The sequence below is a fragment of the Chelonia mydas genome, chromosome 7, assembly GCF_015237465.2.
Source record: "Chelonia mydas isolate rCheMyd1 chromosome 7, rCheMyd1.pri.v2, whole genome shotgun sequence".
NCBI classification, from domain to species: Eukaryota; Metazoa; Chordata; order Testudines; family Cheloniidae; genus Chelonia; species Chelonia mydas.
The window spans coordinates 121,812,776-121,934,671 of NC_057853.1; the positions used below are offsets into that span (position 1 = coordinate 121,812,776).

Consider the following 121,896-nt stretch of genomic DNA (forward strand, 5'->3'; position numbering starts at 1 on the left):
GCCAGGGGTGGCTGTGGCCTTGCGCTGGGCTTGAGGGCACGTGCTCGAGACTCTTGGCAAGCCTGTGGCCTCCCCCGGGCACCAGCCACAAAGCCAGGAACAGCTCTGGGGGCCTGTCGGGGCGGTGGCTGGTGTCCTGGCTCTCCCGGCTCCCAACCGCCCTGATTGTGCCCTGCCAGATACGATTACTGCGACCCTCCGGATCACTGCCAGCACCAGAAAGTCCTCCACAAGGAACGTGCAATAGTGAGTGAGGGCGTGCACCAAGCGGGGGTGCGGAGGTCCCTGGGAGCTGTGGGCTGGGCATGTGGGGGTCCCTGGGAGCTGTGGGCTGGTGCAACGTGGTGGGGGTGTCTGGTCCCTGGGAGCTGTGGGCTGGGCATGTAGCGGGGCAGGAAGGTCTGGTCCCTGGGAACTGTGGGCTGGGCATGTGCAACGTGGTGGGGGTGTCCGGTCCCTGGGAGTTGTGGGCTGGGCGTGGGGGGGGTCCAGGCCCTGGGAGCTGTGGGCTGGGCGTGTGCAACGGGGTGGGGGTGTCCGGTCCCTGGGAGCTGTGGGCTGGGCATGTGCAACGTGGTGGGGGGGTCTGGTCCCTGGGAGCTACGGGGTGTGTGTGGGGGGGGAAGGGCGTGTCTGGGGAGCCCAGCTGACCAGGTCTCTGCTCCCTGCAGGGCCGGCTCCTCCCACACCAGGGTCCAGAGCTGAGCCTCCCCAGGCAGAGAAAGGGGACGCCCTGTGTGAGTGTCCGGCCTGTTTCCCTGCTTCCCCAGGGGGCTCTGAGCCCCTCTGGCCTGGGGGCCTTGCCAGGTGAATGGGGCTCACCTGCGCTCCGGAGTGGGGGTGCAGTAGGGCCATGCGCTGTGGCCGCGTCTGCCCTGCTCCACCCCCGACTTGCTGAGCTGGGGGCAGGGTCCCCGCCTTAGGGCCCCACTGGGCTCCGAGCGGGGCAGGAAGCAGCCCTGCCCATGCTTGGCTCCTGGCTGGCAGCCGGGGTTGTGCGGCAGAGTCGTAACGCCGGGTCTCTGGGCTGAGCTGGGCGGGAGCGCGAGCCGAACTCCGGGGCTGGGAGCACCCGGCTCATTGCTTCGCGCTGTGCTCCCTGCAGGAGGAGAGGAGGGTCGTCTTCATCGGCAAGATCCCCAGCAGGATGACGCGGGCAGAGCTCCGGCACCGCTTCTCTGTGTTCGGGGACATCGAGGAGTGCACCCTCCACTTCCGGGCCGAGGGGTGAGGCTGGGCCCTGCCCTGGGGAGGAGGGGGCTGCTTGGAGTCTGGGGGGGATTGCCGGGGCTCCCTAGGGGATCTCAGGGTAGCTCCTGGCACCCTGCCCTTACCCAGAGCAGGCTGTGGCCCTGCCCAGGCCCACGCGTCTCAGCCTTGGGAAGCCTCTGCCAGTCACCAGGTCCTATGGGAGGGGACCCAGCGAGTCACCGGCTCTGCTCTCCCCCCAGGGACAACTACGGCTTTGTCACCTACCGCTACGCCAAGGAGGCCTTCGCTGCCATCGAGAGCGGCCACAAGCTGCGGCGCCCGGACGAGCAGCCCTTCGACCTGTGCTTCGGGGGGCGCCGCCAGTTCTGTAGGAGGAACTACGCGGACCTGGGTGAGTCGGGGAGCCCGAGACGTAGCCGGGGCCTGGGCCGCCCCGGGAGCCCTGCGGCAGGAGTCTGCCGAGCTCCTTCCCTGCTCCTCTGCGCAGTGCGAGGCTGCAGGGCTCCCTTCCGTCAGCGTCCCACCCCTGGGGCCCCCGGCCTGCCGCCGAGCACAGCCTAGAGCTCTGAGCGTGGGGCGGCAGGCCCAGGTCCGCCACTGCCATGCGGTGGGTTAACCTCCACGCCTGGCTTCGCTCCGGGGAGCGGGCTGATCCCCCGTGCGGTGCCCGCCCCAGTGCCTTGCGCTCACTGCAGCCTTGTGTCCTCCAGACTCCAACCGGGAAGACTTCGACCCCGCCCCCATCAAGAGCAAGTTCGACTCCCTCGACTTCGACACCTTATTGAAGCAGGCGCAGCGCAACCTGCGGCGGTAGTGCCGGGCCCGTGGCGGCTGCCTCCAGTGCCCGCGGGAGGTGCCAGCGGGCGGCCCGGCCTGGCTGCAGCCGAGCCGGGCTGCACCGAGAAATGCAAAGACAAAAAAAAGTGTCAAACCAGATTTTTTTAAACAATTTGTTTTTATAACAAATATTTAAGGAAGATGAATTGCCTCTGTTAACTGAGGGGCTGGAGGCAAGTGGCTGCCCCAGCCCAGTCACCCGGGTTAATAAACCCGGGTCCAACCCAGTCCTGGTTTGTCTCCCTTCTTCGGCTGCTTGGGCCTGGCGTCCCCTGGGTGGGCTGGGCCCAGGGGTGCCACCTCCTGCGTGGGTGAGGGCGGCTGGGCTGAGATGGGCCTTGGGAGTGAGTCTCTGGGCAGCAGTGCCCAGCTGGGGTCCAGCATGGCCACCCCCGGCTAAGCCTGCACTGCAGCCGCCTGCAAGTGGTAGGGGAGAGATGGCAGTGCCCGGCCCAGGGACGTCTCGCCCCTCAGCCTCACTGGGGGGGTGGAATGCATGTGAGCTGGAGGGCCTCACACAGCTCCGGCCTGGCGCTACCAGCCTGTCTGACCACCTCTATGGGAGGGTTCAACACGGGGAACTTACCTTCTCTCTGCGCCAGGCCAGGTTGCCGTCGGGGGGGTACAGGGACGTGGCATCGTGATCCTCCCCCAGCATGACCGACCTGCGTCCTGTGGCTGACCCCGAGGGGCATGCGCCTCTGCAGTCACTCTCCTGGTGTCATCTCGTCCAGTTCTGCTGGGCACTTCCCCAGAGCAAGCGCAGGGACAGAACCCTGTAACCGGCAGGGACATGGGTCTCTGAACCCCCAGAGGCTGGGGGAGGGAGGGGCTGGGCCTGGAGCAGCAAAATTAACTGGGGCCCACATCACAAGACGTAAGGGGAGAAAGGACAGTTAATCGTCCCACATGGCCTGCAGGGCTCAGGCCTGAGAGGTTCCTGAGCTCGGGTCCCTCTAATCCTGCTGTGCCCTGACAGAGCTGGAGCAGGCCCCCGAGAGCTCTGCAGCTGCCATGGAGCTGAGGTCACTGGGTCTGCAGCCGGGCAAGCAAGGCTAGAACCTGGCTCTTGTCTGTCCCTGGCTTCAGCACTCGCGGGTTTGGTGCCTGACAAGCCAGGGTGCAGCCCCGTGTACCCTGACCCCAGGGTGGTCGTGGGGAGCTGAGGACCAGCAGGGCTGGGATGGTTCCGGGAAGAGGAGCATGGCTTGCCAACTCCTGTCTAGGTCCCATGAGTGGTGCCAGTTACTGCCCTGTGCCCCAGCCAGCACCACGAATGCGCAGCTGGGCAGAGTGGATTGGGAGGGCCAAGGCAGGGCAGCCTGCACAGAGGCTCCGAGGTGGGGCGGGAGGAGGCCGACCTGTGGGGTGGAGCTGAAGGAGCCGAGGTCAGGGGTGTGGCTGAGCGTTTTTGCCTCCAGGAAGGGGTGGGGTTTCTGCGACATCTGGGAGGTGGAGATGGGCCTGGTGCGGACGAGTCCGTGGGCCCCTGCCCCTAGCTCTGGGCCTGGAGGCTGGGGTGGGAGGCTGGTGCTGGAGCTGGTGCATTCTGTCCAGCCCGGTGATTGCACACAGCATGGGGCTGTCCCTGCTGCGTGGCTGGGCTCTGTCTGTGCCAGGCTGTGCATAACGCGGGTGCCCTAGGCATGCCGGGCAGGGGCATGCACTCTGCTCCCTTGGCTGGGGAGCTGCCCGCCTGCCCGGGGTGGCTGTGGGCTAACACCAACAATTCTCCAGTGGGTCGAGGGCAGAGCAAAGAGCCATGGTGGCCAGGAACTCCCAGCTGCCCTTTCGCCTGCTGCTGCTGCAGGGGCTCCTTGGGCTGCCGTTCCGATGTGCGCCACAGGGTGGCACTGCATGCCCCTAGCGCTCCAGCGAGTCCCCACTGCCCAGCGGGGCCAGGGGCCAGCGCCGTGCCCCAGCCCGGGGCTCAAAGCCCAGGCTGCACCGGAGGTCGTTTTTACGGGGAGGAGCTGGTCATGGCTGCCAGGGCTCAGCCTTGTCCAGTGAGGGCAGGGGCAGGAGCGCTGTGGTGGGAGCCCTTGTCGCTGAATTGCCCGCCCAGCTGCCCCATTCCCAGGGAGCAGGATTTGTGTCTGTCACGGGCCAGCATGGCAGCGGGCAGGGCTTGGGCTCAGGGCTGTTTACAGATGGGACTTGGCTGGAGAGAGAGCTCCCCCTTCCCCCGGTGTGGGCTGCAGAGTCCTGCCGTGTAATGCAAAATCAACAGGAGGGGCTGGCCCTGCATCCTTCCTCCCTTCTGTGGGCCACTGCTTCCAGCAGGAGTTCCCTAGCCCCCGTCCACACGAAGGGGGGGGTGGTATTGGGCCTGGGGCTCTAAAGCAGCCTGGGTTCCAGGGCAGACCAGCTGCCTAGAGAGACACTTTGCCCTCCTGGCCTGGGGGATGCTGGCAGCTCCCCCTGCACGCACTGCCCCGCAGTCACTCACACGGGCACCCGATAGCAGCCCTGCCCAAGGGGCTCTGTGGCATGGATGGCAAAGGGCACAAGGGGGAGGCAGGGGTAAAGAATGTAACTCGCCACCTCACTCCCTTTGCTGCTCTGGTGTCTCTCTCCAGTCTGACTGCGCCGCAGGGCAGGGGCTCTCTCACCTGGGTCCTGCTGCCATGCAGACGGTGAGCAGCAAGGGCCAGCAGAGCTCTCCAGCCCCCATGCAAATGTGCTGGCTGGTGCTTGACAGTGCACTCAGCAGAGGAAGGGTTAATAATGGTGGTGGTAGCCCTGCAGCCCCCTGCCCCTCCCTGCCCGAGACATGGTTGCTCCTCATTCAGGCTATTGAACTGAAGGCTCAGCACGCGGGGGTGGGGGTGGGGGGGGTGCCGCTGGCCCTGTCCCAGTGCTTTGCAAGCAGCAGAGCTTGAAACTGTTTAAAAAGCAAGGGAAGGGAAGGGAGCTTCAGGACGTCAGCTGAGAAACCGGACTGGAGGTGTCTGAGTGCCCTGAGCAGCTTTGGGAACGTGCCGTCCCAGCGAGGGGGGGCAGGCCGGCTAGGCCCTGTGTCACTCTGCAGGATGGGACGCTCTGGTGCTGGGGGTGGGCGCACGGGAGGGCAGCCGCACTGTGGGTGGTGGTGACAGGTCGGGTCTCTGCCCATGTGACCTGGGGCCTCAGCATCCTGCAGGCTGGACCCGGGGTGCAGGGACTCTCCACCTGCGCCAGGTGTGGCTTTTGCCGCCATCTCTACTGCCCTGGGCCAAACTCCCAGCCAATCGGCGACTGGGAATGGCTCGGTGCAGCTGATGGATGGAGGGCTGGGCTGGGCCGGGCCAGGCCACCAGCACCCCCGGGAGGTTGGGGATAGGTCAGGTGTGATCCCCGGGCTGCCCCCTTGGAGCCGGCCTAGTCCCTATGGCCACACCCCAGGCAGGCTTGCTTTCTGAGCCGTTTCCCAGTGTGTTTGCTTGGGGCCTTCATATCTGGCAGCCACACAGCTGTCCCCTTCACAAGGCCACTGGCCCTTGGCTGCTCCTGCTGTTGCCTTCTCCTGGCTGGTGAAAGCTCTCAGCTCCTGCTTTGCTTCCCTGGCTTGTTCCCAAGGAACCCGTGCAGCTTGCAGACCTGGCATCAATCTCCTGCCTCGCTGCCACAGAGTCGGTGCTATGGCCCCAGCTTTGGAGCAGTCTGGGGGGAATCTGTTCAGGGTGTCAGTCCCCCTCGGGTGTTGCTCTTCTTCCAGGGTGAGCCCTGTGGCCTCTTGGACTGGACCTCTGGGGCTCCAGCCCTCCAGTGTTGCACTGGGCGCTCTGCCCAGTGAGGCCAGCCGAGACAGACCCTGGGTAGAAATTGGTGCACTCTCTGGGGATCAATGCCCCTCCGCCTGTGTTCACAGCGACTCCCCAGCGCTATCAGACAGTCGGGTTTGTCCGGTAACTGGCCACGGCCCAGGCCGGCTGTCGGGTCGCCCAGAGAATGGAAGGTTACAGCACGGCCCATTCTGGGGGGCCTGGCCAGGCTGTAGGGAGCCTACGTCTTCAGGCTCTGACTGACCTTGGTCAGTGAGCAGGTGAGAGCCCCAACTGGGATTCCCCCACCTCACACCTCCCCGCCCTCTCTTCTCAGCTGGGGAGTCTGTGATCTGTGTCCCTGCAGAGAGGAAGGAAATCCATCTTCTGCTGGGGTGTTGGTTGCTAGTTGTCAATGGCCTGGTGACTGGGTTTTCCATTGTCCTCTCTGATATGGGGCCGGCCTGGGCTGCTCCTTTTTAAGCGACCCATTCAGGCTCAGACAGCTAGGTGTCATTCATAGCCAGGTCTCCCAGCCTGCCTTAAGAGCAAACAGTCCTTTCCCCACACTGGGTTGCCATATGAAATATAGGGGAAACTGAGGCATGCATAGGATTCCTAAAACTATTTCAGAAAATTCCCACTTGGTCACACCTGGCTCATGTGAGTCTGTGTTAGCATGGTGTGTCTTTCTCGTGCCTCCTACCTCCAAGAAGTGCGCAATCTGTGCAGCCAGCTCTGGGGTGGAACAAGCAGCTCTTAAACAATCCCCAGCAGTGCGATACACCAGTCTAGGCCAGGGAGTGAAAGATCCCTCACGGTGCAGAGGGGAGGCCTGGAATTTAACACTGCCCTATGGGAGCAATAATGACCACAAGGTGTCAGGCCCTCAGTTTATGCTTTAACCCGAGTCCAGCACCTCCTGCAGGTCCTGGCCTTAGCACTGCACTAGGCCACTGGCTTGGGCCTGAGGCGGGGGCACCTGCCAGGACAAACAGGAGCAGCTACCAGGAGTTTTGCGAGGGAGTTCTCTGGGTGACTAGGTGACCTTGGGGTGCGTTTGTTGTCTGTAGCATGTGTGTTTGTGGTGGGCTTGCTGCTTGACTGAAGTATATAGTGTGCTCTGTCTGTTTGGGGGCCCGTGTGCTGAGTCTAGCAGCGTGTTAGGCAAGACTGAGACCTTCTTAACGAGGCTTTGAGCACCCATCAACCCTTAATCAGGGGCAGGGCTTCTCAGGGAGACCAGGGCTTTAAAAAGCCCATCCCTAAGTGACCAGAGGAGCTAGCCAACAGGGGAGCTTTGCAAGGGAGTTTAGAGGAGGAGTGCGGGGCTAGATACACTTAACATTCTTTAAACTTAAGGCAATAAACACCCCCTGATAAAAACAAAACATCAACAAAGGAACAAGCTGCAGGCAATGCAGCATGTCTGATCACCTGCCTATGGGCAGGTGGTGTATGTGTGCATTCAGTGCAAGGATCTCCTGGAGACCAGAGTGGCCGAACAGGAGGAGCTGAGAGACAGAGAGGTACATAGATGAGACTTTCTGGGACACAGTAGAACGGTCCCACCCCTGGTCTGACAGCCTCTGTGCTGTTGGGGAGGATGAAAGTCTCAAGGAAGGAGAACATCCAACTGGAGCAGAGGGTAGTGAAGACATACCCTTAAAAACTAACAAATGTATTTGGGCATAAGCTTTGGTGGGCTAAAACCATGTGGTATGTGGTTGCTGGTGAATATTTGCTTCAGGTTGGGGGGCTGTCTGTAGGCAAGGACTGGCCTGTCTCCCAAGATTTATGAGAGTGTTGGGTCATCCTTCAGGATAGACTGTAGATCCTTAATAATGCATTGGAGAGGTTTTAGTTGGGGGCTGAAGGTGATGGCTAGTGGCGTTCTGTTACTTTCTTTGTTAGGCCTGTCTTGTAGTAGGTGACTTCTGGGAACTCTTCTGGCTCTGTCAATCTGTTTCTTCACTTCCACAGGTGGGTACTGTAGTTGTAAGAATGCTTGATAGAGATCTTGTAGGTGTTTGTCTCTGTCTGAGGGGTTGGAGCATATGCGGTTGTATCGCAGAGCTTGGCTGTAGACGATGGATCGTGTGGTGTGGTCAGGGTGAAAGCTGGAGGCATGTAGGTAGGAATAGTGGTCAGTAGGTTTCCGGTATAGGGTGGTGTTTATGTGACCATCGTTCATTAGCTCTGTAGTGTCCAGGAAGTGGATCTCTTGTGTGGACTGGACCAGGCTGAGGTTGATGGTGGGATGGAAATTGTTGAAATCATGGTGGAGTTCCTCAAGGGCTTCTTTTCCATGGGTCCAGATGATCAAGATGTCATCAATATAGCGCAAGTAGAGTAGGGGCATTAGGGGACGAGAGCTGAGGAAGCATTGTTCTAAATCAGCCATAAAAATGTTGGCATACTGTGGGGCCATGCGGGTACCCATAGCAGTGCCGCTGATCTGAAGGTATACATTGTCCCCAAATGTAAAATAGTTATGGGTGACGACAAAGTCACAAAGTTCAGCCACCAGGTTTGCCGTGACATTATCAGAGATAGTGTTCTTGATGGCTCGTAGTCCATCTTTGTGTGGAATGTTGGCGTAGAGGGCTTCTACATTCACAGTGGCTAGGATGGTGTTATCAGGAAGATCACCGATGGATTGTAGTTTCCTCAGGAAGTCAGTGGTGTCTCGAAGGTAGCTGGGAGTGCTGGTAGCGTAGGGCCTGAGGAGGGAGTCTACATAGCCAGACAATCCTGCTGTCAGGGTGCCAATGCCTGAGTTGATGGGGCGCCCAGGATTTCCAGGTTTATGGATCTTGGGTAGTAGATAGAATATCCCAGGTCGGGGTTCCAGGGGTGTGTCTGTGCGGATTTGATCTTGTGCTTTTTCAGGGAGTTTCTTGAGCAAATGCTGTAGTTTCTTTTGGTAACTCCCAGTGGGATCAGAGGGTAAATGCTTGTAGAAAGTGGTGTTGGAGAGCTGCCGAGCAGCCTCTTGTTCATATTCCGACCTATTCATTATCACAACAGCACCTCCTTTGTCAGCCTTTTTGATTGTGATGTCAGAGTTGTTTCTGAGGCTGTGGATGGCATTGTGTTCTGCACGGCTGAGGTTATGGGGCAAGTGATGCTGCTTTTCCACAATTTCAGCCTGTGCACGTCGGCGGAAGCACTCTATGTAGAAGTCCAGTCTGCTGTTTCGACCTTCAGGAGGAGTCCACCTAGAATCCTTCTTTTTGTAGTGTTGGTAGGGAGGTCTCTGTGGATTAGTATGTTGTTCAGAGGTATGTTGGAAATATTCCTTGAGTTGGAGACATCAAAAATAGGATTCTAGGTCATCACAGAACTGTATCATGTTCGTTGGGGTGGAGGGGAGGGAAAATTACTTTTGTAGTGCTAACAAGGCCAATGCAAACAAGGTGGCCCATTACCAACAGTTGACAAGAAGGTACGAGTATCAGCAGAGGGATAATTACTTTTTGTAGTGACCCATCCACTCCCAGTCTTTATTCAGGCCTAATTTGAAGGTGTCTAGTTTGCAAATTTATTCCAGTTCTACAGTTTCACATTAGAATCTGTTTTTGAAGATTTTTTTTTGTTGAAGAATGGCCACTTTTAAATCTGTTATTGAGTGTCCAGGGAGATTGAAGTGCTTTCCTACTGGTTTTTGAATGTTACAATTCTTGACGTCTGATTTGTGTCCATTTATTCTTTTGCATAGAGACTGTCCGGTTTAGCCAATGTACATGGCAGAAGGGCATTGCTGGCACACGATGGCATAGATCACATTGGTAGATGTGCAGGTGAACGAGCCCCTGATGGTGTGGCTGATGTGGTTAGGTCCTATGATGGTGTCCCCTGAATAGATATGCAGACAGAGTAGGCATCAGGGTTTGTTGCAAGGATAGGTTCCTGGGTTAGTGGTTCTGTTGTGTGGTATGTAGTTGCTGGTGAGTATTTGCTTCAGGTTGGGGGGCTGTCTGTAGGCAAGGACTGGCCTGTCTCCCAAGGTCTGTGAGAATGCGGGATCGTCCTTCAGGATAGGTTGTAGATCCTTGATGCGTTGGAGAGGTTTTAGTTGGGGGCTAAAGGTGACGGCTAGTGGCGTTCTGTTACTTTCTTTGTTGGGCCTGTCCTGTAATAGGTGACTTCTGGGTACTCTTCTGGCTCTGTCAGTCTATTTCTTCACGTTAGCAGATGAGTATTGTAGTTGTAAGAACACTTGATAGAGATCCTTGTGACGCAGTAGGAAGTGGGGTGGATTGACTGGTGAATGTCGTCTAGTTCTACTGGGCCTGTCGGCATTGGGGATGGGATAGCAGGGGATGAGCCTGTAACCTGAGCCAGGAAGGGGGTGGGACCAGGTGACACCTTGGCCCGGGAAACTGGACAAAGGCTAGAGGAGAGAGTCTTGTGGAGGGGTTTTGGTTTCAGTTTTGTGCTGGGTGGTAGAAAGCAGGGAACCCCAAAGCTGGGGTCTAAGCTCCCTGCCCCCGAGAAGGACTTGACTGAGGGGTCCTGGTTGTACCCACAAGCTCTGTTTTAGACTGTGTTCCTATTGTCCAATAAACCTTTTGTTTTACTGACCGGCTGAGAGTCACGGTGAATCCCAGGAAGAGGGGTGCAGGGCCCTGACTCCCCCACACTCCATGACAATCCTGTAGGTGTTTGTCTCTGTCTGAGGGATTGGAGCAAATGCGGTTGTATCTTAGAGCTTGGCTGTAGACAATGGATCGTGTGGTGTGGTCTGGGTGAAAGCTGGAGGCATGTAGGTAGGAATAGCGGTCAGTAGGTTTCCGGTATAGGGTGGTGTTTATGTGACCATCACTTATTAGAACTGTAATGGCCAGGAAGTAGATCTCTTGTGTGGACTGGTCCAGGCTGAGGTTAGTGGTGGAGTGGAAATTGTTGAAATCTTGGTGGAATTCCTCAAGGTCCTCCTTCCCATGGGTCCAGATGATGAAGATGTCATCAATGTAGCGCAAGTAGAGGAGGGGCGTTAGGGGACAAGAGCTGAGGAAGCGTTGTTCTAAGTCAGCCATAAAAATGTTGGCATACTGTGGGGCCATGCGGGTACCCATGAAAATGAAAAAGTCCCATTCAGTTCCATCACATAACGGCAGACAGCTAAAAAGTGACAATTTTTTAAAGTGCTGATATACAAATGCTAGAAGTCTAAATAATAAGATGGGTGAACTAGAGTGCCTCGTATTGAATGAGGAGATTGATATAATAGGCATCACAGAAACTTGGTGGAATGAGGATACTCAATGGGACACAGTAATACCAAGGTACAAAATATATCGGAAGGACAGAACAGGTCCTGCTGGTGGGGGAGTGGCACTGTATGTGAAAAAGCGTAGAATCAAATGAAGAAAAAATCTTAAATGAACAAAACTGTACCACAGAATCTCTATGGATAGTAATTCCATGCTCAGATAATAAGAATATAGCAGTAGGGATGTATTACTGACCACCTTGCCAGGATGGTGATAGTGACTGTGAAATGCTCAGGGAGATTAGAGAGGCTACTAAAATAAAAAGCTCAATAATAATGGGGGATTTCAACTATCCCTATGTTGGCTGGGTACATGTCACCTCAGGACAGGATGCAGAGAAAGTTTCTTGACACCTTAAATGACTGATTCTTGGAGCAGCTAGTCCTGGAACCCACCAGAGGAGAGGCAATTCTTGATTTAGTCCTAAGTGGAGCAGAGGATCAGGTCCAAGAGGTGAATATAGCTGGACCCCTTGGTAATAGTGACCATAATATAAATGAATTAACATCCCTGTGGTGGGGAAAACCCCACAGTGGCCCAACACAATAGTGTTTAATTTCAGAAAGGGGAACTACACAAAAATGAGGAAGTTAGTTAAACAGAAATTAAAAGGTACAGCGCAAAAAGTGAAATCCCTGCAAGCTGCATGGAAACTTTTTAAAAAGACACCATAATAAAGGCTCAACTTAAATGTATACCCCAAATTAAAAAAACATAGTAAGAGAACAAAAAAAGTGCCACCGTGGCTGAACAACAAAGTAAAAGAAGCAGTGAGAGGCAAAAAGGCCTCCTTTAAAAGGTGGAAGTTAAATCCTAGTGAGGAAAATAGAAAGGAGCATAAACTCTGGCAAATGAAGTATAAAACTATAATTAGGAAGCCCAAAAAAGAATTTGAAGAACAGTTAGCCAAAGAAGTACAACAGAAGCAGGAAGCCTGCTAAACAACCCGTGGGGCCACTGGACAATCGAGATGCTAAAGGAGCACTCAAGGATTTGATAGCTGCTTTTAACTACCTGAAAGGTGGATCCAAAGAGGATGGATCTAGACTATTCTCAGTGGTAGCTGATGACAGGACAAGGAGTAATGGTCTCATGTTGCAGTGGGGGAGGTTTAGGTTGGATATTAGGAAAAACTTTTTCACTAGGAGGGTGGTGAAACACTGGAATGCGTTACCTAGGGAGGTGGTGGAATCCCCTTCCTTAGAAGTTTTTAAGGTCAGGCTTGACAAAGCCCTGGCTGGGATGATTTAGTTGGGATTGGTCCTGCTCTGGGCAGGGGGTTGGACTAGATGGCCTCCAGAGGTCCCTTCCAAGTCTGTTATTCTATGATTCTATGATAAGGACGATAAGGCCATTGCAGAGAAACGAAATGAATTCTTTGCATCGGTCTTCACAGCTGAGGATGTGAGGGGGATTCCCAAACCTGAGCTATTCTTTTTAGATGGCAAAACTGAGGAACTGTCCCAGATTGAGGTGTCATTAGAGGAGGTTTTGGAACAAATTGATAAACTAAACAGTAATACGTCACCAGGACCAGATGGGATTCACCCAAGAGTTCTGAAGGAACTCAAATGGGAAATTGCAGAACTACTAACTGTAGCCTGTAACCGATCATTTAAATCGGCTTCTGTACCAGATGACTGGAGGAGAGCTAATGTGATGCCAATCTTTAAAAAGGGCTACAGAGGAGACCCCGGCAATTACAGGCCAGTAAGCCTGACTTCAGTACTGGGCAAACTGGCTGAAACTGTAGTAAAGAACAGAATTGTCAGACACATAGATGAACACGATTTGTTGGGGAAGAATCAACATGGTTTTTGTAAAGGGAAATCATGCCTCCCCAACATACTAGAATTCTTTGAGGTGGTCAACAAGCATGTGGACCAGGGGGATCCAGTGGATACAGTGTACTTAGATATTCAGAAGGCCTTTGACAAGGTCCCTCACCAAAGGCTCTTAAGCAAAGTAAGCAGTCATGGGATAAGCGCGAAGGTACCTCTCAATGATCAGTGATTGGTTAAAAGATAGCAAACAAAGGGTAGGAATAAATGGCCAGTTTTCAGACTAGAGAGAGGTAAATAGTGGTGTCCCCCAGGGTTCTGTACTGGGACCAGTCCTATTCAACATATTCATAAATGACCTGGGAAAAGGGGTAAACAGGTGGAAACATTTGCAGATGATACAAACCTACTCAAGATAGTACTACGCAAGTCCCAGGCAGACTGCGAAGAGTTTCATAGATGCATAGATATTAAGATCAGAAGGGACCATTATGATCATCCAGTCCGACCTCCTGCACAACGCAGGCCACAGAATCTCACCCACCCACTCCTGCGATAAACCTCTCACCTATGTCTGAGCTATTGAAGTCCTCAAATCGTGGTTTAAATACTTCAAGAAGCAGAGAATCCTCCAGCAAGTGACCCGTGCCCCATGCTGCAGAGGAAGGCGAAAAACCCCCAGGGCCTCTTCCAATCTGCTCTGGAGGAAAATTCCTTCCCGACCCCAAACATGAACTCACAAAGCTGGGTGACTGGACAACAAAATGGCAGATGAAATTCAACGTTGATAAATGCAAAGTGATGCACGTTGGACAACATCATCCCAAGTGCATATAAAATGATGCTGTTACCACTCAAGAATGAGCTCTTGGAGTCATTGTGGGTAATTCTCTGAAAACATCCACTCAGTGTGCAGCGGCCGTCAAAAAAGCGAACAGAATGTTGGGAATCATTAGGAAACGGATAGATAAGACATATTGCCTCTATATAAATCCATGGTACACCCAGATCTTGAATACTGCAGGCAAATGTGGTCGTCCCATCTCAAAAAAGATACATTGGAATTAGAAAATGTTCAGAGAAGGGCAACAAAAATTATTAGTGGTCTGGAACGGCTTCCATACAATGAGCAATTAATAAGTCTGGGACTTTTCAGCTTGGAAAAGAGACGACTGAGGGGGGGATATGATTGAGGTCTATAAAATCATGACTGATGTGGAGAAAGTAAATAAGGAAGTGTTATTTACTCCTTCTCGTAACACAAGAACTAGGAGTCACCCAATGAAATTAATAGGCAGCAGGTTTAAAACAAACAAAAGGAAGTATTCCTTCACACAATGCACACTCAACCTGTGGAACTCCTTGCCTGGGGATGTTGTGAAGGCAAGACTATAACCGGGTTCAAAAAAGAACTAGATAAGTTCCTGGAGGATAGATCCATCAAAGGCTATTAGCCAGGATGGGCAGGGATGGTGTCCCTAGCCTCTGTTTGCCAGAAGCTGGGAATGGGCGACAGGGGATGGATCACTTGATGATTCCCTGTTCTGTTCATTCCCTCTGGGGCACCTGGTGCCAGCCACTGTCGGAAGACAGGACACTGGGCTAGATGGACCTTTGGTCTGACCTAGTCTGGCCGTTCTTATGTCTCTTCATGAGGGATTTAACCTGAGTTCAGGCTGGCTTGGCTCTGCTAACTCCCCCTTTCCCCCCATCAGGTGTTACTTGTGGCATTGCTTGAACTGGTTAGTGATGCCCCACAATAGTTCATGGCCACTAGTACTACAATGCCGCCCCACAATCCCCATCATGGGGCCCATCATGCCATCTACGCATTTGCAATCCCTTGACTGGACATCACGTACCACTGTGGCTAGGGGGCTTGGCATCCTGGTTCCTATTTGCACACACCGCCTGGTACCAGTCCTTGCACATTGCTCCAGTACGGTGCTCCGAACACCCGCCAGCAGCCGTCATCTCAGCGTGCCACCACCTGCCCAGAGGCCAGCACTGAGGAAGTTCCTGACCGATGCAAGGCTAGCAGTGCACCTGGCATGAGGGGCAACAGGAATGCCAAGGGTCCCCGACGTGCCTGGTTCCTGGGGTTCGACTCTTTCTGCCCACTGGGGCGGCCACATTCTCATGCCATGCCAAGCAAGAGCAGTTTTCTGTGGCAGTATGCCCCATGGGGTGTGCACCCCCCCAATTACAGGCAGCGTTGGTACAGATGCAGGGTGGGCCGGTAAGCGCCTGGAACACAATCAGCCCTAGGCTGACAGGAGAGAAGATCCTCCAGCGTGTGGCCCTGCTGCCCTGCCAGCTCCATGGCCCAGTGACGATGTAGCATGGATGTGTGCCTAGGACATCACCCGCACGTCGTCGATGTCTTCACCACCGACCCTGCGTCCGAGTGAAGGTGCAGTGTGGGCGTGACCCCAGTGTATCACTAACCCCACACCACCAGTGATGGTGTAGTGTGGACGTGCCTCTGGAGCATCACTCACCCCACATCCCAGGGATTGTGTGGGTGTTCCTCCGGTGTGTCTCTGACCCCCACGTCCTGGTACTGGCGTAATGTGGGTGTGCCCCCAGTGCATCACTGACCCCATGTCCCAGTGATGGTGTAGTGTGGGCATGCCTCCCCAGTGCATCACTCACCCCACATCCCAGGGATCGTGTGGGTGTTCCTCCGGTGTGTCTCTGACCCCCATGTCCAGTGACGTCGTAATGTGGGTGTGCCCCCAGTGCATCACTGACCCCCATGTCCCAGTGATGGTGTAGTGTGGACGTGCCTCTGGAGCATCACTCACCCCACATCCCAGGGATCGTGTGGGTGTTCCTCCGGTGTGTCTCTGACCCCCACGTCCAGTGACGTTGTAAAGTGGGCGTGTCCCCAGTGTGTCTCTGACCCCCATGTCCCAGTGATGGTGCAGTGTGGGTGTGCCCCGGTGCATCGTCAATCCCACAGCCCGGTGACAGTGTAGTCTGGCTGGCTCTGTTCATTCCATGGCGGATAGATGGCACACTGCTTCCTCATCACAGCTATAAGCAGCTCCGCAGCCAGCACTTCTTGGATTGGGTCCTGCTGGCTTGGCCGCAGTCCTGGAGAATGGGCTGGCCCGAGGGCAGTCTCACACTGTGTTGTGTGAAACATCCTGGAACTGGAGCGTATTTCTGCTGCCCTTCACTTCAGAGAGTGGTCAGAGATGGTTAGGCCGCTTTGACAGAAGTGTGGTCTTTGCTCTAAGCCCAGGCACATGGCACTGCCCGAACAAGAGTGCACACGAGTCTGTGTAGGAATGAGAAGTGCATGGGCAGGGGGTTTTCGCAGAGTATTGTGTGGTGGCGGTGGTGTACCTGTGTGTGAGGGACAGAAGGGGCAGCAAGGGACTGAAGCAGCCAAAAACCCAAGCTAATGGTAATGGAAGTCCTGGTAATATGGCGCTGAGTGAAAGCCTTTTGGGCACAGTGTTGTCTGGAAAGGTAGGCTTGGAACAGCTGGCAAATAAACGGTCTCCTGTTTGATCCCTGCTGTGTTCAGAAAAGAAGCTTCATGTACAATCTCTGCCCATAAATAAGATTGCATCATAGAAAATATCTGGCTCTATCATCAGTTTCTCCTCCCAGCAGAAACAACCCACTGGGCCCCAGCTACGGCTATCTGGTAAGGGATTACGCTAGTGTCAGCTGTGGGCTTCAAACCCATCCCTCCAGGTAATTATATGAACAGCAGAGACTGGGAGTTCAGCCCTTCTGCCTGAGGAGAAATATTCCCAGCCTCTGCCTCTTCAGCTAGGGCAGGTGTTGGATCATATTAAAGAAGTTCTGTATTAAAATCACAAATGAGTTTGATTCCCTATAGTTTAAATTCCAGGGTATTACTAATTAAGAGGTCTCTTGGTTTTTGGTACTGTTTCTCTCCCTCTGTGTGTGAAACTTGCAAGCTGCTAATTGCGTTAGTACATTCTAAGACAGAGTCTGTTCTCAAAGCAATTCTTTGTAACAACAACCACTCACACAGAGAGAGACTCAAAGCAATACTCTGTAACAACAGAAACAGCACCCAGAGACTCCCTGCCCTTTTGTTGTATTCATCTTGCTTTGTTAACAATTGTGATTAAAATATAGAGGATGTATGTGGATGGATGCTTGGTGTGGATAATAACTGAATGATCAGGGAGGTGCCAGCCTAAGAATTCAGTGTCCATCGGCTGAAGAAGGTGTCAAGTGGAAATAACCAGAGGACCCCCAGAGGGCAGACTGGAATCCACCCAACAGCCTCAAGAATGGGAGAACCAAAGAAAAAGATAACATCTGGCAGCACGGAGCCATCAGGAATGTGCCATCTGCTGATTGATTCAGCAACAGCATGATGAAGCAATTCCCATAGACTGGCATAGGAAGAAATTCCTATAAAAATGGACTCTAGAAAGTGAGAACTTTGGGGTCTGATTCTGCAAACCAACTTCCAGGAGCATCAGATGAGCATCTGACAAGGCCCTGCTCCCTCCTCATGTCCAGGCCACCTGGCCAGTGGCTTGGCATGAGCAACTCTAAGGCTGGTAACTATGATAACAACCTTGCAGAACCTGTGTGTGTGTGTGTGTGTGTGTGTGTGTGTGTGTGTGTGTGTGTGTGTATAAATATGAGATTGAATGGAATGTTATAGCTATAACTAACTGCTTACTATGATTCTTTCTGTATCCACAATAAATGTGGTATTTTGCCTTTTCCCCTTCAATAAGATCCTGCTGGTTTTTATTTTATTGGTATAACACAGGCACAGGCTTCCACTTCCACTCTCCTGAGGCGCACAGGCTGTGAACGGACTGTGAGCAGCGAGGCCGAGAGGCTCTCTTCCATGAAAACATGCTCTGTGACTCTGCAGATTTGTGGGAATCCGTCACACTTTAGGCTGCTCAAATGTACACAGGCCATTTGGCTGCTGGAAAGGTAGCTACAAACAGCACCTCTCTGACTGCAGCCTTTCACCTCTGGAGTCTGGAATGCACTGTAGGGAACAGTCCTGCCCTGGCCACAAAGGGACAGGCAACCTGGCACATCACTGCCATTTCTCAGAACAAGGACAGTACATTACAAGGAAGCTGAGTTCCTCGAAGACAAATTTTTTTCAAACCTTCAGCATAATTTGTCAGATTTCCCTGACGGGAGCTCTTGATTAAGAAACTAGAAGAACATAACATTAACATGGCACACATTAAATTGAACATTGGCTGACTGGCAGGTCTCAAAATGTAATAGTAAATGGGGGTGACACCAGCAAGTGGGTGTGCTTCCAGTGGGGTCCCCCAGGGATCAGTTCTTGGCCCCATGCTATTTAACATTTTTATCAATGGCCTGGAAGGAAACTTAGAGCCACTACTGATAAAGTTTGCAGATGACACAAAAACTGGGGGGAGTGGTAAATAATGAAGAGGATGGGTCACTGATACAGACAGATCTGGATCACTTGGTTAGCTGGCCGGAAGCAAACAATATGTGTTTTAATGCAGCTAAATGTAAATGTACACATCTAGGAACAAAGAACGTTGGCCATACTTACATGATGGGGAACTCTATCCTGGGAAGCAGCCAGTCTGAAAAAGACTTGGGAGTGGTGGTGGATAATCAGCTGAACATGAATTCCCCATGGATGCTGTGGCCAAAAGGGGCTAATGAGATTCTGAGATGTATAATTTGGACTATTAAGCAGGTTATATTACTTCAGTATTTGGCACTGGTGCGAACGCTGCTGGAATCCTGTGTTCAGTTCTGGTGTCCACGCTTCAAGAAGGATGTTAATAAATTGGAGAGTATTCAGAGAAGAGGGTAGGGATAGGATACAGAGGGCCCTAGACAAATTGGAGGATTGGGCCAAAAGAAATCTGATCAGGTTCAACAAGGACAAGTGCAGAGTCCTGCACTTAGGACGGAAGAATCCAATGCACTGCTACAGACTAGGGACCGAAGGGCTAGGCAGCAATTCTGCAGAAAAGGACCTAGAGGTTACAGCGGACGAGAAGCTGGATATGAGTCAACAGTGTGCCCTTGTAGCCAAGAAGGCCAATGGCATTTTGGGATGTATATGTAGGGGTATTGCCAGCAGATTGAGGGACGTGATCGTTCCCCTCTATTCGACACTGGTGAGGCCTCATCTGGAGTACTGTGTCCAGTTTTGGGCCCTACACTACAAGAAGGATGTGGAAAATTAGAAAACGTCCAGCGGAGGGCAACAAAAATTATTAGGGGACTGGAACACATGACTTATGAGGAGAGGCGGAGGGAACTGGGATTGTTTAGTCTGCGGAAGAGAAGAATGAGGGGGGATTTGATAGCTGCTTTCCACTACCTGAAAGGGGGTTCCAAAGAGGATGGATCTAGACTGTTCTCAGTGATAGCAGATGACAGAACGAGGAGTAATGGTCTCAAGTTGCAGTGGGGGAGGTTTAGGTTGGCTATTAGGAAAAACTTTTTCACTAGGAGGGTGGTGAAACACTGGAATGCGTTACCTAGGGAGGTGGTGGAATCTCCTTCCTTAGAAGTTTTTAAGGTCAGGCTTGACAAAGCCCTGGCTGGGATGATTTAGTTGGGGATTGGTCTTGCTTTGAGCAGGGGGTTGGACTAGATGACCTCCTGAGGTCCCTTCCAACCCTGATAGTCTATGATTCTAAGAGCCACGGGAATGATTAAAGGCTTGGAAAACCCGCCTTATAACGATAGACTCAAGGAGCTCAATTTGTTTAGCTTAATCAAGAAAAGCTTAAGGGGTGACTTGATCACAGTCTAAAAGTATCTAAACAGGGAACACAACTTTGACAGAGGGCTCTTCAGTCTAAAAGAGAAAGATCTATCAAGAGCCAATGGCTGGAAGTTGAAGCTACACACATTAAGACTGGAAATAAGGAGCACATTTTTACCAATGAGTGTACTTAATCATTAAAGCAACTTACCACAGGCTGTGATGGAGTATCCATCGAATCAAGATGGGATGTTTTTTCTAAAAGTGCTGCTCTGGTTCAAACACGAATTATTCCGGGGGCAGGTCTCTGGCCTGTGTTACCCAGGAGGTCAGACAAGATGATCACAATGGTCCCTTTTTGCCTTGTAACTGATGAATCTGTGACCCACTCTGTGTTCTGTTTTGCCAGTAAGTTCCTTTATAGATAACAAGAACTTGCCCTGAGGATCTCCAGAGAGTTAGGTTATTTACTCATTCGCTCAAAGGCTAATGCACCTCTCTTTAAGCTCAGCACTTAATTTTGTAAGCACTAAATGGCTTTTTAAATGGCTATGGGAGAGATTACTTCTTCCTCACTGGCTCCAGAGTGCAGGGGAGCAGGGGCCCAGACCTTCCCAGCTAGAGGAGCAAATACAAGGGTTGTCTAAGTGCAAAGAAATGGTGAAATGTTTGACTGAGCATTCTTTCCATCTCACACGTCATCACCACTAATAAAGGCTGGGGTAGACCCTTTGGTATCTGTGAGTTTGCACAGGTTCAGCTACGCGGAACTTAACTAATTGGTGCTACACAAGAAGGAAGAGTCCAGTGCTGGTTTTGCATGGCTCAGAGGAGTAAAGTCACTCGCTCCCCTAGAGCCAGCAGCTCTGATGCTGCTACACATTGATGTGCTCATTAAGAAGGTGCCATTTTCAGAGTCACTTTTCAGAATGGACCCGTACTGTGTGCACAGACGGCATGAGACCTGCAATCACACTCCTGCAGATTTGCAACTCGCAGGCCAGTCTGTTCTTACTGCCCCTGACTCAGCCCAGCAGTAGCACCACAGAGGAAGGCAATTCCCAGCTGGTCCCAGCAAACTCCCATTGACTTCAATGGAGCCAGGATTTCACTCTGGATTTTTCCCACCTCTGGCATCTCATGGGCCCTATGTCCTAATACTGAGTGCAAGAGAATGCAGGTTCCTGCTGCTAGAGCCTTTTCGTGCATTTTCCGTACCTGTGGCAAAGCAGATGTTGGAGTGACTCGCTGGACAATCCGCCTGGAAATTCTTACCTTTAAGATGCCGAGCGCTTCTTGGCGCTAAGTGAAATCGTCTGTGTCTCATTAACATCAAAGTGTTTCCTTCAGTAGTCCGGACAGTGGGAGAGCAATGAGCAGATGAGCTGGGGAACTGCTAGTCTCCACTAATGCGGCCTGCAACCAATTAACATCATAGGGGAACCACTAGAATGTGTGAAAGAGGGAAGGAGGGCAGCAGCAAGGGTAAATCGCACCAACTGGGGAGAAAGGGGCAATGCTAAAGTTTCAGCTCAAATTGTGACCCCACCCAAAGACCATTTGAATCCTGCGCTCGTGCTGGTGGGTTCCTCTGAAATCCCCCCATCCCTTTGTACTGGCCATGGTGGGTCCCGCTTTTGTCATCCAGGCTGGACTGCAACTCTCTCTATCTTGGGGCTTGTCTACACTGGCACTTTACAGCGCTGCAACTTTCTCACTCAGGGGTGTGAAAAAAAAACCCCCAACCATGAGCGCTGCAACTTTCAGCACTGTAAAGCACCAGTGTAGACAGTCCACCAAGAAACTCACAAAGAAGCTACCAGTGGTGCTCAGCACAACAGCAGTCTGTAAGTACTTCGGTGGGGAGAAGAGTTCTACATAAGAATGGCCAATTTGGGTCAGACCAATGGTCTATCTAGTCCGGTATCCTGTCTTCCGATGCCTCTGTGGGAATGAACAGAACAAGGCAATTATTATGTGATCCATCCCCTGTAATCCAGAACCAGCTTTTGGCCACCACGGGCTAGGGACACCCAGAGAATGGAGCTGCATCCCTGACAATCTTGGTTAACAGCCATTGATGTACCTGTCCTCCATGAATTTATCGAATTCTTTTTTGAACCCTGTTATACTCTTGTCCTTCACGACATTCCCTGGTAACAAGTTTGATAGGCTGATTGTGCATTGTGTGAAGAAATACTTCCTTCTGTTTGTTCTAACCCTCCTACCTATTAATTTAATTCAGTGACCCCTGGTTCATGTGTTATGGGAAGGGGTAAATAACACTTCCCTGTTCACTGTCTCCACCCCCGTCATGATTTTATAGACCTCCCTCATATCTGTCCCGCACCTTAGTCGTCTCTTTTCCAAGCTGAGCAGCCCCAGTCTTTTCAATCTCTCCTCATACGGAAGCTATTCCATCCCCTAATCACTTTTGTTGCCCTTCTCTGTACTTTTCCCATTTCTAATGTATCTTTTTTGAGATGGGGCCACCAGAACTGCATGCAGTATTAACGGTGTGGGCGTGCCCTGGATTTCTATAGTAGCATTATGATATTTTCTGTCTTATCTATCCCTTTCCTAATAGTTCCTAATATGCTGGTTGCTTTTTTGACGGCCGCTGCACATTGAGTGGATGTTTTTAGAGAACTATACACGGTGACCCCAAGATCTGTTTCTTGAGTGGGAACAGCTAATTCAGACTGCATCATTTTGGATGCATAGTTGGAATTGTTTTCCGATGGGCATTGCTTTGCATTTATCAACGCTGAATTTCATCGGCCATTTTGCTGCCCAGTCACCCAATTTTGTGAGATCCGTTTGTAAATATTTGTAGTCAGCTTTGGACTATCTTGAGTAATTTTGTATCACCTGCAAATTTTGCCATCTCACTGCTTACCCCCTTTTCCAGATCTTCTATGAATATGTTGTACAGCACAGATCCCAATACAGATCCTTGGAGAACCTTGCTATTTACCTCTCTCCACTGTGAAAACTGAACATTTATTCTTATCCTTATCCTTTGTTTCCTATCTTTTAACCTGTCACTGATCCATGAGAGGACCTTCCCTCTTATCATGTCTGCTTAATTTGCTTAAGAGCCTTTGGTAGGGAACCTTGTCAAAGGCTTTCTGAAGGTCCAAGTATACTATATCCACTGGATCACCCTTAGCCACATGTTTGTTGACCGCCTCAAAGAATTCTAATAGATTGTGAGGCACGATTTCCCTTTACAGAAGTTGTACAGAAGTTGACTCTTCCCCAGCATAGTATGTTCTTCTATGCATCTGGTAATTCTGTTCTTTACTATAGTATCAACCAGTTTTCCTGGTACTAAAGTTAGGCTTACTGGCCTGTAATTGCCAGGATTACTACTGGAGCCTTTAAATATTGGTGTCACAATAGCTATCCTCCAGTCATCTGGTACAGAGGGTGACTTCAGCAATAAGTTACATACCTCCATTAATTATTCTGAAATTTCATATTTGAGTTGCTTCGGAACTCTTGGGTGAATCCCATCTGGTCCTGGTGACTTATTACTGTTTAATTACTTATTACTGTTCCAAAACCTCCTCTACTGGCACCTCAGTCTGGGACATTGATGACATCTTCATCATATGGACCCACGGGAAGGAGGCCCTTGAAGAAGTCCACCTGGATTTCAACAATTTCCACCCCACCATTAACCTCAAATAAGTGATGGTCACATAAACACCAACTTATACTGGAAACCTACTGACCGCTATATTTACCTACATGCCTCCAGCTTCCATCCAGGACACATCACACGATCTATTGTCTACAGCCAAGCCAAGTCCTAAGATACAACTAAATTTGTTCCAATTCCTCAGACAGAGACAAACACCTATAAGATCTTTATCAAGCATTCTTAAAACTACAATACCCACCTGGGGAATTGAGGAAACAGACTGTCAGAGCGAGACGGGTACCCAGAAGTCACCTACTACAGGACAGGCCCAACAAGGAAAATAACAGAACACCACTGGTCATCACATACAGCCCCCCGCTAAAACCTCTCCAGCACATCATCAACGATCTACAACCTACCCTGGAAAACGATCCCTCACTCTCATAGACCTTGGGAGGCAGGCCAGTCCTCACTTACAGACAGCCCCTCAACCTGAAGGAAATACTCAGCAGCAACTACACACCACAGAAACACTAACCCAGGAACCAATCCCTGTAACAAACCGTGTTGCCTGCTCTGTCCCCATATCTATTCTAGCGACACCATCAGAGGACCCAACTATATCAACCACACCATCAGAGAGACTCATTCACCTGCACATCTACTAATGTGATATATGCCAGCAATCCCCCTCTGCCATGTACACTGGCCAAACCGGACAGTCTCTACGTAAAAGAATAAATGGACACAAATCGGACATCAGGAATGGTAACATACAAAAGCCAGTAGGAGAACACTTCAATCTTCCTGGACATTCTATAACAGATTTAAAAGTAGCCATCCTTCAACAGAAAAACTTCAAAAACAGACTTCAACGAGAAACTTTTGCAGAACTAAAATTCATTTGCAAATTTAACATCATTAATTTGGGCTTGAATAGGGACTGGGAGTGGCTGGCTTACAAAAGCAACTTTCCCTCTCCTAGAATTGACACCGCCTCATCAATTATTGGGAGTGGACTACATCCACCCTGATTGGATTGGCCCTGTCAACACTGGTTCTCCACTTGTGAGGTAACTCCCTTCTCTTCATGTGTCAGTATAATAATGCCTGCATCTGTAAGTTTCACTCCATGCATCTGAAGAAGTGGGTTTTTTACCCATGAAAGCTTATGCCCAAATAAATCTGTTAGTCTTTAAGGTGCCACAGGACTCCCTGTTGTTTTTGTGGATACAGACTGACACAGCTACTCTCTGATACTTCTCAGCCTGGGACAGTGTCTCAGATTTGCCAACTAGAAAGAATGGCTCAAGTGGGAATTTCCCTCACATCATCTGCAGTGAAGACCAATGCAAATAATTCATTTAGCTTTTCTGCAATGACCTTATCTTCCTTGAGTGCTACTTTAGCACTTTAATCATCCAGTGGCCCCACTGATTAATTTGGCAGCTTCCTGCTTCTGAGGTACTTAAAAAAAATTTGCTGTTAGTTTTTGTGTCTTTGGCTAGCTGTTCTTCAAATTACTTTTTTGGCCTGCCTCATTATATTTTTACACATGCCCTGCCAGAGTTTCTGTCCCTATCTCTTTTCCTCAGGAGGATCTGACTTTCCGTTTTTAAAAGGTGCCTTTTTGTCTCTAACTACATCTTTTACTCTATTATTTAGTCACGGTGCCATTTTTTTGTTCCTCTTACTGTTTTTTTAATTTGTTTTATTTGGAGTGTACATTTAGTTTGAGCCTTTATTATGGTGTTTTTAAAAAGTTTCCATGCAGCTCGCAGGCATTCACTCTTGTGACTGTTCCTTTTCATTTCTGTTTAAATAGCTTCTTTATTTTTTGCGTAGTTTCCCTTTTTGAAGTTAAATGCTAGTGTGGTGGGTTTCTTTGGTATTTCCCTCTCTACAAGGATATTAAATTTAATTACATTATGGTCGCTATTACCGAGCAGTTCAGCTCTATTCACCCCTTGGACCAATTCCTGTGCCCCATTTCGGATTAAATCAAGAATTGCCTCTTCCCTTGTGGGTTCCAGGACTAGCTGCTCCAAGAAGCCGTCATTAATGGTGTCTAGGAAATTTTCTCTCTCCATCCCATTTTCAGGTGACATGTACCCAGTCTATATGGGGATAGCTGAAATCCAACTAATTTCTAAATTACTATAATTATTATTATTTATTTACATTACGATACTGCCTAGGAGTCCTAAGTCCTGAACCAGACTCCATGGTGTGAGGCACTGTACAAACACAGAACAAACCGATGGTCCCTGACTCAACGATCTTACAATTCACGTGTATGACAGGAGACTAAAGAGGGATACAGACAGATGGGGGGCGGGAGGGAGTACAAGGGAACAATGAGACAGGATTGGTCAGCATGACAGGCAGTGGTCTCAGCACACCAGGGGCCTAACCAATGTCATGTTTTTTGTTGGCCTCATGGAAAAGGAGAGTTTTGAGGACAGATTTGAAGGAGGAGAATCTCATAGACAGCAGCATAGTAAGATCCAATGGTTGGAAGCTGAAGTTAGACAAACTCAGACTAGAAATAAGGTGCAGAATTTTAATAGGGAGGGTAATTAACCATTGGAACAACTTAGCTAGGGATGTGGTGGATTCTCCCTCTCCTGAAGTTTTCAAGTGAAGTCTAGATATCTCTTTCTAAAACTTATGCTATACATCAATCAGAAGTTATGGGTCTGATGCAGATTGCTCAATGGATGAGATTCTCTGGCCTTTGTTGTGCAAGAGGTCAGACTAGATGATCTCAAATGGAATCTTCTGGCCTTAAAATCTATGAATCTAAGGCCTTGTCCACATTAAAGTTTTGCAGTGGCATAGTCCCATCAGGGCAATTAGAGTTGGTTGAACAAGTTTCTGTTGGGAAATGCATTTTCACTGTAATCAAAACATTTTTTAGGAACAGGTCAATTTCAATGAAATTTTGGACAGGAAAAAGTCTGAATGAGACATTTCAACTTTCTTGTTTAGTTTAAATAATTTTTTTCATTTGATAAATTTTTTTGACCTTTTAATTTCAACTATAATATAAAATTAATCAAAACAAGAAAGTTGAAATGAAACATTTTTACTTTATAAGGATATATTTAATATTGTAATATAAAAGTCTAAACAAAATGAATTGATGTTATTGAAATTAAATTTTTCAGCGGTGGCACAATTTTTGTTCTATGGGAAACTGTGAAATTTTGACCTTTCGGGCTGATTTGGAACAAAACCTTCTTTGGAATATCCTGTGGAATGGAAATTCTGGTTTCAGACCAACTCTAGTTATATTAGTGGCTAAAACCTTCATGTAGACAAAGCCTGAGTGAAAGGAGCTGGAGAGACAGCATATTGTGCCTGTGCTCCAACAGCCTGCATTTGCTTCTCATACAATACACAGTCTGACACACCTAGACCACCTCTCCTTGCGGGACCCTCCGTAGCAGCTATTGCTCTCCAGCACTCTGCATTTGTGCAAACCCACATATAGACTGAAGGAGCAAGAGGGAGTTCTCAGGACTCTGGCAATCTACTAAAGAAACCCAAGGAAGTGTCCTTGCCTTACCATCTTCAAGTCACACCATAAGGTTCCCCTCTTCACTATCACATTCCCCAAAGAGCCAGAGCAGAAGACGATTTAGTGGAGTGGTCAAAACAGCCAAGATTCATCCTAGAGCAGGGTGAAGGATTGACTGTGCTTAGTGTGAGGTTCCAATTACAGCCAGCATAGGAGAACAAATCAACCCTCTTTTCCTCCCACCACCAAAACCAAAACTGTGGATACACAAAACCAAATGCTCCAAGACAAACCTTTCCTCTCGGTGTCCCGGTACGTTCTGTATGGCCCTTCACTTTACATTGCGTCCTCCTTGGGGCAAAGAGATGGTTTCTTCTGCATTTTGCATAGTGCCCAGCAGACTTTTGCACTGGGTCTGGCAAAAGAGGTTTGTGATACATGATGCCACCAGGAGAGAAGGAAGTGAATGAGGTTACTTACTAATGCAAGGATGTTTCACTTTCTGCTTGAGTCATTTCTCCCACCTTCCATATCAAGTTTTGATTCTTGTCTTCATCTTCAAGGCTCTGCATGACTCAGCTCACGTGTACATCTTTGATCTGGTTTCCTCTTGCTCCCCATTACTGCTCTCTATACTCCACCACGACTTTTCTCCTACATGCTCCACTAGTATCCTTTCCCCATTGACCTCTAACCTCCTTGCTCCAGGTTGCTTTCAACATCTGGAATATCCTCCCTTATATACTAAACACCCTCCTCTCTGAATCATTGCTTGAGGCACATGAGGGTTCCATGAGAGCTTTTATCAAAAACCCAAATGTAGAAAGTAGCTCTAATAAAAATACAGAAACAAACTGCTTGAAGTTTGGTCCTTCAGCCCAGGTACTAGGTAACACAGATGAGTGTTCAGTACACTGCTGAATTCCCTAGGTACTGGTGCCACTTACAAGTGACAGCTTAGTTTGGAACCAGTTCCTCCCCATTCTGTGTCAGCAATTCTCAGATGCTGTGAATCCAACCTGATGAAAGTCCAGTATGGTCCATGCAGTACAGCCCCACTAAACTGCACCTTGTATAACCAAAACCCCCAAGGAATCAAACTGAAATATCCCCTGGGGTTCGGCTTCCCTGGACTCTTGTTCCTCAAGGCAAGGGCACAGTGAAGGAAGACCAGGCTATCTGACAGCACATTGATCAGCTCCAGTGGGATACTGTCATTTGGAGAGGAGTCAAAAGTTCCACGCTAGCTAACATCTTGGGGCCCTTTGCAAAATCCAGAGGGCAGAAAGCATGTGGAACAGGTGCACAAGGAGTGGCCTAGCCAGCAGGCTCTTTTGGGTGATACCCCTTTAGCAAGAGCACGAGGTGGGCTGTTGGAACAAGAAGGTTCTGTGGCAGTTGGGATACAGGAAGTCTGAGGTGGCCAGTTGGAAGCAGGCAGGCTGGAGAGTGGAGATTGCAAGGAGCAGATTGGGAGGGAAGAGACTGGGAGTTGCAGATAGAACTGGGCGATTTGGGGTTGGAATTGGCAGTTTGAACTGGGAGGGGAGTGACAGTTGGGACTGGCAGTTTGATCTGGATGGGGAGTGACAGTTGGGACTGGCAGTTGGATGAGGGGGTGACAGTTGGGACTGGCAGTCCAATCTGGACGGGGATTGGCAGTTGGGATGAGGGGGTGACAGTTGGGACTGGCAGTCTGATCTGGACAGGGAGTGACAGTTGGGACTGGCAGATGGGGTGAGGGGTGACAGTTGGGACTGGCAGATGGGGTGAGGGGGTGACAGTTGGGACTGGCAGTCTGATCTGGACAGGGAGTGACAGTTGGGATTGGCAGATGGGGTGAGGGGGTGACAGTTGGGACTGGCAGTTGGGGTGAGGGGTGACAGTTGGGACTGGCAGTCTGATCTGGACGGGGAGTGACAGTTGGGACTGGCAGTTGGGATGAGGGGGTGACAGTTGGGACTGGCAGTCTGATCTGGACGGGGAGTGACAGCTGGGACTGGCAGATGGGGTGAGGGGTGACAGTTGGGACTGGCAGTCTGATCTGGACGGGGAGTGACAGCTGGGACTGGCAGATGGGGTGAGGGGGTGACAGTTGGGACTGGCAGTCTGATCTGGACAGGGGGTGACAGTTGGGACTGGCAGATGAGATGAGGGGTGACAGTTGGGACTGGCAGTCCGATCAGGACAGGGAGTGACAGTTGAGACTGGCAGTTGGGGTGAGGGGTGACAGTTGGGACTGGCAGTCTGATCTGGACAGGGAGTGACAGTTGGCATTGGCAGATGCGGTGAGGGGGTGACAGTTGGGACTGGCAGTTGGGATGAGGGGGTGACAGTTGGGACTGGCAGTTGGGGTGAGGGGTGACAGTTGGGACTGGCAGTCCGATCAGGACAGGGAGTGACAGTTGGGACTGGCAGTTGGGATGAGGGGGTGACAGTTGGGACTGGCAGTTGGGGTGAGGGGTGACAGTTGGGACTGGCAGTCCGATCAGGACAGGGAGTGACAGTTGAGACTGGCAGTTGGGGTGAGGGGTGACAGTTGGGACTGGCAGTCTGATCTGGACAGGGAGTGACAGTTGGCATTGGCAGATGCGGTGAGGGGGTGACAGTTGGGACTGGCAGTTGGGATGAGGGGGTGACAGTTGGGACTGGCAGTCTGATCTGGACAGGGGGTGACAGTTGGGACTGGCAGTTGGGGTGAGGGGTGACAGTTGGGACTGGCAGTCTGATCTGGACGGGGGGTGACAGTTGGGATTGGCAGATGCGGTGAGGGGGTGACAGTTGGGACTAGCAGATGGGGTGAGGGGGTGACAGTTGGGACTGGCAGTCCGATCTGGACGGGGAGTGACAGTTGGGACTGGCAGTTGGGGTGAGGGGTGACAGTTGGGACTGGCAGTCCGATCTGGACGGGGAGTGACAGTTGGGACTGGCAGATGTGGTGAGGGGGTGACAGTTGGGACTGGCAGTCTGATCTGGATGGGGAGTGACAGTTGGGACTGGTAGATGGGGTGAGGGGTGACAGTTGGGACTGGCAGATGGGGTGAGGGGGTGACAGTTGGGACTGGCAGTCTGATCTGGATGGGGAGTGACAGTTGGGACTGGTAGATGGGGTGAGGGGGTGACAGTTGGGACTAGCAGATGGGGTGAGGGGGTGACAGTTGGGACTGGCAGTCCGATCTGGACGGGGAGTGACAGTTGGGACTGGCAGATGGGGTGAGGGGTGACAGTTGGGACTGGCAGTTGCGGTGAGGGGGTGACAGTTGGGAATGGCAGTTGCGATGAGGGGGTGACAGTTGGGACTGGCAGTCTGATCTGGACAGGGGGTGACAGTTGGGATTGGCAGATGCGGTGAGGGGGTGACAGTTGGGACTAGCAGATGGGGTGGGGGTGACAGCTGGGACTGTCAGATGGGGTGAGGGGGTGACAGTTGGGACTGGCAGTCCGATCTGGACAGGGAGTGACAGTTGGGACTGGTAGATGGGGTGAGGGGTGACAGTTGGGACTGGCAGATGGGGTGAGGGGGTGACAGTTGGGACTGGCAGTCTGATCTGGACAGGGGGTGACAGTTGGGACTGGCAGATGGGGTGAGGGGTGACAGTTGGGACTGGCAGTCTGATCTGGACGGGGAGTGGCAGTTGGGATGGAGCAGGTTAGGAGCGGGAGTGGCAATTGGACATGGCGGGTGGGATTGGGTGGGGAGTGACAGTTGCTGGGAATGGCCATTGGAATGGGGTGGCAGCGGCAATCGGGTGTAAGGGTTGTTGGGAATGTCAGTTGATATGGAGGGAGAAGCGACAGTTGGGAATGTCAGTTTGAATTGGGCATGCTAGGAGAGGTGACTGGAGTGGGGGTTAAGAGTATGAAGGGGGTAGGCTAGTATGGAGTGAGACAGTTTTAAACTGGGCAGACTGGAATGGGGAGAGACCACTGGTTTGAACAGAGCAGGTTTGAGGGAGAGTGACGGTGGGGAAGGACTGGATTTGACAGGTTCAGCAGGGGTGACTGATGATTTTAAATGATGACCGTGCAAGGGCCTAGTACCAAGTGAGGAACCAGCTGGTCATGACATTTTGGACAGTGGTGGAGGAATGAACCGAATTAGGCAGTTTGGGAGGAGCTGGTTTGACGTGGGGAGGGCAACAGAGGATGAGAAGCAGGTTGGATTTAGGCAGTGAGAGGATCAGAAAACGGCAGAGGAGGTCACTAAGAAGCAGGTAAAATGTGTGAGAATTATTCCCTCTTCCTCACTGAGTAAACTCACCCTTCTAAAAAGTGGTGATTAGTCCTGGTGCGAGGTAGTAATACCGGTTCTTGCCGGTAGCATTCCACTTGTGGTGCAACTGCGCTTGAGATGAGAATCCTTTGGCCAGCAGTGTCTTGTGTTCCATGCCTCCACCCTGCATGCCCTCACCTACCCCAGGGCAGAAAGGCCAGAGCAAGGCCAACTGACCCTCAGTTCCTTCTTACTACCCGTGGCTGAAAGACACAGTGTCGAGCAGTGTTCCTGTTTCTTGCACTTATGATCTAGTCAAGGTTTTTGTATATAGCTGCCCTTAGTGTAGTTAGCTGGGTGTTAGCATCTAGGACAGGTTTTTTTATAAGTCTTAGCTGGGTGAATTTTTTACCTTGTTTCTATTTTGTTCACCTGGTATGGGGTACTCAGTCTTATGGCTGACCAGAAATCCCTTGGGTTTAAGCATTATTCATCATGTGAGGCTGCACTTCCTCTTAATGATGGATACTCATTCTCCAAGCAGTCCCTGAAAGTGACAGATGCTTGCTTAAAATGTTTCTGTAAGACGTCCATGAGTCCTGCTTTTGACCCAGGAAAACGAGACCAGATGAGTTCTGCAAAGTCCTCTTCCAAAAGCGTTGCAGCAGGCACTATGTTTGCATCACCCTTTAGTGATTTGAGACAATCCCCTGCTGCTGTGTCTGTAAAGCCTTTCTCCTTGTCTGAAAAGGGTAGGTCACAGCCCCCCTCCCTTAAGGAGCACAGATGTGGGTCTCCATTCCAAGGATGGTCTAAGACAGCAAGGGAGAGATCCCCTCTCTCTACTTTGAAAGGATAGCTCAGGGGCGATCCATGTCGCACTGGCACTCCCTGTTAGTAAAACTCCGGTACCACCTAATGTTCACTCTGACTTTGGTATGGAGCCCCCAGTACCATCACATACTCTTGTGATAATCAGTCATGGAATTTTCTGCACTTGTGCCAACATTTCTGGTGCCATCATCCACTGTCTTGAACCTCTTACTACTGGTACCGAGATTTACCACAGTGGTGGATTTAACTGGCTTAGCTCTGCCTGATTCTCTCTTTTCTTCTTCTGTGAAAATAGCTGCACTGGTAGTGTCAGCTTCCATACCGACCTTCCTAGAACAATTGTGAAGGAAATAATTACATTCATGGAGGTAAACAGTAAAACGGATGTAATACAACATGGGTTTTCCAAAGGTAAATCATGCCAGACTAACCGGATTTCCTTCTTTGAGAAAATAACTGATTTGTTTACATAAGAGAAGCGCAGTAAATCTAATACACTTGGACATCAACAAAGCATTTGACATGGTTCCATGTGGGAAATTATGAGTTAAATTAGAGAAGAGAGGGATTAGTATAAGCACTGTAAGCTGGACAAGGACCTGGCTAAAAGGGAGAAGGCAACAGGTTCTGCTCAAAGGTGAACTATCTGACTGGAGGAAGGTTACTAGTGGAGTTCCTCAAGGATCAGTCTTGGGACCAATTTATTAAATATTTTTATGAATGACCTTGGCACAAACAGTAGAAGTGTGCTAATTAAATTTGCTGATGATAGAAGGCAGGGGGCATTGTCAATACACAGAAAGATTGGAATATTAGACAGGAAGATCTGGATGATCTTGAAGACAGGAGTAACAGAAATGGGATGAAATTCAATCGCAGAAAGTGTAAAGTCAGGCACCTAGTTCTAAAAAGAAGAATTTCTGCTACAACATGGGAGCTCATCAGTTGGAAGCAACAGAGGAGAGAGACCTGGGTATGTGCATTGATCACAGGATGAATATGAGCCGCCAGTGTGATGCAGCTGTGAAAAAGGCAAATGCGATCTTAGCATGTATTAGGCAACACATTTCCAGTAGAGAGAGAAGTATTAATGTCACTCTGTACGGGCACTGGTAAGACCTAATTTGGAATACTGTGTACATTTCTGGTACATGTTCAAGAAAGATTAATTCAAGATGGAACAGGTGCAGAGAAAGCTACTAGGATGTTCAGGGGAATGGAGGGCCTATCTTATGAAAGGAGACTGGAAGAGTTTGGTGTATTTAGCCTAGCAAAAAGGCGGCTGAGAGGGGAGATGATTGCTCTCTACATTGTGGGGAAAGCACCAGGGAGCTTGAAGAACTATTTAAGCTAAAGTAGGGGTTCTCAGACTGGGGGTTGGGACCCCTCAAGGGGTCACGAGCTGTCAGCCTCTACCCCAAACCCCACTAAGCCTCCAGTGTTTATAATGGTGTTAAATATATAAAAAAGTATTTTTAATTTATAAGGGTGTCGCACTCAGAGGCTAGCTACGTGAAAGGGGTCACCAGTACAAAAGTTTGAGAACCACTGAGCTGAAGGGTAATGTTGGAACGAGATCAAATCGGTACAAACTGGCCATGAACAAATTCAGGCTAGAAATCAGAAGATTTCCAACCATCAGAGGGGTGAGGTTCTAGAACCGCCTTTTAAGAGGAGGTTCTAGAACTAAGTTAGTTTTAAGACAGAAGTGGACAAATTTATGAGCGAAATTGTATGACAGGGTTGTTTGTGATGGTAGAGGGCAAGGCGCACCAGTTCTGGGGCTCACTTGGTTTATGTCTTGTGTTCCTAAAAGATGATACTTCAAGGCTTCAGCCAGCCACCTGCATGGGTCAGGAAGGGATTCCGCTCCATCCCACTGTATTGTTTGTTTGTTTGTATCTGCTTCCTCTGAAACAGCAGAGATGGCCAGAGCTGGGGCACTGGATAGGGAGGGCAGTTGCTCTGAGGTGGTGCTGAGCATTCTCTCTCTCAGGTGCTTGGCTGGCTGGTTCTTGCTCACAGGCTCAGGATCTGACTGATTGCTATATGTGGAGTCAGGAAGGCATTTTCCCCAAGGTGAGATTGGCAGTGACTTTGGGGTTTTTTCACCTTCCTCTACAGAGTGGGGTGCTGGCCACTTGCCATGATTATCTGGATACCACTTAATTACTTCCCTGCCATTGCAGGTGTCTTGAGCACTGGTGCACCTTGGTCCTTCCTCTTCTCTCTCTGTGGCAAATAACTGTTTCTCATAGCTGCAAGCTGTAATTTTTGGTCTATTTTCAGTTGTTGGGTTTAGGATATGGGTTTTGGGTTATGTGGGTGGCCTATGAGATGCAGGAGGTTCCTTCAGGTCCTAATCTCTATGACTCAGCGCTGATCACGGTTCCATGATTCTAGAGCCCTCAGATTCCCAGCAGATAATTTTCCGCACCCTCCAGGAGGAAGATGTTTCATACTCCTCCTCTGCCTCAGATCTTAGTGCAGGGGACTCTCCCACATACTGTCCTAGATCACAACACTATGACCCCTATTTCTCAGATAGGGATTCCAGACATAGGAGTCATAGTAAGCATAAGGACTTCAGACAAGACCCCTTGGTTTGGAACCACACGCCCTGGCCACCTGCTAATTATCTGTATAGTTCCCACTCATGGCCATACTGGTTACCATGGAAAGTACAACATGCTAGGAAACCTGGCTCCCCTGTGACATCTAGAGTTAGTTTAGTACCACAGGAGTTTATTAGGTCCCACTTTGAATATCCCCACGCAACAACTTTGCACCTATTTCCACTAATACAAGATCTTCTCCCTCCTTGGGACCTCAACACTGTCCTCAAGGGGTTAATTGGTCCCTTAAGACATCATTTCTAGTAGCAATCGCTTCAGCCCGTAGGGTACAGGCCTTTATAGTGCAACCTCCATACACCACTTTTCATAAGGATAAGGTCACACACTTGGACCACGTCATACATTTCTACCAAAAGTTGTTTGAAATTTTCATGTACGTTCTACACGGAGCAGTATATTCCCCTAAACTGCATTCCTCCACAGGGGAGGCTGCACTCCATGCGTTAGACATCTTTAGGGCCCTGACCTACATGCATGAAACAAAGCCATTTAGTCTCCTCAAGGCTCTTCATTGCTTTTGGTGAAGAATCCAAAGATCAAGGGATTTCAACCCAAAGATTATCTAACTGGGACTCAGACTGCATTAAATTTTGCTACAGAATAGCTAGTCAGCGATTACTTGTCAGGTTAAGGCTCATTCCACCAGCGTGTAGGCAGCTTCCACGCCTTCTTTCAGAAGTGTCCCTACAATTGACGTGTAGAAGGCAGTTGAATGGAACACCTCTCATAGTTTTACTAGATGTTATTTGGTAGTAGCGGCATCTCAGTCTGATGCCAGGTTTGGCAGGGCTGTGCTGCAGTCTATTTGGTTAGATTCCTAGCACCTGCCTCCTTTTGTCAGGTTACTGCTTTGGATTACCCGAAGTGAACACACATGGGGGAGCACTCAAGGAAGGAGGAAGTTACTTACCTGTACAGTAACTGGAGGTCTTCAAGACATGTTGTCTAATTGTATTCCACGACCCACCCTCCTTCCCTGCTCCTGCGGAATGTCATACTAGCTGGACTCTATACAGCAAAGGAACTGAGAGTGGGTCGACCTTGTTCCTCACTTTACGTCCTCAGCTGGGGGTGGGGAAGGGGGCATGCAGAGCACCAACGGCTACTGCTGGCCAAAAACCGCGGACCTCGCGCGCGGGGCAGCCGTGCACCAAACCCGGCAGGCCGCGGGCCTCGCGCACGCTGCCCGGCAGAGCGCTGAGCCCGCCTGCGCGGGGGCTGCTTCCAGGGCTGGCCGTGGCGCCGTGGACAGCGCCGGTCGCTACTCCCCCGGCGGAGGCGGTTTCTTACAGCGCTGGGAGAGCGCCCACACCGCTAAGAACTCAGTTTCTGCACCGGGAAGTCCCTTCTCTTTCTGGGCACTCAAGGAGCGGAGTCTGAGCAGCGGTAGTCTGCAGCCCGCCTCCCCGCGGCGGGTGCATTCACGAGGGGTGGCGGGGCAGAGGGCTCCTCGCGCCCGACGTTCTCCTTTCGGAGCCGCTGGCCCTGGGGCGTGAGGATGGGAGCTGCCGGGAGGCCTTGGCGCAGCGGCCCATCACTGCTCGCCGCTCCGCCCGGACGGCGGACGTGAAGCCGTATGGGCGCCTGTCACCGTGGCTCCTGGTCTGCTGGCCCAGTGCTGTGCTCCGCGGTGACCCTGCCCGCCCCTAGCTGTAGCCGGAGGCAGCTCCCCGCTGTCCTCGAGGGCGGCCCGCGCCAGCCTGCTGCACGCCTGGCTGCGGGGCTCAGCGCTGCACGTGCCCAGCGGGGCGCGGGGCGCCCCAGGGCCTGGCAGGGGCCCAGCTCCTGCAGGCGGGGCAGGGCGCCGCGCTCCGTCTCCATGGCAGCGCGGGCCGCGGGGGCGCGCGTGAGCACGTGGCCTCCCATCCTTCCCCCCGCTCAGGCCGGGAGCGAGGGGGCGCGGCGCGAGGCGGCCGAGGGGACGCCGCGCTGCGTGGCGCGATGACGTGGCCAGCCGCGGCCGTGGGCGTGCCGGCGCGGGGCCCTCCCCCAGAAGATGGCGAGTCCGTGCGGGCGGCAGGAATGCTCCATTGAGAGGCGCGGCTTCCGCCACCAGCTCGACTCGTGGCGACACAAGCTCATTCACTGTGTAGGTGAGGGCTGGCGCGGGGAGGGGGAGCAGCCCGCCGCTTCCCCCGCCGCGGCGGCGCCCCTTCCCCTCCCCCACCGCTAGGAGCCACCGCGCGCCCCTCCCCCCGCGGCCTCTCCCGCCCGCCCGGATTAGCTCAGTGCGCCGCCCGCCCGCCCGCCCCTCCTTCACGCGGGGCCGGTCCGGCCTGGGGCCTCCTCCCTGGGCCGCCGGCGCAGCCTGCGCCCGGGGGATCGGCTCGCCCGGGGGCGCGGCCTCTCTGCTCCTCAGCCCCCGCCGCCATCGGCGTGTGCGGGGGGGACCTTCACCCCGGGGTCCGCAGGCCCGCCCCGTGTCCAGGCCGGGACCTCCCAAGCCGCCGTTCCCCGGAGCCCTTTGTCGAGGAGGGGCCGGTGGGGCGAGGCCTGGGGCGCCGCTCAGCGCTGGAGCTAACGCCCCCACGGGGTTCCGGCCGCAGGCAGGCGAAGCCCTTTAGCTGCCCTTCCTCCCTCCCCGCGGGTCCTCCCGTTCAGCCCGAAACTCGCTCGCTCGCTCTCGTGTTCCCTCGGGATTGATTAACCCCCCTCGAGAAGAGCTGGAGCGGGGTCCTTACCTCGGCTACCCCGCTCCTCCCTCCGATCGGCTGGCGCACGGGACCGGGACACTTCCATTTGTGTTACGGTCCCCTGGGGTGTGAGGCTCCCGTGCACCCCCTGCGGACCGCACCCAGTGTTTGGGGGGGCAGCTGAAGGCTGAAATGTGTTTCCTTTGGCATGGAGAAAAAAACCCTCCTAATGTGTGTTGCTCTTGGAGCTTGTAAAACCTTGGTCTTGAACTTGATTGCCACCTTAGCCTGAATTGTAGTGAGTTCTTTCGAAGTTCGGTGGGGAAAAATCATGACTTGTTTGCAAGAAATGGAGGATCCATTGAATTAAAAATAGGAGGAACTTTCAGTTTTGCTGAATCTGAAGACTAGCTCTATCCTAGAAGAAACAGCTCTTCTGTCATTTTTCAATTTGTCTTCAGTCTGCTTTGATTCTGCTACCTTATTCATTCAGATCATATTGCTTCCCTTGCTTAATATAAATGACTGGTCAGTAGATACAGTGTCTGGTTTATGTGAAGCTCAGTGTTAGACACTTGCACAAGGGACCCATTTGAAAGGTAGAGTGCAAATGACTTCAGAATTAACATTAGAGCCCTGCAACTGTGTGTCTGAAGCAGAGTCCTTGTCTAGTTTGCCTGTCTATCCTTGCGTCATAATGCTAGTCCTGTTTCATGCTGGTTTTGATTAAATTCTTGAAGTTTAAGTGCCAAATGTATCTTATGTAGTGATAGTGACTTCAGCATATTGTAAACTACGTCTGTTATAACAAAATGTTTTAATTTTTATTCTGAATTTAGCCCCTTTATTCATCATATAGAGTGACTTGAATTCAAAGACAAAAGTACCAACAAAAACAAACCTTTCCCTCTATCATTATATAAAAGAAGGACACCTTGTGGAGAGAAGGAATGGAGTGAGTTTAAGGTTATTGTAAAGTCATTGGTTGGACCCAATGCTCTGACTCTTCATAGTCCTCATAAAAGTTAAAGGGACTTATAATTTTGCCTGTAAACATTCTTATTACATAGTGCTTATGTAACAGTCACATTGGGGCTGCGACAAGGAATGGATCCCTTGATGATTCCCTGTTCTGTTCATTCCCTCTGGGGCACCTGGCGTTGGCCACTGTCAGAAGACAGGACACTGGGCTATGGACCTTTAGTCTGGCCCAGTATGGCTGTTCTTATGTTCATATTGAATTATTTTCTAAAAAAAATCAGTCTAGTAGTTCCTTTTCATTTTGTGGGTAACCTCCAGAGAAGGAAAAGTGCAGTCTTCGTTTTTCAGTTAGAGATGGTCTTTCATAATACAGGTACTAACAGCAGAAAGTGCAAGAACCAAGAAGTTAAGTTTATATCTATCCAGGAAGCTCAGACAGATAGGGAAGCAAGCAGATTTCAGGGGGATATAAATTATGGATCTTCAGGTCATCCTTAAGAAATTCTGCAGCCTGGTCCCTGAACTGATATTTTTATTCTTGTTTAATATAATCTCCCAGATTTTCTAAAGACAGCCCATCCTTTTTATTCTTCCAACATGTCAATCTGTCCATAATATGTCCGTGATTGTTCTGTATATGTAATCTGTAGTGAAACTTTCAGATTCACTTTAGTTCCTACTGAATAGAGTTAAATGTATTTTATTGTGAGGTAGCTCAGCATCCTAGTTCAGGTTTCAGAGTAGCAGCCATGTTAGTCTGTATTTGCAAAAAGAACAGGAGGACTTGTGGCACCTTAGAGACTAACAAATTTATTTGAGCATAAGCTTTCGTGAGCTACAGCCCACTTCATCGGATGCATTCATTCATCCTAGTTCAGTATCTGGGCTTTGAAACACCATTGTGGGTTACACTAAAAATCCTAACAAAGCTGATTGGTATATACCTGCTCACCAACTCCAGGTGTGAGTATATTTTATATAAATACATTTTTCAGGGTTTGAGAATATACCAGATCCTATTAACTATAGGCCAGTACAAATGATTAAATTGGGTAGGCACATGGAGGTTCAAGATTAATTAGCTGCTGACATACTCACCTCTACTCCTAACTACTGGAACAGAGGGATTTTTAGATTTCTACCAGTATGATGTCTCTAGATCCTGCTTAGGAGCTTTCTTTTGGATCAGTCTCTGGATAATAGATGTCTGGCATTTGATGACTACCTTGCTGAGGTTCTATGGCCTGTGTTATACTGGTCAGACTTCATCATCATAGTGGTCTCTTTTGGCCTCAGAATCTGACCCACCTCTTGTCTCCTTCAACTGGATGTATTCCGCCTTCTCCCTTTGCCTCAAACCTGCTTGGCTTCTGGGGGTCCACTATACTGTTCCTTCCTGACTGCACCGTTTATGAGGGAGAAGGGTGCTGTCCTCTCCTTAGCTTCAATTTTTTGGATGATCCTTGAATCGCTTCAGTGGTGCTCTCTGGTGCTTCTCAGCGCTTTACTTAACAGCTGCATAGTGAAACTAAGAAATGTCTGGGCAATCCTATTGCTGCAGTTCCAAATCTTTTGGGTTTCAATGAGACTGATGAAAATTGTGCCTGTTTCATTCTGTGGCTGCTGCTTGGGAAAGCTATGAAAAGTCAGAGGTAATGGAGCCGTCTGCAGACTCAAAGACAACCTAGCACTGGGTCACATTTAGAATGTTCTTAACAACCATAAGTGGTAGAAACTTTTTAAAAAATAAGCCCTTAAACTCTCCAGGGATTGGTAGTATAGATTCCCTTCAGTCCCCTCTTGGTCCTCCCTCACCCCTTATGAATTGATAGGTGTGGTTTGGTATTTTTTTATTTCTATTTTTTGTAGCTCTGTGTCTGTTTACAAGAGAGGCTGTGGAGGAAATGGTTAATTACTAAGTTGACCCATTTTTTTGGAGCTAAAGTACAAAAAACATTTTGTAAAAAGTCCAAAGTATAACAGTGTGAAGTGGCTTTTATCTTGATGGCAGTATGCCAGAAATAGTTTGAACCTCAAATTGATCAGTTTTATGAGACCTCAGACCTGCCCTTTTCCTAACATGTACCTAGCGTAATTTCTGTCAGTTCATAGGAATATAAATTGTAATTCCTTTATTTTTCCTTCTTACAAGTGTTGAAGGGCCTCACTACTATTCATGATATCCAACTCAAATTGCACTATAGTTATAAAAACCCAACTTTAAATACATAAATACATTTTGGGGGTAACTTATCAACCATAAATGGGTTATGTGCAGCCTGTGTTCAGAAGCTGATCTCTTAAATGATCACAATCTTATTCTGCCTTGATAATTCCACAATCTTAATATTTGTTATAGGAACTAAATACTTTATCGGAGGAAACATCTGCTTTGGGAGTTTCTGAAGCACCTATCACCTTGGTAGCTGTGTGAATCTTATGTGGACTAGAGTGTTGTGTTAGCAGCATCAGTCCAAAAAGGGAGTAGTTTGGTAAGTCCACAGAGCTTGATATCCAGAAAGCACTAAGAGGCTATCAATGCATTTGGCCCTCCCTGTTGAGTACTACTAGGATGTAATTCAGCCAAGGAGTCAGTCTGTAAGAGTGCGGCTATACAAGGCTTGAAATAGATGGAAAATCCACTAGTTCTGTTTAAGCAATGGTGTTACATTGGCAACCTGAAAGTAACGCTTTCAATTTTAAGAATAATTGATCTGGAATTTATGATGTGAAGGTATCTTGGCTTGTGTATATGTTTCAGTGTTGAAAGCAAACTTAGTTGTTTGGATTCTAAGATGGTACGCTAAATTGAATTTACTCCCTTTTTTATTGCTGGGAAAGTGCTGCAACCTAAGTTCCTTCATAATTCCTACATATTAATATAATTGCATAGCAGTAGACTTTTGGAAGTTTAGCTGCCTAAGATGTAAACATAGGCTTTATGAGGTGTGTATTACATGCTCCTCCTATTATATAGCAGAAAGCATTAAAAGCCAATAGTACTAATAAAGAGAAAATATACAATATCTGTATAGTTCTGAAACAATTCTTATGGCTTCTAGTCTTGACTGTCTTTGAGATATTTGGTTTATTTTGTCTCTGTGATATCACAACTGATATGGATGAAATAATGAACTACTGCTTCAAAATATAGGACAGATGGAGGCATGTTAAGGTTTTTTTATGCAGTTTAGAAAGAGCAATTTGACTCTCACAGTGTTAGTGCAGTTCCAGTACAAGTGAAGTAAATTGTAGCTTATTTTTTAGTGAATAATTGCATTAGTTAGATCATGGGTAGTGATAGAAAATAATTCATGGAATAATTTGTTTTTAATCAACAGCTAGAATATGGGTAAGACTAAAGTGTAAACTTAGGGTTTGCCTACTTTTTGTCATCTGCTCCTCCCCACCCCACAGTGCACACAGTCCATTTATACTACCTTTGGACTAGGGCAGGAGTTCTCAAACTTCATTGCACTGCGACCCCTTCTGACAACAAAAATTACTAGATGACCCCAAAAGACGGGGCTGAAGCTTGAGCTCGTGTAAGCCCCGCCGTCCCGGGGCAGGGGGGCCAAAGCTGAAGCGCGAGCCCCGCTGCCCAGGGTTGAAGCCATGGGGTTTTGGCTCTGGGTGGTGGGGCTCAGGCATCGGCTTTGGCCCTGGGCCCCGGGCCCCAGCAAGTCTAACACCAGCCCTGGCAACCCAATTAAGACAGGGTTGTGACCCACTTTGGGGTCCTGACCCACTGTTTGAGAACTGCTGGACTAGGGGAACCCACACTGGTGCAAATCACTTTTTACACCAGTGCAATGCATTTACACTAACAGTTTGCATTAGTGCAGATACACCAGTCTCCGTTCCCACCCCCAAAAAAAGGCCCCAGTGTAGACAAGTCTGTGGCTATCACTTGGTATAAAAGCAGGACTTAGTTTGATTAGTTGCTGAAATGATCAGTGTGTTCAGGTATGAAGCATATGTTAACCTTCAGAATTTCTCTGATGCTGTGCTTTGGTTCAGAATGTTTAATAATTGTAATGTGATACTTTTTTTGTTTTGTTTTTTGTTCTAGCTTACAGGAGGGTATTGAGTGGGGAGGTTTATAGCACCTATGTATTTGACACTGGTGCGACTGCTACCGAAATACTGTCTAGGTGTGGTGTACACAATTCAAGAAAGATGTTAAAAAATTAGAGAGGGTTCAGAGAAGAATCACAAGAATGATTAAAGGGTGAAACTTGCCTTATGAGAGATGTAAGGACCTCAGTTTTAGTTTAACAACAAGGTTAAGGGGTGACTTGATCAGTCTATAAGTATGTGTATGGGGAACAAAGAATTGATAATGGGCTTTTCAATCTAGCAGAAAAAGTTATATTAAGATATAACAGATGGAAGTTGTAGCTAGACAACTTCAGGCTAGAAATAAGGGATGAATTTTTGATGGTGAGGGTATTGAATCATTGGAATAACTTACCAAGGGTTGGGGTAGATTCACGATCACTGGATGTTTTTCTGAAAGATCTACTCTAGTTCAAACAGGAGTTAATTCAGGGAAAGTCCTGTGGCCTGTTATACCGGACGTCAGACTGAGATGATCACGGTGATCTTCTGCCTTATAATCAGTTTGACTTACCGTGCCTACTTTTCTTGGTGAAATGTATGGCAGACTGATCTAAAACGATTCGTATTTCATCAAAAACTCCTGAGCAGTGGTGGTAGTAGAATAATCTTGCTTGCTAGCCACTTTAACCTTCAGTGTGATTGGAAGAATGATATGTAACTAAGGGACAGGACTGGGACTTAGAATTAGGAATAAAATCCAGATCTGCTACAAATTTACTTTGTGATCCAGGATAAATTGCTTCAACTCTGTGCATCCATTCCCTCATCTGCAAAATGAGGGAAAGTTCTTGCCTCACAGCGATGCTGAAACTTAATTTTGCTAACCTATGTAACATAGGGTAGAAGGCACTCTCGGAGAAAATTATTTTCTTCTCAAGTGTCCTCTTCAACCCACGCTGACCTCACAACTGTATTTCAAACATGAAAAATCACTTGACAGGCCAGAACATGTTTACAGCAAGATACCTTGAGCTGGTTTAAAACCTCTCACACAGGTGGTCTGCTTCTTGAGTCCTATGATGATTGCCCCACATTCCTGGCTATTGCATGTCCTGAACTTCACCCCAGATCATGGACCAGGTCAAATAACTTGATTTAGTAAATATTAAAAAAAGGAGGACTTGTGGCACCTTAGAGACTAACCAATTTATTTGAGCATGAATTGGTTAGTCTCTAAGGTGCCACAAGTCCTCCTTTTCTTTTTGCGAATACAGACTAACACAGCTGTTACTCTGAAACCAGTAAATATTAACAAAACCTATATCTTAAGTCAAGTAACTGCTTCATACATGTTGTTGCTGTACTTTGGGCGGTGTTCTGCGGCTGGAAACGGATTGCATTGCAGGACATAAAGCTTTGTCTCGGGTTTAATTTTAACTAGGGGTTGATGAAATACAAATTTCATCCACATTTACTATAGAATTTCCAAAATAATCACAATATTCTATTTTTGTACACATTGGAAAAATACCTCTAAAAATTAGGTAGTATCTTGCCCTGCTCTTCCATACCAGACACACAGTAAAGATTTACAAGACTGTAAACAGCTGCTATACACTTCTAAATGAACATTTATAACAAGAAACATGGACTGTTCTGATTTTTTTTAAAGACATCCTTTGATGGGATTTTTTACTAAGAAATAGCAGTGTTAATCCCAACACCTATTATATATAGAAATATAATCTTCTGATTGAATTAGTAAATTTGCTATAACTAAAGATGGATAAATAGTCCCCTATTCTGGTCCTCGTAGTTACCTTTAAATCCCCACTGCACATTACTTAAAATATGTTGGCTTTAGGAGTAGTGTATTGCCGCATTAAAATACTTTGTATCAAAACAAATAGTCTTGCGACTTGTCTATACTGAGAATTTTAGTGTCTCTCCCCCCTCCCCCCCATTCCTATGGTAGACTAATGATGGGAGTAGCATTCCCTGAAATTCTCATTCTAGACAAGGCCTTAAAAAAACAAAAACAAGAATTTAGCATTGTTTTAAGAAATGTAGCTCTGTTTTTTACATTTATGTGAAACAATACAGTAAGTAATTACATTTCTTTTATGTGAGTTTTCAATCTTTGCTTTTGTCTTTGTTTTAATTGGTTCCTTTTTCTCTGTCCCTTCATCTTCTTTTCATTTCCCTTACACTGTACTTCCATGCTTATTGTGCACCGAATAGTTTTATTAACAACAAGGTTTTGCTGTCATGCTGAATTATAAATACATGTGGTAGGTAGGATTTTTTATAAATACCATAGGGATAGATGTTCGATACCTAGATTATAATCCCTTTGTTAAATTGGTGACATCATTCTTGGTTAAAAAATAGCCTTGGGTTAAAACTTCTGAAGGGAAATACAGGGTCAAAGGTAACTTTAAATAAAAAGCTGAGTTAAAGCTTCAGTAGTTGGTAGAAGGAGAGAGTGGTAACGGTAGGACGCGTCTGAATTTTTCAGAAAGTGTCTAGTGCTTAGAGCGCAGGAGTTGAGGGCTTTGTTTCCAGCTATCTAAAGTACTTCAGGATCTCTGGTTGAAGAGTAAATGTTTTGTGGGGTTAAAGTTACAAAACACTTTCCCTAATCACCTATTTTCAGATGCTTACAACTCCGACAAAATGGAGCACTTTTTCCCTTTTAAATTTTTGGCTGAGGTTTGAAAGTTACAATCTGGTGTGGAAATAGTCCTCAGTGGGGACCTGTGCACAGTCCTATTCCAGAGGAGCCTATTTTGGATTTGGGAATTATGGGAGTCTGACAATTATGTACTAAACATCAGGGCTCAAAACACTCAATATCTTCTCTCCTGAAGAAGAAGCCTGCTAGTTTGGGCAAAAAGCACCTGTTTCTCCATGAGCTCTCTTTTCCCCCCACACCTATTAAACTTACATAATCACAGCTTCACTTCTTCCTGAATATTTTCTGCCTTTCCATGTTAAGTCATTCCTGACATACTCTTGTTAATAAATTCTATTTCCCCATCCTGCTAAATACATGTATTTGGGGATGGCTTCTTGTCTCCCTGCTACTGCTAGTGAATCCTCTTCCATTCTCTTCCTTCTCTGCCCCCCAAATTTTGGGCTACCTCTCGATTCTCACCACTGAATGAATACTTCATTAACCCACCGCCTATAAACTAACTCTAGGCCCCCCATCTCTTTACAGTCCTCCAGGACATCTGGAAAGTCCTGCCTTTTAGCAACTGTTCTCTGGATGGGCCACTTTGCTCCTGGCTCCCCCTCTTCTCTGGGAATAGCAGTAAGAACTTTCCTACTTCCCTCTTCAGAGAAGTGGGTGTGTCTTCTACTCCATTTCTGTATTTTTCTATAAAAGGGCAGCAGTTCCTGCTACTCTGTTCTCTACATTTTCACTCTCCACTCCCAGAAAAGCAAGCAGTTTAGGGCTTCTCTGCTTCCTGCCTGTTTCCTCTCCTGCTGATGAAGCTGCAGTGGCTTGGGCTGCTCTACTCCTTATTTTCTCACTTCCATCCCAGGAGTGGCTTCTTGGCCCAGTTTAGCTCACTCTGAGGTAAAATTTCTGCTTGTCCTGTGGCCTTATCTGCACTTGAAAAATGTGTGTGTTTTATATAATGATGAAGCTAACACATGATAGCTAACATGGTAAATTTCAGGTGTAGATAGGCCAAGTCTTAGGGTTCACTTTGACCAGCTACTTTGAGGTAAAACTACAATTTGTCCTGCTTACACTGTGGTGTTACAACTTGTTAGGTCTCATTGTAAAATCACCAGCTTTTCCTAGTGTAGTCATGGCCTGAGAATCAGTTTTGCAAGCCCTACTGAGCATACACACTAGGAATTTTTTGCAGAATTTGGTAAGCATGCATTAAGGATGTACTGACTGTGTTTGTAGCAAACTTAGTTTTGTTGTGAACTGGATGGTGGTACTCAGTATTGAATTGGGCTGGACAAAGCTTAAAATAGGTCCCCTTTTGCTTTCCTCACCAGGTTGCTGTTAGCAAATGTACTAGGTTCTGAGCCACAAGGTCCTGAGTTATTTTCACTGCTGACTTTTAGTCTTAAGTGCAAATCTAGGCAAGGGCTGGTTCAGGTCTCTATCTTCAAGATAGAGGAGTTGAGTTCTGTGTAATTTGCAGAAGACTTTTCATTCTGTATCTTACAAACTGAATCTTGGTTGGATGTGTGGACACTGGAGTCTGTGATGAGGCGTTTTCAAAGAGCAGGGTTGGCCCTGATATTCTTACCTAGCTGGTGCTGTGAAGAATATACTCCATTTTAGCTGCTGCCCTTCACTTCAATCTGTGTAGTTAGCTGGTGCCGTGTGGAACACATCAAGTGCTTTGTGGTAAAAGGTGCTACATGAAGTTAAACTGCTACAAAGTATATTCATGTGCGGGTGAAGTACTCTACCTCACTAGTCATCAGTTTATTGGGATTTTTTTCTGGAACATCAGTTTAGCATAAAGGTAGTCAATAATGATTATTGTTGCTTAATTGGTACTAGCTGAATTTGTTAGTGTGCCAAATGATTTGATGGTGGATAATCACATGTTAAATATTATCATTCTAATGTGCTTATACACAAGATGGCAATAAAGATTGAGTAAGTAGATCTTCCTTGGGGCTGAAAAGGCCTTTCTTGAAGGTGGCTGGATTCAAGTGGATTTATCAAGAAATAGTTAAAATACTTCAATAGTGTTCTAGCAAAATAGTTTCCGATTATGAAATTTGCATATAAGGCAGGCGCATTTTTACAGGCCAGTAGAGCTTTAGAGTCCTGCAAACTAAAACTCCTTTAGAGTCCATCAACCTTGTTTCTTTAACTGTCCTCCTCTCCCCTAAACTTAACTACCACACAGGCCAATTATATGAGGTGTGTTCTCAGTCTAGCCACAGATCAGCCAGAACTGGCACAACTTTCTCCATTCCAACCCAGCACCCTTTTCCCTGATAGCATGTTTCCCAAGTTCAAGAGGATCAGTTTCTTAGCCAGTGAACGGAGGCCTCCAGGCTTCTTGGAAGGAGCATACTGAGAGATCTACAAATTGAAGTCGAAAAAAGCAATGGTGGTGTTGAATTGGGCCCAGTTGGATTCCTTTATATGCCCACAACAAACTGCTTGCCTAGCTTCTTAGAGTCTGGGTTAATCCAGCCGTGTTTATTTGGCAGCTATTGTCTGTCATGGACTAGCTGAATGTTGGTGAGTGTTTCTTCTTCTGTCTCAAGGTCAGGTGATGGTTGGCACTCTTGAACTTCTCTCATTAGAAAGCCTCCTGTGTTATGGTATATTAATAGGATCCTGATAAAACTGGTAAAATCTTCTTTTCAGCCCCTCTTTAGATGCAATCTCAAATTTCTTAAATGAGAGGATGTTCAGAAATGACTTGTTGCTTCCTCCTCCCCCCCCCCCCCCCGCATTTGGCAAAACCAAGGAAGCAAAAGATGAACTGCAGTCACTTTTTATCTTTACATCTGTTTTATGATGTATAAAGATACTCCTAATCTTTCTGAACAGACAAGCCTATTTTTCCCTACCTTACTAGAAACCAGAATAGTGATGTCACCTGATCTCTGGCTCTCCCTCCCCAGTCTCGAGAGAGACACTGCTGGAACTTGGATCACATGAGTAACATCACTTCTGAGATCCTTTTAAGAAAGATCTTGGTAGAATCATCAGAAAAGAGAAGTAAACCTGATAACCCCAACTTAAATTTTCTTGCTTGTGGTTTTTCTTCGAAAAACATCTACAGCTTTCTTTTGGCAATTATTCTTAGTTTACAACAGGAGTTCTCAAACTGGGGGCAGTACCCCCAAAGGGTTGTGAGGTTATTACATGGGGGGGGGGGGGGGTGGATGAGCTGCCAGCCTCTACCCCAAACCCTGCTTTGCCTCCACCATTTATAATAGTGTTAAATATATAAAAAAGTGTTTTTTAATTTATAAGGGGGGTTGCACTCAAAAGCTTGCTATGTGAAAGGGGTCACCAGTACAAAAGCTTGTAAACCTGTGGTTCTCAAAATCTGACAACTAGCATCTTTCCTGATATTTATTCTAAGATTTCTCTTGGTCAGTTTGTTCCTATTACTCCTAATTATCCACCCATATACTACTTTTAATTCCTCTTCCTTGGGGTTGCAGTCTTCAAATACTTAAATCGAATGGGTATGATTGATTGTGTTCTTACACCTTGACCACGTCTGGTATCTCCTTCAACTTAATTGGTCAACTAAGTTCTAATCGTACTGAATGATTAACTTATTATGCTTTACAAAATATATCGAGCATGAAAGAGCTGAGGGTCTGAAAAGGAGTGTAGTAAGAAATCATGAGTGAGATGTGGGCAGTGTCGGAGCTATGCAGTACTTTAAACACAAGTCTTAGGGAATTTGTATGAGATCAGCCGGGTATATAGGATCGCTGTGACAATGAAGTATCTTAAGACTGTTGGGGAAAAAATACAGTGGTGTACTTGAGTAGCATGCAAATGTGTTCAAACTGTTGTAACGTATATGTGAGGGAGCAGAGTTAAAGTAGTACGTATAACATTTTATTGACTGAGTGCTTAGCGGTGCTTGCTACCTTAGTATGATATTAGGTTGTGATGGAATTTCCTGTGTTCTCTGGGGGTGGGGGCGGGAGGGGAATCTATAACATGGAACTGTATCATAGAATCATAGGGTTAGAAGGGACCGCAGGGGTCATCTAGTCTGACCCCCTGCTGAGATGCGGGATTTGTGGTGTCTAATCCATCCAAGACAGATGCTCTCCAGCCTCCTTTTGAAAACCTTCAGGGAAGGAGCTTCCACACGCTCCTCAGACATCTGTTCCATTGTTCTACTCCTATTACAATTAGGAAGTTTTTCCTGAGATTGAATCTAAATCTGCTGTGCTGGAGTTCGAGCGAGTTGCCTCTTGTCATGCCCTCTGTGGCAAGAGAGAACAACTTTTCTCCATCTTTTTGATGGCAGCCTTTCAAGTATTTGAAGGCTCTCATGTTCCCCCTCAATCTCTTCTCTTCCAAGCTAAACATACTCAGTTCCTTCAGCCTTTGCTCACATGGCTTGCATTCCATCCCTTTGATCATCTTTGTTGCTCGCCTTTGGATCCTTTCTAGTTTCTCTGCATCCTTTCTAGACATTGGTGAACAAAACTGGACACAGTTCTCCAGCTGAGACCTAACCAGCACAGAGTAGAGTAGTACTGTCACCTCCTGTGACTTGCATGCGATGCCTCTGTTAATGCAACCTAAAATTGCATTTTTAAAATATTTATTTATTTATTTATTGCAACAGCATCACATTGCTGATTCGTGTTGAGGTTGTGATCCACCGCAACTCCCAGATCCTTCTCAGCAGTGCTGCTGCTAAGCCAGTTATCCCCCATTCTGTATTTGTGCAGTTGGTTTTTTTCCCCCCTAAGTGTAGCACCTTACATTTGTCTTTGTTGAATTTTATTTTGTTGTCCATAGGCCAGTTCTCCAATTTATCAAGATCCCTCTGAATTTTAGTTCTATCCTCCAAAGTGTTGGCAAACCTCCCCCTTCCCCCAGCTTTGTGTCATCTGGAAAGGTGATCAGTATGCTCTCTTCCTACATCTAGGTCATTAATAAAGACGTTTAACAACACTGGACCCAGAACAGATCCCTGTGGAACCCCACTTGAGACCTTCCTCCAATTTGACATCATTCCATTACTAGTTATTTTTTGTTTGCGGTTGTTTCACCAATTCTGTATGCACTTAATGGTAGTTCTGCCAAGACCGCATTTCTCCAGCTCGCTTATCAGAATGTCATGGGACTGTGTCAAAAGCCTTGCTGAAGTCCAGGTATATTATGTCCGCTGCATTCCCCTTATCCAACAAACCAGTTACCTGTCAAAGAAATATGGTAAGAAGTTATGAGAATCAGGGTCCCAAAGACCTCACAGGAGCATCTCTTGAACATCTTAGGAAGTCCAGTGGAGAAAGACCCTCTCCTGTGAATCTATTGTAGCTTTTATCTTAGAAGATGCACAGTGAGTCAGGGAAGAGTTCCTTTCTCTTTCATTGCACACTAAACACTTTTCTTAGCTAATTCAGGCTATACTGTGTCTTTCTGTCAGGCTTTCTTGGCTGTGCACTTTGAACTCTAAGAACTCTGTACAGAATGCACTGAGCATGCATAGAATGTTTCCTTAACAGGTCATAACTGTCAAAATGAAACCAATTTTCACCAAAACACTCTAAGAGACTTCTCAGTGAGGACTATTTCCATGCCAAATTTAAACTTTCTAGCCACAGTTGTTTTGGAGTGGTTTTTCCTTTTTTAAAATAACTGACATTTTTAAAGGAGGATAATCACACCCCATTTTCATTGTATTCTAACAGCTGAATTACTTATGAGCAAACTTTGCAGTAAAATTCACCTTTTTGGGTAGAGACCAACTGTGGAGAACTTAATTTCTGAAAGTTTCACCTTTCAAACTGAAGTGACTGATAGGTTAGAATGGAAGTATTTATGTAACCATAACTACTTTGGTCACTGCTGTACTCTCTGTCATGAGGACCCCATGTATTCCATGTGAAACTTTCCATGGCATCCATCCCTTGCCATGGAATTATGCTCGTGAATCAAAAGCTTTCATTAAAATTTATCCCTTATGGTTGCAAAGAAAACCTGAGCTGAGTCTAAACCGATGAAGTGTCATCACTTTGCTTCAAACTACCTGCAGGTGCAATGGCTTGACAAAGGGATATTGACCTTCTAACCTAAAGATGATTTTAAATGTTGCTGTTTCACAGATCTTTTAGCAGAAATATCCAGTTAGTTTGGGACTGTGGAATAGATACTATTGTGCTACCATATATCAAAAGTCCAATTACCCAAACTTCCAGCTTCACTCTGACAACTTCTACAGCACACTTATGCATTGTTTGTCAATATAAAAATGTGGAATCTAAAAGGAGTATAGGGGTGGTTGTATTGAATGACTTAATCAGTTTCATATTTGATTAAAAGATGCTTTTTAAAAAATTTAAATTAGACTGTTGCAGAATTGAAGTCCAGCGTGTGATGGCACATACGGGTCATTGACTATGATGAACAGATTAAGGACTACAGCCTCAAATTTGCTCATCTTTCTGCTATTAATGTACTCTGAATTGAATTCCCTATTCAGAATAAGAGGAGGGTACAGAGGGCTTGAAGATTACTCAGTACTGCTAGTTAGGGTAAAAGATACCTATGCTACACTTCAGTGCACCATCTGCTCCCGCATCTTTCCATCCCCAGCCACACTGCAGCAAAGCCACACCTTTTACAGCGTAAAGGCACATGATACTGCATATATGACTAACGTTACAATTAAATGAACTTTTTATTTAATACACTTTTTTAAAAGTATAACTTGCATCTCTTCTTCTACTATTACCTCCCTGGTTTCACTCCACTTCTTTATATATAAGATCGTGATGTATCTCTTCCTGAGTTGTCTTCAGCATCTCTCTCCGCCTTTATCACAATTTCCTACTCTGTGTTCTCTACCTCCTCCTTTCTTCTTCTGTCCCCCTCCCTAAAAAAACCTTTCTCTCAATACCATGTTTTTCTACCATTCTTTCTCTCTTCCCATCAATGCACACCTCCCTCACTCTCCCTTCTACTTGCACTAAGCACTGGTCTACAATAAAATGTTCATGTTTGAATGTGATAGTGAATAATTGAGCTAGCTGATACAATACTGACCATGACCTAAGTCATTGCAGACCAGAACAACATGTGTTCAGCATTGTCTGTCTGTTAACCAGTCTGTAAAAAAGCTTTGAAGAACAGCAGCTCTCCCTGCTTTCCCACTCAGAAAGGGCAGAGGCATCAGGCTGCTGTAAAAGGCTCCCAGCCTGCATGCAGTTGAGCAGGCTGGTTGAGCAGGTTGCATGGAAGTTTCCTTTGGTGAGACCATGCCAGAATGAGTGATATGGAACTGGGCATAAGCTCCCGCCCCCCCCCAAAAAAGCCCACTCCTGCCTCTTCCATAGATATTGGGACTTTTTCCCATAGCTTGCAGCGCAAGCAGGAAAGTTTCACTGAATCGTTCCTGAATCTCAGGGAAAGGCAAGGTACCCCCTTCGCAACCAGGAGGAAGAAATTCTTGTTCCCAGCCAGCAACTCGACAAGATCCATGTTGAGACAACAGAAGCCTCCCACTGTTTACCTGTGAGGCCTCAGCTGCCGTGAAAGATGCCAGCACCTGCAACCTTTCTGTTACAAACTTTGTCTCCAGTGGCTCCAGCTTCTCATGCTATGTGGCCAGTCCTCACTCGGTCGGGATCCAGCAGCAGGGAGCATGGGGTGAAGTGATTGATCCCCTTCCCTGCGAGACCATCTCCCCTTCCAATCTCTGGGGTCCTGAAGGAGATACTAAAGAGTTTACTATTTTCCTTAGGAAGACATGCCTGCAGACAGTCTTTTCAATCTCCCCGGTAACCCACACTCCCCATCCCAGGGCCCCATGCCCCTTTCTCTTACGGGTTTGGCCTAAGGACTGGTGAAGGATATTGTTCATAATTACTCTTAAAGGGACTTAAGCTCTTAAACCTCTCCTCTAGATTCTCTAAAGAGAAGGAGCTATCTCTTCAGCTGGAGCATTGAGAGCAATACCACAGAGACTCAACTAAGCGTCCCAGAAATAGCACAAATGGAGGGAGGGGGGGTGTCCAACTTTGCAAGTGCAAAAATATAAATAAATAAATATTAAAATGAAACATCAAAAAATAAAACTTGCAGAGTTGAAGAGCTGTATAATTCTTCCTCCCCTGGTTTGAGGGTGTAATTAAGGTGGACTGGGAATTTCCCCTGCTGGCCCCTTTTATTGCTGCATGTAGCCTCATAGCGAGTGTGGATGTAGTGTGCCTTTCACTAACTAGCTACATGTACCCTATATGCCGCTGCAAGTGTAGGCAAGGTCTCAGAGGAAATTGACAGATGTCTTTCACCTGAGGTTTAGATATTAGAATTATAAAGGACATACATCAGGGCAAAGTCAGCTGAAGCAAAGGAGAGTCTAATAGTTTTTTAACAAGATGGGCGAACCATGGGCCACAAGGCCAATACTTTTTGCAGAAACAAGTCAGTGACTGCAGGCATATTGCTCTCTAGGAAACCAACACAACTGTTACTTAATGGATTCCGGAGGACTGCCGCTCTTAGTCCTCTGGCAATACACAGGTTACTGTCATGACCTTGATTTGATTGGGCTACAAATCCTAATGAACCTCCTTTCAGTTTCACATCTGTAGGTCTCTCTTCTTTTTTTTTTCTCTGAAAGTATCTTGCCTACTTGCCACCTCCTTGCCCAAGAGGGTTTTTGGGCTTAGGCTGCTCTCAATGAAACCTCTGTTACATGTTTGTCAACTGTGGTTATGCTGTGAATTGACTGGGCCTCCATTCCTAAGGACACCACAACCTTCCTCATACAGTAGGTGGTATTGTTCTTCTGGTTCAATCCAGCTATGCTAAGGAAATAAAAATACACAGATTAGATGTGAACAGCCCCCTCTTCCTCCGATGTTCCCATTTGTGGGCGAACCCTCCTCGGTTCCTTCTCAATGGTCCCTGGCTAGAGACAGAGCTTTAGCTGTCCCTTAGCCGATTGTTAACCTCTTTAAAATTGTTAATCTTTAGCTACCTGTTCAGGCTGCTTTTCTCTCTCTTTTCATGTTTGCCTTAAAAAATAAAATAAAGACGGAAAAGGACATTGTTCGTTCTTCGACCCCCTGTCTGGACAGGGTATGCCTAGCTACCCTAGGCTTCAAGAAATATCTCAGTTGCAAGGAATCTTATCCCAGTGACTGATGGACATGCTCAGTGCATCTGCTGCTTGGGAGAGAAACACATTCCATAGAAATGTGCTTTTTGTCCGCTACTAAAGCCCAGATCCTGAAAGCATAGAGAACCGAGGCTCAAACTCCTACTTATGGAGGCAGCCTTTAAATTATTCGAGCTGCATCAAGACCCTGGTTGGTGGGAAACCTCACCACAACCCTCTACTACTAAGGGAAGTGAGCCCAAGGAGATCTCCACACGCCACTCATGTAAGGCTGCTCAGAAAAGGGTCGTGAGTCCCCACAGCAAGCCCCGATGTGTCATCAGTACCGATGGCACTGAAGCTGTTTAAATCTGGTACCCCTGGCTTTTGTGGTACCATCCCAACAGAGCATGTTGGGTTGCCTAAGGAACCAGTGGGCACAGATAAAGAACCAGTGGTACCGTCTGGGAATGAGAAACATAGAAAATCTGCCCTGGGGAAGACTCCTATGGTATGGATATTGACATTGGTACAGCCTGTGGCATGCCAGGCACTGACAGACCATACTGTCAGGTCCACACCACCGACTCCTTTGGCACAGGCATCTCAGCACCGAAAACAACCGCCAGTATGGACACCTCAGCCGCCGCAGGACTTCCGGTATGCGATGGACCTCTCTGTGTCTGACACTTCGTATTTGCCTCTGCTTAGTACTAGGGCCCCGGTACCGAGTTCACCTGGACAACCTCTTGTCGTGCACCACCTTTTTCATCCTCCAAGTCAGAAAGTGAGCAAGAGGATGTGGTCTCCCATCGCTCTTCTCTCCCTCCATATTGTGCCCAATTCTGCTGTGAACCACAACCATACCATCCACGTAGTCTGGGCAGCCGTGGTAACAACCACCGGGCCCCTTCCCACCCTTACAGTGGCCCTACTACGATCCCTGTCAGGCTCAGAGAACATGCCTTCCAAAGCTCTAGTGTGGCCTACCAGCAGCCAAGGAGATACCCTCCTTCAGCTGCTGCTTTGAGGGCGTCTGAACTCCACCTCAACAGACGAAGGAGGAACAAGAGGCTGAAGTTGAGGAGGAAGTTACCCCTCAGGCTCGCTTCTCATCCTCACCAGCTGAGACGGTGATGCCCCCTCTGTCATCGACGGCTAACTATTTCAAGAACTGGCGTTGTGGTTGGCAGAGGCAGTACAGTTACCACTACAGGAAGTGACCAAGTCATACCACAAGTTGGTGGACATTTTACATTCTTCTACCTTGTCCAGAGTAGCCTTCCCTATTAACGAGACACTCTTGGATGCTGCCAAAATCATATGGCAGACCCCCGCATTGATCCCACCAACATGTAAGTGGGGTGACAAAAAATATTATGTGTTGGCGAAAGACATAGAGTTCCTCTTCTCCCATCCGCCTCCCAACTTGATCATAGTGGATGCGGTCAACTCAAAGGGCTGCCAGCACCATTTCAGATTAAACCCCCTGTGACCATGATTGAAAGCAACTGGATCTTTTTGTCAGGAAAACATACTCCTCAACCACTCTTCAGTTTCGCATAAATATGATTACGAGAACTACTCAAAATTCAGCTCCCTTACTGAGCAGCTCCCAGATTTGCACAAGGAACGATTCAAGGCCAACGGGCGATGAAGACATCTCTCCAGTCTGCACGCGCCACCTCTGACACGGCGACACATTCCATCTTTATTGCCGTCATAATGAGACGAGCCTCTTGGCTGAACCGATCTGGGTTTCCAAAAGAGGTTCAAACAGCTGCAGAGTCCCTTCCTTTTCAAAGGACAAAACTGTTTGCTGAAAGGACAGACACCTCCCTTCACACCTTAAAAGAATCCAGGATCCACATACCTCGATATAAGAGAAAGTATAGCCCTCAGACGTTGTTCAAACCCTGCTCGTCGCAAATATTTCATCATAAGTCATATGAACCTCAGAGAAAGAAGTCCAGGTTTCCCAGATGGAAACAGTCTGGATCTCAACCTACTTCCTTCAAGTTACAGTTTTTGACAGGTTTGTCGAGGCTGCACCCAACCCTGACACAGTGCAAGGACTGGGCCTGCCCCAGAAACACCCCAGAGCCCTACCCCTCCATGCCAGGCGCGCTAGGTGTGGGCAGGCAGGCTCAGCAAGGCAGGATCCAAGTGTGGAGGATCCAGGGGTGGGTTGAGAGGGTTCTGTGTGGGGCAGTCTGGGTGCGGACGACTCAGTGGGGGATCCAGGTGCAGGGGGGATCTGGATGCACAGGGGCTTGTTGGGGGAGTTCTGGATGCACTGCAGGGGGGTCCTGGTGAAGGTGGTTGAGGCTTAGTGGGGAGGGGTCTGGGTGTGGGGGGGATAGAGCTTAGCAGGGGGTCTCAATGTGTGGGGCTCAGTGGTGGGTCCAGATGCTGGGAGAGCTGGGCTCAGTGGGGTGGGGATCCAGGTGCAACTGGTTGGAGCTGGGTGGGGTGGGGATCCGGGTATGAGTGGCTGATCGGGGTCGTGCAGGGCAGGGGGAGTAGGGCTTATCAGCGGGTTCTGAGAGTGTGTGAGGCTCGACTGGAGGGTCTCGGTGTGAGAGGGTCTGGCTGCAGGCGGGTTGGGTGGATGGGGGAGCAGCTCCCTGTACAGGGATCCCTCCTCCTGCAGCTGAGGAGCGATGGGTGCAGGAAGTGGGGGGCAGGGGAGGTGGAGTTTGCACAACTTCCTGCAGCCGGGGGAGAAATCTGGGGATGGGTCTGACCCAGGCCCGGATGCCATGCAGGGGAAGAGGAAGTCCCATTCTCTCCAGCTCGGACTAGTAGCTGAGGCCGGCACAGGGTAGGTGCCATTAGCTGGGTCTTCCCCAGTCCTGCTTCCTGCCCCACAGTGATTTACCTCTCTGCCTGCTGCACTGGGCACCTGAAACATACTGCTGGAGAGGATCGCATGACCACTCTTGTGGCTTCCCTTTGCTTCCCTGTCAGTCATTTTCTGCGGGGGACATAAATTCTGCACATGCACAGTGGCGCAGAATTCCCCCAGGAGTATAGCTCATGCCAGACTGCACATGGCCTCCGAGCATAGTTTGGTTCCGTTTAAAGACTTAACAGAGATGACATAAACTACTATCGATGCCCACCAAGATTAAACAATCCTTTAATTGATGGAAAGACCCAATAAACGTCTATACGGTAATCCCGTTTGTTCAGCCTTCCCCATCACTACTCCTGATCTCGTAGGATGGGGCGCACATCTCAACGATTTCAGAGTGCAGGGTAAATGGTCTCCATCCGAGACATGCATTCACATCAACCTGCTCAAACTCAGAGTGGTCAGAAATGCCGTGCTGACTTCTTCCCACTGATCAGAGGCGCACACACACACACGTCACGATGGACAGTATGGCCTGCATGTATTACAAACTGATAAGGAGGTGCCAGATCACTTGTCTTGTGCATGGAAGCACTAAAGGTCTGGAAGTGATGCATTCCCACAATATCAGCAGCCTACCTACCAAGAGTGCACAACACGATAGTGAACAGCCTCAGCCGTAAATTCCCGCATGACCACAAATAGGAGATAGTCAGTGATACTCCCCGACCTATTCAGACAATAGACCTGTTTACCACTTACCAGAATTAGAAATTTCCATAGTACCGCTCCAGACCGGGGATTGGGTGACACTCCATGGGGGACGCTCTCTTCTCATGGGACAAGGGTTGTCTTTACACCTTTCCCTCCATTCCGTCTATTGCTGAAAGTCCTGTTGGAAAAAACAAACATAATACTGATTGCTCCCACATGGCCCAGAAAGATTTAGTATCCTTACCTGTCACAGCTGAGGCTGTGTCTGCCGATGACTCTTCCAAACACTCCCTACCGCTTCTCGCAGAACAAGAGAGACCCTCTTTATCCCAACCTGCAGATTCTGCTGCGCAAAGCCTGACTCCTTCATGGTTCCAGCACATGAGACATCTTGCTCTGAGGAGGTACAGGAAGGGTTATCACACAGTAGAAAAGTAGCTACCCATTGTACCAACTTACAAAAGTCGACTAGATTTCAAATCTGGTGCCAACCCAAATGTGTCACCCTGGATACAGACATTCTACCAGTAAGCCTAGATGATCTGTTGACACTCCAGAAATTGAGACTATCTATTAGCTTGATAAAAGTCCACTTAGCAACAATTGCGACCTTCCACCAGCCGGTTGAAGGGGTACTTCATTTTCTTCCACCTGACTATGAAGAGGTTTTTCAAAGGTATAGTGAACCTCTTTCCTCAATGCAGTCTTCTTACCCAACAATGGGATCTCAACCTAGTACTAAAAGGATTGACTAGACCACCATTTGAACCCATGGCCAAGTGTCCTTTAACTTAGCTCTCCATGAAGGTGGTGTTCCTGATCATCATCCCCTCGGCTAGAAGGATAGAGGTGATAGCAGTGCATCCCCGCCCCTCAAACTGTTCTTCCCTGACAAAGTCATGCTTTGACCATATCTGAAGTTCATCCCCAATGTGACTTCCACATTTCATGTGAACTAGCTCATCCACCTTCCAACTTTTTATCACGAACTTCATCAGGATAATAGTGAAGCCATACGCTCCACATGAGGAGAGCCTTGGCCTTCTATTTGGACCGGTGTCAAGTGGAGTGCCCCAGGGGTCGGTCCTGGGGCCGGTTTTGTTCAATATCTTCATAAATGATCTGGAGGATGGTGTGGATTGCACTCTCAGCAAATTTGCGGATGATACTAAACTGGGAGGAGTGGTAGATACGCTGGAGGGGAGGGATAGGATACAGAAGGACTTAGACAAATTGGAGGTTTGGGCCAAAAGAAATCTGATGAGGTTCAATAAGGATAAGTGCAGGGTCCTACACTTAGGATGGAAGAATCCAATGCACCGCTACAGACTAGGGACCGAATGGCTCGGCAGCAGTTCTGCGGAAAAGGACCTAGGGGTGACAGTGGACGAGAAGCTGGATATGAGTCAGCAGTGTGCCCTTGTTGCCAAGAAGGCCAATGGCATTTTGGGATGTATAAGTAGGGGCATAGCGAGCAGATCGAGGGACGTGATCGTTCCCCTCTATTCGACACTGGTGAGGCCTCATCTGGAGTACTGTGTCCAGTTTTGGGCCCCACAGTACAAGAAGGATGTGGATAAATTGGAGAGAGTCCAGCGAAGGGCAACAAAAATGATTAGGGGTGTAGAGCACATGACTTATGAGGAGAGGCTGAGGGAGCTGGGGTTGTTTAGTCTGCAGAAGAGAAGAATGAGGGGGGATTTGATAGCTGCTTTCAACTACCTGAAAGGGGGTTCCAAAGAGGATGGCTCTAGACTGTTCTCAGTGGTAGCAGATGACAGAACGAGGAGTAATGGTCTCAAGTTGCAATGGGGGAGGTTTAGATTGGATATTAGGAAAAACTTTTTGACTAAGAGGGTGGTGAAACACTGGAATGCGTTACCTAGGGAGGTGGTAGAATCTCCTTCCTTAGAGGTTTTTAAGGTCAGGCTTGACAAAGCCCTGGCTGGGATGATTTAACTGGGAATTGGTCCTGCTTTGAGCAGGGGGTTGGACTAGATGACCTTCTGGGGTCCCTTCCAACCCTGATATTCTATGATTCTATGACAAGACAAGTGTTTTTAAAAAAATCTCCAAGACACTTCCTCTCCATTGCAGATGGGTCAAAAGGCATTGATTTCAGCTAAGACTCTCCAAATGGGTCTGGAACTGTATCAAACTCTGTTATCAGATTCGCAATTTAACTCCCCTGTCTTCAATACTCTCACACTTTGAGGTCGGTCGTCTCGTTCTTCGCCTTCTCCAAGGGTATCCCTATATCAGAAATCTGCAGAGCAGCTACCTGGGCATCTGTACACACCTTTGCAGAGCACTATGCTATCCTAGCATAGTGCTCTGCAAAGACGCCTGCTGCAGACACCAGATTTGGCACCACAGTACTATCATCCATAGTAGACTTGACTCCGAAGCCCCAGCTTCCAGTGCGGGGGTAGTGCTCCGGAGTCACCTACAGCGGAGCACCTATAGGGACACTACTCAAAGAAGTAGTAGTTACCTTGTGCAGTAATTATGGTTCATTGAGATGTGTCCTTAGGGGTGCCCCATGACCCATCTCCTCCCCCTCTACTTTGGAGTTATCTTGTCAATAACTCTGTGGTAGAGAAGGAACTGAAGAGGGTTGGCCTGTGCAATGCTGGTTAGCCTCGTGGTAAAGCACAAAGGGGAAGCAGAGCATGCACAGGCTGAATGGACACTGCTACCAAATTTCTCAGATCAGCAACAGAGGGATGCATCTACAGTTGAGCTCCCATAGGGGGGTGCATCTCGAAGAATTTTCCTTTTCTCTTGGAAAGAAAGCTGCTTGAAAGAGCCACCACAAAGTGGTCTCCAGGGACACTAGGACTGAAATTTCCTCCTCCTTCTCTATCCGAGGAGGATCAAGGGAAATACAAGAAAAAAGTCTGATGTTCAGTGCTCTTTAGTTGCTTCAACAAAAAGCACACGGGCCTTTGTACTCTGTACCTAACATCTTCCCCACTGTCATTGCTCTGAGACTTCTAGAAAAGGGAGTAAGACAAGAGATGCCAAGTGAAATCTGCTTCCCATGAGTGGTATGAATCCAATACACTTCTTGGGAAGAAGGCTAGCTCTCTGATTCTGACCCAGATCAGAAAAAAGAGATTTAGGATAAGCATTTTCCTTCTGATCTGTCTTAGCACTATGCTTGTAAAGGCCAACATCTGTACTAGATATGCTTCTAGTCTAGAGGAACTCCCTATGAAGGAGAAAAGGAAAAAGCCTGTCTGATCAAGTGAAATTACCGAGTAATAGTACCTCTCTAGTTTCAAGGTAGAACCGTACATTCCTGTAAATCTTCCCTTTTCAGATCATTATCAAGGAGGAGTGGGAGCTTCCAAACAAGGTCAAAAGACAGAGTAGGGTGGCTAAATAGTGCTACAGATGTCCACCCGATCAAAATCAAATCTGGCTTCCATTCGAAAGGTGGCTGAAGACCTGCCTCTCTAGTTAAGGACACAGCCATTCCTGTAGAGGAGCCCACAAATAGGAAGATTGAATTGGCAACAAATTTCTGGAGCTTGAGCTGTGTTCACTTGTTTTGCCAAAGCAATCCTGGCATGGGTTTACAGTGTGGCTGACAGTACCTCTCAAGCAGAGAGAGTCTGTTAAACTGGGCACATCTCTCTCAAAAGATGTCCTTTGCTGCATCTGTATCTGACTCCTCCCTGGATGCCCTCAGATATTGAGCTGGGGCCCGGGGCTGCAAGGTGGTACCACACCGACATATGGCTCCAGGACTGGAAGGCAGGCTCATAGGCTAAACTGCTTTTAGCCACTTCCACAGATTGCAAGCTGTTCAGCAATACCATGAATCAAGTTGGAGAGCACTAGTAGTAGGAAAAATGAGACCTTTGTCCCCAGCAAACAATATAGGAGAGACTACAGGCCATAGTCCAAAGCTGGGAGTCCTTCTGTACTGGCCAGTACATAAAATCCTACAGGAAAGGACCCAGCTACACCAGAAGAAAATGGAACAGATGTGGGGAGGAGGATGTGGCAGTGCAGGTGAATTCTCCAGTCAGACCTCAGGTTCCTCAAAGCAAACATGACTTGCAGGCAGCATGGTCTAAGGTGGAGCCCCAGTGGTGGTTTTCAGTTAGCAATGTTTTGGTCTCTTGTGACCTTGCTCAATTGGGTCTTGGAAATAGTTCACAGGGGATACCTTTTGGATCTCTTGGCATATGTCCATCCCCTGAATATCTGATCTCTCATGTCTGTGGATCCTTTGACAAGACAGGGCATGTAGCCATCTATCCTACATCTCCCTTCTTACAGACTGGCTGAGAGTACATAGCCCAACTTGGTAGTTTCACAGATGCTTTCTACACTTTGTTTTCATAGCACAACACAACCAGCACAGCTTACTGCCCTTTGGTTTAACAACCGCACCGAGTGTTTCTGAAATGCTGCTAGTATTAATAGCAGCTCTCAGGAGGTCATCCAGGTCTTCCCCTTCATGGCAGCCATCTTTTGTGGGATCAGTGGCCTCCTGGGTTGCATGTTCTTCAGTGGGCCTGTGGTTCTATGGGGCCACTACGAAGCTTCCTCCTATTCCTCTCCCAATACTGTTCTCTTCATCTGAGAGGGCACTTTGACTCATTCGCCATCTGAATGATCCATCAGACATGAGTCAGGCTTCCCAATAAGTGAGCTAGTCAGGGGAGTTATTGCTATAGATACTGTTTTAGAGGGATTGGGTGCTCACGGAGAGTGAAGGACTGTCTATGGCAGTGGTTCTCAAACTTTTGTACTGGTGACCCCTTTCACATAGCAAGCCTCTGAGTGCAACACCCCACCCCCTTCTAAATTAAAAACACTTTTTAAAATATATTTAACACCATTATAAATGCTGGAGGCAAAGTGGGGTTTGGGGTGGAGGCTGACCGCTCCCGACCCCCATTTTGAGAACTCCTGGTCTATGGAATCTAGTCCAAACAAAAATAAACAGCATAAGCTGGCTAGAGGGCAATCTGATATGGTCTCAAGGCTCTGAACCATATCTGGATTCCCCTCATGTACTGATCATGACAGACAACTCCTCAGTCATTCCATATTTTGATTGTTACCCCACCCCATTCTAAGTCCACAATCCTTCAAAGAGAAACTTCCCTCCTGAGGATTTGAGTGGAGGAGAATCTGCTGTCAATCTGCTCCCTTAAAGTTCCAGGGAGCATGAATGTTATGGCTGACTGGCTCAGCAGGCAAGAAAACATTCAGAATGGGAATTACACCCAGAGGGTTTCATCTCCTGGAGAAGGAATTTCATCTCCCAGCAATAGATCTATGTGCCTCCCCCCGACACACAAAGCACCAGGGTTCTTTTCTTGCCAGCAGGATTACAAATCCAAGGCAACAGAGGCCCTGTTGACCAAGTGGCCAAAAGGATTCCTATATGCGTTTCTGGTAGCCCCATTCTGACCAAGGAGGTTGGTCGAGGAGGTTCTCCAACCTCCTTGGTGTAGCACAAAGACCTTCCATCAGCTTTCTATCCAGAAGGAATCTGCTTTTAAAGCAGCCAGTAATGCATAAGAATCCGGACAGACTGTGGGTGCCTGGCTCTTGAACAGTATCAAGTCAAGAGGTAATACCCGTGCTTCTAGCTTCCAGAAATCATTCTACTAATTCAGTGTATTCATGAGCTTTGCTGAGCTTTGCCCAAAGCTGGCTGGACAAGGTTCTCTTCTCAGTTCTTTCCCGTCTCCCAATATTTGCATCAGTACCAGAGATTCTTGACTTCAGATTGGACTCAGGCCAGTCCTGGTGATTCAGACACTCAGAGGTCAAGTAGCTGCTTTTGTCTAGTGTCCTTTGTGCCGCAGGCAAGATGTGGATTTAATCTTATCCAGATTTCCAATGTTATATTTGGAAAGCAGTCTCTTCTGCATCCTTCTGAAGTACACCAGAGTTTTCCCATGGCGCATACAGCTGGTTCTCAGTGCTTTACTGGCTCTCCATTTGAACCAGTCAGGAAAGTGTCTCTCCATACTTCCTAGCCAACTGAAGTGGCATTTTTTTAAAGCAGTCTCTTCAGCTTGAAGGATCTGAGTTGGAAGCGCTCGCTATGTGGACTCTCCAATACTGTCTCTTCCGTAAAGATAGAGGTGCTCGGAATGGACTTTGCCTTCATACCAAAGATTATCTTGAGGTTCTATAGAGCTCAGGAAACTTTCCTTCAACAGAGCTCTCAAAATATAAATTAATCACACAGCTCAGTTCAGAAAAAGCAGAAATAAAGGATCAGTCTATCAACTGGTGCCAGAGGGCTTCTTTCCCTTTATCGTCCATTTCCAGGTGGTGAAGACATTTTATGCTTCTGAGATTCAGGTAAAAAAATGCAACTCCATCTTCGAAAATCAGCTTACTCTTTGAGCTGTGTCAACTTCATGGGCAGAAAGATCACTGCTATGAAACTCCTAGTGTCTCTGGATCTGTGAACCTCCTTATGTTTCCTTATTTTTATCTGTATCTGTGCATTATCTGAAAAAATATTTGCTTGAGGTAATGAGGCCCACAAATCCAACCCACCTTGAATGGGCAGTAAATGGGAAAGAGATGGGATTATTAACTGGCACTCAAGTGTGTTCACTGAAATTCCTTGCTCTGCAGGAGGATTGTTAGTATTCAGTCTTAATGCTTAATCCTTAACTTTCCTCATGGACACACTATGGTTATAGATTTCCTCTGCCGTGAAAGTCTCTCAGATGGCGTGGGCTTCTCAGAGGTGGGGAGGAGCCACACCTCCCTGGCCATAGACTGACAGTTGTCTGATCTGTCTCCAGGGCTGCACAGAGCAGAGACCCTATGTTATGGATCTTTGGATCACATTACTTCAAGAAAGGAAACTTTCAGGCAAGGTGCAGAGAAATGTTCCTATTCTCCCCTGTGAATAGGTGAAGTACCTACCTTGGTTGCTGCTCAGAGCTGTTAAAGCTGGTTCTTGCTCCTTTAACAGGTGTCCTCAGAGTGCTGTATAGCTGCCATGAAACCGACCAATCTTGTTAATTTCACTCTGCTGCTAGTTAAAGCTAGGAGGCACTGCAGGACCCCGCTTCATTGACTAAAATGCTCACCCTTACAAATGCAGACTCTCTTCAGAATCATACTAGCTAGCAATTTAATCAGTTCTGCAGAATATGGTGGCATTTGCTGAGGAAAGCTTTTTATTTGCTGTGGGTGAGTGAGTTTTTCAGTCCCTGGTTTGGTACAAGTTGATGGCTTTAGTGGCTCAAAGGTCACATAAGGAATAATTTTCACTTCCCTGCTCTCTTTTTGATGATGCCTCTGTACTTCAAAATCCACTTGCAATGCCTGTATCCAACTAGCTGTGTACTGTCACTCCTAGGTTTCTTTCAACTTCCTCCTTTCCACTCTATATCCCTATCGTTGAATGTTTCAGATTATTTTTCTCATGTATTTACACTTGTCCATACTGTTTTCCGGCTGTATCTATAACCTCTCTAGATCCATTTGTATTTTTGTCCTCACTAATGTTTGCAGCCTCTCCCCATGTAGTGTCATCTGTGAATTTAACTAACATGCTGTTTACCCTTTCTTCCAGATCCAGTTTCTGATCCTACTTCCACATTTGGGAGTATGCAAGGGACAAACACATCTCCTTGCGTAGCTTGACTGGATATCTCAAGACTAGGATGTTAGTATACCTATACAATTTTATTTGCTTTAAAATGTTGCCAGTTTATTTGCACATGGGTTGTTAAATTGTAATTGGCTACATTAGCATTGTGCAGGTTTAGAATGCTAACCATGAAGCAGCAATGAGTTTGTAGAGCTGTAATAGTATAGCCAAGATTTTCAAAACCAGTTACCTAAAGCTAGGCTCCTAAATAAATTTGGCTAGTCTTTAAAAATATTATGGATCCTGAGCTGCTACAATGGGAGGTGCTTTAAGCACTTTTTTTTTTTTTTTTTTTTTGGAAAATCTTAGCCCTTTGTTTCGAGTAGTCAACTATAGAGTAATCCAAGATCATACAAAATCTTTGGATTGTGTTCAGGATACTTTTACAAATCATTTTAAACATCTAAGTGCATGGATATGCATGAGATTCTGGTCTGTAGAGACTTTAAATATTTCAAATTGCAAAATGTTTTATGGAAATATTGGCATTTAGTTTTTTGCATGATTTCAGCTAGTACTAAACTAGTTATGTATGTTAGAGTTTATTCTGCACCCCTGCAGTTCATGGCAGTATATTGTTCCATCTTTTTAAAATAAATAGCTTGCTAATCACTGTTGCAGCCTAAGCTATAACTTTTGCCTTATCAAACTATAGCAGTGGCTTGTAAATTCTTCTAAATTGTGTTCTGAGTTTTAGTGATTCTTGGTACTTATTGCAAAGAAGATAACACATCTTCTGCTATGAAAGCAGTTGGTTGACAGCTGAGTCACTGGACATGCAAATCTAAAGAAGGTCAATGTTAAGGTGTCAGAGTAGCAGCCGTGTTAGTCTGTATCCGCAAAAACAACAGGAGTCCTTGTGGCACCTTAGAGACGAACACATTTATTTGGGCATAAGCTTTTGTGGGCTACAGCCCACTTCATCGGATGCATAGAATGGAACACATAGTAAGAGGATAGACACACGCGCGCACACACACACACACGGTGGAAGTTGCCATACAAACTGTAAGAGGCTAATTAATTAAGATGAGCTTTTATCAGTAGGAGAAAAAAAAATTTGCAGTGATATTCAAGATGGCCCATTTAGACAGTTGACAAGAAGGTGTGAGGATACTTAATATAGGGAAATAGATTCAATATGTGTAATGACCCAGCCACTCCCAGGCTCTATTCAAACCCAAGGTAATGGGATCTAGTTTGCCTATTAATTCAAGCTCAGCAGTTTCTCACTGGAGTCTGTTTTTAAAGGTGGCAATTTTGCAACAGAAAAGCTTCAAGTCTGTTACTGAGTGGCCAGAGAGGCTGAAGCGTTCTCCTACCGGTTTTTGAATGTTATGATTCCTGATGTCAGATTTGTGTCCATTTATTCTTTTGCGTAGAGACTGTCTGGTTTGGCCAGTGTACATGGCAGAGGGGGATTGCAATGCAAGTACATTGGCCAAACCGGGCAGTCTCTATGTACCTGCATTGCATCTGCCATGTACATTGGCCAGACTGGACAGTCTCTACGCAAAAGAATAAATGGACACAAATCTGACATCAGGAATCATAACATTCAAAAACCGGTAGGAGAACACTTCAGCCTCTCTGGCCACTCAGTAACAGACTTGAAGCTTTTCTGTTGCAAAATTGCCACCTTTAAAAACAGACTCCAGTGAGAAACTGCTGAGCTTGAATTAATAGGCAAACTAGATCCCATTAACTTGGGTTTGAATAGAGCCTGGGAGTGGCTGGGTCATTACACATATTGAATCTATTTCCCCATGTTAAGTATCCTCACACCTTCCTGTCAGCTGTCTAAATGGGCCATCTTGCATATCACTGCAGATTTTTTTCCCTCCTCCTGATAATAGCTCCTCTTAATTAATTAGCCTCTTACTCCACTTTTTCGTGTGTGTGTATATAATATATATATATCTTCTTACTATATGTTCCATTCTATGTAGTCGATGAAGTGGGCTGTAGCCCACGAAAGCTTATGCTCAAATAAATTTTAGTCTGTAAGGTGCCACAAGTCCTCCTGTTAATGTTAAGGTTGAGATTCATACTATGCTAAAATGAGTATTCAGCATCTAGTCACTTTTTGGAGTGTCATGTTAGTAAATGGTACATGCAACTTCTGGATTGTTTTTTTTCTTGTTGCTGAGGTTGCTAACAAAGATGCAATTTTTTTTATTCATTAGTAACTAGGTTTAGCCGCATCCCAAAACTTACTTTACACTTTCCACTGAACAGCCATACATGGGTAATGAGTTGGGGTAAAATTGTGGTTAAGTTGAAGAGGGTCTGCAGCATCCATTGCACCTCCTCATGCATCAGCATTCCCCAAGGACTTGGGCTAGAAAATCATAATGACCCTGGATCTGAGTGTCTCCTGCTACATTCTTTACAGGGTGCACTTGGTGTAGGGGCACAGGAAATAGAAATACCCTTTCTAGTGTCCTTGTTGCTGTTGCTTCCTTTGTCATTGTGGAAAACTAGGATTTTGCAGACCTCCCTGCTGAACTATGCAAGGAAGACTCCTTGGGCCTTTCTGACTTTGAGTTCATTGTGGATAGACAGTCTAGCTCTTTTGTTACCAAACCCTGATAGACTAGAATACTTGGGTACTGGTTCAGAAGTATTAAATCGGGCTTTTGAAACTTTTGTTACTAGTAACAATGGTTACAAATTACTTAATAAAAGTTAGTGTAGCCTAAACTGCCCTGCATTATGCCCCTGTAGTTTACAGAGTAAAACTTTTAGCACTGAGCACAGTGAGTCAGGTGGTGCTGTGTAGGCTTGCTATACAAAATTATCTATATGGTTCTTTTAAAATCCAAAATTATCTGTGCCAATATTGATTCAATAGGTGTGCAGGACGCTTCATGGAGAGCTTGACACGGTCCTGTCCCAGAGAGCTTACTCTGTTACGAATTGTATAGGGAGAAATGACCAACGTGTGTGGGTGTAAGGAAAAGAAGGCTTACGTAAGGTCAAGGGCACATACATTTGTTCATATTGTCATTTGTGTCTGACTAGGCAAGGGGCAGCAGTGGTACTTACAGCCTCTACCATTTTTAGGTCCAGCTGCTTGAGTCTGTTTCCTCCCCCCGTGTGGTGCTGCTGACTGCCTCCCGTTCTGCTATGCACATTCTAATTCGCAGTAGATCTTGTAAGGCTCCTGTAAATTGTACTGAGGGCTAGTGTACACAGTTGCTGAGGAGACGGGAAGTAGCGTTAGCACCAGGTCTCAAACAAGCTTTTCTTGCATAGTACAATTCAATGGCTATAGTGCTCACTACTGGCTCAGACATACAAAGGCAGTTTCAGTGGAAGCTGAGCCTTCCTTTGCTCAATGGTACCTCCTGCATCGCATTTGTAGGATACATTCTTCAAGAACCTTGTGGGAGAGGTCAGGGAAAATCTAAGATTCAGACTTTAAGCCAAAGGGTCTGTGTGAAGCAGACTTTAACAGAGGGTTTGGGCAGTGTTTGTTACTTTGTGGAGACCTTGCAAGGAAGGAGGAAAATCTTGCTGTTCAATTTTGGGCCCACTGATCCTCCGTGTTCCTTCAGTCTCCAAGGAACATCTGGGGCAAAACCGGCTCTGTTGATTAAGTAGTAGTAAGCCCTCTTTTTGAGGTGCCAGCCAGTTTTTTTTTCCACTTTTGACAGCTGAGTCGGAAGGCTCAAGAGCTGTGAGCACTTGTCTTCCTAATAGTTTTATGTTCCCAGATGGAGAGAGTTACTTGCATGGCTTTGATTGAACATTCTGAGACCCTGCAGCAGCTAATCATGCTCTGCCAATGCAAGGCAAATGTGGCAAGCTAACCCTAGAAGAAACCTAGCGCTGTATAGCGGTCTTTCTGTACTATACCATTCCTGTCCAGAGCTGCTCCCATTGCTTCCAGGAAGAGAGCTCCTACCAGACTCAAAATAGGACTACTCCAAGGGGAAAGTATGGGCTCCATCCAAGCAAAGTAGGACTGACTGGTCACTTTTCAAGGCTTCAGAAGGTTAATTGTGAGGTACCCGGGGCATATATAGTATATCTGGTGTGAACTGTTCACCCACTTCTTCATCTCATGAAATGATAAACTTGAAGATAATTTCTTAAACTTACAAAAGGGTACCTAGCAGGAAAAAGAGTGGAGATGCAAGTTGAGTAATGTGCATTGGAAGGTATAATTTGAACTGCAGATATGGGGTGATTCTAAATTAGCTATCAATTTATGAAAGAGACTTGGGCATAATTTTGACATATTAATAAAAACATATGCACAGTAAACACCCATGGTCAAATTAAACCGTGTATAATTATGTGTAAAGAATGGGATAGAAAATATCGAGTTTGCAAATGGCTACATCATAACTTTGAATATGGTCTTCAGTTCTGATCACCTCCTCTTAAATATAGTGATTTGCTGGCAAGTGCTTTGGCTATGCTTAGACTAAAATATGAGGAGAGTGTTGATAAAAGTGGGACTTTTTAGTTGAGGCAAATAACTGAGAGGTACACAAAACAAACAGGAAGGTGAAAGTAAATTGGGTGCATTTTCGTTTATACTCCTAACAAAATTACATCTAGTGAAATTGAAACAACAGATTTCAGCCTGTTAATGAGGGTTCTTTTATCCTTAGGATAATAGCGTCGCTGATACAGCAGCTGATTAATAAAGAATTAAAGGAGGGTGATATAATGAAGGACAATCAACATGGGTTTATGGAAAATAGATTGTGATACAATTTTTTGAAGAGATTTTTTGGGTGAGAAAGGTAATAGTATTGATGTAATAAGCTTAGACTTCTGTACAGCATTTGACTTAGTTCCACATTCTAGTTTTTTTAACCAAAATATCATGATACAAAATCAACATGGCACACATTAAATGGAATAAAAGCCAGCTAACTGGTAGTTCTCAAGCTGTAATTGTAAACAAAGAATTGTCATTGAGCAGGTGTATTTCTAGTGGGGGTCTTGCAGGGATCGATTCTTGGCCCTCTGCTATTTAACATTTTTATCAGTGACCTGGAAGAAAAGACAATGTCATCACTGATAAAGTTTGCAGGTGATCCAAAAATTGGGGAAATGGTAAATAATGAGGAGGATAGCTCACTGCTTCAGAGTGATCTGGATCATTTGGTAAGTTGGGTGCAAGCAAACAACGCCCGCACACGCTCAGTGTAGGCCCTGCTTACAGGACGGAGGACTCTATTCTGGGAAGCAGTGACTCTGAAAAAGATTAGGGATGCATGGCTAACCAGCTAAATAAGAGTTCCCAGTGTGCTAAAAGAGCTAATGTGATCCTGGGATGGATAAACAGGGAAATCCTTGAGTAGGAATAGAGAGGTTATTCTACTTGTGTGGGTGGTACTGGAATATTGTATCCAGGTCTGATGTCCGTAGTTCAAGAAGGATGTTGATAAATTGGAGAGGGTTCAGAGAAGAGCCACACAAATGATTAAAGGATTAGAAAACCTGCCTTATAACGGTAGACTTAAGGAACTCAATCTGTTTCGCTTAGCAAAGAGAAGGCTAACGGGCAACTTAATTACAATCTATATAAGTACCAACATGGATAACAAATATTTGATGATGTGCTCTTCAGTCTAGCAGACAAAGGTATGATGTCATCCAATGGAAGCTGAAGCTAAACAAATTCAGACTGGAAACAAGGTGTACATTTTTAATAGTGAGGATAACTAAAAAAGTTGATGGTGACAAGATACTTAACACAGTTAATAATAATAATAATGAGGAAGGAATACAAGCCAAAATAGGGAAAGAATAGGTTAAAGTATATTTAGATAAGTTTACATTAGGGCTGTCAAGCGATTAATCATGATTACTTTTTTTTTAATCACATGATAAAACAATAATAGAATACCATTTAAATATTTTGGATGTTTTCTGCATTTTCAAATATACTCATTTTAATTACAACACACTACACAGTGTACAGTGCTCACTTTATATTTTTTATTACAAATATTTGCACTGTAAAAAACTAAATAGTATTTTTCAGTTTACCTAATACAAATACTGTAGTGCAATCTCTTTGTCATGAAAGTTGAACTTACAAAGGTAGAATTATTTACAAAAAAAACCTGCATTCAAAAATAAAACAATATCAAACTTTAAAGCCTACAAGTCTACTCAGTCCTACTTCTTGTTCAGCCAATCGCTCAGGCAAACAAGTTTTGTTTACATTTGCAGGAGATAATGCTGCCTGCTTCTTATGTACAATGTCACCTGAAAGTGACAGTAGGTGTTTGCATAGCACTGTTGTAGCCAGCGTCGCAAGATATTTACGTGCCAGATGTGCTAAAGAGTCATATGTCCCTTCATGCTTCAACCACCATTCCAGAGGGCATACGTCCATGCCAATGACGGGTTCTGCTCGATAACAATCCAAAGCAGAGCGGTCTGACGCATGCTCATTTTCATCATCTGAGTCAGATGCCACCAGCAGAAGGTTGATTTTCTTTTGTGGTGGTTCGGGTTCTGTAGTTTCTGCATCAGTCTGTTGCTCTTTTAAGACTTCTGAAAGCAGGCTCCACACCTCATCCCTCTGAGATTTTGGAAGGCACTTCAGATTTTTAAACTTTGGGTCGAGTGCTGTAGCTATCTTTAGAAATTTTATATTGGAACCGTCTTTGTGTTTTGTCAAATCTGTAGTGAAAATGTTCTTAAATCAAACAACATATGCTGGGTCGTCATCCCAGCCTACCATAACACAAAATGTGTATGGCAGAATGCAGGTAAAACCATGGAGCAGGAGACATACAATTTTCCTCCAAGGAGTTCAGTCATAAATCTAATTAACACTTTTTTTTAACAAGCATCATCAGCATGGAAGCATGTCAGCTGGAATGGTGGCTGACACGTGAAGAGACATATGAATCCTTAGCATATCTGGCATGTAAATTCTTACAAGGCTGGCTACAAAAGTGCCATGCAAACAGGGTGTTCTCACTTTCAGGTGACAGTGTAGATAAGAAGCGGGCATAATTATCTCCTGTGCATGTAAGCAAACTTCTTGTCTTAGCGATTGGCTGAACAAGCAGTAGGACTCCGTGGACTTGTAGGCTCTAAAGTTTTACATTGTTTTGTTATGGAGTGCAGTTATGTAACAAAAAAAATCTACGTTTGTAAGTTGCACTTTCACGATAGAGATCGCACTACAGTACTTGTGTGAGGTGAATTGAAAAATACTATTTCTTCGTCATTGTAATCAAATGTAATACAAAGTAAGCACTGTACAGTTTGTATTCTGTTTGTAATTAAAATCAATATATGTGAAAATGTAGAAAAACATGCAAAAATGTTTAATACATTTCAGTTCGTATTCTATCGTTTAACAATGTGATTAAAACTGCAATTAATCTCTTATTTTTTGAGTTAATCGCGTGAGTTAACTGCAATTATGCTACAGCCCTAGTTTACGTGTATTCAAGTTGGCAGTGCCTGATGAAATTCATTCTAGGGTACGTAAGGAGCTAGCTAAAGGAATCTCAGAACAGTTAGCAGGTTTCTTTGAGAACTCCTGGAGGACAGGTGAGGTCCTAGAAGACTGGAGAAAGACAAACATAGTCCCTATCTTTAAAAAGGGGAAGAAAGAGGACCTGGGGAATTATAGACCACTCAGCCCAACCTTGATACCTGGAAAGACACTGGAACAAACTACTAAGCAATCAGTTTGTAAGCACCAGGCGCATAATAGGGTTGTAAGGAATAGCCAGCATGGATTTGTTAAGAACAAATGCCAAACCAGCCTAAATTCCTTCTGTGAGTGAGTTACTGGCCTACAAGGGAGGGAAGCAGTAGATGTGGTATATCTTGATTTTTAAAATAAGGCTTTTGACACAGTCCCACATACATTCTCAAACAAACTAGGGAAATGTCTAGATTAAATTACTATAAGGTGGTTGCATAACTGATTGGAAGACCATACTCATCAATTAATTATGAATGATTTGCTGTCAAACTGGGAGAGCATATTTAATGGGATTCCGCAGGGGTCAGTCCTGGGGTCTGATACTATTCAGTATTTTCATATATGATTTGGATAATGGATGGAGAGTGTGCTTATAAATTGAGAGGGTTGCAAGCACTTTGTTGGGATAGTATTAGAATTCAAAATGCCCTTGACAAATTGGAGAATTGATCTGAATTCAACAAGATGAAATTCAATAAAGACAAGTGCAAGGTAGTACACTTCGGAACAGAAAATCAAATGTACATCTACTACCTGGAGAATAACTGGCTAGGTGGTATTGCTGCCAAAAAGGAGCTGTAGATTGTAGTGGATCACAAACTGAATATGAATCAATATGATGCAGCTGTGAAAAAGGCTAATATTCTAGGGTGTATTAACAGGAGTGTCATGGAAGACACAGGAGGTAATTGTCCCACTTTACTTGGCTCTGGAGTACTGTGTCCAGTTCTGGGTGCCATGCATTAGGAAAGATATGGACAAATTGGGGAAAGTACAGAGAAAAGCAACAAAAATGATAAAAGGTTTAGAAAAACCTATCCTCTGATGAACCATCAGAAAAACTGGGCATGTTATTCTTGAGAAAAGAAGACTGAGGTGGACTTGAAAACAGTCTTCAACTATGCTAAGGGCTGTTTTAAAGAAGACGGTGATTAATTGTACTCATTGTCTACTGAAGGTAGGCTAAGAAGTAATGATCTTAAATCTCCCTTACTGTAGATTAGGCTAGATATTAATAACTTTCTCTATGTAAGGATAGTTGAGCTCTGGAATAGGCTTCCAAGGAAGGTTGGGGAATCCCCATTATTGGAAGTTTTTGAAAGGGGGTTGGACAAACACCCCTCAGGGGCGGTCTAGGTTTATTTGGTCCTGCCATAGCACAGGGTGGGGCTGGACTTGATGACTTCTCGGAGTCCCTTCCAGCCCTATGTTTCTATGATGATTAGCAGTTGGAACCATTTACCAAGGGTTGGGGTGGATTCTCCATCACTGACCATTTTAAAATCAAGATTGGATATTTTTCTAAACTATCTTCTCTAGGAATTAGTTCCATGTTGTTATACAGGTCAGACTAGATGATCCTAGTGGTTCTTTCTGGCCTTGAGTATGCCAAGAATGATGCAAGATTAAGGCTAAAAGATTAGTAAATTTCAAAGAATTAGACACATAGTGAAGATAAACATTAGGTTGAAAAACAGGAGCTGTAAACCCCCATGCTTCAGTCAGTTACTCATGACTTGAGCATTGCAAGAAACTTTCCCTAGGGTCAGATTAGTCCATAGCTGGCTACTGCATGGTTTCTACCACCTTCCTTTGCAGCAGCTAGTACTGGACTATGTGGACCACTGACCTGGTATGCCAGTTATAGTCTCCACGCAATATACTTCTACTAATGGTTCAAGTTGCTTTAGAGCTAGTAAGGACTTAGGGCGTAACAGAGGATTATCAGCTATACCAAAGGTGCTCCCCTAGAACCAGAGAAATAGCAGAGGCTATAACTAAGTGATTGGGGCCTGGGGCGTTAGAAGATGCCTTCTTCAGAGCTAAAATCAGTTGTACCTCACCCTGCAGCTCAAAAAGGTGCTTTACGTATACTTTCAGAAAGAACTATCACATTTTGCAGGCTTACATCTGCATGCCCAGGCAGATGCTGTGCTCTGTATACTTAGAAGTGGATGCTTCTCTGTAGGAAGACAACCTCATCATCTGCTATGAGCAACTCCCATTCATCCCCTAATTACCCACTCCACTTTTGAATATTCTGCATCCTTTCTGAGCCCTTAGGATCATTCCTTCCCCAGACCACCCTCCCTTGTTACAAGAGACTGGAAGGCCATCTGCTCCAAGGAAAGATGACTAAAATAAAGTACTCTAGTGAATATTAAGGGATAATTCTTCCTAATAGAAGTTGTCCATTTTTCTTACTGACTCAGTCCTACAAATGAAACTCTGTCATTTACAATACTTCCTTTCCACCCCATGCTGCATCACCCTGTTCTACAGCTCTAATACTTTTGGAAGAAGGTGGTAAGGAAACAGATTAATTTTGTGGTAAGAAGTAGTGACCTGCCTTAGGGTCACTAGGAAACCAGAACTCAAGCATAAATATAAGGACTCAAGTTATTAAAAAAAATTAGGTCATTTAATATTTTAAAGATAAAAGAGGAAAATAAATTAGACACACTTTCACCTGCAGAATTTAGACTTAGCCCATATAGATTCTCCCTCCATGTCAGTGACCTGCAAACTTTTTTCCATATTCTCAAGAAGTTTCCCATTAAGCCCCATTCTCAAAGAAAGAGTTCTGTTTTCCTCTTTGCAAAATAACTGAAAAAAGGGGAAGGCAGAACAGGAGAATGTTGCCCTATGCTCTGATTCATAAAAAATGGAAACAGTGACCACTGTAGTATGATTGGTGGGGTGAAAAAAACAGTTACCCTGTCAGAAGGGGACTTGTTCCTGAAAGAGACATACTGTTTGGGTGTTTTGATACTAAGTGAGGGGGGCCGTATAAGTATGTAGATCATTTTAATAGACTCAGCCCTGAGCTTCACCAGCCTCTCTGTTTCTCCAGCACCGCATTGTGTTGAGATATTGCACCAAAAGCAAGAGAGTGAAGTCTCCTCTTATTTTAAGAGTGGACTTGATTCCTATCTATAATCACCTGCACATGGAAAAGATACCTAACACTAGGTGGCTTGAGAGTTTGCAATTCTGGACATACAAATAGGAGTATAGAAGCGGGTAGGCAAGGTATTGGTAGAGCATAAATTATACAATAAGCAAATGTCTCTTAAAAGAGATCCTTGGCAGCCTCCTTTCTATAAGCCGCCTCATGATCTTTCACATAAAATTTAGATTTGCTCACTAGTGCTATGAGCAAATGCCTTTAGCATTTGACCTAGCTAAGAAACCTTCCCATGCATCATTGTAAGAATTCTCAGGGCACTGCTAGCTACCTGGAGACTGAAGGATATACTTGTCCATCTTTCATGAGACTAGTCAACTGATGGGTTACCAAGAACAGGTTCTCCCAGGGTCAGGTGATCTCTGGCGATTATAAATTACAGCCTGAAAAGCTCTTTTAGTTCATCCAGAGAACCTGGTACCTTGTCTGCCTGAGACACCAAAGCATAAGCTCCTCTCTCTTAACTATTTATTTATTTAGGAAGTTTTAACAGGTTTGCAAATCCTTGCCATATAATTATCAGAGACAAAAACACTCGTTACAGCAGTGAGCTTTTGTTTAGGGAAGCACTATACTGTAATAAAATAATCTGTTCTCTCTGCTAACATGTTGTGGAGTGAGCATCTTTACACAGCATCAGCCTCTCGAGTGAGGAACGTTGAATGGACTTTTCAAAGATCTACATCAGTTCCTAGAGGCCCATCACATTTTATCCGATGGACACTGTGAGAACTATTCTGTAGACCAAGGGATGTGGAAGAATTAGGTTGGGTTCTCCATTACATGGAACCACACACCTTCGTAACAGGATCTCAAAAACACCTACCTTCCATATCCTCTATAGCAAGGGGAAACACAGCTGCACAATAGACTGAGTAAGCCAGCAACAGATCCCCTCCACCCTTAGCAAAGAAATTCAGATGGCCAAAGATATATCTCTTGGTATCCAAAACAAAAGCCCCGTCACTGATCAGGAGATTATTCTAACAGGTTCACAGAGTGATATCCCATATGGGAGCCAAAGTGAGATGATAAAAGTTCCTGTGTTTGGGGATTTTCTTATTCAAAGTGAAACAAGCCAAATTTCTGAAGGTTCAGTTAGGCGTATTTCTCTGAATTTCTGTGTGGAATTTGGTTTCAATCAGGGAAGGATAATATTCAAGGCAAATTTCAGAGTAACAGCCGTGTTAGTCTGTATTCGCAAAAAGAAAAGGAGTACTTGTGGCACCTTAGAGACTAACCAGTTTATTTGAGCATAAGCTTTCGTGAGCTACAGCTTGCATCCGATGAAGTGAGCTGTAGCTCACGAAAGCTTATGCTCAAATAAATTGGTTAGTCTCTAAGGTGCCACAAGTACTCCCATTCAAGGCAAAAACACTTTTGTTATGATCGGCAATACAAGGCCAATGAAAAAAGAATAAAATCATCCTATGTTCATATTGAAACTATTGAATTTCTCAAATATTTGTTCTGAGCATTTTGTATTAATTAAAACTTTCATTTTCATTTCAAGGCCAGTTGGTTGAATCAGGTCAAGATAATAAGATGAGTGGAATAAGCTTGAGTCAGTCTGTGTTCAATGAAATTAACCTTAAAGTTTAGAGAACCAATTGTGTATCTATTTGCATGCAAAAACAAAAGAACACATGAATTTTCCAGGCAGAAAGGCCTACTCAGCTTAGCTCCTAGATGCTCCTTGCATAGCAGTGGCCAACAGCACACCAATGGAAGATGCCCCTGGAGGGAGCTTCAGCTATTTTATATAGGAAGTATGAAGAGATTACGGGCTTGTCTGCATGATGGAGTAATGTGCACATGTGGAGATGTGATTTTTAAAGTGCACTGATGTGTTGCACATTAATTAGTCCATGCAGACCTTACTGGTGCTCACTAAAGGTATATTAAAGTGCACTAGAGAACCTTGAGAGCACACCAGCATGATCTACATGAAGCTGTTAATTTGGAACACCCCTGTAGTGCACATTACCCCACAGTATAGACAAGCCCTATGACAGCGCTACGGTGGTTTGAATGTTCTGATTCATAGAATCATAGAATATCAGGGTTGGAAGGGACCTCAGGAGGTCATCTAGTCCAACCCCCTGCTCAAAGCAGGACCAATCCCCAATCAAATCATCCCAGCCAAGGCTTTGTCAAGCCTGACCTTAAAAACTTCCAAGGAAGGAGATTCTACCACCTCCCTAGGTAACGCATTCCAGTGTTTCACCACCCTCTTAGTGAAAAAGTTTTTCCTAATATCCAACCTAAACCTCCCCCACTGCAACTTGAGACCATTACTCCTTGTCCTGTCCTCTTCTACCACTGAGAATAGTCTAGAACCATCCTCTCTGGAACCACCTCTCAGGTAGTTGAAAGCAGCTATCAAATCCCCCCTCATTCTTCTCTTCCGCAGACTAAACAATCCCAGTTCCCTCAGCCTCTCCTCATAAGTCATGTGTTCCAGACCCCTAATCATTTTTGTTGCCCTTCGCTGGACTCTCTCCAATTTATCCACGTCCTTCTTGTAGTGTAGGGCCCAAAACTGGACACAGTACTCCAGATGAGGCCTCACCAATGTCGAATAGAGGGGAATGATCATGTCCCTCGATCTGCTGGCTATGCCCCTACTTATACATCCCAAAATGCCATTGGCCTTCTTGGCAACAAGGGCACGCTGCTGACTCATATCCAGCTTCTCGTCCACTGTAACCCCTAGGTCCTTTTCAGCAGAACTGCTGCCTAGCCATTCGGTCCCTAGTCTGTAGCTGTGCATTGGGTTCTTCCGTCCTAAGTGCAGGACCCTGCACTTATCCTTATTGAACCGCATCAGGTTTCTTTTGGCCCAATCCTCCAATTTGTCTAGGTCCCTCTGTATCCTATCCCTGCCCTCCAGCGTATCTACCACTCCTCCCAGTTTAGTATCAACTCCTCCCAGTTTAGTATCATTGTGTATTTACATTCCTTAACATGTTTTGGATGTCTTAAATTTAACCCCAACTGTGAATTTCCTGCATTTATAATGCTGTTTTGAGATAATTATAACATCCCTGTAATATAGTTTACCTTAAATTACCAATATGTACTTTCAAACTTAACTCCACTTTAATGTAGTTTTTATTTGGGAATTTTATACTAGCACCTCGGACATGTGCTGTGTTTCTTGGATCTCACCCAGTGGCAGTACATATCCTTGTGTTCCTGCTCTTGCCAAAGGGCAGTTCCAGTCTGTGTTTAGTCATGCACCCAAATTCAGCTTAGCCACACGTTAGTTTGGAAATGGAATCATTAGCAAAGGTGTGGTCTTCTAGAGTTATCAAAGATATTTAGCTACTTGTCAAAAATTCACTAACAAAGTGACATTTGGAACAATGTAGATATTGCTTTCACAAGGTGTGTGTCAAACATTCTAGAATATCTTTTGATTAGGTTCTGTCTCAGATGGAAAGTAGTCATGCTGAAGAAGCATGTTTCTATAAAAGCAAGCATTGTAGGAAATCGTAAACCAGGCTTCAATTCCTCTTGCCAATAGTTTCTTGTTAGCGGCTTTCGAGGATGATCTAGCTTTTCTAGTGCATCTAAAGTTGTATTTTGTGAGTTCTGGCCAACCCTGCTTCCCCTCCCCCCCCTTAAATCTTCTGTATAGTGTCTGTCTGCCTGGTTTCTTGTTAGCGAAAGTGACCTTCCTGACAGCCTGCTAGGATCTCAGAATGTGGGTGCTTTATTTGCAGAACCTCAGCTTTCATCTGTATAATGCAATACTAAAAATCAAACCCCACTTTCCTTTCAAAGTTTAATACACATTTTTTGTTTTTTTTTAAATAAACCAGCACCCTTGCCCCAAGATGGAATGACCTATTTAAAGGTAAAAAGAGATTATTTACATGTAGTATATAGACAATTATAGAAAATCTTTCATTCTTTACCATCCTGTGGTCTTTGGGGTTGGTTTGAAGGAACAGCTAAGAAGAAGGTCCCAAAGTCTGGTCGGTGGAGCATTGGCTGATGCTCAGAAGAAAGCTGGTTGGTCACATGGGGCCAGCTTGTCTTGGTTTCCAGTTGCTAAGGTGTGTTACAATAGATAAAATGTCACTTTCCTAATACTGCTTTTCCACGTAAACAATTGTTGCAAAGATGTTATGTCCTCATGAATGGAAGAGAAGGGTCACAAAGGAAGGGGAGGTGGTCAGTGAGACAATACCTCTATTAAAATGTGTCCATAGTATTAAAAAGTTTGAGAAATCCTGATATAAAGCATCAGCAGCGAGGCAGATTAAAAAGAGAGGCAGCATATACAGGCAGACTCTCCTTCCCACCTCCACCCTCTCCAAACCCCTAGAATATTTAAGCTCAGTCAGCCAGAGCAATTGCCACTTCATGAGAAGACGATGAGGTAACTGCCACTTAGAAATAAAAAATATCCAAGGATTGTGTCAATCTGGTTTTTGGTCTGGAGATAGCATGGAGACTACATGGTGTCCACTAGTGGTTGAGTCTCCTCTAGACAAAACTGTCCAGACTTAAAAATCTACCCATAATCTTCGATACCATTAGCTCCACCTCTGTGGTCAACCCTACTGTGGACTCTAGTGGAAGGGATGAGTTCACACTGGATGGGATGTGTTTTCTACCTGGACAGGAAGGCTAGCTAAGTGGTTCGGGTGCTGGTCTGGGACTTAGGAGACTTGGGTTTGATTCCTTGCTCTGTCACAGGCTCCTGTAGTTACTTAATTCCCCATCTGTCAGGTGTGGCTAGTAGTGCTTCCATTCCTCATGGGCTGTTGGGAAGATAAATACATTAGATTATGAGGTATTCAGATACTGTTGTAGTGGAGGCCATATATGTACCTAATATGTCTAGATTTTAGAGAGGTGTACTGGATAATTGCCTATCCACCTTGAAAGCTGTCTTGGAGAGGATTCTGCTGGGGTTTTCTGTTGTGTATGTTAGGCTGTTGGAGACATTGGGGGTTGCAGCGCTATTAGCATATGAGAGTACCTGGCTGTCACAGAATCACAGAAGTGTGAGACTGGAAGGGATCTCAATAGGTAATTTAGTCCAGAGGTTCTTTTTCTTTCTGAAGCCCCCTCAATGTGCTATAAAAACTACGCCCCACCTGTTCCACAAAAACTGTTTTTGTGCATATAAAAGCCAGCACCAGCGTTAGGGGATAGCAAGCAGGGCAGTTGGCTCAGACCACATGCCACCAGGGCCCCACAAGTTAAGCTGCCCGGGCTTTGGCTTCAGCCCCGGGTGGCAGGGCTCGGGGCGTTGGGCTTCAGCCTTGCATGGCGAGGCTTCGGCTTGCCCTGAGCCCTAGTGAGTCTAACGCCGGCCCTGCTTGGCAGACCCCTTGTAACCTGCTCATGGTCCCACAGGGGGTCCCACACCCCTAATTGAAAACTGCTGATCTAGTCCAGTCCTCTACACTCAAGGCAGGGCTAAATAATAATTAGACCGTCCCTAACAAGTGTTTGTCTAACCTGTTCTTAAAACCTTGAATGACACAACCTCCCTAGGCAATTTATTCCAGTTCTTAACTACCCTGACAGCTAGGAAGTTTTTCCTAACGTCCCCAGCGTTCCAAAATTTACTAAAAAAATCAACATTAACAGTCCAGTGAGCTCCTCATACAGCTCTTTAAAAACTCTTACATCCAAGTTATCCAGATGGACTGATTTAAAGCGGTCTTACTTTAGTAGCTGTTGTTTAACATCCTCCTTAGTTACTGTTGGACTGGAAATACAGCATAATCTGATATGAATACATCATCCTGCTTTTTCTTTTATATAGAACAGAAATAATTATTGAACACTTCTGTCTGTTTCTGTGTTATTATTGACAGTTCTACCATTTGCATATATTAATGGACTCTACACACACACACCCACACACACAAAATACTGTATAGCTGCTATCACTTCCCCTCTAAGCCAGGTTGGTATTTTAACCAGCACAACCTTCTTTCTTGATTGTGGCTTTCTGGACATCTAATAAAATGCTCTTAAAGAGTTCCCAATTACCATTCAGATCTTTCTCTTTAAATTCTTTCTCCCAGCTGAATTGGCTCATAATTGCTTTCAGTTTTGTGAAATTGGCCCTTTTTAAAGCACCAATTATATATTTTACTGGTCTGGATTTTATTCTGTTTTCACGTCATACATGTGATCAAGTCACGATCATTTGTACCTAACCTGCCATTAATTTTTAGTTCTGTGATCAATTCTTCATCTGTCAAGATGAAGTGTAATATAAAAATTCCCCCATCTTGGATGTAACACTTTTTGAATTAGGAAATTGTTATCTGTAATGGAATCATGTGGGTGAGAGTGAACGGGTTGTAAAAGGAGGTGAAGTGCTTATACTTTCAGCAACTGTGGGGTTGGCAGAATAAAGGTATGTATGTTAATGGGGTCTAGTGGGGCATTGTTGAAGGTGGGCAGAGTTAAGGTTACATGACCAACATTAACTGGTTTTCGTGATTTTCAGAAGTTTGAATTTTGCTCAGCTCCAACTCCAAGGGGACGGCATACCACCACACTACCTTAACTCTGCATTAACGTATTTTTTTTTGTCATTGAATTACTTGATCTCTCCGTCCCCAACTCTTCCCACATGTTACATTGTTTTATATTACAACCAGACCATTGAGTAGGCCCCTACATTAACCCAATATAAACAAAATATACTACTTTACAAAAAACCTGCAGAAAGTTTTAAAAATCAACTAAAACACACTTTTTGGGTTCTACCCAAAGTGCTTGTGTTTGTTTTTGTGCTCCCTTTAGTGGCACTTCAGCGGTTGACCCAATACAATAATGATGGACCTTTCCCAAATGCCTGAGACAGAGGTTTAGGGTACCTGTAAATAAATTGTGGGTGCATTCCTATCATTGGGATGTTTCATTTTTAACTAAGGTGTTATGATAATTCAGATTGGAACAAAGTTACTTTCTTAGATCAGTTTGATATGTACTGTTTCATTTAAAATGCCTAAGCTGTTACAGGCAAAAACTTGCTCAGCTAAGCAGCAAGATGTGTCTTGTTTACCTATGTTAAGCAGTGAAGTGAGACCCAAACCTTGCAATTATCATAGTCTTATCCATGGTATAAAATTAAGGAAAGTAACAGTTTTAAGAAGGCTGGTTATCTTGGTTGTTTTGACTTGCATTGTTACTTCTGTCATAACTGTATGCATAATGCTCTACACATTAATTAAATGTGATGTCCTTGATCCATTGCCCAATGTTTGCCTTAAAATAATCACAGGCTTCAATCCTGCAGCCTGAATGAGTGAATCCCTGTGCCCATGTAGAGCTGCATTTATTGACTTCAGTGGAAGTCCTTGTGATTTGTAAGGGTGTGAGAATGAGATCATAGGGCTGAAGTCTTAGTGATCTTGTTTGAACTTGGGTAAGGGACAAACCTTGGGGAAGTAGGAGTAGGAGAGGACAAAGGGCCACAGCAAACAGTATGCAGTTTCTGAGTGTGATGATGCTTTTCCCCTTTGGGGGGGGGGGGGAAGTTTACGGGCCTCACTAATATTTTTTTCATCATTAATATTTTAAGCAGCCTTATTATTGGTTAAGCACTGCAAGTGTTGTTGGCTATTGGGTCTAAAAGAGGACCTGAGGTGCTTACACCCTAATTAGATCTTTTTCAAAGCTTGAAGTATTGAGCCACCATTTTTCTGCATATGGGTTAGGAAAACTGTTTGTAGCATCATGGCTCCTTTGCCAGGTCATGTGTTTGGGGGGGGAAGTGTCCATTCTCTTTTTACAATTACCTAGATATAGAGGCAAAGGCACTCTGGTACTATGTGAGCATGAAAACCTGGATAATCAACCTGCTTTATTGAGCTCGCTACTGTTAGCGGGTAAATGGCACATCCAGATTTTGAAGCCAACACTTCATGAAGGTGAACATAGTTGTGGAGAAGAGAATTCACACTCTTTTTCCAAGGCTGGGTTAATGGGGGAGCAGCTTGTTGGTGTACATTGGGCAGAGTCTCAGAGATGACCTGCAAAAATTTTTGTTTTAGTTGGGATTTTTGCCTATAGTTTCTTTATGATTGACAAAGAAGGCCTGACACGCATGTGGGTTTTTTTAACCTGACAAACAAACATCAGGAAGGTCAATATGAAGTCTGCTCTCCTCAGGTTTTGCTAGAAAGTTCTTGGTGGATGTGTTGTTAACTCTTGCACCTAAAGTAACATTTTTTTAGGTATTGAAGGAAATGGGTGTTAACAATATTTAAAACTTTTTAATAGTCTGAATATAGAAATGCATTCCCTTGTCAGTTGTTCCGGTTTGGAGGTTTTTGACTACTTTACTAATTCTCCAGACACCATAGAGCCTTCTAGAGTGAACAAGACCTAACTTCTAATGTGCAAGCCAAAAAAAATCCCCCCAAACCCCTAAAAAAACCCCAGCACTTCTTTGAGCATTATTAATGCATTATAAAGAATAAAAAGGCAAATTCTGTTTGTTTTTCCCTGTCTTCCCTCTGCAGGTCACTTTTAACATTAGACAAAGCTTTAGACAGTATAGAAGCATAGATTCTGTGGAACAGTCTGGGAAATGTTAAAAACTGCAGAAACCCTCAGAAATCACGGGATCTTCATTCCCCTCCTTCTCCTCTCATTGTCTGTGATTTTCTGTGATTTTTCCACTGGCCCTGCTCTTTAGCTGCGGTGAACTATCAAATACTGAGGCAGAAGATGAAAATATACACACAAAGAATTTAACAAAGGCAGCCATGTTAATTTTTATTCCATTTGAAATGCAGGGAAAAAATCATCTTCCAAATGGAAAAGGACAAAATCGGTGGGAAAAGAAATGTTCTTTTCAAGCTTCTAAGAGCAGTGACAATGGAGAGAAAAAATACTATAAAAAGTAGGCAGTTCCTTTTTCAAAATTTTGTTTTTAGTGTATTATGCATGATTCATTCTGCACAAATGCTTTTTTGAAATCCTAAGTGATTGAACATAACATGGCAAGACTTATTCCACCTTTGCTATGTTGGACTCTGCATTTTTTTTTTTTTTTTTTTTTTGGTTCGGCTACATGGTTGTTCTGCCAGGTCCTTAGTATAATTTTTGAATACATTCATTCTTCCCTTATTTGCCATTTTTAATGTCAAGCATTGCACATAAGATGTTCTGCCGTTGCTATGCAACTGCTAAATCCAATATTTAATATTAATAAAAACTGAGTGGCATTAACATCAGTAAGAACAGTGGGCTAGCGAACTACGATTGTACGATATCCAGGCTGTAAAACTCGGCCGTGATTGCAATATGCTGTTGCATGCATGACAAACTGTGGGGCATGAGTCATCGTCAGGCACTATTTTAAGAATGGTGAGTTTGAGTTAAATCTCTGAGCTCCATTGATTTTTTTTAACAACAAAAACGTGAAAAGATGTGAGGTTGATTGGCCGTATTACTTTAGGGTTTATTTCAAAAGTGAGTTGTTATGAGTCATTGCCCCATCAATCATAATAAAGGGGTCAAAATTTGGAACGTAAGGGTCAATACCCTGATTCTTCTATTTTTCTTCTCTTCGGTAAGGTGGGTCGGCCCTTCCCCATTGTTCCTGCCACTTCTTGAAGCCTGAATTGGCTCTTTTGGAGGCAGTGCTGCTTGTCTGCTTGACAAGGTGCTGCTTGATGGGATCTTTTTTCTTTATCTCCTTAAATAATCCTTCCTCTGATGTTCTCTCATCTCTTCCCTCTTCCTCTTCCCGGTTGCCATTTTTTCACCTTGGCTCTCCTCCCCAGCTCGTCTAGTATTGAATATTCGCATCGGTCTCCGTGTTCATACTAGTGGTACTACCGCCATTGAGATCACGCCTTGGCAGTGCTTTTAGCGTCCAAATGGCATCAAATGCTAGAAGTGCTTCCAAGGCCTTAGATCTGATGTCGAATGTTGTTAATGCTTCTAGTGTTGCACAAGAACTGTAGCTAGCATCAATTGGGGGAGTAGCGCTGTTCGTGGTCTCCACTGAGACCCCGACCATGCTGTCCAAAGGATAAGACATGACATCAGGTCAGGATTCTGTGCGCACAGGGAACAGTGCTGACTTCTGAAATAACTGCTCTTTTCCAATATTAAGCTTGGTTACTTTAATTCTACCCAGTTTAAAAACAAAACTTGAAAGTAGTTTCAGGCCTGAAACCCCCTGCCAGTTTCTGTGGTTTTACAACCACATTTTCTCCTCAGTTTCAAAAATGATATTCTCTCTTCTATTGCTGTGTTTGAAAGACCCACACAAACAGGAGAAACTGATGAACTGACTGTACACAAAGTGCTATCAAACGCACAGAGTAACCATACTTAGAGAAATATTTTTTCTTTGATTTTTTTTCAGTTACAATCTTAGGTGTCACTTCTGGCAGCAGTAGGTAAAACATTTTCATACAGAAATAGGATTGAGTTGACTGTCTCCCTTTTTAAGACTGTCTTTGCCCTTTCAGTATTCACTCACTTTTAACTTGTCTTGTGGTCAATATTGGGTAGTTAATGCCTCTGAAGACTTTGCTGCTAGGTAGGATTTAGATTAATATTGACTTTATATAGTGGCACTAATTTAGGAGGGAGGGTTAATCTTTTTTCTGAGGGAACTAAAATTGATTAGCACTTAAGAGAGGCATAGAACATTCCATGACGGTAATTTGGACTATATATAAGATGTAGGCTGGTGACACTGAATATATAATTATTTGAATTTGTTTCTTATGTGGTATAGGATTACTGAAATTCTCTTCCTTTTAGGATTCCTCCTCCCCAAGAAGTTATGAGGGAGAAGTTTGAAAATTGACTCTAGCCTATGTTGAAATTCAGAATGTTGAGATTTAGAACAAGGCACAGAATCATTTGTGATGAAGAGGCCAAAGGGCTTTTCACTGGGAAAATATACATCCTTTGAAATTGAATTTTGATGCTTAAGGAATGAATATTTTGGGAAAGTGCCTTGAATTGAGAGGCACATTGTAGAAACTAAAACTTCACATTATCTTTCCAAAATCATTTCCATTCTGTCTAACATGGTTCTATATTGTAATCCAGTTATCTGTAAAAGTACTGTAATGAAACTGGACTCTAGGTTTTGTTATGATTTTTTTGGTAGTTCAGGCATTTCAACTGACCTATAGATCTTGGGAATACTAGGAGAAAACATGTTCACGTTTGTTCTTGGAATAGATAAATACAGGACTGCTGTTGTAAATATTCTGGTAGTGACGTCCTTAATCTAGAAAGCTAACAATTCTTTTCTTTGCTTTTAGGGTTTGAAAGTATTCTAGAAGGGCTGTTTGGACCTGGATTATTAAAAGATCTCTGTTTGTTTAAAGGTATTCAGTCTTTATTTTTGTGTCTTGTTCTGCATTTCTAACCACAGAAGCAATTTCAGCTCTGCCTCTAGAAAATGTGTTACCGTGGTGATTTGTGCTTTTTTCCCTCCCCCCAGGCAGTGCTCACAGTTAGTTTCATATTGGCTAAAATTACTAATGAATGTGCGTTCATCTTTATGTAGCTGGCAGTGTATTTGGCGTTGCTTAGAAAAAAACAGGTTCATTGTGCGTAGATCAATTGTATATAGTTTTGTAATATTCTGGGATTTAAAACATGTCAGAAACTAAATCTGCATCTGCAGAATCTAGGGAAGAATGTTGTGAAACAGGTATTTATTGGTTTGTCTTTTGGCACCAGTAAGTTGTGGTTTATGAATATGAAGTAATTTGCTGTTCCTCTGATTTACAGACTGCGAGCCCGAAGGTGTTTCTGATTGGTCTTTTGATGAAAATTGTCTTTTCTGCTGCTTGCGAAGAGAAAAAGTGAAGGTAACAATGCAATGTGTAAAGCTAGTAGGTTGTGCTTTTTTCCCACTTGTCCCAGTTATATAGAAATATAATTATGTAACTGGAGGAGGATCTGTCATTCCCCCTAACACTCCCGTTTCCCTCTTAAAATTTTTTTCCATTGGTAAACCTAATACAAGTTAATGGGCAAAGATTTCTCTCTTCTGTGTAACTTCTCTCTGTGTGTGGTGTATGTTGTTTGGTTTTTTGTTTATTTTTGTTTTAAAGGACTACCTGGAAAGAAAGTATGGATCACATGCTCCATTGTAAGCCTTGCGGCTTGCACATCCTCACTGTAGTCAGTGACTGCCCTCCTCTGTGGCATGGAGATGCAGAGTCCCAGCATGCAGTCTTGTTCCATATCCTGGGACCTGTTTTTCCCTGAATAAAAGGGCTCATCTGCATAATAGAGTTGTTTGCCACATTTGTAACCAAGTCACAGCCTGGATGTGGAGGAGCACAGTCTGTGTCCACACACAAGTTTTGTAGCCAGACTGTACCCATGCTTGCAACAAGTGCTAGCACATGGTCACTGCTCAGTCCATGTGCAGAAATGTGGTTCTGTAATGTAGGCAGAAAGGCTTAACTGTCTCAGTGAAATCTGGCTAGCTGGTCCTCTGCTCTGACTTCTTTCTGCAGGAAGTGATCACAATAATGTAATATACCATGTAGTCTGTTAGCAGGTTCTCCCAGCACACTTTAAAAAAATGACAAAGCCTTCTCTGCAACAGCTCAAGGCAATGTGGTTTGTGCAAATAGGAAGTGCCTTACTGTTGTATGTTGCTGGCTCGTAGCTACTGTTAGCCACAATGCTCATGACATTGCCACCTTCCACTTACTTTTATATTAAGATTTTTTATTAAGGCTCTCAGAGGGGGGGAAAGAAAACAGACGGAGAACTGTTTTGAGAGGGGTACCTTGTCTTCCTTTAAGAGACACCCCTGACCAACACAGTGAGTTCTGAATACGATCTGCTTTGTTAGAGTAATGCTGTACTCTTGTGGTAGCTGCTGTCATAAGAACATAAGAGTGGCCGTACTGGGTCAGATCAGTGGTCCATCTAGCTTCAGAGGGAGTGAACCGAACAGGGCAATTATTGAGTGATCCATTCTCTGTCATCCAGTCCTGGCTTCTAGCAGTTAAAGGTTTAGGCATACCCTGAGCATTGGCTTGCGTCCCTGTCTGTCTTGGCTTATAGTCCTTGATGGACCTATCTTCCATGAATCTATCTAATTCTTTTTTGAACCCAGTTATTTCTTTTGGCCTTCACAACATCCCCTGGCAATGAGTTCCACAGGTTGATCATGTGTTGTGTGAAGAAGTACTTCCTTATGTTTGTTTCAAACCTGCTGCCTATTAATTTCATTGGGTGACCCCTGGTCTTGGTATTATGTCAAGGGGTAAATAACACTTCCTTATTTATTTTTTCTCCACACCAGTCAAGATTTTATAGACCTCTATCTCCCTTCAGTCGTCTCTTTTCCAAGCTGAACAGTCCCAGACTTCTTAATCTGATCTCAGGTGGAAGCTGTTCCATACTTCTCCTCATTTTTGTTGTCCTTCTCTGTACCTTTTCCAATTCTAATATATCTTTTTTTAAGAACACAAGAACAGACAGACTGGGTTAGACGAAAGCTCCATCTAGCCCAGTATCCTGTCTTTTGACTGTGGCCATTGCCAAGGGCCCCAGAGGGAATGAACAGAACAGGAAATCATCAAGTGATCCTTCCCTCGTCGCCCATTCCCAGCTTCTGGCAAGCAGAGGCTAGGGACACCATCCCTGCCCATCCTGGCTAATAGCCATTGATGGGCCTATCCTGCATGAACTTATCCAGTTCTTTTTTGAGATGGGGTGACCAGAACTGTACTAAGAATTCAAGGTGTGGTTGTCCTATAAATTTCTGTAGTGGCATTATGATATTTTCTGTTTTATTATCTATCCCTTTGCTACTGGTTACTAACATTTTGTTAGCTTTTTTGACTGTTGCTGCATGTTAGTAAATGTTTTTAGAGAACTATCCACAATGGCTCCCAGACCTCTTTCTTGAGTGGTTACAGCTAATTTAGACCTCATCATTTTCGTATGTATAGTTGGGATTATGTTTTGCAATGTGCATTACTTTGTATTTATCAATATTGACTTTCATCTGCCATTTTTTTGCCCAGTCACGTGGTTTTGTGAGATTCCTTTGTAACTCTTCACAGTCTGCTTTGGACTTAACTATCTTGAGTAATTTTGTATCATCTGCAAATTTTGCCCTCTCACTGTTTATCCCTTTTTCCAGATCATGGAACAGAAACTGGCTTCAGTATAGATTTTGGGGGACACTGCTATTTACTTCTCTCCACTGTGGAAACAGACCATTTATTCCTACCCTTTGTTTCCTATCTTTTAACCAGTCACTGATCCATGAGAGGACCGTCCCTCTTATCCCATGACTCCTTACTTTGCTTAAGAGCCTTTGGTGAGGGACCTTGTTAAAGGCTTTCTGAAAGTCCAAGTAAACTATAGCCACTGGATTCCCCTTCCTTGTTGATTCCCCCCTCCTCCCCAAGAATTCTAATAGATTATGAGGCATGATTTCCCGTTACAGAGGCTGTATTGACTCTTCCCCAACAAATCATGTTTATCTATGTGTCTGATCGTTCTGTCCTTTGCTGTAGTTTCAACCAGTTTTCCTGGTATTGAAGTTACACCACCTGTAATTGCCAGGATTGCCGCTGGAGCCTTTAAAAAGAATCAGTGTCACATTGGCTATCCTCCAGTCATCTGGTATAGAGGCTGATTTAAGCAATAGGTTACATATCCCATTTAGTAGTTCTGCAATTTTATGTTTGAGTTGCTTTAGAACTCTTGGCTAAATCCCATCTGCTCCTGGTGACTTATTACTGTTTCATTTATCAGTTTGTTCCAAAACCGCACTAAATGCAAACTCTGTGAATCAAATTAATCCTTGGTGTAGTTCAGTCGAAGACAATGGATTTACATCAAGGATGAGCTTGGCTCTATTATCAGGAGCTGATACAAGGCTGGGAGGCCCCATCTGTGGAAGTGGAATCAGATGGCGGATAAGCAGATTTGAGAAGGATTTGGGTGAATCTGAATTGCCTATTTAGACAAACAGTCCCACAGAAAATAAAGATACTGAAGGTCTGGTATTGCTCGGTGCACGGCAAAAATCTAAGACGAGCATCTGCAATTTGGTCCATTTTGTGCAAATCAGGTATGGTCCTCTTGTTCCTGTCCCATTGCTAATACAACCTGTAGCTGAAAGCTTGGAGGTCCTTGCTGTATTGTGAATATAGCATGCTAGCTTTTTCTTCCTAGTATCAACACATGGTTCCAGTTGTGCACAGGACTTGACCGTCGTGTACATTGAGTGAGATAAACTTTAAAGTATAGACGTTAATGTGCAGCAAATGCTAACTCTTTAGGGTCACTTTACTCACTGCTTAATTTGTGCCAGGGCTGACTCCTGGCACCTCTGGGCTTGGTAGTTCATAGCCCCAGCATCTCTGGGCTTGCATGTCAGTTATGAAAGTAAAAAAATTGTTTGAGCCCTGGCACCTCTTCCATTACAAATTAAGCTCTGCACTTACTGTATCCCTTATACTGTGTGGCATTTTTAAACAAGTGAGTAGGAAAAATGTAGGACAGGCCACATTTGGTCTGTTGGGCGGAGTTCTGCTCTCACGGGTCCAAGGAAATTGTAGAAGTAAACACGCAGGAGGGGAATGCATCAAAAGAACACTCGAAATAACATAGGGGCTTGAGGCTCTTCATTATCCAAACATGTTAGGCCCGAGGAGGATTTGATTTAAGATTCTGAATAGGCTGGAGAGGAGAGATGTTCCAAGGCTAAGCTGAGTGTCAGTCATCATAGAATTAGACAGAGTTTATTTATCAAAAGAGTTAAACAGATGGAAGAAGGTGAGAGTGGCTGCAGTACCAGAAATGTGTAGATTCCAAGGCCAGAAGGGATCATTATGGTCATCTAGTCCAGCGTTTCTCAAATGCGGCCACCAGGGACTTTTCTGGCGACCAACAGCCTACTGGGCTGGGGGCGGGGGCAAAGTAGCAGCCACTCCCCCTCCCTGTTGCTCCTGGATGCCTTGCCTTGGTGTTGGTTGCTGGGGCTGCCAGCAAGTGTTGGGCTCTGCCACCCTCTGGAGACACCTGGGGCACAACACAGGAGGAGCAGGCACCCGTTGGGTTCTCCATCTTCCCAAGGGCCGTGGGGCTCAGGCTTTGGGCTTCAGCCCTGGGGTGGCGGGGTGGCAGGCTCTGGCTGCGGGGGGCTAGAGCCTGAAGCCCCGCCACCGGAGTCTGAGGCCTGCTGGTGCGCAGCCAGAGCTCGGGACTGGAGCCTGAAGCCCCGCAGCCAGAGCCCGCCACCCCAGGGCTGAAGCTCAAAGCCTGAGCCCCACCGCCCCTGGAAAGGTGGAGCTTAATTTGTCCCCAGGCTTGCCGGGGCTGAGTAAGTCTGCTATGAAAAGTGATACTTATCTGTTTGTTAATATCACTTTTCACATCAGATTTACTAGCTAGCAATAAATAAATTACATTAATTTGGATGTGTATATGTGCATATTTATTTGTTTTTCCTAAAGCTAATTAAGTATTTTAGGGAAAAGTGTGAGAGCGGCCATCAGCAAGAGTTGGTGGCCGCACTCTGAGGCCACCAAAAAATTTGTTCTGAGAACCCCTGATCTAGTCTGACCTTCACATTGATATGAATTCATAACTGGTAGACCAATAACTGGAGGCAGCTAGGAAGGCTCCCTGTACCTGCTGTGTTTCTTAAAAAGTAGATCCTGCTCTCTCTCTTACAGTGTCAAAGGAATCTGTGTGATCATACTTTTAACTTCCCTGTTAATGCAGTAAAAATAATCCTGTTAGTAGGTTCTCCTCCCCAGGCCCACTGTGGGTTGAAACATTAGAGCCTCTTTTGGAACCCTTGGGATAAACGGGAAATCCCTCCCTTCCTTTCACGGTGGCTCTGTGTCATGAAGATCATCCCTCTGGAGGAGAGATGGATGTGGTTGGGCAATGCCACTCCAAGAAATGACTTGAGCCATGTGAAGTGCTTCCTTTCCCATGGAAAGATGGATCTGTCTACGCAGCGTTCCAACCCTTGTTGGTGTCCTTAGCGCCGTATGTAACACCAAATGTGATATTTTTGAGGGGGCTGTAGACAGGGTGGTATATAACCATATATTTTATTACTTCAAGTAAAAACGCCCTGGAGATTAAATTGTGAATTAAATTATAAAGGATGCCATTTCACTTGGCGCATGTGTGTATGTTTTCAGCTGAAGGACAGAGTTTAATTATGGATAGTACTGGTTTGTTTGAACTCTCTTCCTTCCAGTAAACTACTTCAACCATATCTTTATCTGGCTTCTTTTAGGGCGTTCTAGGTTGCAATTTCTAGAACAGTGCTGTAATTATTTTGTAATTCTAGCACAGACGTAAGATTTCAGTCAGCTTGAATGCTCTCTGTACTGTCTGACTGCTTTACACGCTAGTTCTATGTGTTCAGTTCACATCCTTCCTTTTAACGGTGCTAGGAAGGGAGCTGGACAGCACAGAGTGGATTGAATTGGTGCTGTTTTGGTGTAGTTACAGAATTAGAGTTGTGTAACTGAAATTGCAGCCTGGAGAAAACAGTTGCACACTGTCCAGCTTTATGGTGTTGGTCAGTACCTTCTTCCCCTTTCCAAGCCCTCACTTATCTCCCATCACCATCCTTACTGTTTCTGTGTGGGGGACTAGATGGGACAATGAGTTGATGCACTTCCAGAGATGTATGTTTAAATCCTGAGATCAGAAGTAAAAATTATTTTCGTAGTCCTTTCCTAGTCCTCTTTTGTCCACATCAGTCACCACATAACTCAGCATGACGAGCAGACTGTGCTCAAGGAGAGCTCAGGGTTGGGATGACAGTGGGTGGTGCAGGCCAAGATTGAGGTGCCTTAGCAGAGCTATTTAGGAGAAAAGCCTGCCCTTGCTCTTGGCTCTAGTCTGTGCTGAGTGTCTTGCTTTCACAAGCAGTCAGATTCACACACATTTTTTAAAAGGAAAGAAAACAATCTTTCTAACTGAAGTATACTGAAAAGAGTAATGTATTTGTAGCAGTTGTTTAGAGGATGGAGTGGGGAGTACGCTACGGAAATTTGTGGATTACATGATGTTCATCGGGGGATAGCAAATGCATTGGATGAGAATATTCAAAAATAAAACAATCTTTTTAAATTGGAGAAATGACCTGAAATAATGAAATGTACAAATGAGTCATTTGGAAGGAATAATAAAATATGCAAATATAATAATACCTAGCTTGTATGTAGCACAGTTCGTCAGTAGATCTCCAAGTACTTTACAAAAGAAGTCAGTATCTTTATCCCCATTTTACAAAGGGGGAAACTGAAGCACACAGAGATGAAGTGATTTGCCTAAAGTTACCCAGCAGGCCAGTGGTAAACCTGGGAATGGAACCCAGGTCTCCAGAGTTCCACTCCAGTGCTCTATCCACTACGCTGCACTGCCTCTTTTGTTTAAAGTGCCTTTGTAAATAGTGGGAGATAGCTGGGAAACGTCTCCCAAACTCTGTGGTGCTGGCAGCTTCCCAGAATCCAAAGAGTTGCACCTAATTTGTATAGCACTTCACACTTTTTCAAATGAATTTGTCATAACACCTTCCTTGCACCAAACAATGTAAAATATAACATGGACAAATATCAACTCAAATTTACAATCTGCAAAAATAAATTTTAAAAAGAACTACCCCACTTTCTTATACACACCACACACACGTGGATGTACACAAAAGGGAATATGCCTTTCCAACTCAACCAATCTACTCAGAGACAGAGTAAATATAGAACATTATTATGTATAGTAGAACCTAGCTAATTCTTACTTTGATAAACTGAAAACCTGGTAATTTGCAATATCCAGTGGTCTCCACCCATTTTATAGGAAAGATTTAATAGACAGTGTGTGAATATACTACAGTACAACTAAATATAATTAAGGTTTTCCAAATAATGCATACCAACTGCACCTTTAAAAATAAATGAACATGTACACTTCTAGACTTTTGACTTTAGGTTTCTTAACTACAGTTTTCTAATTTTTTTTTAAAATAAAAATTGTAGTGACACATGCACACTTCTCTCTCTCTCTCTTGTAATGAAGCTTTTTCTTTTGGAATATTCTTGAAACCAGCCAGTTGCTTTCAGCTGAGTTGTAAGAGGGATTTCACGAGCTTGTGATTCTTCTATTCATTCCAGTTTGGTGGCAATATTGTGAATCTAGAAGGTTATTCTCCATTTAAAAGTTGGTGATGTGTGTCTTGCCACAGACTGTGCTCAGGTTGTGCTCAGTTTGCCTGGAAGCTGTGCAAAATGTGGGGGTGGGATGAGAATTATTTTCTGTGTGTTCTGTCATCTTCTATTTCATATAGAACTAAAAGTTCTCAATGAAGATTAAGTGTTTGAAGCCAGTTTCTTGGCCAAATGCCTGGTGAAATATTCAGCCTTTTCTCTGTCCTAAGTATCCCTCATTTCCTCTACTGCTGTCATACTGGAAAAAGCACTGATTACCCTCTTTAGGTTTATATTTAATATTTTGGCCTTTCCAACATATTGCATTTCATGATTTTGTTGTTGTTGATGTGACTTAAGGTTTAAACCTTAATTATCAAGATGGGTCTATTGGGTAGGCAGTCATTGCATAACTACAAGTTTTTGTTGAAAAACCTCTTTTTATAATGGTGCTGGTTTAAAGAGTGCTTGATAGCTGTGAGTGATTTATTAATGTGGCAGGGGGAGAGAGCTTACAAACATTTCATTTCATTACTTTTTTTTTTTTTGCAGGAACACCTACTCAGTCTGGATGAGCCAGCTTCGGAAGCTGGGCAAAAAGCTCTACTTAGACAAGAGCAAGCAAAAATCATTCGGTTTGAGCGGCAAGCAGAAGAGTTCCTCAATGCAGTCTTTTACAGGAAAGGTTGGTCCTAGTGAAAGAATGGCATCTCTGGCCTGGCCCTTTGCCTACAGTACGAGTATCTCAGAGATGGGCTGCTGGAGTTTTCAACATTGCTTCAGTGTTTTCAGTTACTTTACCCCTTTATTGTGTTTAGTTTTAGAAAGGGGTAAAGAGGAAACAGTCTTCTCTCTGAGGGTCTGGGAGAGACACCTATTACAAGCCCTAAAACCACCCTGGCAAGAGAACTGGGTTGTTTGGGGTTTTTTGCATTTTGAGGGAGCAGTGTTCAATATTTGCCCAGCAGAATCTTCCCTGTAATCCAATGCAAGGGTAAGTGGAGAGTTTGATGGAAGTTGTAGTTCCATGATGCGGAACTGCCAAGTCCTAGCAACAGTTAGGTCACAGAGGGGCTGCTCTAGTTTACACCACTGCCATAAGCTACCACTGGACCTCCACACTAGTGAAGGATAGGTGTGGCAGAGCTCTCTGCTCCCCTCTACTGAGGAGAGAGAGAGGCAACTGATGCAGGACTTCGCTCCACTGGCTTTACACCAATGGGGAGTTCCCCTTTGCAAAGAGAATTTGCCACTGTCAACTTGTAGCTCAAGCAGACTGAAGAATGCAGCTCATTGTCTGTCTTGGCCTTTGTTTAGTGTTTGTTTGTGTTTGGTTTGTTCAGCTACATGACAGTAACAGTATGCTTCCCTGCCTGGCAGCGTCCTGGGCTTGACAAGGGCTGCGGCTGGGGCCTCACTCCTCAGCCCCGTGGCTTCCACTAGGGGCTGTAGCCGGGGCCGCGCACCTTAACCCCACAGCTTCCGCTGGGGGCTGCAGCTGGGACCCTGTGCCCCTGCCTGCCTTGCAGCTTCCCAGGGCCACAGGCCCCCCTGCTGTGGCTGAGGCTTAGTGGGGGTTGTAGCTGGGGCCATGTACCCCTGTTCTGGAATGGAGGCTGTGAGCCTCTTGTGGCTGTGCTCTCTGCTGCGGCCACTGGAGCCGGGGCTGTCAGTTCCCCCAAATCTCCCAATGGGACTCCATTCCTTCCCCCTTCCTAGCTCTACCCCCTGCTTATTTTTAGTAAAGTAACAGATAGGTCACCGGCTCCGTGAATTTTTGTTTATTGCCCGTGACCTGTTCATGACTTTTACTAAAAATAACCGTGATAAAATCTTAGCCTTACTCATGGACTGTGCTTTAGACCTTTTATGTAGTCCACCAGAGTCTGTAGCATTTTTCTTTCTGTTTGAGAAAATTCTAAGCTTTTGTTAGATGTGTACTTTTATTGTAAAAAATTGTTTAATTTTCTAATTATTAACCAATGGTACCCAAGAGAAGTGTCCATTTGGCTTCAAGAGACAGTGCAGCTGCATCAGCAAGATTTCTGCTGCTTGCTGTTATGCTCAACTCTATTCTTCTTTAGCATTTAAATTTGAGAATTGTTTGTAAAATGGTTTGAATATATAAAGTGCTATATAAGTGCTGTGTATTTTATTTGTATTTATCATTTATATTCAGTAGTTTGTGCTCTTCTGTCCTAATTCTTCATCATGAGTTAATGAGATTATCTTGAGCCACTCTACCTTGGAAGGCACATGACAGTCACTGTGCCTTTAAAGCCGCAGGTTGCAGTGATGTGTGACTGCAGGTGTATGTTCTGTGTCTTCTCTCCTTATTTGGAAATGTTAATTGGTCTAGTTATAAACTATACCCCATGTTGTGGGCACTCTATATCTGCATGTAATCCACCTCGTGTGAAATTTCCCCAGGCAGCTTTAATGTTTTTGAAGAGTTCTGCATCCTCCCATGTATACCTCGAGGGGATGTGTCAAACTTTTGCCGGCAGTATCTGGGTCTGAGATCTAGGCTTCAAGAACTTTGATTCTTTTTACTCTCTTTGGCCCTATCTTGGACATCCTTCAACAGGCCTTAATAAAACCTTGAGGAAAAGGAAGATTGCACCTTAGGTGAAAAGAGCCTTTATACGTCCTCTGTGTTACAACATAAGCCTCATTAATCTATCTTGTCTTTTTCCTGTATATATTCCTTAGGTACAACTCAGCCCAAGATAAACTCTTGGTATGCCCTGCCCTTAACAGAAAAACTTACATGAAGGACTAGTATAATGTACAGAAATACATTAAATATTAACAAAACCTTTCAGAAGTTTACGACTATTATACCAGTATAAGATTATGAAATGTGATTGTATAGTGAACTACACTTCACAGGGAGTAAAATGTTGTTGGTATTATTTATTTAGGGTTAGATTGTGGCTTGCTATATGCATCCTTGTAGAGGAGAATTTAAATCACTAGTCAGGAAGACTCGATTTAATTATGGATTTCTACATAAAAGTGCATTCTTGTTGGCTGTTATAACCTTAATACATATTCTTCATAACTCAGAGATAGATATAGGTTTCATTTTTAGAAGGTACACACTATACATTTTTTAAGTAATTAGTTTGAAAACTTTTCAGATTAGTTTTACAGCTATATCAGAAAATGAATGATTGTTTGGTTATTTCATTTACCAAAGGTAATTGAAGCAGATATTTATGAAGTCATTGGGAGGTGAACTATCTCCAGTTCAACAGGTTAATCATTAATATTTGGAGGATTTTCTTCCCATGCTGTATTAGGAGGAGAACATCACCAGACAGACATTTAAATTGTTTTATTTAACTAAAACAGCAACACTATGTATTGTGGATTTTTTTCTTCAACAGCAAACATATAATATTTTAACAAAACAAGCATATTAATTTTGAATTTAGTTAAACATTCAAGTTTTTTAAAATCAGGTTTGTTTTTGTTAAAATTGTTTTTAATTAAAATACTTAAATGAAAAAAAAATTTTTTTTTAAACAAGAATTAAATCGACTACCTCAGCCAGGTCAACATGAGAAAACATAAAATATTGGCTTCTGCAGCTAACTCAGTCGTCTTCACCTTCATTTTCCTGTTTGTTCATAATCTGGAAAAGAAAAATATGCTTTCCTGCTTCTTCAGGTCCTGAATGATTTCTCAATTTGGAATGAATTAGTCCAAAGGAAGAAAATATTCTTTCTACACTGGCAGAAGAAGCTACTGCTGTGAGATGATCACTTCAACAGTCTCTGAATCCCAGTGCTTAAGTGACTTCCACCAGTTCACTGTTGTGGCTTTCTTTAAATCATCATCAGCAAACATATATTTCTTGAATGGTTCACCCTAAGCTCTGAAGTTTGATGGTTGGCATTACAGAGGGATGATTGCTGGATGTCCATGTCACAGCCAACTCCTCTTCTTCAGTTGTTAAAGTTTGTCCCTGGTATTGAGTATTGAGAATATTTGCAAGAAAATGAGCTGGAGATAGTGCTTGTCCCATTTGTTTTTTTAATGCTTGTAATTTAACCCTGTCATTGCATGTTTCTCTTTTTAAGATCATAGAATATCAGGGTTGGAAGGGACCTCAGCTGATCATCTAGTCCAATCCCCTGCTCAAAGCAGGACCAATCCCCAATTTTTGCTCTAGATCCCTAAATGGCCCCCTCAAGGATTGAACTCACAAGCCTGGGTTTAGCAGGCCAATGCTCAAACCACTGAGCTGTCCCTCCCTCAGTTCCTTCCAAATTTCAACAGTGTCAGCAATAAACCAGCGATTTCCCTGAATTTTGTGCAAGGCTACAGAAATAGCTTCAGGGTACTCAGCATGTGTTCAACATTTCTCTTCAGCCCAACGGTGAGAACTTTGGCTGTGACAGTGCCATCTATTTTCTCACAGTTTTGTTCAGAAAGGAGATTAGGCCAATTCTTGATACAGTGCTCAAAACAGTCCACAACTGAGTTCCATCGTGTGTCTTGTGGGAGCGTTAGCTTGGTTCCTCCCAAGCTGCGTATTAGACATTTGAAATTTTTTTCACAGTTTGTTATAGCTTTTACTGTTACTTCTTGTAAGTATTCTGCTGTAAGGAAGACATTCCCTTCTTCTGTTGTCACACAAGCACATACAACAGGATCATTGTGGACATTGCTCCCCCCTCAAGACTCAGGTTAACAATTTCACGCTCTAGACCTTTTGCACACTGCTCAATTTCTCTTTCATACGCTTTATCCAGCAATTTGCCTGCGACATCTGCTCTATTGGGTGGACTGTATCTTAATGACTGAACCATGTTAATGAAGTGTGGGTTCTCAGTCATACAGAAAGGAGAGTTTGTTGCATAAACAAACCAAAGAATTTTTTCATCAATTACCTCTTTTTGTAAACTGCACGTTCTTATCACAAACTTATGTATGCTTGTTTCTGGATGATGGAGATTTTTTTTTTCTTTTTGCTACAGGTGATATACTGTGGCTATGTGACATACATGATGTGACTGAAAAACTATCATTGGCAGATAACTCTGAAACTATAGAAAATTATGGTGATCTTGAAGGTGGATAGTCTTCAGAATCCTGTATGTTGAGGATGGATTCTCCTAAACAAAATAAGTCAATGTAGTTATTTAATTATTATTACCATACTGCTCATTTAGTATTACTTATTTCATTCACTGACATTCAGTACTACTTTAAAGGTGAAATTGTAAAGGAAGCTCTGCCTATTTCAGCTATTTATTTTTTTATCACAACTGCATCTAAAATGACAGTACCATAGAGTAACAACAATATTTTTTGCTCAAACATGAGAATTCAAGAATAGTCCAGAAGGAAGACAGGCAGTCCTTAAGAAAGAAGTATGAAATAAAAGTTTACCAACCTGAAGATCCTGAATATTCAGACATGTTCCTTTCATCATCTTTCAGCGTAGCTCCCTCCTGAGAAGGAACACTTCTCATGATGATGTTTCATTTGGGCAACCAGGCCTTGCATTTCTTTGTTGCACTGTTTGCATTTTGCACGCATGCCTGTCTTACCTCAAGGTAGAGGAGCTTCATTAAAATATCCCAAACTGGGTCTCTTTTACGGCCTGCTGCCATTATAGGTTTTTCCTTTTAGTGAGAGAACAGTATGGTAGACCTCAAATCAGTGAAGGCGACACTCAGGAAGACCTCAAGATTTCTGGAATATGCTGCTCAAACAGTTTCACTTTTGTTTCTACTGCCTGTCCCTCCCTTCTCACATTTATCTCTAGACTTCTTCTCCTTGTCCAGAACTATTCCACCCCCAACAATCTTCTATTCATTGAACTTTTTGAAACTTTCCACTTTTAGAAAGAGGTAAGGGATTGACTCTGTGTACACAAATTTGCAGAGGGACAATAGGGTTGAGGTCTGTTATTTCTCACCTCTATATATTATTTATTTATTTTAAAACATTTTTGCTGTTAACAAGCATGTTATCTCTGGAGATGCAAATCCATAGTTTGAGAACTGCAAAACTAAGCATCCCTGATGGTATCTTCTAGACTGAGCACTGAGTCTCATTGGTGGATAGAAAGATTAATTTAAATAATCTATACAGAAGCCCCTGGAACCCCATAAGATTGGGTTCCTAATCCATGAACTATAGGAACTCATTTACAAAACTTTTCTTAAACGTTACATGAATATATTGTCTCATTCGATAGAATTAGAATTTATGATCCCTATTCCATGATGAGATATCTTTGCGCTGTAATGTATCTTAATTAAAACTATCTTTAGATAGGTTTTTTCCTCAAAAAGCATTTTATAAAAAAAAATCTGATTTAAATTAAAAAATCAGATTTTTTTGATTTTTTTAAAAAAAATCATTGATGTGTATCCACCCTGGTTCAAGCCCAGATACTGGTATTTTATATTTTACAGACAAATAAAATGACAGGTTCTTGCCCCATTAATCTTTTATTTTTAATACACAAGATGACAAAAAAAGGTAGTGGAAGAGCAAGGCATGGAACAGTATATTCACTGAAATATGCAACACATAATATTATTCCCCCTCTCCTTTTTCTCTAGAACAAAACCATTTTAACCTAGGGAGACAACTAAAACAGATTGCAGCTATTAAGGGTAAATAATCACTTACTGTTTTGTTTTTGCTCCATTTGAAGTTTCATGACATTGGCTACAAGTAGTCCTTTTTGAAGTTTTAAAAACTTGTTTTTTTATTGCACAGACTTATCTGAATATTACATATGATAATATACATACAATAATATTACATACGATAATATAATGAAAATTGAGTCTTAAAAGCTTCAAAAATCACCAGGAGTACTTGTTTTGTGGCCAAATTAAACACCTGCGAGCTGTGTAGCAGGACTTCTTAGTTTCTCTGATGCAGTGGTTCTGGATCTGCTGCCTGTCCACAAAGCATGACTAATCTGATACAGTAATAATATTTTAAAATGTATTTGTATTAAACTAGTCCCCAAACCCCCAGACAGAATTGGGGCTTTGTTGTGATACGCCCTGTACAAACACGAATGTTTTTAATATAAATACAATTTATTCCCTATTTTCCCCATATCACATTCCTCATTAGTTGCGAGGCACCTATTTTAAAAATAGTGTTTTGTTTTTATTCAGCACCTTTCATATTAGAGGACTTCACTCAGTAATGAACTTCATGCTGCAGTGACCTTGTTGGAAGGGATGGAAAGGATTCCTAGAACTTCTCCTGGCTTTTTAGATGGAATTACTTTGGAGTCTGTGGGTCAGAGAAGTAAGGCCCCACTCATGGGGATATTTATTGGGTACCACTGTGCTTTTGGAAAAGTTACTCTGTTAGAGGGCTTTCCCTTCACCCTCTCCCCTGGTTCTTGTCATGTAGACAGAAAGCAGAAGACCAGAAGTCCGAAGTGCAAACAATGCAATGTTTACTGGGGTTAGTTTCCAAGCAAACATATTCCAAAGCCCTTCGCACCAGTTGGGCTTATCTCTATACACCGATAGGGTCTGTTCCCCAGGGTTCCCTTCCCAGCTCTGATGCTGCAGAGCATTTACCCCGTGTCCCCCTTCCCAGCTCTGACGCCGCAGAGCGTTGCCTGTGTCCCTATTCCTTGTTCCCATTCCCCCCCCTCGCAAATATAATTCCGATTTCCCTTCTCCCCACTTCCTGTTTGACCCCAGTTTATATAGTAATATTTTCAGCTATACCTTAACCAGTCATTTTACTGAAATTTAACTAACCAATCCTAACATATTGTAACATAATTCTCTAACCAATTATATCCCACTACCCTAATTAACTTACACCTAGCAAAATTAATTGTACAGCAGACAGAAACAATTAGAGAACCAGACAGATTAACAATAGAACAGTGGGGGCTATAAAGATAAAACATACAAAAATGAGGGTTTCACAACCATTGATAAGTGATTTCCTGCCAGACAGGATGCTTTCAAACTGGGTTTTCTTAAACCATCCTAAGATCTGTTTATCTTGTGGTGATGGGCATTATCAGGACAGGATCATTTTCCTAACAGCCCAGCACCACCTTATTTCAATGTGACTGGTTTGGAATGTGAGGATGTGACCATAGGCTTTCCAGTTTATGGCTGCCTCTGCTTAGCCAAAGGCCTTAGCCTAAGAACAAGCCTCAGGCTATCCAAGTGAGAGAAGGCCCATACAAAGGTGGACTTTGATTTTGATTCTTTGTTTTTATACCCCTGTAACTAGCTAAGTGATAAAAATACACCTAAATTCTTAAAGTATAGGCCTTTACAGGCAGGCCTGAATATCTATATTCTAACATACTCCAGGTAACTTACTGCAGGTAAGTTACTCCACTCTTCCACTGTAAACCTGTTCTGGTTTTTGTAAAAAACTTCAGTTTAAAATAGTTACTGTACATTTTCCTTCATGATTCTGGTTCTCCTTCCACCCCCAGCCCCTCTCAAAAATCCATTTGGGATATACTTATTGGGAAAAAAAGTTTAGGAAATATTACTTAAATCTTGTAGGAATATTGTTATATTGAGGATCTATGTTATAAATAGCAACATTTCGTTATTTAGGTATCTTAAGAATAAGTTGCGTCTCCTTGAAGGAAGTATTGCATCTTTAAGAAAATCTAGAGAGTGAAATGTAATATTTTGATTTCAAAGTTACACTTGTAAAATTCTTCCTTTTAAAAAAAAAAATCTCTGTTTACAGACAGTCCTGGGGTCTCTGACCCCAATATTCCCCTAGTGGCCCGGGAGATCATGCAGCGAATGATCCGACAGTTTGCTGCTGAATATACCTCAAAAAATAGCTCTACTCAGGACTCCAGCCAGCCCAATAGCACAAAGAACCAAAGCCTGCTGAAAGCATCTCTGGTCGCCTCCTCTCCCACGGCTGCAACTGCTCAGAACCCTGTGCTCAGCAAACTTCTCATGGCTGACCAAGACTCGCCTCTGGACCTTACTGTCAGAAAGTCTCAGTCAGAACCTAGTGAACAAGGTATGACTATTACCAAAAGTATCTTGCATTCAGTTCCAATATGCTAGAGGCATTGTCGGCACAAAGCAGGGAAGAATTAGAAGTGTAAACTGTTAAATGAAACACAGAATGGCAAAGTTGTAGACCCCATAATGCAGTGTATAATGTTGTGACTGATTGGATATGATGGGGTGGGAGAAGGAAGTTGCTGAAAAATTGGAGGCTATAAAAATATATGTGCCTTTAATGCAAGAGGAGGAGAGGGGTTGACAAGGCTCCAAACTGTCTCTAACAACAAGGGTACTGTTCTAAGGAGAGCTATGCTATGAACATGTGTAGTGTGTTTGTTTATGTACCTGCTGATAAGGCAAGATCAGAGAGTTAGGAAGCTTTATGTATAATGTTATCTTATGTTATTTGGTCAGAACAGTAGTCCTGAATCGTGTTTGGCTTGGATTAGAAGCTGTATTTTTTTGAAATGCTAGTTGTTATTTGGCACATTGCTTGGTGAATGCAGGATAAAAAAATGGAATCCCTAAATTATACAATGGTTTCCTTGTTTATGTATTTAGCAGAAGTTTATTTTCATACATAAAAAATACTTTGCAGAGTACAGACTGAATATCTTCTATAGTGCAGCGCTGCAGAGCTTGTGTTAAATGGATAACCTTGCTTTCTGTCAAACTGCTTTTAAAGAACAAATTCTCCGAACACCATTGTAATATGTGAACATTTTGTCTCTTCTTCCCTGAAACTGTATTGAATAGAGGGGATCATTGTGTCAAACGCAGAGGAGCTTTTAACAGGACTGATATGATTCAGATTAACCCTTTGAACTTCATGAGAATGTGTTAATAAAAGGTGTCTGAAGTGATCGCATGAAAAATAGGGTAGGCCTGTGTACCCCGTATTGGGAAAGGTTATTTTGAAAATCACTGCCTTTAAGTACACCTGCTAAAAAGGATTCATGTTTAAAGCTTTTAACTATTTTTATGTACAATTAATTTTGGGTACTGCAGACATCTTTCTAATATTCATTGTGAGAGACACATTTATGGAGGTTTTGGTAAGAAGGTTAATTCTGTGTGGTTACAAAAAACAAAACGAAACACATCCTGGAAACAGTGTCATGAACAAATACCATTAATGTCACTTACTGTAAATGGTCATGTCACTTCTTAAGTTAAATATGGCAGCAGAGAGCCGCTGTAATGAAGATCGTGGTAGTGCCAGTACATTGTAAAGCTTATAAGGTTATAACTCAACCAACAGAAATTTGTTCTGGGCTAAATTTGGTATAAAAATCTCAGTCATGTGAATGGATCTTCTTGCAAAATTATAAAGAAATGAGTTCAAGTATTCAGGTCATTACAAGGTCCGTTTTTCTCCTAGTCCCTCTCCTAAAAGACCACTACAGAGGGTTTTTGTCTTAGCTCCTTTAATTGCAGAAATGTGTGCTGAAAAACAAAGTATTTATTGATAGGTTGTTCAGAAAATGGATGAACTGCTTTTGTTGTTGTTTTTATCTGTCAAGATATAGAAAAACTTCAAGTGAATTAATGAATGTTCATAACACTTTTACTCTGTGCATGCATGTCATAATTCCATAATTATTTGCAGTTACGTGATTAATCCATTTAAGTATGTATTATAGTTTACATTGATATATGACAGATAATGAATGTGGCAAAAACCCCTGTTGTACTGATGTATTTAAGAGACTCTCTTGGAGCAGTTCCAGTGGTGCCATTTTGGTATATCTTTGTTTTGAAGGAGTGTTGGGGAAAATTAGATTATTCATAGCTATCCCCCTGTGGATAAGGAAGGAAAACACTCTGAAGGATCCCCCTCACCCTCAAAGGCTCCTCATGTCATGGTGACCCTCCTGGCAGAGGAGAGATGGATGTGGCTTCCTTTGAAGCAGTCATGCTCCTTAGGGTATGACTACACTTAAAACACTATAATGGTGCAGCTGCAGTGTTGTAGCACTTCAATGTAGACACTGCTTACACCAATGGGAGGGGTTCTTCTGTTATTGCTGGTAATCCACTTCCCTGAGAGGTGGTATTCTAAGAATTCTTCCATCGACCTAGCAGTGTCTACGCTGGGGGATAGGTCAGTATAGCTACATCTTTTGGGGGGGTGAGAGGTGGGGGATTTTTCACAGCCCTGAGAAACGCAGTTATGCCGATGTAAATTCCTGGTGTAGACCAGCCCTTAGTATATTTGCTTGAGAAGGGAATGCTGTTTCACTATGTTGTTGTATTTCTGTAAACACATTGTGTCTGGGTATTGCTACATGCAAAACTAGAAGCCTGTTTACTTAAATTTGGATTATGCTACATTTCCAAACAGTGTATAGAACAATGTGCTGAAGGGGGGGGATTTTGGGAAATAAATAAATAAATGTCACATGGGCAGTTTGAGACAACCTGAGACCTTCCCTGCATTTTAATATATTTCATCATGAACTTAAGAATTGATGGTATTTATTCAAGCTAGACATAGCATTGGCAAGTAGCTGTGGTAACTCTCCTCTTTGCTTTACCCATAAGCCTCGTGTTTCAGAGTTGCCAGTAATCTCAGGCATCTGGGCTTGTCTCAGAGAAAAGTTGTTTTTATTACAAATGGCCATTGTCTCCCATTGTTTCCAGTGGGATTGAGGTCAGGCTTTCCCTAGCAAAGATGGCTTCCCCATTCTCTGTGGTCTGGAAACTGGTCAGGAAACTTTTTAATGTTAGGAAATGTGTATGTGAAGTGGGGAACAGAGAGGGAGATTGAAGTGGGAGGGACGAGAATATGGAGGGAGGCATGGGAGTGTAAAGGAAGAAGAATGTGGTTGTAGCAGGAAACTGTTCTGGGCCATGGAGCATGTGGAGTGAGGCAGAAGAGTGACAGGATGGAGAGGAAAGGTTGACAGCTTCCCCACTGGGACACTTCATCATGGAGTAGGAGAGAAAGGGAAAGTTGCACAGGGAGCAGTTGCACAGGGACCTTGCATTTCTGGGTGTTCATTTGAGATTGAATTTCCAACCTGAAATTATCCCATGGGCCCAGAAATCCAGAGTCAGCCCAAAAAGCAAATAATTTTTAACCCTTATTTTAATGCCAATCTCATGATTTTTTGGGAGTCTTATTTTTGATTTTGGAACCTTTTGTGTTTAGTGATGCTGCAGTATGCAGCTAACTCTTAACATTACCTGGTGCTCTAGTCCTTTTCCTCTCCTAGCAAAGAGAAGTCAATTCTGCCAAACTCTGCCAGTCTATATAGTGACTGCAATGAGGACTAAAAGGAAGCCATCATGTGTAACTGAATTGGGAAAAAAGAAAAGGAGGACTTGTGGCACCTTAGAGACTAACAAATTTATTAGAGCATAAGCTTTCGTGAGCTACAGATCACTTCATCGGATGCGAAGTGACTCCGACTCTCCAGTGATGAAAAGCCTGTGTGTTAAGCCACTGTACCATCTAGTCCCCTAGCATGTTTATTTTACCTAAGAGAAATCACAGCTTGCTCCTGTTTCTTTTTCTCCTCAAGTGATTCTTATGTCTCTGCAGACGGAGTGCTTGATCTGTCCACTAAGAAAAGTCCTTGTGCCAGCAGCACCTCTCTGAGCCATTCTCCAGCCAGCTCCAGTACTGCAGGGAATGGGTAAGGGAAAACAACTTACTACCATTTTTTAAAATAATTGATTTTATTTGATTTAGCATAAATTTATACCAGTTGCCTCCTGGTAACTGCTAGCGATTAATTTTGGTTTTAACCTTTTGGAGTAACGAGTTTTATTATGGGCCTTTTGCAAAAAATACCTTCTTCTCACCTGCCAAATAAAAGCTGATTGTAAACCAGGACAGGTTTTTTTAAAAAAGATTAAATTTTAGAATTCAGTACTGCTGGTTCTTTTGGCCAATTTAATATCTGACCAAAGATTTCCCCTCACCTTCTTGTTGGGTTCAGTGGCTAGCAGTGTGAGTGTAGGTGCAAACTCAGTCTCCCCTTAAGCTATGAAGACTCTGCTTTTTTGCAGTATAATTTAGGGATTGGAGCTTTTAACACAACAATCTGGAAAATTTATTTTTGGGGTAAAAGTTTTTTGGATAGTGAATGAAACTGAACTAGACTTTATTAGACAGGACTTACTACATTTTGGGAGGGGGGTACTTTCTTCTAGCACAAATTGCTGTCACAGCACTAAAAATATTTAGCAGTTCAGAAGACATAAATTGTGGGTCGTTAGTTATGGTCGATACATGTTATGGAGAGGTAATTTGTAACTGCCTTATAGTAAGAGAGAGACAAGGTGGGTGAGATAATAACTTTTATTGGACAAGCTTCTGTTGGTGAAAGAGACTTGCTTTTGAGTTACTCAGCTTTTCTTCAGGTCTGGGAAAAATACTCAGAGAGTGGCAGCTAAATACAAGATGGAACAGATTGTTTAGCGTAAGTAGTTAACACATATTCTACGAGACCATTCAAGGTGAAGCGTTAACTCCTCTGCAGTGGGGTTAAAGTGGGGTTAGTGGGTTACAGTGTCTTTATTAAAACCATGGTTTTTCGTGTCTAACAAAGTTATAAATTTAAGCTCCCAAGCTCATCTTTTGAAGGTGTAGTGTAGGTTTCCTCTGAGGATGAGGACTGAAAGGTCAGTTATGGAGTGATAGTTTTGTGAAAAGTGTTCGCCCACAGGTGATAGGGTGTTTCTGTTTTAATAATTTTTCAGTGTGATTTCATTGGAAAGCAGCATAGTAATTGTCTAGTTTTATGCACACAGTTGTTGTTGGGGGTATTGATCATAAAAGCAGTGGAGATATGTCTGCAAGTGTTTCATCTGTTCTGGCAGGGTCTGGTGCTGCTTTGAAGTTGGTGTTTCCTGGTCTGTGAGGAGCTTGCTTCTGATGATGATCATTCCTTTGGCGAGGTTGGGGGCATTGCTTGAAGGCCAGAAGAGGGGATCTGGGAAAGATTTCTCCTAGGGAGTGGTCCCCATGAAGTATGGATTTAAATTGTTTAATGGGCCACTTCACCTTAAATGGTCTCTTAGAATGTGTTAACTACTTTATGCTAAACAATCTCTTCTGCCTTTTATTTAGCTGTGACACTCTGAGTGTCTTTCTCAGACCTGAAGAAGAGCTGTGCGTAGCTCAAAAGCTGAGCGTGTCTCTTTCCCCAACAGAAGTTTGTCAATAAAAGCTATTACCTCACCCCCCTGATCTCTCTAATATCCTGAGACGAAACAGGGCTACAGCACTGCTAGCATTAGCGCAGCTTAAATGAGGACATACAGAAAGTCAGTTTAAACAGCACTCCTGCATAAATTAGTTCCAGGGACCAGAGAACATTCTATCAGCAAATCTAGTTTTAAACTCCAAATTTCTCATGATTATGGCTGTGTATGTCTAGTGACCCTGGATGCTCAGACAGGAACCAGGCACTTGCACTAGGTGGTAGGCTGGGAGTCAAAGGGATTCAGGGTGTTGACAATGGGATTTTGCCTTGTGAACTTGCCGTGAGCAAAGAACACTTACATAGTGGAATATAGAAATAAGTATTTTAGCCAGTTTGCCTAAAGAATACTTAATTGTTGGATTTAGCTTTATGAAAGTTGCTGGATTTTTAATTACTAAAAAAACTAGTACTGGCAGCCATTTACGTGACTAACCTCCTAACCTGTATCTTTCAATGAAGGTTGCATTTACAGTGTTTCCTCTTCAAGATTTATTACTAGGTATTAAAAGGAATAATCTCAAGTTCTTGCTTGGATAGTTCCCCATTTACCACGTCAGTAGTTTTAAACTTTTTTCTAACTCTAAAATAAATCTTTCCCAGCAACTCGTCTGTTTCAGTTCAGAAAAGATTCTGTCAATCTCTGTTCTCCTACTCTGAAGGCATCAGAAGCCAACATGGCTCTGACCGCCTGCTTCCTTGTTTGCGTGTCAAAGGGTAGCCAGAATACAGCATGTGGAGTCTACAGGCCCCAGCATCCCATGCTATGTCCTGATCAGAGCTGTTGGAATCAAGAAGCATTGCATACTGACACCTATAGTTTCCTGCACGTTTGTGTTGCAAATGAGGGTGACTGCAGTCTGCTCTGTTTAATGCAAATTAGCTGTCTCCTTAGCAAGCTGCCAATGCTATCTTAACTTCGGGAAACATTTGGGCACCCTTAGGGTGGTTTACTAGTTCATTGCTACAGAGCCAGCAGGGAACACACATTGTTTATCTGAAGGGCCATCAGAAATAGTAGCTGTATCTTCTTCAGTTCTTTGGGAGTGATGGATTTTATTCAGAATCCACGTGGACTCTTGTTACCAGATCATAATTTTTAAGGCATGTCAGATTCTGGAGGGAGATTAGCAGTATACCTTTTAAGCATCATGTGGATTGCAAATGTCTGCAAAAAGGGAATAACATAAGAGATACTTAGAATAAGAACAATCTAAAATGCAAAAATATTAATTAGTGCAGCTTTTCTATAGAATTTCCTATCCTTGAATAAGCCATTCTTGCTCTGAACCTGGATGGCTTCACACCACGTTAATATCCCAGAGCTTCAAAACGTAATTGCTTCCTCCTGACGTGCTTTTGCAGTTTCTTCTTTCAACTAATATCTGCCTTGAATATGGAAAGGTTTTAGGGTTTCTGTGTTTGTTTAGCTACTTTATTGTGGACCAGTATAATTTGGTATACAGTATTCTAAAAATGACCTTAAATAAGCATTCCTTGCTACAGGAATGCTCTTTGAAAAAAGCATTTAAAAACGAAAATGAATGTTTTGAGTTGATATTCTAAATTAACACTTTTATATTTAAAAAACACTGATTTTCCTGTTACTAACCCCTGATCTGAACTAAAATTTGTAGAGCTTGAACCTGAATAACTGTTCTGGAGGTAAGAAAAGACCATTTCTTCTAGCTTTGATGTGTATCAGAGAATCAGGAACATGTATTTATGCAGCTAGTTGTATTTAAAAGGAAGCAGTGTGGTAAGTCTGGTGTAATGTAGTGTTTTTCTTTGTGATCTGCAACATCACAGTTCTTACATTTAGTGTTGAATGCAAGTTAAGCAAATTCCTTGGAGTTCTGCTAAGCATTTTTACATTGAGCAGCTACTCTTGCTTGCATATGGTGTAAGCAAACAGCTTCCAAGGTTTCCTTCAATGTGTAGATACTGCAGGTGGCTGTAGTTTTTGTGGGTTGAATATGTTGTATTTGGTATCACTTTTGTATCACTCTTTTATTACTGTACTTGTTTAGTGGTAACGTCACAATAGTAACACAGTCGTGTATAGAACTATGAAGACTGACTATTACTTTGTAATTTATAATTAAGGTGCTATTTTCAGACGCTTGCGCGCGAAGCCTTTTCTACTCCGAGAATTTGTGAACCCAACCAGAGACCAGGCAGCAGCTTTCATTTTTCTTTGCCCAAAAAGCTTCTCTTTTTTTGCGAACAAGTTTTAAAACTGACTGATGCTGAGACTTTAAAAAAAAAAAAATAGAGAAAAAAAATAGAGAAAAAAATAAATAACACAAAAAGTGATGTTACCCAAGCAAGGCCTTCTAATAAAGGAGTGGCCCCCTCACCCATCCCTCCCTACCTGTGCAAGTCCTGCTCACATCAGTTTCCTTCCATCCAATTAGGCGACCTGGGAGACCCAGCCAGCACCATCCAGAGGGACTTCGGAGTGGTGATGGGGTACCTCCAAGAAGCTTTCAAGATGGAACCAGGGAAGCTTATGGCCACTCCACATCTCTTAAAGTTCCACTCGCTCGATCACTACAGATTAGCGAAGAACTGCTGAGCAGAAACCAGTTTTCTACAGCTGCCAGCCATGGGCCATCTGGACTGCAGAATCATGGACAGCACTTAATATTATCCAGGGAGGCTTCTTGGGCAAAACCACACTATGAATTCAATTTCAGCCGCATGAAATTCAGGGGAAATGGTGCACTCAGCAACATCAGTGACCTTCCTTTTCTTACAGAAAACTCTGCCTTTCAAAAAATGGCACTTCATACTAAACAGGATGGGAAAAAGGATGTGAGCCATTCATCTCCTGTGGATTTAAAGATACCACAAGTTCGAGGCATGGACCTTTCATGGGAGTCACGCACTGGTGACCAGTACAGCTATAGCTCTTTGGTAATGGGTTCACAAACGGAGAGCGCGCTTAGTAAAAAGTTAAGGGCTATCCTTCCAAAACAAAACAGGAGAAGTTTGCTGGATGCTGGACCAGATTCCTGGGGCTCAGATGCTGAGCAGTCTACCTCTGGACAGCCGTATCCCACCTCTGATCAAGAGGGAGATCCTGGCTCCAAGCAACCTAGGAAGAAAAGAGGGAGATACAGACAGTACAACAGCGAGATACTGGAGGAAGCAATCTCTGTGGTTATGAGTGGGAAAATGAGTGTTTCCAAAGCTCAGAGTATTTATGGGATTCCCCACAGTACACTGGAGTACAAAGTTAAAGAGAGGCTGGGCACTTTGAAAAACCCTCCAAAGAAAAAAATGAAATTAATGAGGTCGGAGGGGCAGGATGTTTCAATAAAGATGGAATTAGATCCCCAGGGAGAGACAGCACAAAGTGCGAATGAATCAAAAGATGAGTAGGGATGTTGTAGAGTGCCAATTACTTTCCAGACTGGGTGAGCACTACTGCATTGTGTCAGCTACTGCTGAGTGCACCTGACTCCCCTCTGTTTACTGTGACACTTGCTTCTTTGCAGTTTAGCATAGACTCGTGTGGGCACAGGTGAAAGGTGTGCTCTGAATGTTGCGTATTTGTAACTTTTTGGGCCCGTTATGGCTCAGATCCTTTTTTTTTTTTTTTTTTTTTTTGGCCTTTTGCATGTTTCTCTATTGTTCTATGGAGAATTGAGTTACCTCACAAAGAATGCAGACAAGTGGAAGTAGACTCCTTGCCTCTGGAGCCTGTACTTTTTCTTTTTTCTTTTCATATTTGCCTTTCAAAACCAAGTCCACTTTGTGAAACTGATTCTCTCTAATGCCAGACATTCTTGAATGAGAATCAAACTATTTTTTATAATAATTTGAAAAGCTTCACAAATTCTTCAGAACTCTTTTTTTTCCCCTTCTTGGATCCAGTTGATTGAAAGATTAAGGTAACACAAGCTCCTTAGGAATGGCAAATCTTTTGAACTTGGAGATGGGTAATCAATTGGGTCTAATTAGGCTTCTGCCATTTTCTTTCTAAATTAATTTACCATTAGCAGTCTGCTTAGTGCTCACCCAGAGGGGAGGGGTGGAGAAACTTACATACACTACCTTCGGAATACTTTGGTTAACTACTTTGTAACACTACCTTCGCTGTTGTTTTGTTTGATATTTTATAAAGGTGAGATTTAGACTCACCTGTTTGAGGATGTAGCCTTATCTCACGGAAGACAAGCTCCTTTTAGTCAGGAGCAGTCAGGGTACACTAAATGATGTATTGGGGTATGCCTCATTTTAACAAAACTATGGTTCTTTGTAACCTGTCACTTTTTACAGACTTGATTCTGAGTTTACTAAACTGCGGTTCCAACAACTTGGTTAAATGACTCTGAACTGGGGAGTGGGGGTACGCGTAACAAATTACTGTGATCTTGCATAAAACAAAACAGTGATCTCATAAACTTTACAACCTCTCTAGTCTGCCCAAATATCCACATTAATGAAGGATCTGTGTTAATGTTCAGGGAAGAAATAAAAACACACAGGTAGCCTGATCTGATTTCGGCTCCACATCATATCTAGCTGTAATGCTGTCAGGGTTGAACACCCAATGGGTGTTTCCTTTTTAAATACTACAGTTGCCAGTAGCAGGAAATGTTCTCATATATCCTGCATTTCTTTGTTTTACTTTTACCTGGTGTTGATTTGATAGTGGTTTAGCACACACTAGTGTTAGCAGTTAAACCTCATATAAACACTCCATAAACCACAAGTCCAATCGTTTTTATTATGATAATATTTTTATCATTATATACTTTCAAGATACGTTTTGTACAATACTCTTGTCTTTGATAGTTTCTGCTGGAGTGATCAGTCACCAGATGAAGCTCACTGGACTTAATTACAATTTGATCAAATCAGAATTGCTGGTTCTTCAGGTGGAAACACTTTAGTCTTAATTTAAACTTGTGCAAAAGGTTTGTAGGACCACCATTTCCCCAGTTGCACAACCAAAAGAAGTGTTGGAATTTGTGTGTGAGAGAGCATTAAGCACTGTTAGTGATTCAAAGTGGATACTGAAAGTTCATGAGAAGATGGCCTCCGTAGCCTCAGGGCTACTGAATGAATTCTGGAGCAGTTAATTCAATTAGCCTTCTTTTGTTTATATATATTTTTTTTTTCCAGCAACCTATTATGTTCAAAGGTTAGGCACACCATTGCTGTCATTTTAAATATGCACTGCTCATTCTTGAGATGGACTGGGCTTTTGTCCCAGCTATGCTTTGTTTTTGTTTTTTACTTAATGTCAACACTCAAAAGTCTGGTTCCTCTTAGAGATCTAGCTGCCATCACACCATTTTAAGCAGTTTTAAGCTCAGTAGCAGTATATAAACTCTGCAATATAGTCCAGTTTATCTGTGGATTGCAATAAAAGTGCACTGTTAAATGTGTGATTTCATCTGCTGTTGGAGGTATAGTGGAAGGTTTGCTGCAAGCTAAAAATGTTACACTTGCATAGAGTTTTACTGTTCAGAGAGGTTTAACCTTTTGCGGTTGTCTTTATTTAAGTGGTGTATGAGTTGAGTTTTATTGCAGTGCACGTGGAGTGCTCATTTACTCACCTCAATATTTTGTGTGTGTCTGTTTAAGTGGATGACAATCGTGCAGCAGAATGGTGTGCCTACCCTTGAATGCTGCAGTTTAAAAAGAGAACTTGTCTTGCATCAGTTCAGACTGTAGGCTAAGAATTGTAAATAGATAGTGAAAAGTGAAGTATTCTTATTATTTGCTTTGGTTAGAAAGTGAATTTTAAAAAACAAACCAAACGCTTATCTTTCTCAGATTAAATGTCCTGAGACCTGAAGATTGTAATATTCAATGTCTGCGAAGCTTTTAAACATTACACTTGAGATCTGTGATCATTTAATATTCAGGTAATCTTTCTTTTCTGAGAAGCTTTTGAACAACCATATTTCCTCCAAAGGTCTCTGTTTTAAAAAGAAAAAAGGAAAAAAAAAGTGTAGATTATTTTTAAGCACTAATTGCATTACGTTGGTAACTGCAATATAAAATAGCCATTATTGTTTTGTGAAGCATGGTTGAGATTAGTTAGTGGTCCCTTTTAAAATTTCATGAGCCTCTCAAAAAATAAAAACAATTAAAAAAAAAAGCTGCTGAATATTCAAAAGATATATATTTTACCTTATTGTAGGTTTTGTAAATTTAGTCTGTAATATTCAGGTGCACCTTTTAATGTTAAATTTTGTTTCAAAGTCCCATCTAGCATATTTTCTCTGAGGTTATTGATCACATGACTGGTATCGCTCTAGAGCTGCAGTGACCCACTGATGTTTGATTTCTTTCTTTCACTACATATTCTTTACAGGCGCTTTCAGTGTAGCTATCTTCGTAGTATTTGGGATCATTTTAAATATATAATTGGAATTAATGTTTGTCCATTAGCATGCTTAATTTTCTGCTGACTAGCAGTTTGCATGGCCAGAATTCCCAGTTGACCATATTTGGTATGGGAAGATGTGGTTCACTGCTGTCTTTATAACAAAGGCTTTGTTTCTCATGTTATTTCTGATAAGTGGATGCTTATTTTGTTTGGATCAGTTGGACAGGAGATAGGGCTTAGACCTTGTTCCTCCTGGTGCTTTTGTGGGAGCACAATGATAACGGAACACAGACAAATTGCTACCCTGTGAAAATCAAGGAGTCTGTAGGAGGTGGCCTTTCAGGTATTTTCAGTCACTAGTTTTCTCTTGTTCCCAAGGGTATCCATCAGATATAGTCATTGGATTCAGAGTATTGTTGTATAGCACACTGATGATGTAGTTTTCACTTAGCTGAAAGAGGCTGATGACAGCAAGAAACTGTGAATCATATTTGTGGCAGTCTCTGAAAACTAGTTTTTCAGTCCAACTATCATGAAGGAGAATCCCTCTCCCTATTCCCATCCTAGAAAAGTAATGTTATATTTTGTGTGTATAAAGTTTTAAGAATCAATTTTCATATTGTACTGAAGTTTAGATGTTGCTTGGTAAATCTTTGCTGCAGCATATAATGAAGATGTGGTAGGGGTCCTGGTGTGGAGTTAATTATCGTACAGTTCTGGTGAGCAAGCCTGACATGTATGAAATGTATCCGTTTTTTATTTGGACCTGTAAAATGTAAAAGTGCTTTCTTAGAACTCTAGTGACCTATTACAAATTATTACCTCACTTTCAGCCAGTTGGATCCTCATTCCACAATGTAGTAGGCATTCTTATTGTGGCTGTTACACTTGACTCCAGCTATAAAGAATGGAACATTCCAATTATATATTGTAGGGGCATGTAGTATTTGGGCTTTTTTTTTTTTTTTTTTTCTGGTGTAGAGAGAAAGTCCTCAGAGCCCCAGGCAGTCCATTAAAAGCTCAAATCACAGCTTCCTTTAGAATCTCTCATTGCTACTTCTGCATTAGTCAGATGAAGTTCCTAAATAGCAACACAAAAAATGTGCTCTTACTTCTCACTGGCCCCAGGACCCAAACTTTGACTGGCGCATGCTGCTTGGCACTAGACCTGAAGTCCAGCCCTAATATTTCCCATCTCAGAACACAAATGATTCTTAATAAATGTATATGATTGGTGCCTCTTACATGGGAACTAATTCAGCTGCACAGTCTTGATGTAACTATTACGTACCTTTTTGTTTGTGGTTCTTTCCTGAGTCGCATGCCTGAGGACACTCCTGTCACACAAGAGGCAGCTGCACATATACATTGAGATTGTTCAGGAGCAGACAAAGAATGATTTGTGCCAGTGGTCCTGGAACAGTTTTTATGGTAGGGGTGCTGAACATGGAAACCATGTATTTGGGCTGATTTTACTACTTCAAGCCAAGGGGGTGCGGTAGCACCCCAAAACCCCTAGTTCTAGCGCTTATGGTTTGTGCTGTGTTTCATGGCAGACCTGCATTTAAAAGAGTCTGTACATATTTCCTTCAGGGAAGTGCAAAAGAGTAGGTTGGCTTCCTAAACAAATTGATTAGGGTTTTGTGAAGATAACTGGCAAAATGATCCCCCTAGTCCTGGGGTTTACTAAACTCTGTACAAGCCGTAATAACTTATTTGTTCATATCAAATTGTTTTTCAAACTGTACTGAAAAGGATAGTTATACTGGTGTCAGGTGGAAGGCAAATTCCCAAGTCTTTCTGTTCAGTTTCTTTAGGATTAAGTCTCTCTTCTTGGCTGTCCCCGAGTTTTAGGAATGGTAGATGAACGTGGCCTGTGAGTGAAGGGAATGCTGTGCAGTTCCCTTGTCTGACCCAAAATGCAGTGTTACCAGAACTATAACATGGAGAGGTCTTTTTTTTTTTTTTAGATGATGTACACTAGCTGCAAGTCCAAACTGTATGAAGGAGAATTTATTACACTGTACAGAAAGCTTTATTTGTCACAAAATGATTTTTGTTTTAAATTCTCTGCCAAAACATAGTGGTAACATTGGTATGTTGCCTACATTTTTATGAGGGTCAGGAATATCTTGAGGTTTTCCTTAATAGAAATTTCAGCAATGAGATTTATGCTGGTTTAAGTAAACCCACCTTTTTTTTTCCCCCCAAATAAGATTATATTGACTAATGCTAGTATACAAATTATATCTATCAACTTCTCTTTCTGTGACTAGTTTTGGTACTGTTAAGGTTTCCACTGCTTTTGAATTGTATTGAAAACTCGAAATTAGATCCTGCAGAAGCTTAAACATATGCACTGTTAGTTAGTTGCAAGTTCATTTGGAACTAGCATATATTGTAATCACTATATTTACTCTTTAAGTATGTAATATATAATTGAATTTTTCATCATATCTTGATGATCGCTAAACAGAAATATTGTAGACACAAAAAATGATCCACAGGTACACTACACATATAGCAAAAAACCCCACAAGAAGTTACATGCATACATTCCAACATCTGTCTTTCACAGATTTGGGGTTTGACTTAGGCAAAATCTGTGTACCAGTATTACAGCCGTCTTGGATTTCATGTCCTACAAAATTATACCCTTACTCAGGTAATGTCCTGAAAACCTTCATTTTAAAATAGCCTTATAGTATCCTCATGAAAATTTCCTAGCCCAGTTGCAAAATCTGTTTCCCCACCCTTTTTACAATTAAGGATTTTTTAAAATTCTGCCCAGAAAATTTCATTCTTTCTAAAAATATATTTTACTTGTCCCTATTGAATGGGTAAGTAGAATTTAGCAAGATTCTTAAGATAATATATTTGCAGATACGTCTGTCTGGGTGAATATGATAGTGGCTGGGGTTAGGATACAGACAGATCCATCAGAAGAGAATTTTCTGTGGTCACTAGCCAAATGAAATCAGATCTAGATATTTTCTCCACCCTAAAATAATGAAGACAGCACTAGAGTTACTAATACAGTTTATCAAATACTTGGTGCTACATCTCAAATGTTTTGCAGGTGATATTTTTATGCTTGGTGGAAGCAAGTACAGTAAACTTTACTGTCATTATAAAAGCACTTGTCTGACCTGTAGTACAATACCGGAAAAGGGATACTTCAGCACTTTTTTGCATTCTAATACTAAAGTCTTAATTTATCTGGTCTTCAGAGTCTTAGATACTGTAAATGTTACAATCTAGGATTATTATTAACCACTTTTCATGTCAGATCACAAGTTCTCTTGAGATATTAATCTGGCTTTAAAGAATAATACTACAATATTTTATAATGTTCAGGCAACTTCTAAATGTATATGCTTGATATTTTAATGAATCATTTCCACAGACCATTTCAGGGCTTGAGATTTGGAATCTGGGGTAACAGGGAGGGAGGAGGGAAATTTCCCAAAACGAAAAATCATTTTAAATCATTGTGTAGTGTTCAGTTTGAAAAATATATCACTAGGAAAATGGGTAGGGATTCTCTCTCCCTTACACCTTCAGGGAATGAGCAGTGTTTAGAATCTTTTGGCTGAAATTCAAGCCTTTTTACCGTGTAAATTTTTAATATAAACTCACTGACATGCTTTTTACGTCTGAGGACTGAAAATGGATCTAAATGTTTAAGTTGTGGAATGGTCTATTTCTTAAATGAAGGGGGAACATTTAAAAAAAACTAACTAGATTAGAATACCAGCATTCGTGTGCTTAAGGAATTTTAGTATGTAATAGCAAAGTATTTGATTAAAAACCTAATCTTGAATTGCTAGTCTGTAATTAGGTGCATTCTAATTTAGCAGGTGACTATTCTTTACTTATTAATATGTGATGGGCTTTTTGCAAATAGAAACCTTTATCTGATTCCCATGTGTTGCTTGTACTGATGGGATGTATGCTTACAGCAGCTTACTGCTGCTTTAAAAAATGTATAAAATATGTTTGGAGTGTTTGCTCATAACTCTTTCTAACCTCCACTTGTTAAATTGTCAGACATTGGTATTTTATCAGTCCGCACTGTAAGTTAAACTAATGTTCTTAGGAATCCAGCTTGTACACACTGTTTAAAAACCCTCAGGGACAGTTTACACACTATCCTCACTCAATTCAGGTACTTGTACTCTATTCTTAAACCTAGCAGTGACTTGTATTTTGTTTTGCTTTTCTTTTGACGTGCTGATAGCACATCTTTGATGAATGTCAACTTAAAACTCAGTTCAGGTATCCAGGTATAACTCAGCCAAACGGATTTTAAAGCTGCATATTACTCTCCAGCACACAGTGCCTCAGACACTTATAGTGGCATTCTGTATATTCAGTTACTACTGAGCAGATCGCATGGGGGTTCCTGTTAACTATGTATTGTAAGAAATGTCTCTCTATATATTATATACATATATATTATATATGTAATCTTAAACTTATATATTTTAAAATGTCACTACTAGCCAGTGCAGCTAAAGTAAAATACATTCCCAGCTGCTTCCGTAAATGCTACGGAAGCATTTCCTTCATGTGGCTCTTGCTTCTCTTTTACGATAACTACTTCTAAATTCAAGCACCGGTCCTTGGGTGTCTGACCTCTACATTCTAGTTATGCAATGTCTTTAGAGAATTCTGTGCACTGGCCACTGTGATGGAAACCAATGGGCCAGAAGTGCTTTGAGTTTATTAGTAATTGTTCTGCCAAAGTCAGTGTTGTATGACAAGCATGTAAACCTGTCAGATAATCAGCAGAGGTCCAAGTCTATAATAGTCTGTATAATCACTATCACATAATTGGAAAGACTAAGCCCCTGACAGGTGTCTCTTTTCTAATGCTGAGCACTAATTCAGAATGTGTTGGCACTTAACAGCTGTAGTGATGGGCCTGTCTGCTGTATCTGCACGGGGGGGGGGGGGGGGGTTTGTGTGAAATTTTAAGGAAAAAATCTGCTTCTTTGAACCTTTAGTAATCTGTCTGCAGTCACAAGTCAGCAACACCTCTGCTTTATTATTTGATACTTTACATCCCAAAAGAGTTCTCTTTCTATTTATGTGACCCATAGTCTTTGACGAGTATGGAAAATGGCATTTCTCTCTGACCTCTAGAAGTTCAAGTGTCATGGGAAAAAAAACAGGAACCCCCCCTTTACTCTTATGGACCTCATTTCAATATACTGTTTACAGTTTGACGGAATTGTATAATTTAATATTTCTCTTGTACTGTAGTTTATATTTATTTACAGATTTTTTTGTACTGTGTGATTTGAACTTTTGTTCCTTGCTATGATCAACGTTTTATGTAGTAGAGCACTTATGATCACAAATTAAGGTTTTTGGTTTGATTGCACTACATTAATTTTTTTAATGCAGTTCTGATTTTTTGACTGGACTAAATAAGCTGTGTCTTAATGTATGTGATAAGTACTTTTAAATTTTTAATTCATGTGGTCCATTTATTTTTTTTGCATTGTATGTCAGAAGCGCTAATTCTCTTGTTGTGCATGTGTAAGATTTAATGGCTCCATTGTATTATTTGACCATGTCATTTTGGAAACACATTCCCAGCTGTAATGTTGTGTATGGTAGTTTTCACTGGATGCTAGACTTTTCAAAACCACTATTCTTCTAATAAATTTTGTTGTGAAAAACTTTAAAAGGGTTGTAATTCTGTTGTTTCTAGTGTGTATCTTAAAGTGTCACAAATTACATACCTATGGTTGTAAAATGTAAATTAACAAGAATAAAGAGATGCAGAGGGAAAATAAAAATGTAAAGTTAATAATTACTGGTAGAGGGATCAAGGTTTGGAGTCTCCATCTGTTTTCCATAGTAAATAGGATTCCTGATTAAACCTTTTTAGCAGTTGAGTAGCGGATGCATGTGAAAGCTGAAATGCAATCTTGCAGGAGTGTCTATTCCCATGATCTCCCTTCCTCTAACTAGCTCTCCCTCACTGGTCACTTTAATTTTCTTTCATGGTAAATAATTTACCTAGTGAAGAGAGAGAATGTTCTCTTGGCAAAATGATGTGGCTGGGCTTTTTGAGGATTTACTAATGAATTAGGAGTAGACACCATGGTCATAAATGCCTAGATAAAAATACCTGGTTTCTGCTTGTGTGGTTTGACGTGGCTTGCTGATATTTTTTCCCTGGAACGTGTACAGTTATGTAGTGGTGCTGATGTGTCTTTGTTGCTGGATTGCTTGTCAGATGGAATTGGACCAAGAGAACTGTGGTTTGCTTGACGGTTTGCTGTGCAGAAGTCA

At 44.1% G+C, this 121,896-nt stretch overlaps 2 protein-coding genes across 2 annotated transcripts in view; both read left to right on the top strand.

Moving 5' to 3' along the window:
* PPRC1 (PPARG related coactivator 1) overlaps positions 1 to 2,276 on the top strand; it is a 20,688-nt gene extending 18,412 nt beyond the window's left edge. The window contains 4 exon segments of the mRNA XM_043551718.1: positions 180 to 246; positions 1,106 to 1,227; positions 1,452 to 1,603; positions 1,923 to 2,276. Coding sequence (XP_043407653.1) covers positions 180 to 246; positions 1,106 to 1,227; positions 1,452 to 1,603; positions 1,923 to 2,026 — 445 coding nt within the window. The 3' untranslated portion in view covers positions 2,027 to 2,276.
* A 34,118-nt stretch (positions 2,277 to 36,394) lies between these two features.
* Positions 36,395 to 121,285, top strand: LCOR (ligand dependent nuclear receptor corepressor). The gene is made up of 7 exons (XM_037903452.2): positions 36,395 to 36,536; positions 87,113 to 87,178; positions 87,588 to 87,667; positions 95,567 to 95,699; positions 103,745 to 104,032; positions 107,570 to 107,663; positions 111,653 to 121,285. The coding sequence occupies exons 1-7, from the start codon at positions 36,440 to 36,442 to the stop codon at positions 112,620 to 112,622; spliced, it is 1,728 nt and encodes a 575-aa protein (XP_037759380.1). The 5' UTR covers positions 36,395 to 36,439; the 3' UTR covers positions 112,623 to 121,285.
* The last annotated feature ends 611 nt before the right edge of the window (positions 121,286 to 121,896 follow it).

Excerpts from the sequence above, each read along its gene's own strand:
- LCOR (XM_037903452.2), top strand. The coding sequence starts at position 36,440 with ATGGCGAGTCCGTGCGGGCGGCAGGAATGCTCCATTGAGAGGCGCGGC. Across the intron at positions 87,668-95,566 it reads TGCGAAGAGAAAAAGTGAAG|GAACACCTACTCAGTCTGGA; the intron begins GTAACAATGCAA and ends TTTTTTTTGCAG. Across the intron at positions 95,700-103,744 it reads TGCAGTCTTTTACAGGAAAG|ACAGTCCTGGGGTCTCTGAC; the intron begins GTTGGTCCTAGT and ends CTCTGTTTACAG.